Source organism: Aythya marila (assembly GCF_965140915.1).
Source record: "Aythya marila genome assembly, chromosome: 4".
NCBI classification, from domain to species: domain Eukaryota; kingdom Metazoa; phylum Chordata; class Aves; order Anseriformes; family Anatidae; genus Aythya; species Aythya marila.
This window is the reverse complement of record NC_139045.1, coordinates 41,212,756-41,356,934: the sequence shown is the minus strand read 5'-3', so window position 1 is coordinate 41,356,934 and position 144,179 is coordinate 41,212,756. Positions and strand designations below refer to the sequence as shown.

The 144,179-nt window shown below is 37.9% G+C and overlaps 3 protein-coding genes across 5 annotated transcripts; all 3 read left to right on the top strand.

Moving 5' to 3' along the window:
• Positions 1–54,220: 54,220 nt before the first annotated feature.
• On the top strand, positions 54,221–102,072 carry INTU (inturned planar cell polarity protein; the record flags this gene model as incomplete). Of its 2 annotated transcripts, none has more annotated exons than XM_082760122.1 (16): positions 54,221–54,383; positions 64,348–64,934; positions 73,763–73,848; positions 79,257–79,460; positions 83,993–84,111; positions 84,955–85,044; positions 85,642–85,719; positions 86,823–87,012; positions 90,418–90,471; positions 91,849–91,911; positions 92,565–92,786; positions 93,344–93,766; positions 94,308–94,405; positions 95,080–95,269; positions 99,268–99,419; positions 101,234–102,072. In XM_082760122.1, the coding sequence occupies 16 exons, from the start codon at positions 54,271–54,273 to the stop codon at positions 101,343–101,345; spliced, it is 2,781 nt and encodes a 926-aa protein (XP_082616248.1). In that variant the 3' UTR covers positions 101,346–102,072. The 2 variants fall into 2 exon arrangements, with proteins under 2 accessions (XP_082616248.1, XP_082616247.1); XM_082760121.1 differs by lacking the exon at positions 54,221–54,383 and adding an exon at positions 60,091–60,251.
• Positions 102,073–105,163: 3,091 nt separating this feature from the next.
• SLC25A31 (solute carrier family 25 member 31) lies at positions 105,164–109,531 on the top strand. The gene is made up of 5 exons (XM_082758561.1): positions 105,164–105,224; positions 105,493–105,618; positions 106,236–106,363; positions 108,598–108,752; positions 109,007–109,531. Exons 2-5 carry the CDS (start codon positions 105,558–105,560, stop codon positions 109,068–109,070), a joined length of 408 nt encoding a protein of 135 aa, XP_082614687.1. The 5' UTR covers positions 105,164–105,224; positions 105,493–105,557; the 3' UTR covers positions 109,071–109,531.
• Positions 109,532–112,895: 3,364 nt separating this feature from the next.
• On the top strand, positions 112,896–139,580 carry HSPA4L (heat shock protein family A (Hsp70) member 4 like). 2 transcript variants are annotated; one of them, XM_082758824.1, is made up of 19 exons: positions 112,896–113,102; positions 117,000–117,057; positions 118,460–118,600; positions 120,298–120,420; positions 121,624–121,723; positions 123,542–123,675; positions 124,644–124,888; positions 125,024–125,100; positions 126,301–126,452; positions 126,984–127,090; positions 127,483–127,616; positions 128,820–129,022; positions 131,140–131,241; positions 131,756–131,893; positions 132,815–132,940; positions 134,077–134,184; positions 135,259–135,378; positions 135,965–136,126; positions 136,552–139,579. In XM_082758824.1, exons 1-19 carry the CDS (start codon positions 112,996–112,998, stop codon positions 136,744–136,746), a joined length of 2,532 nt encoding a protein of 843 aa, XP_082614950.1. In that variant the 5' UTR covers positions 112,896–112,995; the 3' UTR covers positions 136,747–139,579. The 2 variants fall into 2 exon arrangements, with proteins under 2 accessions (XP_082614950.1, XP_082614951.1); XM_082758825.1 differs by lacking the exon at positions 112,896–113,102 and adding an exon at positions 113,135–113,584 and having other exon boundaries at positions 136,552–139,580.
• Positions 139,581–144,179: the final 4,599 nt, after the last annotated feature.

The following is a 144,179-nucleotide window of genomic DNA, read 5'->3' as shown; positions in this document are numbered from 1 at the left end:
GTACAAGTGGACCTGAGCAATTTTATCTCACAGGATTGTCAGTACAATTGAGTTCTGACTATAAATGACTAAGATTACATTTCTTTCTTCCTGTGATTAAAGAAAAAAAACCTTCAGGAAACATGGAAAGGATGCCTTTGAAAGTCTAATTTAAACATTTTGATCTTGTATAATCCTCTGAATATACGGATTTAACTCAGCTGCTTTGTGACCTTCATTACATGTTATCCTGTGTCTTCTGTATCAGTAACTGAAGAGAGAAAAACGATCTTCAGCAGTCTCAAAGCAGCAGAAAGCATTTGTCATAATCAGATAGTTATTTATTTCAGTAACTTTGCTATAACCAGAAAGTTGATTATATTTGTTAGTATTTTGAAAAATGGGATATTTATGAACCTGAACTAGCATTGATCAGGGCTATTTCTGTGTCAAGAATTGTCATCCAATGGTTAGAGTAGCAATTGATCTCACCAGATTCCCTGCTGCTATGCCAGTGTCAAGAACTGCAAGATTTTCAAAATAACACAAAGAAAAATAATAGGGACAGATGTTTGGCATAGATATACAGGATATAAGTTGAGTGTGAGACTGTACAGAGAAGCCACAAAAACTGTCAGTTTCAGAAGATTGATGCCAAAGTGACCTAGTTAGCAGAATGTCTGAGTCCTCACATGTGAGTCAAATACATACCGATTGGAACGTCTTTTGCAGCCAACCTTTCAAACATTTTACAAGGCATTACTCTTCTAAGAATACTTTGCAAGTATATTCCACCTCGTGCTGGAATAAAAAGAAATGGGTCCAACACCAAAAAAATGATAATGCACTGTGAACTGAGAGAGCATCAAGAAGTGGCTCCATGAATGCCACTGTAGCCTCCTGGGAAAAGCTGCAGCCACATATCCCATAACATTTTCAGTATCCCAAAGGGAAATTACCTCAGATTTCCTGTGTTCTCATTTGTCTGACACATGTTTTTATTACATTTTATATCTTTAAGTGTTCTGCAGTCCATGAAATCACTCCAAAAAGCAATTTACCACATTATATTACTTTCTGCTATCTTTATTTATCATCAGAATTTTGAGAACTAAAACTACTGTGGTTTGGAGAATCCATGGAAGGCATCTGGCACAATTAGCAGAGCTCAAGAAGAGACTGCATTTGTTGCCAGATGGTCTTCTGCGTTTTGCACGAAAGAGTGCTTGGATAAAACACAGAAACAGGACCAGGGCAGGGAGAGGAACTGAGGCATGAGAGTGAGAATTTTCAACCTTCACATGCAGACAGATGAACCAAACCAGTCTTCTTACATCCCAGCCAGGTGCTTCAGACACAGAAAAAGCCTAAATGCCAATCCTGAAGATAGCAGTCCAGACTGAACTTCCCAAGTGGGTCAAGAAACCCTCCGAAGCCCACATTGAACCATATGATGGTCCAAATTTCAGGTTCACTTTTTTCCTTCATTTCCCTATTAGGCAGCTATGTGCTTAGCACAGCAGGTGTTTCAGATCTTAGTGACTTGCTCAGTGCTTTGGATGCCAATTTAGATACCAGCTCTAGGTTGGCTCTGATCGCTTAATTTGAAGAGAGTTGTGAATCCAAATCTTCACCATGACTCCTGGCTGCTAGTGAATATTGAGAAGGAAACTGTATTTGAGGCTGCATGCTTTTTCCCGAAAGGTAAAAACTCCACATCACCCTGTGAAATAAGTGTTCCCCACACTGTGTATGAATCAGCTGTGACAATAAAGAAAGCAGCTCAGAACACAGGTTCCTCTTTGAGGAAAGAAAAGAAAGTAAGGAAATACACCACAGTTCTTGCCTTAAGGAGCACCACCAAAGCAACTAAATCATTGAGCATATTGTCTTACTGAGGCACAAAATACTTCCTCTACAGGGGTCCCACCGTACAATCATTTTCTAAAGTGCAAAATTTTGCTGACTTTACATTCCAGTAAGTGATCTGGAGTAGCTTACAAATGTTACCATATTTATGCAGAGGGAGTAACTTCAAATTGCCAGCCCTCCACAGACCATGAAAACACTCCTTCCCCCAAACCCCACAGTTCCTACTCAGTGCTTTTGTAAACTTAAGGCACTGACAATATTTTAACTAGTTCCTCAATCCAACAAGTGCTCTTCTAACTTCCTGCCCCTATCAGAAACAGGGATTCGCTATGCTTTCAAAACTGCTTAAAGAAAATTTGTTAGTTGACTGTATATGTTTGATAAGAAAAATCATCTGTGAAGATGAAGGTGTGCATACTCCTAATCACAAGCTTTGAAAGAAAATAAACCAAAGCATTGGAATATGCAAACCATACTCTGGCCAAGGATGGGTTAATGAAGTGCTCTAGGCTCTGCCCCCTTACACTGGTAATAGGAATCAGGCTTGTAGGGAAGGATTTCTTGGTGACTGGCCAGGAAGAGAGCCTATAATCTGCAAAAGATGGGATTCAGGGCTGAGTCAGAAACTGCCTGAGAGTCTTCTGCCTGTCAGAGCCTCACTGATAGAAGCTAAGCCTGCATGTAACAACTGGAGATTTGTTACTGCGATCTTGTTTGTTTGTCGTGTAGGCAATGCTCTGCTTAAAGGGAGCAATAGCCAAATAAAATCTGTCATACAATTCAACTATGCAACTTTTGGCTATAAGATTGTGGTGATCCTATTACGGTCACTTCTTAAGTTACAGTGGTCAAAGGCACATGAAATGGGGACCTTTCTTTATCATTTAGTCAACAATCAGCTGCCTTCAGTTAAATGACAGAGCAGTTCTGGAATTGCAAAGCAATGGGGGAAAAAGTCAAAAGTTTTATTACTGGGGAATCTGGTATGGTTTAAGTCACAGAAGGAAAGACCAGAGCACTATTAGAAGAATCTCTTCAGAAGGGTCCAGACCAAGTCTAAAAACAGATGAAAATCTGGCTGAGATAAATTGAGAAAGACTATAAAAGGTTCATTAGTACATGAATTTTCTGATGAGCAGACAATTGTGATCAGTGTTCAGCACATCACTAGCTCAGACAAAAAAAAAAAAAAAAAAAAAAAAAAAAAAAAAACTTACACAAAAGAAAGCACAAGGAAGAACATTTTTTGTATTCATTTCTGGTCTCTCAGCTAATACAATACTCATATAAAAATGATAGATTGACAAATATGTATGGAGGCAAATCCAAACACTCTTCTCTTTCAACTTGGGCTGCTTTTGGAGTGAAATAATCATAAGACCCTACTGGCAGATGTTTTTAAATATATATATATTAAAAAAAAAAAAAAAAAAAAGTGTTTTACTTGGTAGATTTATCAGGCTTACGATGTCCAGAAAAACATCAGATACACTGGGAAAGTTCTTTGTTTTCAAGTCAACCCCAAAAACTGTTAACAAAAATGCACAGTACACCTTCACATTTTCACATTTTAACATTCCATAAATACTTTCCAAAAAAACAATATTATCTTTGTGCATAGTGGATACCAAGATTGTGATAATACTATTGATAAGCGAGGAAAGAGGTAATTCGTGATTTCTTCCACAAGAAATAAATTAGTACTTTTCCTCTTAAGGATTCAATATTTTTACAGTACTTTAAAAGCAAAGATCAATCAAAGAGTCAGAGTGCCCTCTGGTGGTAGTTGGTCATTAGTGTTCATTTTAGAATATTCTTGTTCATACCAAACAAGCCAACTATTTTCTTTCCCGATTGTTCTAGGGAGAAATCTTATAGCTACTAAGCTATCATACCTAAAAATGTCTTTAAGAGTGCATTTAGATCTAGACAATTAAGCATGTGGATCCGGACAAGCAAAGGTCACCTCTGTATAATGAAGTCCAGAAAAACAAAGCCCATGCTTTCTCACCACCAATTCAAGACATTGCAAAAAACTGAAATGCAAACCACAACTTGAATAAGCTTCTCAGTGGATAACTTGATTTGATGACCTAAGCACTACATTGGCACAACACAGAAGGAAGGAGAGGAAATTAAACCTCTTTGCTTATGAGTATAAATAACCATGTGGGTAAGGAAGGTAAAGGGAGACTTCCCAAATTACTCCTGCTGTGGCCAGAGAGGGGACTAATTCCCTCCAGGAGCCGCCGGTCCCAGAGTTTAACATACATCTCTCTTCAGAGAGAGATATCAGGGTCTGCTGTGCAGAGACCTTCAGTTAGTATTACCACATTAACATCATCTTAGATAAACTCTTACAGCAGGTCCTGCAGCAGTGCGACTAAACAAGAAATAAGCTCTGCAGTGAAGCTAAAGCAGGCAGGCCTGAGTTAACTTCCAGGGGATTTTCACCCTCTGTTGCTAGGAGAAAGAAGGGATTCAGGCCTTCAATTTGTCCATCCCCCATCTGTTTCTTGGTTCCTCATGGGCTGACTCCAGTTTTCACTCAGGGATGATGGCAGCTTCCCCTACAGCAATAAAGGGACAGTTCAAAACTAAAAATGAGATATATTATTCCCCAGTTCAAATGAAGAACATCCTGCAAGCAATCAAAAGCAGATGGCTATTTTAATGCCTCGCTCTAGTGAGTTGCCAGTCACGTCATGACTGCCAGTCATGACTGGACCAATGTCTGCTTTGTAACTGATGCCACTGCACACAGAGTGGCAAAAAGTTCTGATAAAGGCAATATGCTGACCCACAGAGACCCCGCTGGTAGGTCACCACTGGCACACTGATATGAGAAGGAAACCTAAACTTGCAGAACTGATTGAAGGGTGAAGGGACAATACCAACATCAAAGACAACTAATTCAGTGTCCACACCCAGAAACAGAGCAACAGAAATACTCAAAGGAAATACTTCAGATCTTTTTCCTCAGGATCTCAAGTGTTTTATACTAAAGCACCTATAAATATTCAGTTCATTTTTTCTAACATGTCTGAAAGGAACAAAACTAATACCGATATTCATTTCTCAATTTCATTAAATAAGAACATTTTAAAACAAAGCACAACTGGAGTTAAGAATATACATTTTCTGAATATCAGACTTTTCAGTTCCAGGAGACTTATATCCTTGAACAATAAACTGATGATTTAATATATTATCTACTGCCAAAGTTTCCCAAAGAGGGTAAAAATACCCTCTCTGGGCAATCTGTGTGCAAATGGAACAGCTTATTAAGGATTCCTTAATTGAGAACACGTAAACAAGGGTCTTAGCCACATCGAAACAATTTCTTGAGGCAAACTTCATGGTCTGATTTCCCAGAAACGCACTGGAAAATTAGCAAAAGGGAATGTCTCTTGCTGCTTTGTTTTAAGCCACAGAAAACAATGCTGGGCCACACCCAAAGGGTCAGCTTGAATGCCCTGGCATTAACACAACTGCAACAAGTAACACAGCTACAGGGGAAAACAAAATCAGGTAATAGTATACGCTCAGTAGATATTCCAGACTGTAATATGTGACAGAAAGGCATCATTGAGCTTTCTAACCTGAAAGCCTGGTGGTGGTTTTCACATTCTTTCTGGTAGTTGTTGATTATCAGCATCACAATTAACCAAAATTTCCTGCTTCTCAGCTGAAAGTCATCATCTTAATGGTGACTGATCAGCACAACTCAGCCAATACATCCAGCCACATTTGCCAACATCAACTGAAGCAAAAACATGTATTGCTAAATCAAATGAAGTGTGGTTCCTCTCTGAAAAGTGGTTCTGTAAAATAAATAAGACTTGTTTCTTGCTTAATAGGAACTGTTTTCAGCTGCTGAAGTTGGATCTAGCCACTTGACCAATACACACATCTTTACTGCTTCCCCCCTTTACTAAAACAGATGCTCTGATCTGGAAATTGTACATGGTAAGGTGCAAAACTATGATTTCAGTGCTTACTAATTTCAAATATTCGTTTTGGATTGTTAGTAGTATTAGATATTGTATTCCCTAACTCTTACTTCTGTTACTCAAAGAGAAGACTTAGAGAAGTTTAGCACACTGCTTCCATGTAGGCAAGTTTTGCTAAGGAAATTGGAGGCAGTACACAGATTCCACTGTTTTCCAACTGATGCCTTCAAATAACCAAGTCTGATTCTAGTCATAGACATATAGGGAATTGCTGACTAAGATACACAGCAAAATAGCTCGGACTCCTCTCTCTTCTTCAAAAAAACAGCTTGATTGCTGGTGGCCTGACAGAGCGTTGGATGAAAGCATGTGCAGAAGTCCATACCGCAAAGAGGATCAAGGAAGGAAGTCACCTCACCGTTGAGCTTTCTTAAGAGTTCAGCCTAGATCAAAAATATTACAGTGACTGAGAAAGGACAGATTAAGCAGTAACTCCCAGTCCAGACTTGTTCCTAAAATATTCTATTTATAAATCCAAAACATGTATCTAAACCAAATCCAATCAACACTGTTAAAAGAACTTCATTTGCTTAGCTGATCAGTTAAATCCCAGATTCTGCAAGTGCTTCTCTCTCCTCAGATTGTAAAAATATATTAAGGGGACTACATCTTGAACACATGTACTCAGTTCTCTCCCATAAAGTTACTTCTAGGCTTGTTTGCATTCCAATACCACTGAAGTCTTCCTCAGTATTGCAATGAAATACAAGGACAGTGTGCCTAAAACTGTTTTGCATCCTCTCTCATTCTATTGCATAGCCCATTTGAAGAGATTTAAACTTTCCTCAAGATACTTGCACAACTTAGAACAAGATCAGTAGCATGTGCTTCAGAACTGTGAAAGGATTAGCAAACCAAGTTACTGACAAATTATAAACCAACATTCCAATATTTTATTTTTTGATTGAATCATTATTTACTAAAAATAAAAAATAAAAACATTTGATGGACTGTCTTATTTCATGAGGTATTTCTACACATTTCTGAATCATCAGTAAACTTTTCCATATGACCTTGCATCAAGTTATTTGACCTACCTAAGTGTCAGTAAAACCAGCTGGAAAATTTTGTAATAGTGAGTTCAGCCTAAGTGAATTGCAAAAGCAATGAAAAGGTCTTACTGCTGCCTGGAGGCAGACCCATGCTGTGTTGCACTTGGGAGGCCCAAAATGTGAAGGGTGCAGCTGGACTCATGAGTCTGGGTGTTAGGCAGATGGAAATTCCTTAATGCCTGGCTATGTCAGAAAGCACAGTACCAGTAGAGACCCATTTTGCTGCAGCAGTTCTAAATTGAATCAGAAAGCTGAAGTTATTTTGCAAAACAACTTCATTGGTCTCTACCTACTGTAGGCCAAGAGCAGATGTAGAAAATACAAAATGTTGCTTTTATGTTCCAAGGATAGCAAACTTCCTTCTCATTTGAGGTTCACAATTACTGACCTCTTGGGAAAGTGTTCTGTTCAACCATGATTTACAAAAGTAGTTTTAAAATTACTTCATCTTTAGGATGTCCCAGAGCATTTTAGATTGGTTCAGTGAGCTTTTCAACTATACGTATTTCTGGGCAATACAGATTTTTAGTTTAAATTTATAGAGCTGAACACCCTGTTTTGGCTGTGTAGCACAGGATATTCACCCCATTAGTTTTCCAGACTTCTAGAAATATAGAACAAGACTTTCAGAGGATCCTAGCTCTTTTGAATGCAAGGAAGGAGATCAAGAGTACACAGATGTGTACATATGGGAAAGGGGCAATTACCCCTCTAATGCAAGTAAAACAGCCTCATGCAAGCTCTACTTTCAAAAACCATCAGCCTTGACTCAAAGAGTTTTCTGACCTTCTGTTTTTGAGTCCAAATAGGTATAAGCTCTGTTATTAGGCACAATTTAATTCCTTTACTTGTTAACAGAATAGCACCTCACCAAGTTTTCTGTGGGCATGCATGAGTGTTCCTCCCCAGATCCCTTCCAATGCAAAGAGAAACAGGTTATGAGCTATTATAAGCTATTATCATTATATATCAAGTTATATGTGATTTAATTTGATGTATCTGAGGTGAAAGAGCAAGCACCAGCCTTGTTCTCAGACTTTGCCCAGTTCACCAATCATTCTGCAAGCAGAATTGTTCAGGCTTCCCTGAGACTGCCATCCTTAATATGCCCCTCATGGGTTGATGCACAGAGCCAAGAAGTTTGTCTGAATGATACATAAGTTTGATTTCAAGCTCAAGTATGGGTCTGAGGATGCTTTATGTATTGTGACCTTATGTGTAAAACAGAAATTTGTTGGAGGATAAAGGTTGTTTTTTTTGTTTGTTTGTTTTTTGTTGTTTGTTTGGTTTTGTTTTGTTTTGTAAATGTGGACATCAATTCACTCAGCTTGAGTATTTTACCACTGAACTCAAGAGAAGGATGATGGCCCTAGTGGACAAGAGCATTAGTAGTGATTTTGTTAGTTTTGTCTCTGTTCTAGACTTAGTCTTAAAAAATTTCAAAGTACAACTTCAATGTGGTTTGAATTTATTCTACTTTTAATTTCTTTTACTTGGATCAAAAATGGGAGGATTACGATGGAATACATTTTATCATGCTACCATAATATAGAATATTTACTAGGGCATTGTGATCCTCTTTTACCATGTATAATTTGTAAATTTAAAACAAATTTTCCATCTCAAAATAAAAAATAAAATTAAAAAAAAAAAAGTACAAATTGTTAATTATGTTTGGCCACCCTGCACAAACTTCTATAAGTTTCTAGGTTCATTTTTTAAGTTTATATTTTCACCAACAGGTGGAGCCATAAATTCTGAATTCATTATCTGTTGGTCATCTAAACCAACCTACATCTTTACTAAGTAATAGCAGAAAATGTATTTCACATCCTATCTGATGCGAAAGAAAAAAAATTACAGAGTAGAAATTTATAGAGTAGAGAGGTCTTGCTGTTAAGGCAAGATATAAAGATTAGATTAAATAGGGTAGCGTGAAAAAATGAAATAGTGTTTCAGTATCACAACTGCTTTGAAATACTATTAGACTATTTTTAGTCTAAGTTGCACTAGAAGACTTTCTAATTGATTTTCTAATGCAACACTTTCTGTAGTCTATAACAGCAACTTCTAAAAAGGTTAAAGGAGCATAAAGTTTAATTACAGAAAAGGTAAAACAGAAATGTGTCAGAAGTTTAGAGAACATAGGGATCACACTGGAAGTGTTTGCTTTCTCCTGTGTAAGTTCTCAACTACAGCACTACAATTTCTAAAGTTAAGTTATTAAATTTTACAACAGAAATCTACTTCTGGATAAGCATATGCAACTACCACTGACTTCTTAAAATAACCTTTCCCCAAAAGTTACAGAAAATAAAATTCCCAAAGAATATCAAATTTATCATGCCATTATTTTCAGTCTACTTAATTATTAACTTGCTCTCCACCTCTCCACTGAAATAAGAAATTACGACTTTCAAGCTAAAACACATTGAACTTAAATCGTATTTCACATACAAATAAGCAGAAACCACCTACTTCCTGAGGTTTTGGCTTTATTGCTGTTTATACATTATGTAAAACAACAACTCTTGAGAAAACGTTTGAGGGAAAAATGTTGAATAATTACTCCTTACAGTATTGCATATTTCAAAATACTAGCTTCACCATTTATGGTGCTCACAGGAGTAAAATAGTGAAGTTTCTTCCTGGTACAACACAACTAGCAGATTTATAGACATTCTGGTTCACAGCAAATAGCCCTCTCTCTGGCAGGAATCAAAAGAAGGGAGGGTACAAGGACAAAGAAGCATTTTAGCCAGTACAGGAATTTTGCTAGAAACTCAAAAAAGGGGGAAAATAAAGGGATCAGATCTTCATTTTAAGTAAATCAGCACAGTCCTATTGATATTCAGTTGATGTCAATAGACCAGGACTGAGAATTTAGAAACATACAGGGAAAGCACATACTGGTTGTGTTCCAGGAACACAGCTCACAAATCAAATTTACCTTCTTCATTAAATTTCAAAAATGATGACCAAAATTCTGATCCAGTAGTACAGTCTTCTATTCCTGTAATTTCTGGAATAAAGTCAGAAGACCTTTATTTATTGAAGTATTCCTTATTCTTATGAACTATCCCAATTTGTTTCAACAAATATTTTCATGAGTGAGAACTGAAGGTTCTGACCACACAAGAGAAACACTTTCTTTTCGCACCTTGAAAACTCCGTTTTGTGGTTTTTTGTTTGTTTGTTTTTTAAATTGCTCTGTTCAAGATGTCAGCATTTTCCTATTGCAAAGAATTTTTCATGTTTTCTGAATAGGATCAAGTGAATTGACTTGATAAGTGATACACTCATATAGAAAAAAATAGCACAGACTCTGTTCTGGACAAGCTTCAATCCCAGAAAATGCAAATGGAAGAGTATGAATACGCATTGACACCAGAAGGTAAAAGTGTGTGCTAGAGCATGCAACTTTCCCTTGAGAAAGCCATCAAACTTCTGTTCAAACAGCTCCATTTTATTACTAGTAATTTTAACACATTCTACCATGAGTGCTCAATTTCAGAAACAAAACAAAAGCCTCTGGAAAAATCTCACTGGTACCTCTAGAACTGGTCTGTCCTCTAGCTAAGATATAGAATCATAGAATCATAGAATCATAGAATATCCTGAGTTGGAAGGGACCCTTAAGGATCATCAAGTCCAACTCTTGACACCGCACAGGTCTACCCAAAAGTTCAGACCATGTGCCTAAGTTCACAGTCCAATCTCTTCTTAAATTCAGACAGGCTCGGTGCAGTGACCACTTCCCTGGGGAGCCTGTTCCAGTGTGCAACCACCCTCTCTGTGAAGAACCCCCTCCTGACGTCCAGCCTAAATTTCCCCTGCCTCAGCTTAACCCCGTTCCCGCGGGTCCTGTCACTAGTGTTAATGGAGAAAAGGTCTCCTGCCTCTTGACAACCCCTTGCGAGGAAGTTGTAGACTGTGATGAGGTCCCCCCTCAGCCTCCTCTTCTCCAGACTGAACAGGCCCAGTGACCTCAGCCGTTCCTCGTACGTCTTCCCCTCAAGGCCTTTCACCATCTTCGTAGCCCTCCTCTGGACACTCTCCAACAGTTTCATGTCCTTTTTATACTGTGGTGCCCAGAACTGCACACAGTACTCGAGGTGAGGCCGCACCAGCGCAGAGTAGAGCGGGACAATCACCTCCCTTGACCTACTAGCGATGCCGTGCTTGATGCACCCCAGGACACGATTGGCCCTCCTGGCTGCCAGGGCACACTGCTGGCTCATATTCAACTTGCTGTCTATCACGACCCCCAGATCCCTCTCTTCTAGGCTGCTCTCCAGCGTCTCATCGCCCAGTCTGTACGTGCAGCCAGGGTTTCCCCGTCCCAGGTGCAGGACCCGGCACTTGCTCTTATTGAACTTCATGCGGTTGGTGATCGCCCAGCTCTCCAACCTGTCCAGATCCCTCTGCAAGGCCTTTACGCCCTCATTTGAGTCCACAACTCCTCCAAGTTTGGTGTCATCAGCAAACTTGCTCAAAATACCCTCTATTCCTACATCCAGATCGTTTATAAAAATATTGAAAAGTACCGGCCCTAAAATGGAGCCTTGAGGGACCCCACTGGTGACCGCCCGCCAGCCTGACACAGCCCCATTTACCATAACCCTTTGGGCCCTGCCCGTTAGCCAATTGCTCACCCATCGTATGATGTTTTTATTTAGCTGTATGGTGGACATTTTGTCCAGTAGGATCCTATGGGAAACCGTGTCAAAAGCCTTGCTGAAGTCCAAAAAAATCACATCAGCTGGTTTCCCTTGGTCCACCATACGGGTGATCTTATCATAAAAGGAAATCAGGTTAGTTAGGCAGGACCTACCCTTCACAAACCCATGCTGGCTGGGACCAATGACTGCTTTGTCCCCCAGGTGCGCCTCAATAAGTCTGAGAACCAACTTCTCCATGATTTTACCAGGCACTGACGTGAGACTGACAGGCCTGTAATTGCTAGGGCCTTCTTTCTGACCCTTCTTGAAAATCGGCACAACATTTGCCAGCTTCCAGTCTACCGGGACCTCTCCAAATTCCCAGGATCGTTGAAAAATAATCGATAGAGGTTCCGCGATGACATCCGCCAGCTCTTTCAGCACCCGGGGATGAATCCCATCCGGACCCATGGACTTGTAGGGATCCAGGTGGAGTAGCAAATCCCGCACACGTTCAGGGTCAGTTGGGAGTTTGTCATCCCCACCATCCCGGTCCTCCAGCTCAGGGCACCCTGGGTCCCGAAGCCCATCATCGGCATTGAAGACAGAGGCAAAGAAGGCGTTAAGCGTCTCTGCTTTGCCTACGTCATCGTCTGTGAGGAGACCTTCCCTATCAAGGAGCGGCCCTATGTATTCTTTAGTTCTCCTTTTTCCATTTACATATCTAAAAAAAACCTTTTTATTTTCTCTCACAGACACAGCCAGCTTCAACTCTAGCTGTGCTTTGGCCACTCGAACTTTCTCCCTACAAACACGAACAGCATCCCTGTATTCTTTCCATGACGCCTGGCCCTCCTTCCAGTAGCGAAACACTCTCTGTTTCCGCCTAATCTCCATTAGAATGTTCCTGGTCAGCCACGCCGGCCTCCTGCCCCGCCTGCCTGACTTGCGATATTTTGGAATTGCCTTATCTTGTGCTTCTAGGAGGCATCGCTTAAAGAGTGACCAGCACTGGTGGACATCGAGGCCTTCAAGAGCAGTTTCCCAGGGGACCTTACTGACTAGTTCCCTGAGCAGCCTGAAGTCCGCTTTCCCCATATCTAGGGATGAGGTTTTGGTGGCACTTTTCCTTCTGTCACCATAGATTTTGAACTCAACCACCTCATGGTCGCTACGACCGAGGCGGCCACCAATCACCACATCTCCCACCAGACCCTCTCTGTTTTCTAGCAACAGGTCTAGGAGGGCACCTTTCCTAGTTGGCTCCGTTAGCACCTGCACCAAGAAGTTATCATCTAGGTGCTTCATGAACCTCCTGGACTTGCTCGTGTCAGCCGTGTGGCACTCCCAGTTAACGTCCGGCAAGTTGAAGTCCCCCATAAGGACAAGGGGAGTTAATCTCGAGGCCTCTCTTAGTTCTGTAAAGAATAATTTATCGGCGCTATCATCCTGGCCAGGGGGTCTGTAATAGACTCCCACAACGACATCCCCTTTATTCGTTCGTCCCTTGATCCTTACCCAGAGGCTCTCAACTTTGCCATCGCCGACCTGAAGTTCCACACAGTCCAGCCCCTGCTTCACATACATCACCACCCCACCACCTCGCCTACCCTGCCTGTCCCTCCTGAAGAGCCTGTAACCATCTATCGCAACACCCCAGTCACAGGACTCATCCCACCAGGTTTCGCTTATGCCGATGATGTCGTAGTTGCGGGACTGGGCCAGGACTTCTAGCTCATCTATTTTATTCCTCATACTGCGTGCGTTTGTGTAAAAGCACTTCAGGTGCGTCTCCTTACACTCAGCACCTTGTGGATCTGACCAAAGGACCCCACTGGCACACAGCCCCTCTGATTCTAGCGTACCATCCCTTAGGTCTTCACCGGCGCGCCTGGTTTTAGCCCCTTCCCCCTTCGACTCTAGTTTAAAGCCCTATCTATCAGCCCTGCCAACTCCTGACCTAAGATCCTTACCCCTCTCCGAGAGAGGCGCATCCCATCCGGTGCCATCAGGCCTGGTGTAGCGTAGACCTTCCCATGATCAAAGAAACCGAAATTCTGCCGGTCACACCAGTCTCGAAGCCACGAGTTTATGCGAACAGTACGTCTTTCAGCTTCGATCCCCCCTATCGGAAGGACAGAGGCAAACACCACCTGCGCCCCTGATCCTCTAAGTAGTCGCCCCAAATCCCTAAAGTCTCTTTTGATCGCCTTCGGACTTCTCGTTGCTACTTCATCGCTACCAGCCTGAAAGACCAGTAGCGGGTAGTAGTCAGTGGGCCGTACCAGGCGCTTAACTTTCTTGGCAAAGTCTCTCACCCGAGCCCCAGGGAGGCAACAGACTTCTCTGCGGGTTGGGTCCGGTCGGCATATCGGTCCCTCTGTCCCTTTCAGAAGGGAGCCCCCCATAACAGTAGCCCTTCTTTCTTTTTTGAAGGATGATGTGGTAATGCGACGTGTAGGTCGCATTGTCTTAGGCGCCCCCTCCAACTGGGACGGGTGTTTGTCTACTTTGTCATTTAGATTGTCTTGCTCTAGTCCTTCATATCGATTATTTAAGGGTAGATGAGAAGGTGAGGTGGGCAGAGAGAGGGCTCGCCTACCACCCCGAATAGGCACCTGCCTCCATTCCCCCCCTTGATCTAGGTCTCCTCCCGCTGCCTGGCAGGAGGAGGGAACCTCCGTCTTCTGCATAACAGGAGACGCCTGTGCTGTGGCAGGCTCGTGAGCCTGCCTCAGAGAGGGTAGAGCGCACCTCCACCAGTCAATTTCCCTCTCTGATTCCCTGATGCTCCTGAGCCTGTTCACCTCCTCCCGGAGCTCCGCTACCTGGCTGAGCAGTTCTTCAACCTGGGCACACCTCCCACAGGCATACCCACCACTGCTGTCGGAGACCGACAGAAGGCTGGGGCACACTCTGCAGCCCAGGACCTGGACGGCTGCGTGTTTCCCCAAGCACTCCGTCTGAGTAGCCACACTGGCGACCGTGGCTGGAGATGCCGCACGAGATGTGGAGGCCACGGTTTTCTGCCTGGTCGATACCATGGTCAGGTTCTACGCAAGCAGGTTACAAGCACCGAAGGGAGAGGCAGCTGCAACAGAGCGACGATGGGCCCCCCGCTCGCCCTGCCCGCGCAAACTGCCACGCCCTTCGACGTGCCACGCCCTGTTTGCCCGTCCTGTTCGCCGCGCTCCTGGTCGCTCGCGCTCCCTAGGGGCAACTTTTAAACAGCCTGGGAGGGGGCGCTGCTGGCTCCGCCCTCGCCTCGTCAGCCTCCCTCGCGAGGACAGCCGGGTCCCGGCGGCTCCCCCGAGTGGCCTCGATGCCGGACAAAAAGCCCTGCCCGCCTCGGTCCCCTGCTCCGCTGCAGAACACATCTGCCCCGGAGCCGATCGCCTCAGCAAATGGCTCTAAAACGGTGGCAGCGCCTGATTTAAATAGCCCGCCACTGACGTTGCTGGCTCCGCCCTCGCCTCGTCAGCCTCCCTCGCGCTGGTTTCATATATATCATGCTGGTTTCATCGTTTAACTTTAACCTTTAAGAAGGAAAATATAAATAAGATGCTTTTCATGCTGCTGACCAAGAAAAGCATCACAATGGTATGGAGACAACCTTGATTTTAATTGTTTTGTTGTTTGTACAATATCAGTAAATGTTCACTAGGAAACTATTTACACAATCCATCTACAGTCCAATACAACCAACCGTATATATCTAATTAAGCCCATTTTTTCATCCTGAAAATGCAGTCATTGTTGAAAATGGCATCAGTGATTATTTCTTTTAATGTCTTCCGAGTGGAAAAAAAAAAAAATGAAAAATCTAAATACAGCAAAAGCACTTAGCAGTCAGTGACACATAACCCATAGGTTTTCATGAATCTGCTATTGTTGTTGATGTTCTTACCTAACAGATGCTGGGGAAAAAAACAGAGCTGAGATGGCAAAGATAAATTTAAGTAAAAAAAAATCAACTGGCCAAACTTTTTACTGACACGTTATTCATAACAATGTAATTTATTTTACTTTGTTAATTATTCCAACATATTCATGTTATCTGCCTCTATTATACATTCCTGAAGATAAACAACTTTTTGAAAGACATCTTTGAAATTAATTGCTTTTGCTCATAAGCTCTGTTTCAATTCTAGTGGTATAATATTTATTATATTTCAGGAATACAATAATGTATGGTTCATGATATGAGCAAAAAAAGGAACGGATTTCTGAAGGTCACCCATACAAAAGCTTGGAAGGAGATTAAAGTCATGCTGCTGATATTTTGTTGGTTCTTAAGCTTCATCCTCTACAAACATTTAATTAATAATACTTTCAATGTGTTGTGAGCATGCTGCACATAGATTACTGCAGAAAATGACTATTTAAAAGAGGAGAGTTGAAATCAAAGTGAAATCCAACTAACCCCACCAGGGTTGTAATGTTTGAAATTCAAGACACTATCTTTAGTGGTACACAGACTGACCTGGGGAATACACGTTTATTCTCTTTGAGTTCAACCGACAGAAAGAGCTGTAGTACAAATTAATATTAATTCATGCTGTTATAATTTATGATAAAAATATGGATAACATACCAATATATTTTCAGTAAGCTACTTAAAGCAAAATGACTGAACTTGCTACATTACAGCTGAGCAGATCCTTAGGAACATAGCTACCCATTTCCTACTGAAATTCCCTGTAGAATTGTAATATCTGTAAACTAGTTGCTAATGTCACTGCATGAGATCCAAACTGTGTACCCATGGCATCAGAACCTGTTCAGTATAGAGGACCACTACATGCTTGGCCAGACTATTGAGAAACATAGTTAAAAGGAGCTCTCCCTCTAGTTCTAAGACACAAACTGAATTAAAAATGATCTCCGTGAATAATATTTTGCAGTTATGCATTATTTTGGCAAATAACCCTCACAATTTGGCTGACAGTAACCATTCCATACCAGTAGATGCTACTTCTGTCACTAGGTTTGTAGCTTTATTTTACCAGCTGTGTTTATCAGCATCCTTCAATATCTGAACATTTTCTCTGCATTTCAGCTGGTTACTGAAAATAATCCCCCATCAAGACGTGGAGAGTCTCAGGCCTGGGACAAATTATTCTCACAGACACTTGACCAAAGCAATCAGTTTTTATATGAGTGCTGTAACTTAATTTTGTCAAATATTTAATTATCTGATTTGCATTCTGTAGACCAGGAAAGACTGGAGGCTGTGACACAGTCTTCCAAAGTGTTCCAGAAGCTGCAAATAGTTGCTGGAGCAGAGTGTTGGTTTGTGCCATGTACTCTACTGCCTAATTAGAAACTGTTTTTTTATTGGGTTCATGTGCTCTTTGGGATATCTGTTCTATCACAGACATTTCATTGGCTTCTATTTCACGTATAGATATTTTATATTTATATGCAAATATATATACATGAATAACTGTTGACAAACAATACTGTTTAAAACAAATGGCACAAATTCCTCTCATAAGAAAACCATTTTTTTCTGTAACCTAATATGAAATACTGTGATGTAAAATTTCTACAGAAGTAAACATAACTACTTAGTTTCAAAGCAGTTTATATATTAAAAAGTTATACTTGGCCTGCAGACTGAGATTTAAAATGCAGAAGCTACTACATTACTCTGGAGTACAATGAATGAGCATTACTGGCTCTGTTGTCAGTTTAAGTGTCTGTATATCTTGGATATACCACATGGAAGGGAGCTTGTTCTGGCTATTACCTGTGGAGGCAGGAAACCTGACCCATCAACTGGAAATAGCCATAATTGTGATCCACCTTGGCAGTCAGCCTGAAGCCATATATTGTACCTCTGTGTCCACTCCCACAGATGCCATAGAGTTTTGTCAATACAGACAAGAAAGGAAGAATGAGACTATAAAATTAGAGTCAGTCTGAGAAGGGTACTTATAAATAAATGACACACTCAGTCCCTTATGCATGGCTATAAGCCAATAATCAGCACTTGGGTGTAAACTGAGTGCAAATTCAAGTTCTCTAGTTACACTTCCTTACGCTTATTTGCTTACACACTTAGCTACTTCATTACCTCCTGAAGACAACTGTCTTTCACAAAGGGAGCTTAAAAGGCAAAAATTTAAAATGTGAAGAGGTACTGCTACTTGGTATTACTACTAACCTGAGTCAGTTCTCTTCATTACCCATTCATTTTGTGCAACTCAACTCATTCAAACTGCATAAAAGTGTTAGAAACATTGATGAAGAGACTTCTCTGGTAGAAGGGAATGTCAGAGAGAAAGACCTCCCTACCTCTGGTTTCACACCAGTTCAAGCACATATCAAAAGGAGAATGGAAACCATTGATCTTTGGAAAAACATTACTGCAGCACAAGAACATAAGAAACAGCTGCAAGCGACATTAAATAATATTGAAAAACTGTGAAAAGGCAAGGATCCAGAAATAAAGAGTATGCTGCTTCCCTGCGTCAGCCTAATTTATTCTTAAAAAATAAAAAAGTAAAAAATAGCATGATAGCAATTCCCTGATGGTTCGTGGGGCCTGGCATTTCTGTGCTTCTTTATTGGAGCCCACTGATAACCAAATACACCCACACAGATATTTATCTCTCCTTTTTAACACTATCTATTTTTCTACAGAAACATAACTTATTTATTAATTCCATAGAGAAATGCCTTAATTCTTTAAGGACTCACTAAGAGAGTATTAATTTAAATAAAAAGTCTTTTGTGCCTCTCAAGCAACATAATTTTTAGGGTTTTTTTGGTTTTGTTGTTCAAGTTTTTAACAAATAAATATACTGATGAAAAACAACCAGAAAAATCACAACTTATAATAGGGCAGGCAGATACTGTGCAAAGGGAGGCTAAATATATTAAAATTTGCTGTAGCAACAATAAAACTAAAAATGCTTTAATCTTTCCCAGTATTATAATTACAATACACTCTTTATCCAAATTGAGAAGTTTATCTTGAAGGAGTCTGAGTATATGCTACAGAAGTCTATGTATTTGTTATATTCGGATTCTTCAGAACAAATGCAAACTGTTCACACAAACAACTAAAGCCAAGTACATAACACTTCTCAGGTTCTACCAATTCAACTGGAAGAACAAGTAAGCAAATGGGTCATTTTTGTTAAGATGAAGCTGTGGGGAGAAAAAAAAATTAAAAAAAAAAAAAAAAAAAAACAGTAAAGCATGACGTCTCCATTGCACAGTCAAAAATCCATGCAGACTACTGTACAAGAACCTCTAAGTTGATGCACAAATGATACTACTCTTTAAAGATAAATCTGTCTTTGATGGACACCTGTTTAACTCCAGTGAAATTACACATTCTTAGACAAATCTGTCCCAGTGATATCAGTGCAAATAACAGTGAAGAACAACTCATTAACTACTATTAACTACTGCTGTTAGTTTAGAGAAGGAAAAAAGGATAATGGAACTGTCAGATGATAATATGTTTGGCATTTAAGTAGTCAGCTGAACTGAAGATTAATAGCGGCACAAAAAACACTTTAGGGCTCACTGCAGCTCTGAAGTTTGCAGGAAGAAAAAAAAAAAAAAAAAAGAATAGTTAATTATATCATTTGTAAAAAACACTAAGTAATAAAGTAACCCAAATTTTATCAGTATGAACTTTTAAGAGCTAATTTCTTCCTGCTTACCTAAATTCTACAGTAATTCCAAAGAAACTGAATTACTCTTCACTTGCATTGCTCTGTATTAAAGGACAAATTGGTTTCTAACTTGTGATCTCATCCTTCAACAACTCAAGAACATATGAGGATGTTACCACACTTAAGTCAGATGTCATGGATACAAACCAGTAAAGTTTCTTCTTCATCAATATTCTTCAGTAAAGCAATTGACTGAATGAACTCTTTGATGGTGTCATTCTTATAAGAGGTACATTCAACACAACAACAATCTCTCAAGACTAATAGGCACTTGCCATTCATCATTCTGGGCTCCTCAACACCTAAAAGCTTTTCTTCTTCCAGCTTGATCAAAACCACTTACAATTATTTATTTATTCATGCAAACACAGCCTCCACAGCCCTCTGTGGCAGCATCTTTGCCCACTCTGACTTCTTTACCAGTCCAGATTCACCCTCGACACACACATACGCACACTCACCCCTTTTCTCTTTGGCACTCTTCCTATTCACACCCTCTTTATCTGCTCCAAATTCATCAATCCCATCCAACTCAGTTTCATCCAACTGCTTTTCACCTCTCTTGTCAGAACCACATCACCACAAAACTGACCTTTGCCTGCACTATTGAGAAGCCCCAATCCAGTACTCAGCTTCCCAAATTTTGAACTTTTAACTAGTCTTCAATTTCACAAGGTCTAGACCAGAATCACTCTACTTCATGTAAGAATCTCTCTGCCCACGAAGTACGAAGCCAGGCATCAGGATAGAAATTCACCCTAACAGAAAGCAGGTGAAGTTATAGATACCAGCTGGCTCTGTAAGTCTTGTATTCCTTTTTTCATTCTATGTTCTTAAATTTAGTCTTTGACCTCTGTAATTTCTTTCTCACATGGACACAAAATCAGCCAAACAGCTTTATGTTCTACTTGATTAAATAAAGATAATAAATTACCTGTAATCTAAGCAAACTGCCGAAAGTTGACACAGCTTCCCTTTTTAGCAGTGTTCATGCTACATGTGAAATTATGCATCTTACACTTTCCCAGTGACAATGCTGGAAAGGAAACTTAATTTGCATTATTGTTTTCATAAATGCGTATGCAGATATTTAGACATCGATCAAACCTAGTGCTGTACAACAGATGTTGTAAAGAATGAAAGCCAAAACACTGAAACTCCTGCATTCCTAATGAACAAGCTGTTCCTTTTTTATTGTCTTAGTTATGGTATATTGCTAGATTCAGATAGCTCTGATAAATGTAATAATACAGAGATCTGTGTAATAGTTAAACACTGAGCAGGTGTACCTAATTAATGTCAGATACAGAAAGATGGTTCCTTGGAGACTAGAGATTTATATAGCTGAATGTTTTACATATTCAATACTGAAGCAAGCTCGATGCCATGACTCTAGGCCAAAACAAAGCCAAAGTTCACAGCTAGACTCTACAACATAACCAGCAATCTACTATTTTAAAATGTAAAGCAGAACATTTGCTTTAAAACTACCATGAGACATAAGCTAACATTTAAGTTCTTCTGAAGCTTGAATCAGAATCATTTTTTCCCCCCTCAAAGTTTCTCCCAGAAAAAGGTAATAATATTACTGTAAGAGTAAGAAATGTAGTACTTTTGTTGGACAAGGAGATAGAACCTCTCCTCAGGCTCATTCGTACACCAGTTCATTGGGAGAGGCCAATAGGAGCTTTTGCCTCTCATTAGTGCTAACTGGTATAGCCTGCAATTCCACATCATGTGGTATAGGCTTGAGCTCATGGTTGTATACTCCACTCTACTGCACTCCACTCCTACACAGAGGCTGTGGGTCTTAGTATATGTGTACTTACTTCTGCTTCTTCCCACTTAAATGAAACATTTAAGTAAATATTTCACTAGTAAATGAAACATTAGAACAAATTGTGCTCAGGCAGCATGACCATTCCTCCTAATGGGGACTAGAATATGCTGGTCTTATTCCCTAAATTTTCTCATATGCTTAAGTAGGATGACTTCTGTATAAAGTGAATATATATGATTATGTTTTAAAAAAAATGTCTTCATATGTCATTTTTCATCCCAATTTCTCACTCAATCACTCTTTCATAATAAAATTCTCTCATCTTTTCAAACAACAAACTCTCTACTCTATTTCACTTTAAAAATAACATTTCCCCTGAAAACAAATATCAACTACTGCAAAAAAAAATTGATCTTTGTATTAAAAATATTCTTGATTTATTTTTGCTTACAATTTTTCAGCTTCTTACTGACCTTCCTCTTCTATTTGTGGACAGCAACCCAAGTCCCATTGGACTGAGTGTTTCAGCAAGACATAAGTCAGAAAGAACTTCCATGGACAATTTGTACAAAGAAGTATCAGGATATATCCATATATTCTCCATTGAAACAAGTGGGACACGATAGAAAGGGAATGAGGGCAGGTGTTGTGTACCACTTAATATGATACCGAGTGCTAAGGAACCTGTGAAAAGGTGGTATTAATCTGCAGCTGCTGCCCATCAAGTTACCACTTGACTAGTGTTAGAGGGGGAATAGAGGATTCTTATGTATCTCAGTGCAATTCTTCCCCTTCCCTATCTCAGGATATGACTTTTGACATAATCTAACTCTTAATATGTACTGAATTAATATTGCTTGTATTTTAATGCAAGCATCCTTAAGTACTCCTGTAAATATTAGAATATTCACTGTACACATGCTCTAAAGTCTGAGTCTGACCTCTTCAAGAAGGAAAAAGGGGAGGTTAGATTCCAAATATAGAAAGTGTTTGTCTTATAAATTCTTAATAAGAAAGGCTGCATTGAAGTTTTTCGCTTGGATGCATATGAATCCAGTATGGCTATTTCAAAACACATGGCAATGTGAATCACATGTCCAATTTCAGGAGTGGACTGCAAGAGTGAAATTTGATTGATTGGTAATACACCATGAATCAGCAATTCGTTCTCTGCATATGGTTATGAAAGATACATTAATGGCAAATCAACCAATTTAAGAAAGATGCCAGAGTCACCTTTAAATTCTGGATGCACTGTAGTCCTGTCCCAGCCTCTCCTCCTCTGCTTTGCTGTTTGTATGAGCAGCTAATGCAGTTAACAGAACATTTGTACAAGAGTGCTGGCTCTATGGCAATCTGAGAACCTAAACTTTGTAATTATTTTCTGTTCACTGTAAGTCCAGGAACATTTTGAGTGTATTGCCATCAGACGATCTTTTTAACACACATCAAGAAACACGCAGCTTTGAAGTGAGAAGGAAGTAGAAGCAGCCCAGCTAAAGGAAGAAAACTAGCAGAACTAAGTATAAGAGGAAGAAGAAACCACAAGGAAAAGCAGTGGATAAGAGAAAGAAAAAAATAAATAAATAACAGGCAAAAGAGAATGACCTGGATGTGCCATTAAACAAAGAAAATGATGGAGAGATTTTTTTTTTTTTTTTTTTTTTGTCAATACCATTCAGAACAAAAAGAGTACCTAGCAGTATCATAAAGTAAAAAATGCAAGTCTTCCTTCTACTGCTGGTACCACCACCCAGTCATGGATGTGGAACCTATGGCGTGTTGATATATTCAGCAATGTGGAACCATCAATTAAATAGAAATTAATCTGATAAATACAGGGTGAGATTTGCAAAAGTGTTAATCAGAAGACACAGTAACTTTAGTGGGGATTTTACTACTTGTGTTCAGAGCAATTTAGATAGATGCAGAGATTTTCTGAAGGTCGTACACATAGAGTTTAACTGGTAGCGCAGTTATACTCGTGTAAACCAGACATCCACCCAAGAAAGCTAAAGGACATTAGATCAGATTCAGACCCTTACAGCTTTGACTCCTGCCCCTTATGCAAGTTTCATTTGGTAATGGAATCCATGGTACATTGGGAACTTGGGAGGTTATCTGATATACCCCATAACTGGTAGGCAGGTAGGTAGAATCATATATATAAACCGTCATTAATCTGTGTTTTTCAAATCTGTTCTTAAATACTTCAGTCAGGCTTTCTCTGAGACCTGCTCCATGATTATGTATCTTAGATAGAGATTGCCACTAAATATTTCATCTCATAAGAGCATGGCCTCTGATAATTCCCACCTAAATACAGTGGGGTTTATGTATTGTTGCTGAATTGTATTTTAAATACTTCAAAACTTTGTCCAAGATACTTTATAATGCTAGTGTTATCAGCTAATTCTAATAAGAATTATTAAATCTGAGATTCATTTCTCCATAGGAACTGTAATGAAATACTCTATTCTATCATTCATGTTATTAATAAAACTATGAACAATAATGGACAAAGGATAAACCTCCTGTGAACACCACTTGGCATATTTTTCCATTTTCTTGGGAACCTTTGATACTTATGTTGAGTATGACTTCCCAGAAGATTACGTATTCATGTGGCAGTAATTTAATCTACATCATCTTGTACTCATTTGCTTAAGAGAATGTAATCTGAGACAGCATCAAAAGCTCTGTTAAAGTGCACGTGACACTTACTGCTTCTAATCTATTCAAGGAATCCTGCCAGAGAAAAAATTAGGTTGCTTTAATAACATTTATCTTGAAAACTCTATATTTGTTCTTTCTTAAGAAAGTCACTGAATTACCAGTTAGGTAACTACAAATAAATTAGTTGATTATTTGTCCTTTTACTTTTCTGAGAGTTTTAAATTGGTATGACCTGTGTATAATGACCTTTTTATAATTTTATTCTGAAGACAGACATATTTACCTTCCATAAATCTCATCTCTTCTTCTTGAGTCCACAAAGACACCAAAACTTTAATATTGCATTGATATTATATTTCCAAAACATGAAGAGCTTAGGTACAGCTATATGAATAGCAAAAGACATGAGCTGTCACTCCTTGGCATAAAAGCATATTTGTCAGTACATATCACAACTTAATGAGCCTCTTTTAAATGTTCACTTTTATATTTCAGAAGACCTGACAGGTAGGATAGTTATTTTTATGATGAGGATATATAAGTTGCTCATTTCTAATCTTTAGTGCTATACAATGAAAGTGTCATACATAAAACAATTCTGTCTAACGATGTTTTACTCTGAGTATATACTACAGAATGACTGACAAGCAGAATCTACCTCAGTACACCTCAATACAAAAGTGGGTTTTAATCTTCTTTGCAAGTCAGCATGTAGCTATTAGCCAATTCACACAGCCTTTTCAGAAAACATGAAAAAGAAGTGTTCCATGTTAAAGTCTCTCCACATCTTTGAATTCTCACTCTTCTATTTCTAAAACTGTTTCTACAATAAGCTGTAAATCAAAACACACTAACTCAAACTGGTGGGCTATAGCCACTTGCCAGGTTTTGGCACTAAAGAGAACTGTGGGCCATTTCACTGCAAGCCCTGGATCCAACAGAACGTTTGCTACTGCAAGGGTAAGTGCCAGATTCCCAATTCTTCTTCCATGCCTTTTTGTATTTTGTACTAGACAAACAATTTGCCTAAAACTTAATAAAATGGCTTTTTTCTCCCTTGGCTGGTAGATTAAACTCTGAAACTGCATGGCTCTTAATTTCAATTAAACAAACAAGACCAACAACCATGAGCACAAAAGTACTGCTAGCATTTTATAAAAGATTATCTTACACGGCTTTTTGTGGGAACACAACAAAAGAGTGTGGCTATTTTCTCTCAATGAAATAACTTTGATCAAGAAAGTCAATGAATTATTTATAATTGCAAAATCCTGTGCATTTTATAATCTAACCTTTTAATACAGGGTTGGGATATGAACAATGGAGTTAAGAGTGCTTACAGACAAACTTTGCCATTCTCAGTGTGTGGAAAGCCGGGTTGAATTGCACTTGCTTTTAGCTTTCATAACTAGTGAAAAGCCATTCCACCAAAGGATTCTTACTAAGTATGTTAGAAAACCCCATGGGAAATCTGAAGGAACCAGCCTCGTGTAGTGCAGCAGTAAGTAGCTCTACTGCTTCAGACATTCAGAGAAACTGATATGAAAACTGTGTCCATTACCTAGGTGGAGAGAGAATTAATATCTATTTTATAAAAATGCCCCTCCTGGCAATGATTGAGAAAAAGTACTGTTAAAAAGTTGAAATACAAAGCATTAGAGCAGCAATTTCAAATTAAACTATAAAGCAGATTTCAGAGATTATATGACCTGAGTCTATCATGAGAAGACATCATGAATATGTCATTGTATTTTTTGCATGGCGATATCATATGCACGATATAAGGGTAGCTGGCTACCAGACAAATAAACCTACAGATCTGCTAAGACAGTCTGTGTGGAACTGTGTTAAAGAAAGGAATCATGCCAAAGCAAGCATCAGCACTTCAAAAACACTTTTTGAGATGGCTTTTTTCCTGGATAAAAAGCAGAAAAAAAAAACATTTATAAAACAAAGGACGGGGCAGTAAAAAATAGAGGTAAAAAGGCAAGAGGAAGTATGTGGATAATACTGCCAAAGATGTTGAAGTGGTTGCCGAAAGAAGCAATAGTAAATCACTTTATCAGCTCAAAAAGGTCCCAGCTAGCCAGTTTACATTATCTGGAAAAGTTGTCAAGGATAAACAGAAAAAACTTTAACAGAGAAAAAAAAACAAAAAGTGACACTTTTCAAAGACTAAATCAACTAGCACCACAAGACACTTCAACAAAGAAATGACATTCCCAGAACTAAATACTAAACATGTCACATCACAAAGTGAGGACTGGAAGGCCTACAGAAAGTTAAAATTTGTGAAAGTTGAGTGCAGTGGGGGAATGATATGGGACCAAGAAAAAACTTTACAGTAACAACAGTTGAAAATGAGATACCAAAAAATGTGTCTTACATGAGTGTGACTTAGTGTAACACTCGTTGAGGTGAGCAAAAGTATGGATATAAGTAAAGTCATCTGCAGTATCATTTTAAGCATTTTTTTCTTTAGCTAAAGTACATATGAGCAAGCTGCATTTCATGTGTTGGCCAGATTTTTACCCTAAATATAATAAAAGGAGCATCAAATACCATTTACCACTCAGCACAAATTTCATAGATTTCCCCAGCACATGGAGAGCTTCTATCACAAACCACTACAGAACATCTTGAATTGCTATTATATGCTAACAAAAATAATTACCATCATTACAGTAGAGCTTGCATGGTAAAACATAGGCTTGAACAAATGGCTAATCATATAGACTGATATTAAATAGTGGTATTTAATATCCAAGCTATCATGTTTGGCATTACCATTAATTTCAATATAAGACAATAAAGACATAAAAGTTAGACATTCCATTCCACAGCAACAATAGATTCTGAAGACCGAGACTCTGTCAATGAGATAGCTTTAAGTGCTAGCTCAACAAAAGAGCAAAACCAAAAGCAGACTATCAGTACCAAAAAAAAAGGATTTTTCTATTATGAGAAAAAAAAAATGTAATGAAATCCATAGTAAACTGCAACTCATTCACTTCATTATAAACTCAAAGTACAACACAAAGTGAGTCAATTTCCATACACCAACAGTGAAGAAAAAATTTACCAGATTTTGGTCATGTGGGCAAGGAGGTGGATGTATTACCAATTTAGGTAAGATTTGATCACTAAAAATCTACAGCATCAAGACCAATCTGTGAAATGGTAACACGCTATTTCCATCATACCAGATGGATCCAACAATTAAAAATCAATCAGAAATAAAGTTTTATACACCTCATTTTGAAGTTAGCAAAAAAGAAAATGGAGATATTGAGGACATACTAAAAGATGGTCTGTCAAAATTATCAGAATTACTTTTTCTTAAAACTCCTTGGAAGAAATACTGCATCGGAACTAGGAGTCTATTTACATTTTAAGACATAATGGTGAAGCCCTTTCATATCCTAACAGAACTGTGATGTTACAAAAAGAATTCAGACTTCGAACAATCTAAAAATGGCATGAAACAGCCATATTTGAACAATATTTGCTTGTATTACTTGTTATTTATAGTTCTTGCAACAGCATCACTTACTGAGAATTCAATATAATAATAAAGTGCAAGAGTGCAATGTACTATACCATAAGTTATAAAAGAACAGGAGTCCATCTGGCAACCATGTAACAGATATAAAAAGACTATAAATGGAACTTCAGTGTAAAGTGTTTCTCAGATTTGATCCTTAAAATGTTTTCAGTTTATTTAAACTGGGCCAAGTCAGTTTTATACCCTGTATCAAAATATGTAGGACTGCTTTAGGTTATTGCCCAGATATGCCTGTAAAGCAATGCATACTGTAGTTGGGATTATGCTTTCCAATCACAGTAGGAAGTTCAACTATCAAAAAAATCTTCAGTTTTAATCCATTTCTAGAGAGTCTCGCTAACGAGTGCTGCCTGCAGAAGAAACTGGAATAACCCAAATGCCTTAACAGCAACCAGAGGCATTTTGGATGCCCTAGAGCATCCAAAACATTGCCTGGCATGGTCTGACAAAAGACAAATGGAAGAGCTGGAGGAGCTGCCCTCCTATGGCACCAGCTGGAATCCAGATGGGATGCCTCAAAGCACCTAAAATAGCACTGGATACAGTTGAGAGATCTGACTGAGTCCCTTTTTTTATTATTATCTCTTTTATTAAAGTACCAAAAAAGGAATCTCAGTCTGATTAGAATATCGGCACAGGAATGTGGTACAAGAAATACACATAATTTGGTAACTTATTATGAGTTTGACCCATGCACACACGTCAAACATACTGATGAAGGGAGATAGCTTCATTTTCCTACTGTTGCTGTTAATCAGTGTACCTGACTAATATTAGTTTATCTGCATTCATGGCACATACATTGTCTAGATAAAAATATTTAATTTGGAGAAAGATGGCTTTGAATAATTTTATCCAGATGTTGGTCTGAAGATTACAAAATAATAGAGTTTACACATGCTAGATCTAATGAACCTTATTTATTATCACAGCTGGGATGCAGGATACTGTCACCCAAATATTAAGTGTAGGACCACCTGGTTTGACATAGGCAGATGTGGAAGCAACAACTTCTGTTACTGAAGGAGTACATCAAAACGGGACTTAAAGTACAGTTCGACCTCTGTTAATACGCACAGACAACCCATTCATTCTTCAAGAATCTGCTGTCTACCCTGGAAAGTCCAATCTGTTTTAGTCAACAATCAACACAAAAGACTTCACAAAACTTCATCGTGCAATTTCTGATCACCAGTTTTGAAACAAACTAAACAAGATACTAGCAGGAAACAGTGTCCATCTCTTCCCATTTCCAGTACCCTCTCAGTCCTGTTGGCACTGTGCGGCAATAACTCTCTCTGACAGTTTTGTATTAGTGGGCAATCTGTATTTCACCCATGGACCAAATACAGTTTATGCTGTAGCAGTTTATGCTGTCAATTGGAAACTACTCTTGATGAATCTAAGCAGTCACAGGAGTTAAGGAACATGTGCTTTTGAAGTCCAAGCCTTTCCTCTTCTGCCAAATCTAACCATTTTTTATAGAAAAACTGCCTTTCCGCATTTGTGCCATTTTGCCCCCTACAACTTCACAAGGCTTATTCCCATTAAAAATAAATAAATAAATAAATAAATAAATAATAATAATAATAATAATAATAATAATAATAATAATAATAATAATAATAATAATAATAATAATAAAAATAAAACAGAATCAGGTACAACATTTATTGTTCTTAGCACAAATGGATGTTGACCTGGGCACACATAAACAATGCTTGAGACGCTCTCCCACTATCCCACTATCAAACCAGAAAACACTCTTACCATATGACATGAGGTAAAACTCTAATTCATGGGGAAGGTATAAAAGTCAGTTAATCCCTTAAGGCAGTATATACCAATATATCACAATGCTGTTTTAATAATAGGTATTCTTTTTATCAGTTCAATTTAAATCAGCTTTGAAAATATTGTATAGTAAATGATATACCATCCCAAGTAAACAAATGGAAAAAATGTTCTTTTGCAATTCCTTTCTCTTATGGGTCTGTAACTCTTCTAAGGAGGGTTATTCCCTAAATGTTTGAAATCATGAAGACAAAGGCTCCATTTCTGAACTGAATTGGCCCCCATCCTATCTGGTGACAGGTGATGGGGTTTTCAGAGCATTTAGTAATGGGAAATCTGCTGGTATTCTAAGCATCACAAATGTAATTTATTTTATATATCCAAGTTATCAATGGAGTCATCACAGGAATCTGAGCTGAAATATTAATTTCCAGCTTCCAAATAAAAACTTTGCATCAAAATCACCTCTAGATAGCAGTTACTCAATTTATTTCATAGTTTCACCAAAGGAATCACTAACAGAAGCTAAAAGCAATAAAAACATTTCCTCAAAGGCTGAAATTCAAAGAAAATTAGTTTAATGAATGGAAAAACATACATACTTCCAAACACTGGCCAACTAAACCTATGCTATTATTTTGCTGCCTGTCCAAATCTCTGGATTTTATATTTTAATTTAGTTATTTTGTTTCCATTTTCTTACTGATACTTCTGTAATAGAACCATAATTTTATTCTTATTATAAGTTTAGCTAAATCAACTTGCACTGATAATGATAATCTTCTTCTGATACCCAGTAAGAAAGCAAAACAACTTTTTTGTTTCTTTAAGCAACAAAACTTTCAAAGATACATGCTTCAAGTCCACTCCATCATCAAACTGCGTATCAATCATTCTGAATAAATTTAATACAATTTTCATATGAAAAATATAATTCTTATATACAGTAGTCTTCCTCCATGAGATATGAAAACAGTGATGGAATAAAAACAAGAGGCAGCAGCAGTCAACAAATGAGTAATAACTGGGAAGTTTGTGTAAGAAACTTGTGGATGCCAGCTAATAAAAAACAAAGAAAATGTGGGGAGAAGTGCAATCTGAACACATTAGTTGGGTGATCCTTCATATTGCATCCCAGATCTATTGCATCTTCAGTACACTATGTGAGTCAAACATTCTATTCCCTAGGAGAACAGTAGCTATATAAAATCACAAATATGCATCACTCAGAATTTCCTTCTTATTCCCTTAGTGTAAACATAATCTTAAATAAGATGATCTGAAAAAAAAAAAAAAAAAAAACCTGCTCATGTATCACCTGAAAGTTTTCAGTAGAAACCATGCTGCAAACAAAGACCAATCTATATGAAGGATCAGAAGAGAGATGTGAACAGCATTAAAAAAAAAAAAAAAAAAAAAACTGCATTGCAGATATTAAAATAAATGTTTGCACTCTTCTGACTCTTCTGTCTCTGAAATTAGATCTCACGTGTTTGTGCCTGCCAGGCAAGATTAAGTCATAAGGTGTACAATTATAATAATCAGCTGATGCTGAAGAATTCTGAGAAGATGTGTCATTTGCTCCTACAAAACCAGTTTACTTCTGAATGTCTTTACCAATTCAATTTAAGACACTGTGTTCTGATTACTATTGCTTTAAATATCCTTGAATATTGCTTCGACAATGATGAAATTACAGCCCTGGGGTAAATGATGAATTCTCATTATTTTCCCATTAAAATGTACCGTGATTTCTTTAGTGTTAAATTAATCACTCTATAGCTTCACATTAGTTCTTCCTGCATCTTGCTGGAGGTATTGCTGCTTATTTCACATGTATGTAGGAACAGTGTGGACTGGTAGATATTGGTGCCACGTAAGCTGAACTATATGAGAACTCCAGTGTACTCTCTGTGTTACGTGAAACAAAACCAGATACAAGACCAATGAAAGCTTTTTACGGAAAATTATTTCCAAATCTGCATGACAGCAGACCCACAAAAGAGACAGTCATACATATATGTGTTACAGAAAAATCCTCAAAAATATTTGCTCTCTGAGATCCTTTTTCTTTTTATCTTAATGACAAAAGGTCATATTCCCCTCAGTCACACACATGTAGTCCCACAGAAAGCATTGGTGTTAAAAAAGAGAGCCTCTGACCCACTCTTGAGAGAGAAATGGTTAGCATGATTGTTGTAAGAGAAAGCTGAAGGTGGGAAATGGGAAAAAGAACTTTTGAACACTAGAAATCAGCAGAAGGAGAGGCAGTGGCTGAGGTGAGCCAGCTGTGCTGTTACACTGAAAGAGCTGCAAATGAACTTAAAAACAACAGGTGACCTGTGTCACATTCAGAGACACTCCACACATGCAGAAAATGGTGAGTTTTAAGATGCATTATCAAACATGATACGAATATATAAGTCAAGATGGTAACTTCTAATGAAAACTCGTGTGCTTTTTTCTAATTACTTCTGCAACTTTTTGTCAAACAAAAATGGCACTGTTACTGACGTTCCTATTCTGTGTGCAGCAATGATGATGCAAATCGGCCTGTGTATAAATGAGACTCACTTTTATTATTTTTTCATTATTAGAAGGTATTTCTGCAACAAAGCCATTCAAAAAAAAAAAAAAAAAAAAAAATCCCCTGTTTTTGCAGTTCAAATAGTTATAAAACCTGGTAAAATAAATACCTTGGAGGCTCTCATTTTATCTCAATCTGAAACAGAATTGCTGATTTTTAAATAGTTGCTTTCAGCTACTTGTTCAGAATCCCTTATAGAATTGAATACTCCAGCTTGTCTCTTACTAATCTGCATGAGGCAGATTGCTGTTTTCAGAACAAACAAATATTAAAATACACATAGAATTCAACTGAATGTTAACAATAAGGCCATGGAGCATGCATCTCACTGCAAAGTTTTCACAACACTCTGGACATTTCATGAAAATTAATTTCATGAAATTAATATAAGCTTCTGTTAATCAGAATGCTTCTATTATTTTTGCTTTCTTTCCTGAAGACCAAATCAGACCATCCTTAACTGGTGCAATGAGGCTGTATTAAGTCATATTTTAGTACTAACTACTCCAGATATAAGCAGAGTTTCTGATATAAGCAATCTAATGTTTCTGGACTCTGAAGGGAGATGTAGTACCATTCATTGTACTTGAAGGACAGAGAATTTTGAGTGTTAGACATAAAAAAAAAGAAAAAATGTGGTCTAGTGAACATATCATTTGTAAGTAAATATAGCTAGGGATAAAGTGAGTATCTTGAAAAGAGGAATACATAATGTTGATAATATTTCTTTCCTGCTGTATATTTGAGCTTTTGTCTACTAACCATTCTCAAGTTTTACTTTATTTTTTTGAAAAATAGTTAAAATCCTGAATTAATATATATTTTCATATACAAATATAATACATTTAAAAGTTGTCCTGCTCAGATTTGATAGGGTATTTATTGCAATACTGATTGTAGGGAAGTTTGGAAGTCACATTAAAATTTGTGGTGCATGACATTCTCTTCACTGATTATTACTCAGATTATTTGTGTTACAATTCATCAAAAGTAAAGCTTTGGTCAACTTCAATTTACCTACTGCCTATTTTGCAAGTACACCTGATCTGTGAGATTTTCAGGGAATTTCACTTCTCTGAAACAGGCAACTCTTCCAGGGTCAACTACAGTGGCAGGTTTCTTCTGGAGAACAGTACATGATCTCCACAGATCATGGCCAGCACAAGCCAAGCTAATTCTCAGGCCTATCCCCTTGGCAACTGTTAGTAACAGCACTGTCATGCTGGGCTTGTTGGTGAAGAAATACTTGAATGAGGAAAGGATGAAAACCTCTGATTTCATCTTCTTCACAAGGGCACAGTACACTGTTACTTGACCGGCGAAAGAATAAGCCCCAAGGCTTGCAGCTCTGAAAAGGATAATGAGTTACAGCAGCTGGCATTTAAAAGTGAGTACAATTTTAGAGGCATACTTATAATATTTTTAAATTACTTTTTTTAAATGATTGGTTCATCTTTTTATGACTTGACCAACTTTGGCGTTGATCTGAAGTTGATCTCAAGATTGACACAGTCTCTTCAAATGAACTTTTTTTTGTTGCCTTGAGACACATTTGATAGACTTTTATGCACCATTGCGTAACAAAACTAAGACGTGCTGAAAATATTTTCCCAAAGCGCACAACTGAAAAACACTTATCCTAATTACCACTTTCTAGAGTCATTCTGAGTGAGCACTTTGTCTTCAGTCAGTTAACCATAAAGGTCTATTGTTGCCATCACCCATCAGGGATGTAGCATGGTATTTAAAGCCCAGCAAGTTATAATACTTTTATTTCTGGGTACCAACACAATCTAGTGGTGATAGTATGGAGCTTCAAACAAGTTTTAAAATTTGCTTCCCGGGAGGTCCAGTTCAGTGTGGTTATTTTACTTGTCTTCTGTGTATTGCAAAAAAGTGTGCAGATACACCTTTATGAAAAACAGGAATTTAGTAGTTTGTGTCAAAAGGGGTTCATAACCACTCTGAAATGCTCTAAGAGGACTAATGAAAGCTTTTTTTTTTTTCAAAATCGTGTCTTTTATCAGGTGATCCTGTTGCCCTGCAACTTCTTAAAAAATAACTTTATAATTAATGTAACTGATTATTTACATATATGTAATCAGGACATTAGAGCATAGGATCTCTTGAATATTACTTGTATCCAGGTGCTCCTGTCTGACTGGTCCAATGCAGCTCTTGTAGGAACTTGTAGGACCCAGCACAGGCTTTATTCAAGACTTGCTGTATCTAAACAAGCACTTAGAATGTGTTAGCTATACCGCATACAAACATGATAGCCTGATAGGATTTGGTTGTGAAATCACTCATATACTTTGCAACAATATCTAGCCTCAGCATGTTAATTCAAGGTTCTCAAATATCTAAGACAAGTTGCATTTTCCTTAAACTTTCTTCTCAGCCTTTTCACAGGCATATCCTTTTGCTTGCACTCTTTTCCAAACAATCTCAACTTTTTTTTGACTCACATCCAAAATATTCTTTTTGAACTCTCTCAGCAACAAACCCTCCTCTGCACAATTTTGTACTATCTGCTCAGTTTTTCTTGTTTTCCTTGACATTCAGCAATCAGCAGGCCTGGCCTGTGATCAAATAAGTGTTAGCACTGAGTACCCCTGAACACATGGAGTGGCTGCTGACATCACAGGGTCAACTACAGGATAGATTTTCCTGGAGTCTTTGGTATAGAGTATAAAACAGACTGCTAATTGCTATTGTTCTGATAAGTTATATCCATTTTTGCCCTAGTAAATTTTCACAAGGCACTGGAAAACTTTGCAGGCTGAAATTGATGGAGCGAATACATGTACTAATGGAAGAAGTCACATTACTGAAGATTCTAATTCACTGTTTATATCTGGCCAGATTGTGCGTCACATTAAAACTACTCACAATACAGGGCCTTGCCCCCTTATCCTCCATACTTGGCAACACCTGCACAGGCGTAGTATTTACCTTATAAATCTATTGTTCACATTTAAGACTATCATATCCTATTCTAATTATAGACATTCAATAAACAGAAAGTATGATTACTTCTAATTATGAATAACTTGTATTTTAAAATTATTTAAGGCCTCATTACTATCCATATGCAAAATCAATAGCTCTCTGTGGTCAGGTTAGGAACGTCCAGAAAACCATCCAATCCAAACAGTTTGAGAGCCCAAAAATTTCTGAGCTAATGCTTTTTTCCTTTGTTTATCAGGAAATTAGGCTTATTTATATAATTTAGGTTCAGGCATGATCAGTCTTTCTGTATGCATAAAGAACTAGATCTGATACCCTAGTGGAGCCAAAAGAGATCACATACCTTTTTGAAAATAAATACACGGCCATTACATTTCCCTAATCATACAATTATGTTATGATCTTCCTTTTACATACATAATAAATGCTCTCAGAGCTGCTTTCATGACAATTGTATCATAAAAACAGCCTGACAAAATGAGAGCTTAGGATACTGCCTTACAAGGGGCATCACTAGGAGACACTAAAAACAAAAGTATTAAAAATAGTTTTTCTAGTTTGAACAGATGTCTATGCACCCATATTAGATGCTGTAAACATCAAGGAGGGATAGGAATAGGTTACTTTAAAACAGGGCACTATAAATCAGGGTAATGGGATTATTATTCTTTGTTTTATGTAATAGCACCTACTGCCCGAAACTATAGGAGCTGAATTGCTACACACTATCCAAACACAGCAGGTCCTTGCCCAGTTGAATCAGATTGGAAGTTGAAGAGGAGATATAGCAAGTGATAATAGTATGTGGTGGAGGATGGCAAAAAATGGAAAATGTTACAATAAGGCATACTGCTGCACTGGCTATTTAGGTAGAGACATTCTTCCAAATGACATAAAAGTTACTGAAATACTGTCTCTATTGTTCATAAATCTGGATGTTAGCAACCCATGCTGACTCTAGCATCTTTTGAAATCAAAGAATAAAAACAGGAATGGCACAGAGGAAACATTTTCCAACAGTGAGTTCTGTTGTGAGATGAAATGCTCATGCACAACTGAGGAGATTATAGCTCAGGTCACTTGAAGTAAAAAGAAACTCAGTAAAATATGTAGCACTGGACAATGGGGAAGAATAATGAACAAAATATTTAATAGGGCCTGTATATAGCCTGAATCTCCAACAAGTATATATATATAGATCTTGATGTGCAAGAAAGGGGAGCTCTAGTGAAAGACAGAATGAGAAATGGGAAGAGCAAATGCTGAGTGTCAGGGCAAAAATGGGAAATGAATGTGTGCCAGTTGTACAGTACAGGAAGGGAAGAGAATAGATGGAGAAGAGCTGTTAAAAATAAGGGAAGCAAAACATAGAAATCCTAGAAGAATGCTTAAAAGAGAAAAAAAAAAAAAAAAAAGTGGCTTTTTTTTTTTAAAGGAAGAAATATGTTTAAGGTCTGGGGAGGAGGGAATAAACCAGAATATAAAGCTATAAAGTTATGAGTTATGGACTGGAATTTCATCTGAAGTTCTGCAACTTGAGTTTCACTCTTAATAAATTAACTTAATAGACCCACCCACTACTCTGATAGAAAAATGACCCTTCAGTTTATACTGAACTGTTTATTCTATATTTAATGCTCTCTGTAGGTGATGGAACTCTTGAGACTGCCAACTGTCAACACAGCAATCTGACATTTAGTATTAATGTGTCAATAAATATGCCCTTTTTGTTATGTATAAAGGCCCAAGATGTTCTTTTGTCTTTGATTTTTTGTATTCACTAAAAATATACAGCCTTTCAAAGAATTCCTTGTCAAACAGAGATAATGGAGATTTCATTGGCTATTGCCTTGCACATGCTGATATATCTTCTAAACAAAAGCATCAGAATGTTTACACAGGAGGGATCTGGCCAGCTGGTGGGCTTTACTGAATAATAAAATATAAAATTAAAGCATTTGTAACTGTTGCATGTAATGTAAAACTCTACAGAAAGTAATGAGTGAACGGGTAATTCAGAACAAAAGCACCAGCAGAGATATATAACTAAAAGCTGGCCTTAGAAATTCCTGTTCCAGATCTCTAGAGAACATAGTTGGAATATAGCATATAGTTTTTTCAATGCAAAGCAACTATGGGCATCTCCAAATAATAAAAATCCATAAAATGTTCTAGTGTTCTGGTTCAATTTTTTTATCAGATAATGTTGAAAAGTTACAAGATTCCATTGCATGTTGACAGCTCGCTACCTCTGATAGAACACTGGGGAGACATAAATGCTTATGTAATCAATGCTGTATAATTGTTTTTAAATGTACCCACTATGTATAGTACAGCATCATGAAAATGAATATACAAACTTGTTAAAATTGAGAACTGTATTTGCCCCTTAAAGAGTCAAATTCAGTGCCCGTGGACATGCAGATACAACTCAGAGTGCAGCCAGTACAACACAAAATAAATTTGCAACACAAAGTAAAATTTGGCCTGTAAAAAAAACATCTAAATCAACTTTTGCAACCTGCTATTGATGGTGATCATAATATCACCCACAGTGGGAAATTGAGCAATCTTTTATTTGCATTCTTATGCAAACTTTAAATACTCAAAAGTAAAAAGGATTTCCAGTTATTTTGAAAACTGGGATGTCCCACTTCCACACTCACAATAAAGGCTCATCCACAGGAAAGGACATTTTAAATTTTAAAGAGTTTCTTCCTGTTCAAGTTGATCAAGATGGGCTAAGATGTTCCTATTTTACTTTGTTGCTACTGCAATGAAAATTTCATATTCTCTTCAAATGAATTCTCAGTGAAGACAAAGTAAACATTTAATATTGAAATGCTCTGAAATGTTAATATAGATATTAAAATAAAAAAAAAGAGAGAGAGAAAGAGAATTTTATGTCTTCAGCAAAGTCAAAAGATACTAAATATAGACTCTATTTAACAAAAAGCCATGGTGTCAACAGAGTTGAATGAAGACAAATTTAAACTGGAAAAAGGGCACAGATTATTAACTGTGAATAACTGCTTAAACTGATTGTCCAGGGAAATGGTGGATTTTCTACCTCCTGATATATTCACATTAAGGCTGAAAGTGATGCTTTGGACAAAGCAATGATTAGGCTTGGAGTGTCAGTAAAAGAGAAAAATGAATAGTGATACATGGAACAGACTGAATAATTCAGGGACATTTTCTTGGATTTAGAAAAAAAATATATATATATTAATCTGTTCATACTATTATTGAGAATGACTAAAACAATGAAACATCATAACCAACACAGTAACACAACTGCAGTCACCATCAAGCCCAGGCTACCCAAGATTCTCCAGGGTCTCAGCAGGTATGGACCTACAAGAAATGCAGAGCTAAGGGGAACCCCTCTCTGGCACAGCCATGGGAATTCACACCATGGCTCTCTCAGTTCCATTAATCTACATGGTAGTTGTAGAAATCATTGCTGTATGGTCAGAGATGTGTCTTTCTCCTCTTTGGCTGCTCCCCGTGTCAGTAAATAACCCAGCCTCAGGAGGAAATGGCTTAGCCCACCCCCACTTCAAAATAGAACTGTATCTGACCATCTCTGCCTTTCATCAGTTTTATTGCAGTGCTTTAATTTTGAATGGCTTCAGTAGTAAGTGCCAATATATTTTTGAAAATTAGCCTTTACTGACTATCTCTGATCAGAAAGATACCTAGAGCAGGAGAGGCAGAACTTCTACAGTTCCTTCAGGAAAAAAAAAAAAAAAAAATAGGGGAAAAGTGAAGCATCTTAAAACAGCTATAAAATCCTCACTACAGGGAGGAATTAAAACAAACGGCATAATATAAGAGTCTGTTATTTGATATTGTTACTGTATTTTTAAAGTGTATTTTGTTGACTAATAGTATTTCATGTCTTGATTAAAATATTTTGATTCTAACAGCTAAAAGAAATATTTTATTACAGTCATATGACACTGAGTGAGCTGAATGTAAAGGGTGTCTGGAAGCAGTGAGATGCCATTCCTTAAACTTACTTGCTACATAAGATGCAATCACTTCTTCAGCTGTACAATTTGTGCAATTTGTTCTGCTTCAGTCAGCTAGTACCTCATTAGTTCAAAGAACACAGATATAACTCTTTCCCACTGGAAAAAAAAAAATAATTATTTAGTGGTATAAAATATAAAATTTAATGGTTTAAATTTCCTTTAGTGGAGATGGTATAGACATTTTTATATACATGTCTGAGTACTTCTGGAATTATTTCATAAACACCTGACAGTACCCTTGCAACTTTTCAGTTTAAGATAAAGTATACATATTATTCTTTGACAGAGTTGCCTGAAAAGAGAAGTTTGAAAACAAATTAAATGATCTATAATGGAAGAACAACCACACACATAAAATGCTCTTACTGATTGGAACTGATAGTCCACTGATACCCAAAATACGGTCTGTATACTTAACATGATTAAAAATTCGTAACATATTAATTCTCTACATATGCTTTAGAGTTTTAGTAGCAATAGACTCAAACTAGAATACATACTGAAGAATACTGAGTTTATTATTTTTAATCATATTAAGATAGGGCAATAAAAGTATTGTTCCCTTTATCTTCTCAGGAGTTATGAAACTGCCCGTTTTTGAGATCTGTGGTCAGCAATTAAATGGATAGTAAATTAGGGAGGAAAACTCCCTTTTTTCTTATTTCCATTATACCTGCAAACTAGTTGACTATATTTGCCCAAATGCAGTCTTCCATACACTATTCAGCAAACATAAGCAAGCTTCTTGATCCTAAAAACACCTAGAAACCAAATTCTATAGGTACTTCAGGTACTAAACACTTGAAACTAATTCTCCAGGTACTAAACACCTGAAATATACATTTTTGCATGATAATTGATCATTCCCCTCTGATTATACCACCAAGTAAAACTTTTTTTCTTCCTTTCAGTTCTTGGGGAGTTTTCTAAATGAGTTTAATGGAAAAGATATATTCTTTTACTATCCTCAAAAAGCAATATCCTAATATTAATGCAACTAGATCAGTATCTTAATTTTACTACATCTGTATTTTTATCTCATAAGAAACAGTTTTATCGTCTTTTGTAATACAGGATGGAGATTTATTTTTGGGCAGCTAAAATGGAGCCATAGCTCAGAAATGCATTCAAGAAGACTGATGTTTTTTTCTTTTGCATCTTAAGGGGCCTGTAGCACAACCAAAAAGCTACATGCACTACCTGATTGGAGGAATGCATTTTACACCTTAAGAAAAAAGACAGCATCTTAGTCCATTACTTAATAGAGAAAGAGAACAAATTAAGAGGAGGCCAACGTATACATTGCTCTCTCTAGTTACATTTTTATAAAACTAATTTTACAAGGTTATAGTTATGCATGTCAGTAGGCAAAGAAAAGGGGGTGCAAGCACTTGAAAGCATAGATTTGGAATCAAAAATTACCTTGGGCAATTTGGGATATGATTCAGAATGATAGTAACAAATAAAGGTAAATGCCAAGTGTCACAAATGAAACTAAAACAAAAAAATGGGAAATAACTAATACATAGCAGATCAGGAAGTGAAATGAATCCCAAATGGTCCAAGTCAATAGTGCAATGCTACAAAAAAAAAAAAAAAAAATGACCAGAATAGAATATATAAACATAATTGTCATGTCAAAAACGTGTAAAATTTGCTCTGTGACAGAAATTCAACCGAGCGCTCGCACAGTTTCAAGCTGTCATGTAGGAAGGATATAAACATGTGGGAAAGCATTTGAGGAGAACAGGAAGGAAACACTTTGAAAACATGACGTATCAGAGAAACTTGAAGGAACTTATTTTCTCTATTTCAGAAAAGAGAAAGGTGAGAATAAGACATCTTTCAGACTGCAAAAAGCATTTATAAAGAGAATATCATTTGATTTTTCTCCACAGTAACAGGGGTGGGGAGGACGGAAGGAAAGGAAACTTCAATTTGCCAAATAAAAGTAAATGAAAATCCAGTTGGATATTAACAAAAAAAATCCAAAACTGCCAGCATGGGGAAATTCTGGAGCAGCCTAGTACAAGACAATGTGTTTAATTCATTACAACCTGGTTAGACCTGCAGCTCCCTGATTAGGAGCCATGACCCCAGTTGGGGTCAGAGCTTTTCTGTTGCAGGAGGATCAAACCCAGTGGATTGTCAGCTGCTGGGAACACAGGCAAGGCAGAGGTCCCAGAGAGAAGCAGGTCGGCAAGCACAGAGGTCTGAGAACTGCTGGATTAGGCAAACATCTGCATTTCTAAAGATCCATCTGATTGCCTAAGTAAACTCTAGACTGCTTCAGTGACGGGAGTAAAATTACATCTGCAATATCTCCAAGCAGATGCTCCTTGAAACAGATGTTCCTGAGGCCCCTGCTCACCCTACAGGTCTCAGATTTTAAAGGTCTGTGTGCATCAATTAGACTAGATTAGAAAATAAAGGTAACCCTGCCACCCTTTGCAATAATGGTAGATTTTATTTTTACATAATTGTGCAGAAAGTTCTCTGTTCTGAACATTCATACCCAATAAGATAAAGAAGAAAGCAGGATATTTTAACAAATATCCAACAGTATGCACAGTACCACTGTGGTACTGGTAAATACAATAAAAGGTGCCAAAGCAAGTACAATCAGTGAGCTTTTAAAATGGTTGTATATTAAATTACTTATTTTTATTTTAGAAGTATTTTTAAAAATAATGTGCACATGTAATACAGGCTGGAACATTCTAAATGTTTCAAATAATACTGCAGGAAAAAAAATAAAGTGTACTTTATAGTTTACTATAAACTGGAAACTAGTGCATAATATAAACAATATGATTACACCTTACCTTTCCAGCAATCTCCAGTAAATTCATAGTATGACTTCATCAGTTACCAATAAGAAAACATAACCCTAAGCTACAGTACGAGTTTTATTGCATACCTTGTCATTGATTTATTATAATCATGAAGGCCTGTTATATATCTTGGCATATCTGGCTATTAATAAAAACAGAGCTGCATTAGTTCTGCCTTTATAGATGTTTCTGGAATGCATTGCTATTATTTAGACATGCTCTTTTAAATTGCAAATATGTGCTCTGCTGTAACACAGTTGAATTTTTCTTCATATAAACCACTTGTGATTAAGAGAGCTAACGGTAAAGATAAGTTGAAGCAGTTCGTGCAGCAGCTACTAGATATGACAAACAGTTTAAAGTTAACCTCTTTTCTGTTCCAAACTAACAGATGAAGATTTGTCTTTTCTACTGTATAGGTCACACCAGTCTCCTTGAACTGAATGTGAAGCATTTACGTTGCTTTACTGGTTGGCAATACACCGATGTAGTTTCTCTTCTTAAAGGCTTCCCAGATGAATCCTGCTTTTCTTCTTCAAGATAGTACTGAATATTACTAGGCAATCAGCCAGGCATTTTCTGCACATTAAAGACACAAATAATTGCAGATTTCACCATTAAAGGCTCCATCTTATGATTCTGATGAGAAGGAAATGAGGCTTTATCTTAATTATCTAAAAATGTAATTACATTTCCCTTAAGTACACTATGATTTTAACATTAAACTCATTATACATCTTTTCCTGGTGAAGACAAAGGTGTTATACTCAGATTAGACAGCAGCAAGAATCACCATAAAATGATTCACCCTCATTCATTTTGGCTAGCTCCTGGGTATGCAGATGATTCTTTAACCTGGCCACAAATATTTCTGTGTTTTACTAACTACGATTGAAACAGCATATATAGGATAGACATTAGAAAGAGCAGCACATAATGGCAATCTTCTACCTATGTGAAGAATTATCCTTTAAACTGCTAGAAACTGACTTCTAACAAAAATTAGTGGGGAGGATGTAAATATCTGCCACTAAGTGAGATTTCAGGCACATTAGACGGTAAGAAACAGGAGGCCAGCATCCCTGAGTGCAGAAATGCAGTGCTGTTAACTGACCCCATTAATACTCAAAGCTAAAACTGTTAATATCTTTATTGCAAGGCTTAACTGTGATCTTAGTAGTGCTGGTTAAGAGTCAGATTCAAAGTCTGGAGCTTTTATGTTATTCTTGTTCTTATCTTTAGAGCTTATTTTGAGAGAAGATACCCTTTTAACAAGGCTGTGTCATTCATGCCACCTGGTGAAGCTTCTTCAAGTCTAAACACGGTCACGCCATGAGCTGCCATGTGGCTCACTTTGACCATTATTGTCCTTTAATCTGCAAAGATGTGAGGTATAGCAACAGGTAGAGTACTTCATGATTTCAATCTATTTTACACAATACTTTTTCCTGTAGCACTTCAGCTATTCAGCTATGAAATATTTGATGTGTTACAGATCCAGTTACTCTCTTCAGCTAAAGAGCAATGATATGATATGAATGTTGTCCCATCTTGATAAAGTCAGATCCAATTCATTCAATTCTACTGTGCTTTGGTGTTTATCAAGATCAGGTCCACACACAAAAAAAAAAAAAAAAAAAAAAAAAAATCCCACCCTACTCATTTCCAACTGATTTGCATATTCCAGAAACACCCAGCAAAAGCAACCCCAGCTCCATTGAATTCAGAGCCCAGCACCTTGCTTTGTGCCAGTAACATGCTAGAAAGCCCACTGCGGTGTGGCTCAGAGAGAACGATACATCTCAACTTATGACACAGATCATGACCAATAGTTGCACTGTCTCTGGGTTTGCAGTGGTGTAGTTGTTATTAACATCCATATAGTTTGGAACCTGAAAGGTGTGGATTAAGGCATGGATCATTGTGGCAACTCCACTGCCAAAAAAAAAGTGCTGAAATGATTTTCTAATTAGCCATAAATTAAAAACAACAACAACAACAAATAATGTATCATTCACCACTACATAAGGTGGGCAACAATTAAGGACTGATCAGCTGCACAAGTTGTTAGCTACAACTGATTATGGAAGGAAAGGATTTGGATTTGTAAAGAAAACAAGATTTTAAGATAAAAATAATGACAAGACACAAAGTATTTCCACTGCAGCAGTGGCAGATACTGTGTTTCAGTTCCTCTACACCTCTCATTTAGTAATTTTCATCTTGTCAGTGATAACCTTTAGCTCATCTGCCTGCATCTAAGTTCCCAACCTAACAGCTGCTAGCAAAGAGCAGAATCCACAGCATCTGAGACTCTGAATGGAGATGTTTTCAAATCACATGGTGCAATTGTTCGGGTAGAAACTGTAGTGGCAACTCTCTGCAGTGTGCCGTAACAATAAAAAAAAAAAAACTATTCACAGAAGCTTAAGCTGGTGAGCATGAATCTGATGGTGCTACAATGGGAAAAACTATGGGAGTTTAGGTCTTTCTGAACCTTAAAATTTTTATTGACAACTTGTGATGGGTGCAATAAGATTTCTGTTATTTTTTGTAACCCTTGGGGTTTATGACAGCAAGAGAAAGTCCATTTGATGTTTTCCCTTGCCAAAAGCTATTCTTTATGCTTGTTACTACCAGATAAATATACAATGTAGTATAACCTTGTCCCTGGTATTCTCAGAAGTGGTTAAATTTTATCTTTTGCTTATCTTTATTTTGGTCAGATATTTTGAAAGTGAATTTGAAACAGTAATCCAATGATGGGGGGAAAAAATACCTTGGTTTTGCTTTTTTTTTCTTACAAAACATACTTTTTCCAAAACCACATCTGTATTGTGGCCATGACACCTAATTCAGATCTTCAAATAACTTATTTTCTATTTGTAAAAGTGCATTTTAAATCACTATTACTTCATGTGTGCAAGCCTAATACTATGACTCTAATGCTAGCATTCTACACTGGATTTTGCACAAAAGCTTTAAAGTAACAATGGACAATGATTCCCCTTTGGAAAATCACTGTTGTCTGCTTGTTTTCTTATTTCAAAACATACTTCATAGGATTCCTATCTACTACATGTCTTAATTCTCTAATGGGAATATGTCTGTTGAAACTGGTTTACAGTCATGGGACATGATATTTTTGTTGGAGTTGGTTTTCTATTTCTCTGCATCACTGCAGTGATATCCCTGATAATGTCATCAATGTGTGTATGTATCCTAGTTTTGTATAATATATGCCTTATTTCCTCTGATTTTTCCAAAAGAAACTCAGAGACATAAATATGAGTAATGACTTTTTCTTGATATGCAATCACTGAGACCCCTGAGCACAGTTCAGATGTGACAGATGGTGCTAAAATAGCTACATGGGCTGGGTAGTGTAGAAATATGTAAAATGACTAAGGAAAAAAACAGCCAGATTTCATCATTTTTGGACACAAAAATATTTGAATATAAAATATCACAGATCACCTTACAGATAAAACAGCAATAAAAGACAGAAGGTGGGACCCTTGGCATGTGATGGTGCATAGCTCTCCACAGGTTTGCAAAACTGGGAGGAATCAGAGAAGCAGGAGGAGGCAGCCTTTCCTTGCACCACTTTGCATCCATCTGGCACTATGGCAGCATTTGCACTTTTCCAGAGAATACTCCTTCAATGTCTGCTATGTACACATGTAATCAGACATGTAAAACAAATAAGGGTGTAGGGGAGGGTAAGAAACTTTTTCTTCTCAAAGGCATTCCTCTGTTATATCCCATGTGCACAGTTGTGTCTCAGGAATACTTTGCATCCCTGGAATCTTTCCTGCACTGTTCTTTCCAAGAAGAAAGAACAGTGGTATGTATTATCAGACACAGAATTTCTGAAGAGACCGTATTTTTTGCAGGGAAATCAATGAACCATCTTGCAGGTTCTCCTATCACTGACAAATTACTTCCAAACTACTCCTAAAGTCCTCCCTTTGTGTATACTCACTCTGTCTTTACTTCTCTCTTTATGAAGAATACACACAGCTTAGAAATCACTTAAATTAGATGCTAGTGACATTAACAGTATTTTTGTTAAGTTTGGGATGGAATTTTTACAATGCATAGGGGAAAAAAGCATTCCATTTCTCATCCCAGACAGAGGCTAGAATATACAATCCTACCAGCCCAGACCCAAATTATGCAATTCCACTTTCAGAAATGGCTATACCTAATACTGTTTTACTTCCATTTTGAGAGAAATCCATGTGCAACTTCAATCATGGTTTGTATTGTGTGTGTTGCATGTACTTGCTGACCAAAACAATCACTGTACTCATACTTTAAATGTCAGGAGGTTTTTCTCAATCTGCACATGGCCTTCACAGCTTTTTCCATCATTTTAGTAATCTTTTATTTGCTAATCTCATTGTGAAGACTGCTGTTAAAGTAGAGCACTGCAGTTACCAGATGTATGTGCACAGAACTTTTAATGCCCTCTAGTGTTTTTTACTTGGAAATTCGAATTTATAGTCAGGGAAAAATTGTTAGTGTGGCTGGGTACTTAGATTTTTAAGTCCCTGTGCAGATACTGAAAACAAACCCTTTGTAAACATAGCCATATTATGAAGCACAAAGATTAAGTAAAGCTGTCCTCAAATAAGATAGGCTGTGGGATGACTTCAGTGTCTGAAATTAAAACAGTGAGCAGCAGGCCTCTCAACATCTTTTTCAAACTGTAGCATCCTGTCTATTGGTAAACCCTTGCATTCAGCACATGCCTGCACAAGAAACATGAGGAATATGCACTTGTATCTATGGTCACGTGGTGAGAAAGAAGCTGTGACGCTACCTGCAGCTAAGGAATGAACCTTCCAGAGGTTTTGGGTACAGGATTAGGTAGCTCTGTCCCTGTAGTGCCACTGTCTCCCTTCAGCTGTATGATCCTATGCACTTTCTACATGGAAGGAATCAAGGAGGTAGAAAGAGGCCATGTCAGATCAGAATTTCTTGATATGATGGAAGACCAAAAAAGAGGTGAGATTCCAGAGACTGGAAGAGACTGAAGTTGCATGACAGTTCAATTAGAACTGCATTACCACAGTAAGTAAGAGAGAGCGTTCTGTCCCATACTCCATGGCTGGATGGATTTCTAATTCCACTGGTGAGAAGAGATGGGGATGTGAGAGACTGACATTGAATGTTGTAAGATGGAGCACAAAGAAACAAGAACAAGCTTCAGAAATGCAGAATCTCAGAACTCCTTGGGCTCTCTGTATAGAGCGAGTTTTCACATTACATCAATAAATATAAATTTACTTCTTCATTATTTTTTTACTTCTTTACAACTTTTTGTCACCAGAAAAAGAAAATGCCCCACTGGCATCAGTGGGAGGAATTCTCACGGAGAATGGAAAGGAGGGGGAAAAAAAATAGGAGGAGAAAGTCTCGAGTCCAAAAGACAGCATATCCATAAAGTTCGCTGTACTGTTACCACACCATTCTTTACAGAAGTAGCCCCCTGATAGCAAGCACAGTACCAGAAATCTCCCTCAATAACATCCCCAAATGCAATAAGATGACCTGCACTTCTTGGCTTTGGGGGTGTCACAGGTTTATGCTGTGGCTTTCTTGAGGCACCAGTATCAACTATGGCAGTAGCCACCAACAGCAGTTAGCACCCACTGCCCACTGGCCTAGCCCTTCAGCTGAAGGCTGGGAGGACACCAAATCCAAGACGCAGTACTGGAAGTTGCTCCTACCCAATAAAGAGAAACTTCTGTGCTCAGAGAACTTTCTCTGCTGGGGAGGCAGTGAACTATCCTCCAATGTCAGGACAAAGCTTCAAAAAAAAACATTAAGCAGAAAAAAAACTTTGTTCTTTCATGTTCTTCATAGCAAATAACAGTAAAAACCATTTAACCTTTTCTGCCAGTGTATCAAGTTTTATGGCAGTTTGTCATCCAATTAATTTCAGCAGGAACAAAATTATGCTCAGTGTTTTTCCCAAGCAGTTTTATTTACTGTTTAAGGGCAAGGTAGGATAGGAAAGATGCAGCTAATTTTTGTGGGAGAGGGTTTGTTTTTTATTTTAATAGTGAGATGTTGGTTTCCTTTCATTATTTGTGCAATCTTCAGTACTAGAAAGCCTGAAAAGTGACAGCACAGTCGGAGACTGAAACCTAAGCTGTAATTTTATGTAGCTAGAAGATGTTGCTTGAATTTAGGGTTCCTTCTGGGCTGTCACATACAAAGGGTTTTGATTTTTTTTTATTATTTTTTTTTTACTTCTTATCAGCAAGGTAATTGAAGACTGTATAAATAACAAGCAGGAAATAGATGACCTAGATGCTATCTCTAATTCTCTCATTTGGAAAAATAAATATGTAATGGCTAGAAGATGAATCTCTAACTGAATTCTTAGGGATACATCCTCAGGCAACTTCCTGTTGATTTTGACAGTTTTTAGGCATCTCAAGTCCTTTCAGTATGCATGTCTTAACCTCAATTGTGCTTTTACTTCCCAGAACCACAAGGAAGCCCGGAAATAATTGAAAACAAAGAAAAAAAGTGGTGAAGTTCACTTTCTGCTGTAGTTCCTCATCTTCCTCATACATACACTAGATGCAGAAAAGACTAGACATCAGGTTTTAATCTGTAACTTTAAGTATGTCTAGAACATTTAAGCTACAAGAACTTCTTTATAAGTCCCTAAACAGTGGCAAATAACAGATAAAAAATTAGGAAAAAGTACCTATGAGAAAAAAGGGCCAGGAAACAATAATAATAGAGAAAGCAATAATGTAATGTCCTTAATCTTTGACCTGAAATCATAATAGTGAAAGGCAGTAGTTTATCTATATAGCAATAATCTCAAAAAAAGTGATTTGATCGTAAAAACTTTGCTTAGCACCAGGTGGTGCTATTCTGCTTTTTTAAAAAAATCTTATGAACTATTAAATATTTACATTTTTAAGAATAATCTATGATTAAAACTAAATAGCAAGAAAATTATCTATTTTCTCAATTTATAAGCCAATTGTGTGACTGCTCTTTGTCTTATGCATTCGTGTATTTAAGAAGCAGAGGATTGTCAGCACACCTGATGAGAAAATGTAAAGTGTCTTTAGCTTTAGTCATAATCCTACTTAGCTCGTGATTAAACCAGCTATACAAATTATTTAGTCCAAAAAAAATGCTACATATGTCTCTTTGAGAGTCTCACATGAACAAGAAAATTCAGCTTAATCCAAAAGCACTGTCTGTGAAATGGCATACAAGTACATACATTTGCTAGCAAATTTTTGAATTACAAACAGGGTGTTGAACTTGTGCTCTGTAATTTTCCTTCAGAGTTAAATCAGATTAATACACAATCTCAACATTACCATTACAAGAATATAGGACATTGTTCTTTGTCATGGGCTACCATCAGTGACTGTGGCATACCCTACACGGCCAAACCCAAATATTAATTACCAGAAGTCAAATAATTAATAGATATTTTTAATTATGAGATCTGAAAATAATTAAGGTAAGCTTTTGCCTTCTTACTTACCACCTATAAGGTTGTCATTTTCACAGTCTACTTTGAAACTACTCGGATTAGGTGTAGGAATAATGTTCTTCAAAGTAAAATGAAATTTTCACACAATTCTATAAACTGGACTTGGAAGGAAGATACTGATTTTTATGAAAGAAAAAAAAAATCAAGAACAAACATTCAAGCAAAGTATTTGCAAATAAAACCATAATGCAACACCATCAGGATGCTTGCATTGGATGGGAGAGGCAAGCAGAATTACTTGCTGCTTAAAGAAGATGGAAAGAGTGCACTAGCCAAACACCAGGAGTCCTTGCCACCAGAAACTCAGACAAATGCAGAAGGTGGGGATAAAAGGGAGAAAGAGCAAAATCAATTTTAGGAAAGGAGAAATCTGTGAAAGAAAATAATTCTGGGGTCAAAGTTCTGGGATTTCTCTTGCATTTATCATGTTCATCATAGATTCTTACATTTTGCCCAGATGTTCGTGTATAGCATAAATTGCCCCTTTTCATGGTTCTAATCTATTTCTCAGAACACCAGATAGTTACAAATTGCATTTAGAGATGAACTTATGAGAACTTAAAAAAAATCTTGTTTTATCAGTCTTTTCAATCCATCAGTGTCATATTAATTTTTCAGACCACTTTTCCAAGTAGATTTATTAGTAGATTTAATACAGTGGAAGCAAATTTGTTCAATGAACCTGCTTACTAGAAAAGGCAGTATAACACAACATTGAACAACCAAGCGCTAACCGACCAGTTTCATTATAGGTTTTCATCCTTTGTGGTAATGTAGAGCCCCTGCTTGCCTACTACAACCAAATATAAACAATTTTCTATTTAAAAGTAAAAGGTAAACTACAAGGAAAAAAAAAAAAAAAAAAAAAAAAACAGAGGAAAGTAATCCGTAGGCTGTCAAATCTGTTTTCAGATGAGCAGAAAACGTGGTCTCTGGTTCATCATTCCTGGATCCCTTCAGTTACCACAGCTTAATGCAATAGATATGTGAGCTTGATACTGAGCTGCCACAGCTTACAGTTTGGCATAACAAAATAAATGGAAGTAGACAGGGGATTAAGTTAATATGCTGGACTATGAATTGCAGCTGGTAAAATACATTTACAGTGCGTGTTCTGCTGTCTCTGTTACAGGGTAGTTTCATAAGGAAAGAGGTGAGGAAGGATGGAATAGCCAAGAAAGTAACGTTGTGCTCAGTCAACAATTTGCCACAACCCTTAGTTTTTGGACTGCAGTAGGTATAATCTACTTCACTCACAGGTATAACTGAGCTTAAAAAGCTTTTAGAAAAAAGCTTTTCCTATGAATTTATCACCAGGACAAAACAAATTATCACCAGAACAAAAATAAACTAAGAGAGACCAATTCTTTTTGCTTAGCATTCCTAATTTCCATTAAATCCCTACACTCTTGTCACAACTTCTGTCTTAACCAAATGGAGTTACAGTTAACTTACTTCCATGCAAGCCTTGTACTTATCCCACCCTGGGTCTGCAGCCAACAATAGCCCAGAGCTGGCTACATCCAGTATATTGGACTAAAGAAGTACGTGCTGCCTCAAGAGGAGTGCAAGAATAACTAGGACATTTTTGGGGACTGATTAGTAATTGTCTAGTATTTCCCTCTCCAAATTCAGTGGAAGGAATGAATAGAGACTTTTCCAAAAGATTTCAACCGTACCCACAGTGCTAGCATCTCAAAGCTAATGATATAAACAGCAAATGACAAATAGAACGTAATGATAAGCTGACCTTCATCTTTTGCAGCCAATGAAAGCAGATTACTCTTGGATCCGTGGGCACACTAAAACTCACTAGCCAGCTCAAGGAAGTCAAATATAGCAAAAGTAGCTATAGTACTTTGCTATAGCTAAAGTACTTTGCTATTTCTTTTACATCAGAAGAACCAGAATTGCTCTTAAACAAAGCAAAAGGGCACTCATAAGGCAGCTCAACTGGCAGCAAAAGTACCACAAAAAAAAAGTACTACAGAAGTTCCACTGGAAGGGAAGCCCAGGCACACTACAATTATTTTGTATGCAGGATGCCTGTTAAAATTCTTTTCTGTTGTCATTGCTCTGTTTTTAACGTGGTTAAATTTGTTTCTTTCCCAGTCCCTACTGCTTTTGTTTCTTTGCATTGCAGAACTTTTTAATCTTCCTCCTGTTGCATTTATTTCATTGGACAAGAAATACACTGTAATGCCATATTCTTAATACATAGTCAAATACAAGAGCTGACTTCAAGTGATGGCCTTCCTTTTTCTGTATCATACTGTACACGTGCTAAAATCTTGCACAAAATACAACAGAATAGCACTTCATATACCAGTGAAACTTCAGTCTGTAAGACTCATCTAAAATAATTCTTTTAACCATCAAAGGCTTCTGAGTTTGCATAAATTGCTTTTGAGAATGAATCCTTCTAGCTCAGAACTCTCTCTTTTAACTTAAACTTGTGTGCATAGGACATAAATTTATCCAGGGGAAAAAACTACGCAGCTCTGAATGTATACACCGTATCACTTTGGAATTTCTGCTCCCTTTTCCTTTTTCCAGTTGTCATCTGTAAATATTAAGCTTAGCCACACTAAATGTGACAAAGTTGTAATTCATATCTAGAAAAACATTCCATTTCATTTTTAAATGAGCAATTTTTAATTAACTGTTTATCAGCAGCAAAGTGCTGATAAATCTTTCATTTCATATGCTACACAAAACCTAAATCCCCATTTTTCATTTTGGCATATTTTGAGGCACCCTTGATTTATACTTACATGCTTTTTTTTGGTGAGTTGTAAGCAATTCTAATCAATTCACTATCAATTTTAGGTCAATGTGAAGATATAATATTAGTAGCAGATTGTGTTATCATTAAGCTCAGCATTAGGTGATTAGCTGTAAGAAACTCACAGAAAATGGTCTCCTATAAGAAGGAACACAGGGACAAAGAAAAGTTGACGAATATCTTGGAAAGGCCTTCTGGCAATGCCATGTGATTTTGATGGTAATCTTTGGTTTTATTGTTCTCTACAAGCAAATGCCAGCCCTAGAAGTGAGTTTCATGTTGTTCTAAGCAAATTGGGAAAACACAACCCCATTGTGTACTAAATTAAACATCTCTGCTCCCTCAGGGCATTAAAAAAAATAAAATAAATAAAATAAAATAAAATAAAATAAAATAAAATAAAATAAAATAAAATAAAATAAAATAAAATAAAATAAAATAAAATAAAATAAAATAAAATAAAATAAAATAAAATATAAAGTAAATCTCTGCAGCTTATTGCTCTGCTGCTGTTACGTAAGGTTGTTCTCATTATACAGGACTGATGGGAATCCAGTGGTCCAGATAATCTGTTGAAGTCCCAGATCGATGTTAAATTCTAGAGTAAACTTTACTGCCTCAATATGCAGATGTGGGAATTTGCCTCTCATTTGCCCAGGGAAAATACATGCAGTGCTATCATCTCTAGCTCCTAATCATGCTGCTCTCAGATTCTGAGTTGCTGAAAGCTGATTACTTCAAGAAAAGTTACAAAATATTTCTGGACTCATTAATGCTACTTTCAACAGCATCCGCTAGTTTTTGCCTTTTTTTTTTCACCCCCAATTCAGGATATACACAGGAGTGGACAGCTTAAAATGAGCTCCACTACTTCCTTTCCACCTTCACAGGGCTACTTTTACCATAGCAGACATTCTGTGAAGACATGAAAGTAGCTCTGTTTATGAACAGAAGGAAAAATTTTAACCTTGCCATCTGATCCATACTGCCATACTGTGGAACACACTAAGTTTCATATCACACATTGCCCACTGATGTTGTCACCTAGAAACCGGGATTGTGCCTAAGTGGAGTCATAGAGTAATGGGGACAGGACCACCATGCTATTTGCATCAACTTTCAGAAATCGGGATGTAATATTGTAAAAGGTTCTTCTCACAGTGCCTCCTGCAGAGGTTTTATGGTCACAGTCCTAGAAAGTACTGCCGCTGTTGCTCACCTCAGCAGATGTTGGTTCTCCCATCTTTGACAGTAGCATTATTTTGAGGATACTGCCCTTCTCTTATAATTTCCAGCTGGTATCAAATAAAGGATTTTTTTTTGGGGGGGGGAAAATAGATTGAAAGATACCTAGAGAATTCTAGACACAGACTTATGGTGATCCTGCATTCACCCTCTCCAGTGACTTGTTGCCACCGTCTCCTCAAGGCACGGTCTCCAAGAAAGCTGAAACTTGTGCTCAGTGTCATGGCCAAAATCCCATCGACTTGGGTGACAAAACATTCAGCAGCTTCCAGATTGTTATTCATTTTGTATCACGCTAATGGTCCTCCTCTTAACGGTCTTTCCAGGAAACCACGTCATTTTTATGTTATTGTAATTATCTCAGACACAATGACTGAGAGGAACTAAAACCAGCATTGTTAATAACTGATTGCAAGGTCTTACTTGTTAGCAATCTGTTAGCTTCTGTTAAATCACATACAGAAGAAAAGTGGAGGGGATGACCAAGTTTTGTCAAATTCAAAACATTACAGAAAGCTGACCCCTCTGTGAAAGGGAGCATAAATGATGGCTATTTATAAGTAAGAAATAAAAATGGCAAAGATTTGGGTCACACTTTTATACTTCCAGATCTCTGTTCATTCAGTGCACAGTGTCAGAGTTTCGCAGCTGGGAAATCAGTGAGGAGCCCTGCAACTCTCGAATCACCTAGGAGCGCTTGTAATTTCTATTTTGTGAAAGACGGAAACAAAGGCTGGATTATTTCTGTGGGGTCGTCATTTTTAGCACCGATGTCTAAGGAAAGTGAGTCCACGGGGCAACTCCATTATTTGAACCAAGAGGAACATGAGTGAGGAAAAGCGGTTTTCTGCCATCGCGGGAGAAAACAAGCTCCAGGGCCGCCTCTTGGGAGCTCTCTCGCCGAGCTTCCCGAGGGAGTGGCGTGCGGGACTCCGCCAGCTGTGAGAGCAGCGCTCCCCGGGCGACAGGTAGGCGCCCCGGGCCGGGCCGGGCGACGGGAGGCCGCCAGCCGCGACCGCCCGGACGCGCTCCTGGGCTGCGCTTCCTGGGGCTCCCCGCGGCGCGGCGCGGCGCCGGCGGGCGGAGCGGGCGAGCGGGCGGAGCGGCGGGGGCGGGCGGAGGGGCGCCCACCTGCCCCCGGCCGGCCGCAGTCCCCGGTACGGCGGGGCGGGCAGCGGCGATGAAGGGCCCGCGGGCGGCCGCGATGTTCGGGGCGGGCCGGTACAGCATCCCGCGGCCCGTCACCAGGAACCTGGAGGACCTGGACTCGGTGCAGAGCGTCCTGCTGCACAGGTCGGTACCGGCGGCGGGGACTAGGACGGGGACGGGGACGGGGAGGGAGGTCACGTCCCGGGCTCGGCAGGCTCCGGCGCCCCTCTCGCCTTTTGTTGCCGAGGCAGGCAGCAGCACGGGCCGCGGCACCTTCCCCTCAGCCTCTCGGGGCTCGGGCCGCCCCGGTGCTCGGCTCTTCCCCCGGGGGCGCCGCCGCGGCCGCACGCAGGTGAGGGCAGCCCGCCTAAGGCGCCTCGGAGAGGTGGCGGCACCCCGCCAGGCTCCGCCGAGCTGCGGCACTGAGTAGGGGTGTTCACACGGGTAGGAGAGCGACTTGACAGAAACTCTGCTGGATCGGCTCCACGAGCGCTTTGAGTCCTCCTTTAAGGAGAGAAGAAAAAGATCTGCCCTCGCACGCAAGTCCCAGATGGGCGATCCTTAAGTGAGTGTGCAGAAGCACTGCCTGAGAAGAAACTCCCTTTTCCCCTGCCTTCACCATCCCTAACAGGCAATGCTCCGCGGTACCCCACCACAGAGAAACCTTGTCAGTGAGACCGTGTCCAGGAGGCCAGAACAGGACTTTCCAAGCCACCCTTGCTGCCATCTTTGCGCTGGCTGAGGGCTGTTTAGCTGCACATGGCAAACACCGTCCCATCCAGCAGTGCCCAACATCAGCTCATCTGCAGTTGTGCCCCTTTCCTGAAGTATTCTCTCTGCTGCATTGATTTATTTCCTACTGTAAAGAAAAAGTGCGCTTTTTCTCAGTGCCAGCTCCAAAGAGATATTGCTATGGGAGCTAACAGCTAATTAAGAGCTCAATTTCTCCTCAGCTGAAAGCACCAAACTGAATAGTTGCTTAAAAACCATTTCTGTGAGCGCTCAGGATGAAAACTCATCGCAGCAAATAGGGCACTCTGGGACCAGTCTGTGTAGCTGCCTGTGCTGCTCTCTGAAGTTGCTTTATCTATAAGCAATAAATGTGCCTGTGTCTTCCTAGGGGGTCCTCTGGTATTTGAAATACTGGGAATGCATTTGTTAGTGACTTAACAAAAAATGTTTTGCTTCAAAGTCGGATTAAAAACATGCTGCCCCCTGGTACTGCTTGCATGTATACTTTCAGTGTAATGAGTTACATTTTTGTATTTGAAACAATTTGATGTAGACTGATTGCAAATAACTTTCTTCCATGCTTGACATGCCTGCTATGTGTAGCAGGTGATACTAAAAAAGCCTGTGGATTTCAAGCAAAGCAAAAACAGTAGGAAAAATCTTATTTGAAATTACAGCTGCATTTCATATTGGTGGGAACTCAGCCTTCTAAGATTATTTTCTGAAAGAATGAGATAAGTTAGGTTGAACTGGTGTTCCTGAATTCTTCGTGGCCATCTTCTGTTGTTTCTACTTTCTTCTGAAATACTATTTACAATCCATTTTGACAATCACATAGAGGGAAGCTGATAGAGGGGCTTTAAAAAGATAAAGAACAGTCAATTTATTCAGCACTAGTTTGTTTTCCTATAAAATGTAAATTCTTTTGGTCACAAAGGTAGCCTTCACTCTCTGTGTAGTCTGTTGAAATGTAAATATCCCAATTAAATGACAGTCCAGTATTCCGTTCAATTCATGACACTTTGCTGTGGATCGCCTCTCTGTATACTAATGTCAGAAAAGCTGTGAACAGAAGATTTAGTAATCACAGTCTTATTCATGTAATCTTGTGTAAACCTTATTGTAATCACAAAACCTTATTTGTTAAGAAAAGCCTTTGAAAAGTGCCTTTGCCTTTGAAGTAAAGAAAGGTTTTGTTGGTGGAGGGGAAAGCTGTACTCTTGTCATTAATCTTAAACAAAGAGTACCATTCCTGTCTCATTTTTGCTGATGCTGTGCACCGACGAAATAAAAAGTCAATAGGACTCAATAACGATAAGAACTGGAATGGGCAATCCAGTTTCACCATCAGTTCTTCTTCAGATGTTTGAGTAAAGGAGGTGTTAACCTCAAGAAACTTGAACAAAGATGAAAATGTTGTCCTCTTAGTATTGTCCATCTTATCTGTAATACGTCATGGTATGTCTGTCCAGTTGTTAGTAGAGTCTTCTCAGAAATATCAACTGATTTGAAAACTAGCAGAAAGGAAAGAATTAAGCCACAGTAAGTTATTTGGGCCTTATTTATTTATCAATAAAGAAGAGCTGTTATTGAAGTATGGAAAAGGAGAGGGGAAAGCAGAAGGACACTTAAAATGCCATTGATAAAACTGGCAATTGGAAGAAAGGTTCAGCTGTGTGATCCCAGCACATCCAGTGGGATTTTTCTCACAGTATTACTAGGAACTGGTTTAGCCTGCACTGTACAAAAAACAAAACCAAAAACCAGACAGCTGTGAGATGCAGTCGCCAGAGAATTCTCCCAGTGTGCAGCGCTGTTCAGGTAGTACAACTGTCAGTTCTGTTCTTCACCCCCACGGGCATTTAGCAGGGCAGGTACCCCTGAAGAGGAAGGGGAGGTTGCTGACAAAGCAGTGACCTGGATAGTAATACCCAGTAATTCCTGGACAGTGTGTTGGCATCTCACAGGCATAAACTGGACACTCCTAGGTATCAGGCGGAGTTCCCGTATAGCAGAGGGAGCTGTAATTTGCTCCTCTGTACCAGAGGCATAACGCTGTCCCTATTTTCAGCCCTCTGTTGAAGACAGCATGGCCACATCTGTGATTCAGGCCCAGCACACCTGAATGCAAATCAGTGAAATCAATGTGACATTGACAGTGAATTGTGGGTCCTTGTAAATCTGCAAAAATTGTGCCTAACTATACAAAACTAAACAGGACAAGCTAGAGTAATCATAAACACAGATCCTGACTTTCTATGTGCTCTTACAGCTAACTGCTAAAAGAGACTACAATTCCCGGCTCATTTCTTCACCAGGTTGAAAAAATCAGTTGCCAATGTGTACAAATGTTAGTAGTTTAAATTTTCGGGTACATGGACAGTGGCTGGGGAGGAGTTGAGAAGTAACCATGCAACGGTACCAGAACTGAGTTGCATGCTCATTGTTTCTCTCCTTTATTAGAAAGGAGTATATCTCATTGGAAAGTCCTATGCACTGTCCTCTTTTAACTACTGTCTACAGCCAAGCATATGTGTAGATATGAAGATAGACTTATTTTTAAAGCACAATACCTCCTGATGCAGGTTAAGCCAAAAAGAAACAAGGAACTCTTGTTCTGAAATGAATTTCCACACATGGAGTTAGTTCCTTACAGGAACAGCTAATCAGAAAAACCTTTAGGCAAATATGTTTTTTAATTATCCACTTTTAAATGTTAATTAACCAGCTGTCCAGTAAGGGTGAGTAGAAGTATTGAAGCCAATGGCGGCCATGGCGAATTTTTACCATTTGCTTATTAGTATCAGCAACGTAGCATAGGAGGCTCAGGGGTTCATTAGTGAGAAGTATCAGCCCAACTACTTGGACTATGTGTAAAGTGTCTTCAGAAAACAAAGTATTTCAAATCTTTTCCTAATATTTATGCACAAGAAATTATGAGAAGCTTTCTTCTTATGGATTGTGTGGGAAAATCTGTGTCTCTGCTAAAATAAAATTCTGCTGTGTGTGATACGTCCTTCAATCTTTAATTGTTCCCACAGCAGCAAAATTCCACATTGATTTCAGAAAAATACTGAGGTGATTCCCAACTAGCAGTAGACTAAAATCTTCCATTATCCTTTCCTTCATGATATGGTTATCCCTATAAAATAGCAAGTGGTGTAAGACTGCCTCCTCCTTTTCAGAGAGCCTATATTTCTCACTTATTGAGCAAACAACTGGAAACAATTAACCAACTCTTGAACTCAGTGAAATTTAACATAACTAACAGGACCATCTGGCATAGACTATCACTTCTCTCCAGAAACACTTCAGTGTGCTGCCATTCACTGTATTAAAAGTGCTTGCAAGTATATGTGGAATTAGGGTGGGTGGGACTGTGTATTTCACCTACCTCTATTAAAATTTTAACTCCTGCAGTATTCCTTTTAGAAAATCCCAACTTATCAGGTGCTCTGGGAAATGCTGCTTATGCAGACTATTCTGTTTTTACAAAGTAAATTGTTTGGGAAATTGGGTATTTTTAAAATATTTTTTCCACCTGTTTTTCTGGAAGCAATAGAAAGTATGAAAGTTGATGCATAGCTTGCATTCTGGCAATTGGAAACAAATATGTGAATTTTTAAGAATCATCTACCATGCATGGATTATAGTCTTTGCGTAGAGCGTTTTTTGCCAGCTCAGATAGAGGAAAAAAATTATCTTGTCCTAATACATCTTGTCCTAAACTGAATGAAACTGTACTGGAACAAATTTACTTTTTTTTTTTTTTTCTTTGGTAGGGAATATTTCCGTCTGGAATATTCGTCCTTCCTTTGAATAGATACATGTTGTTAAAATCCACACAACAGTGATATATCTTTGAAATAAGCTCTTGTACTGGCACTTTGTGAGGTGCCACAAGATTTAAGATATGTGTCTCCAACTGCTGTGGTTGAAGCTTTAATCATGGGGATACAAGTCCAAAACATTCTTGTCTGTTAATTCACTTGTAATTGTATTTATTAATGAACATTTCCCTGAGACAGTTTCAAACACAGGAATTTCATACCAGAATTCTGCGACTCTTGCAAAATGTTCCAGCACTATAAAACCTCTCTGCTGAAGCTGTGCAAATATCCCACTGAGCAGAGATTAAATCCAACACATTTTAAATATTCCAACAATTATTCTCCATCCCTTTCCTTATTTACCATGTGTATCCTGACAGGTTTACTGACATAGCTACACAGCAAGCTGTCTGCAGGGCTGCCACGGGTCTTGCTTCTCATTATTCTTATTGCATGATTGATTATTCTCATGCATGTGAATAATCTAAGTTCTGAAAATTGAGTAAGGTTTGGGTTTTTGGGGGGGGTTCCTCTTTCTACTGTGTATGATTTCGCATTTATGGCCTGCATTGACTGCACTAAGGGGCCAAACCATCTAGCTTGTTTGGTTCTGCCTCACGTCCTTGCCCTTCCTCCCTCATTTACCCACTGTCCTAAGTAGCCTACAGAGAAGTAATCTTTGTTTCTCATGACTCTTTAAGGGAGTGTAATAGAGCATAACATAGCGCATGGGCACATTCTGCTGCTAGCCCCTTGATGAAAACTACGATCTAATTCAGGTTTCTTTCCCCAGATCAGGTTTTGATTATAAGCAGTGCTTCGGGGCTCACCCCAGGACTATATGAGTTTCATCAATAGCCTCTTTTATGGGACCGTAGCTGGGGCCTCGCCGTCTGAGGGCTGAGCAGTCTGTTCTCCATTACGCTTTCCACACTTACCCGCCGAAAGACTTTCAAGAGACTACTGAGACTCAGATGGTGCTTTCGAGGAAGCGGGGCGGGGGGAGGCTGGGCGCTCCAACGGGCTGGGCTGCTCTGCCGGCAAGCCAGAGAAGGCACGGGAGGAGCTCTCTGTGCCGGGCCCTGCGCTACGGCCGCCTCAGAGCGCTGCGGGGCCGCCGGGGGCTCCCCGCCGCCTCAGGGCCTCGGAGGCGGCGCCGCGGCCGTTAACGGCCGTTAACGCTCCGCACGCGCCGCCGGCTTCCCGCGTCTCCATGGCTCCGGGCCACGGGCCGCCAATAGGAGGGCGCGGTGCTCGTCACGTGCGGGACGGGGCTTGCTGCGGCTGTCATGGCGTCCGGGGGGCACGGCGGGAGCGGAGCCGCCGCTGTTGCTGCTGCTGCTGCGGGCGCGGAGCCGCTGCAGGGTGAAGGCGTTGGGCGCGCGGAGGGCGGTGGCAGTGGCAGTGGCGGGAGCGGCTCGTGCGCCTCCTCCCTGTCCGCGAGCTCCGAGTAAGGGCGGGGCGGCGGCGGCGGCTCGGGGCTCGGAGGGTCGCGGGTTCGAGACCCGGCCGCGGCGGGGCTTTGGAAGCGGGGCTTGCTGTAGCGTGGCGGGGCGGCGTTTAGCCTGGCGATAAAGGGTCTTGTTGGTGTTGTTTTTCTTGCTTAGTTTTTAAACTTACAACGAGGGGCCTCCCTGGCCCCTCAGTTCAGGCGTGTATTTCCAGTTCTAATTCACGGCGCTTTGTCGGGGACGTTGTTTTCGTTATGTGAGAAGAAAAAAAGAAACTTTTAGTGGGAGAGCTTTGAAGGGTGTTTAAATATTCTTTGTTTTGTGCTTATCCCGCCCATCTAGCTCAGAGAAACAAAGCTGTTGGAGGTACAGCCGTGTAACTCCATGCCCGTTTATAAGCCACAACTCAGTGGTGACGCATTTCTGCCTGAAGCCGTGCTTTTTTGTTTTCGTGTGCTTTTCTTTTCCAATGGTTTCACCTAAAATACCATCTTTCTGTCATTCCTAACATGTTCTGAAGATCAAGCTGTGGTACAGTTCTCCACACAGAGCACAATATAAAATACTCCTGTACACATTAAAACGTATCATTTCTGTCACTGCGCCACAGAACCATGAGACCCTAATTTTAGGTCCAACAGTTCCTCCTGTTGGCATAGATACCCCTGTAATACTCCAGCCTTCTAAGTTCAGAAACAAGAGTGGGGTAGGATGGGATCTGTAGTGAAAAATGAGTATGGTTTTGCCAAGTTGCAGGTACAAAGGTAGGTTTGGGAGCTATTTTGAGGTAGTGGCATTTCTTCCTTTACAGATGAGTTGTATGTGGTTTCATAATCAACCGGATTTGGTTAAATTAAAAAAAGAAAAGTTGTTAACAACTAGTAATGTCCAGAAAAACTTCTGATGGTTGAACTGATAGTGCTCAATAGTACCACAAACATGGACAAAACAAAAGTACTCTGAGGAACACCAAAGAGAGGTCAGAAAAGAGAGGGAAAAAACAAAACAAACAAACAACAAAAAAAGCAAAACAAAAATGTCTTTTTTTTTTTTAAAATTAATTTTGTCTATTTTAAGAATTTAATATTTGCTGTCACTTTTGCTACTTTTGATGGATCAGAGCCCCTGTAGGCAGCCATAGCTGTGAAGAGGATGGCAGCTCTGCATGTGCCACACCGGTGCCTCAGTCCACGGCTCTGCTTTGTCCTTGCTTAGCCAAATGCTGGGGAAACTGAAGATAATGATCTTCGACAGAGTATTATATGGGTGGAATTTAATCATGCAGTGCCGTAAAATATTAAAACCATGATCTGTTATCTTCATTAGTTGCTTTAAAACAAGGCTCATAGATGTTACTGCTTACAAGTTTCTTTGGGTGAAGTCTTATCTTGCTTCAAAATCGGAACTCGGTTCCTTCATTTCTAGTGAAGGTGTATCTCTTGCCATGAATGTACAACTTCAATTTGCATAGCTGTTCAGATGTTCATTCCCAAGAAGAAATTCCTGTGTGAAACTGTTCTTAGAGGTACGCAGGTCTTCCAGGTTGTTAGATCTCTAATGGAAGCCTTCAGACCTGCACAGAAGCTCAGTGTCTTGTGTGCTTGTTCTGGCACAAGGCAGAGTGCGAGAAATGAGATTTTTTTTTTTTTCCTCTTGTTTAAAGTAATTGTGAAATTGTAGCATTAGGTAACAAATAAATAAACATATCTTATGTACAGATTTCTTGTTTCAGACTTTCCTCTTTTTAGGTGCCTGTAGGGATCTGTATTTGGAAAGTCATAGTTCCTTTTTAGTGTGCCTTAGTGACAATGCCTTGAAGGAAAATAGTTTGTTCCCTTATGATACGTTCTCCATTCCCTGTGGGCTTATTCCTGTGGAACAACTTTACTCTGTGTTTTCTTCCTTGACAAGCCTTCGATCTCCTTCTGTTTGAGCGGACCAAGTGTGATGCTCCTACACATCCCTTTCTTTTTTTTTTTTTTTTTTCTTGGACCATCAAATAAAATAGATGACAAGTGGGGAACATCATAGTATGACCTGATATCCAAGTTGAAAGTTTGATGTCTACCCCAAAGAAGAAATAGCTTCCCCAAAGACCACAATCCCATACGAAGAGGGAGTAAAAATGCTGTAATATGTCACAGGTGTTTCTGCTTTGTTGGTTTCTAATGTTCCCTTCATGAACCTTGTGTTTCCCAGTTTTGCTTACGCATGCCAGAATGCACTAATATTTTTTTAAAAAACAGACAAAAAAAAAAAAAAAAAAGTAATATGCTGTCGTGTTATTTCTTACATTGCACCTTTTGCAATGATAGATCAGATAAGTGTCTGTCCACAAAAGCCGTTAGGTGTTGCTATCATTCTGATACTTCCTTGAATATTTTACTCAAGACTTGAAGTAAGAGCTTGCAAGCAATACAAGCTCTGATTTACTCATGGCCATAATGCCATCAGGAGTAGCCAAATTATCACAGGAGGCGACTTTTCTTCAAGAGAAAGTGCATGATGAGTATTCCTGTCTGCAGCATCCTTCCACATCTTTGAGTCTCTGGAGTTTCAGGAAGAGAGTATTATCAACATGTTTTTTTTTTTGTATTCTTTTTTTCCAGCAAGACCTTCCCTCTGAGCCGTTAAAGGTGCTGTGATGCAGTGTCCATGTGTAATGTTCTCTGCTTAGCTAAGTTTTGAAGCAGTATCATTAAGCCATGTGTTCAAATTATGTGGTAATACTATGGTTTTAAACAAAGCTTGCTTCCTCTATTCAGTCAAAGTAGCTAGTTCTAGTACAAAGTGTTTGAATGTACATTAACTTCACACAATTAATGGTGTTAAGTATTATGTGAGTCTCCATTCCATTTTTTCCTCGTTTGATTGTTATCAGTGCAGTCTCAGATTTGTAGAAAATGAGATGTGGCTGTCATTAAGTCAGTCCGTGCTGTTTTCCAGGGGCAGGGAGTTTGAGCTGGTGTTGTCTGTTGGTGAAAATCTTCCTTGCAGAATATCCCAGATGTGCTTACACAGACTGCTAATGCTGATTCTGTGTGTCCGTGAGATCAAAAAGCTCTCTACTATTTAGCTTTAATGTTTTGGTAAATTAAAACAGCGATTGCTCTCCCTGTGTTGCTGTTGTGATCCTCACGCTCCTCATGTACTAGTGCTCTGTGGTTCATCTTGGAGTGGGGGAGTTGACAATTTGGCCTGTTGCCTTTTCAGCTATCCTTTTTTTCCTCAACCAAAAGAGCATGATTTCCTTCAGTCTCTTTCCATTTAAAACATGTTTATAAACTACTTATTACTTGTTTCTGTGCTCTTGTTGCAGTTACTACATCTTTCTTAAACTGTTTGATCCAAAACTGGACATGGTTGACACGTCGCCATTGCCAAATTAGGACAAAAATGTTCTCTGCCTTGCCGATGGCGCTCCTGCTAATACATCCTGCACTTGCCTTGCCCTTGCAGCAGCTTGATGCTAGTGGCTTAGTGATCTGCTCCAGCTGCTAGAACTTTCTGTAGCAGCACTGCCTATTTTCTCCTGTGTTTTTGTATGTGAGTTTGGGTATACTAATTTTAAACGTGTCTTTAAAAGTGTTACCTGGATTTCATCTGTTTTTTGTTATGTTAAGATTTTAAAATGTTCTTTACTTTCAATGACCTTGCAGTACGAGTCTTTTAAGTATGTAAGGGGAAAAATAATGGGAGAGAACAAATAGGGTGTGTTTCTTTTTCTCAAAGCCAAAGCCCCATCGTGCCCATGAACATAACTACTAATTAAAACTTGTAACACTTTTGTTTGCTCGCTTTCAGTAAAGACAGCACTTTTTGCTATGACTATTTTCCTGTAAGGCATTTGAAGAATCAATTTTAGTATCTGGGAGGAATGTCTTTCCTTCCTGTATCCATCATCTGTCCTGGAAGAGCTCGTATCTTCATGGCAAACTTCAAGCTGCTAAGCTTCCAATACTCAAGAGGCAGCATAGCTTTTTTTTTGCCTTGCACTCTCTGTATTCCCCTCCCCACTTGGAAGTAAGCAGATGTCACTTGCATAGCAGTCATCCTTATCAGAGCTATCACTGATCATTCTTCTTTCCTTCCCAGTGACCTTGAGCCTGAATGGTTGGATGGTGTCCAGAAAAATGGGGAATTATTTTATTTAGAAATGAGTGAAAGTGAAGAAGAAGCTTTACTTCAGAACACCTGTCCAGAAATACCAGCAGTGAATCATGTCAGGTTTCGTGAAAATGAAGCTGAAGTTATTCAGGAGGGATCACGAAAAGAAAGAAAGTATGAACTGAAGAAATTGACAAAAATATTAAAAAAGAAGAATCTTTTGCCAAAGCATTCTGCTAAGAAAGGGAGTGGAAGCTGTAACGTGCACTCCACTGGTCCTACTTCCATACTGAAACACCAATCCACTCAGAAAACGGGTGTCACTGTTCAGCAAAAATACAAAGATATATATGTTTATGTAAATCCCAGAAAACTGTGCGGTGCTGGAGAAGATGAGCAGCCAAGGCTTCTGGAGGCCTTGGTAGGGATTGTCCATCAGTCCTCATGGAGCAGCAGAAGAGCAGAAAAACAAGGCAAGAAGGATAAAGTCATCAGAGGAATCAGTGAAGAGAAGCTTGTAGTGCATGGTTTGGTGCCAGGTAGTTCAGCAATGAAAATGGGTCAAATACTGATTGGTAAGTAATCAAATAAATGCACTCTTCTTTAAAATAAAGTTTTGGTTTTTTGAGAGGCAGCTGACTTGAATATTCCCAAGATGTAAGTATAATTACAACAACTATTTTGTTAATTCTTGAGGTGGTATTTTAAATAAACATCACTGCGTTGGATGTTTTATTACCTATTCAATTTTACTGTATTAGTGGTTTCAAGAATATGTGACGTAAACCAGAAGGTGTTAATACAGCAAGAAGATGGCCGTCCGTTTAGCCTACAAGGAGTGAGCAGCTTGAACTTAAGAAAAACAAATACTTCTGCCCGCCTTTACTTAATGCAGAATTTACTTTGTAGATTAGTGAGACTGGGGAAAAACTTGAGTAGGCCAAAAACTGTATCTTGTATTGATTCTTTTCTACTGCCCGTCGTAGGTAAGATGCTTTACTGAATATCCATTAAATGGATTTTGGGACACAAAAATGAGGAAAAAGCATTGAGTGAAGTATATTCATATGTTATAGACTTCCTTTGGGCACAGCCTTGTGTGGATATTCGTCAGTTTAGCAACAGCTTCTTCAGCAATTGTGGTCAGATGGCTTCCAAATATTTGGAGAGGCTATTGGCCTGAGAAGGCAGCGAGCCCCAGTGTAGCAGCTCTCCTGTGTGCTGGGTTGGCTCCTCAGACACTTCCACAAGCTGGTACAACTAAGTAACCTGGCAGAAAACTAACCCAGAAGAAATATCGCCTGTCTAGTTTTTGGTGGTAAGTTAAACTGAGTCACAGAAGGTCTGACAAGCACCAGGGCTTGAATGACACAAAGGAATGAACTTCTGTGGCCAGCAGTGAAGGAGCAGAAGCAAGGACTCCCACCTCTAGCATCGGGAGGACACTGAAAGCACTCATGAGCCCCCAGTGTCAGAGACAGTAAATGTGAGACAGCTAGCCTGCATCTCTTAAGGGCAGGAGGTGGTTAATTGCCCCTGAAGCTCCTCCCTCGTAAGGAGAGAGCAAAGATATGATACTGCGTAGAAGATCATGAAAATCTTAATAATGTAGTAGCACAAATCCCACAAAGTCAGCATGAGTGCGTTTGAAATTCCAACGTTGTGTGCATAAAAAGGCAAATCGTGCTTTGACTAGCTGATTCTCCTAGCACGTGTTTTCAGTAGGGATGCTAAGGAATACTCCAGAGGGAAAATTGGATAACTTTCAAATTTTACCAGAAAGAACTGATTAGTCAAGAAGTGGGGGATGCAGAATCAGAGGAGGAGGGAGGGAGTTTCAGCGTCATCTGCTGTGCTTAATATAATGGTATTTAACCCAGTTAGGGTAATGGTGGGTATTTATAACCTGCAAGTTAACTTGGGGAGACAAATTTTTCTGTAACTACCTGTTCGTAAGAGCAGCCATGAAGTCAGGGTGGTATAGGCAAACATGAGGTCCAGGAGATAAGGCAAGCCTTCTCTGTGGTTCATCTTCATCTGCAGCATTTGATGTTTCCCAGAGCTAATGAGCACATTAGCACAATTGTTTGATGTATTTTTTTGTTTTGTTTTAAATAGAAGAACACTTAAATTAATCTAAGGACTCTAGCAGTGTAATGTGTGTAGGGTTGTCGACCAATATTGCATTGGTTTTACATGTTGGAAAGAAATATTTTCAAGCATACTATAGTTATTCAGCTTGCAGTTGGGAAAATGAGCTGTGTTCTGTGCCAATGGTATAAAGTATATAATTTGAAAGTATTTTTATGTGAAAATTATACATCTATAGCGAACACTGAGTACTCTAAAATTTTTATGTGGTGCCTAGAAGCAGAGAAGCTTTGCATAAATTAGATGCTTAAGTTTCAGTGCTGTCAGCATAAAGAATACACAGTAAAAATAATTTTGTTTCTGTGGGAAAAAAAAAAACTGTCTGGTTTACTGTCTCTGCACTGCACATCAGAGGATGAGATAGTTACAATATACACCCAAAGCATGATTTATAAGCAGTTCTAGTTCAGTAGATGGCCTCTTCACATCTTCTCAGATCCTCAGAGGATCTGAAGTTGGACAGAAAATTTAAGAAAAATACAGGAGAGCTTATAAGTTCTAGGAATTCTGTTCTGAACTTTGGAAACATTCAGTAAAGAAAGCTGTGGTCAGTCTAAAATGAAAGTATTTGCATAAATGTTAGTAATTTCTGGAGCTGTTGCAAATGAGAAATACCTGATCAGTGCAGCATGATGCCTGCTGGCTGGCTTAGGTGTAACTTTGTTCATCTTCATTAACTTGCAGCTTCCTGCTTTACTTTTAGCAACCTGTGAGGGATGGTTGCAGGTCTTTTTTTTTTTTTTTTTTTCCTTTTTTTCTTTTCTTAAAGTGGGTACCAAGTATATTTTCCTCTGCAGGAGGCTGGGATTGTGCCTATGGTGGCTTCCTTCTGCCACTCCTTGCTACTGACTTTTGTTTTCCTCTGCTGCATCAAGACTCCTCCACGGACCATAGTCTTTCAGGGAAGGAATCTTCTGTGGGCCACAACCCTTTGCCTACTGACTGCTTCACTTTCTTAAATAGACCTGGGCAGAAGTGCCATGGGCTCCCCTCACTGGGCTGTTTTGGGTGCATCGTGAGTTGCTTCAAAACTGGCTGTGAGCAGTGACACTGAGCTCCTTCCAAACAGGTCACTCCTGGAGCACCCTGCTCCCAAAATCCTGCCAGGTGTGCCGAGGAGCGTTCTAACTCTCCAGTCTTTACATCTGAGCTCTCTAGATTTCCTCTCCAAGACTTGTGTTTGTGATACATAAATAATCAAGTTACTGATTACCTGATATTTTCATTAGGAATTCAGTTGATTTATCAGCAGCAAGTATGTTAGCTATTTTAGTGGCTGCAAAGGTTGAATCAGGAGAGAGACTAAGCACTCTTGTTTTTTAACTTTGAATGACCAGTTACAAAGTGGTTATTACTTTAATGTTTTTAATAGAAATAACGGATTTTTTTCCCCAATAAATAATCATTTTCCTCAGGTGGCTTCTTCAATTTATTCTGAAATGTGTATCCTGTACAGCATCGAACACTCAGAAAATGAAACATCTGTTTATTATTTGTGCAGTGCACTATAACTTTTTTAAGTTTGCACATGGAAGTCGTAAGTCTTGTTGCTGTAATTTATTAACCAAGTAGAATGCAGCCGCTGACCATATGAAAGTAAATAAAAGTTTTGTAAGCCAAAAAAAAAAAAGACGCTTTAACCCCGTAAAAAAAAATAACACACTATCTATGTGTCATTTTTCAGTTTGTTTATTTATTTACTTTAACAGCCCAGTATCCATCTTAAATTTATGAATCAAGCAAGTCCTCATAGTTTTTTTTAATATTCTTGCTGTCACTTCCATTTGTGTTACAAAATACAATTACTTTTATCTCATGTTCCTTAAGTGTCTTTAGTATTTTTGGAGTATTTTTTCTTTCATTAATTCATTATTAACAATATGCCAAGCCTCATCTGCTGTGTAAATCTTTCTAGTTTCATCTCTAACTGTATCTTCAAAGATAAAAAGCTCCGCCAAATACTCACTTAGATCCAGTCAAATAAGGGTTGTAATAGGAAATGCCATTATAATTTGATTTCCTCCCCTCTCTCAACATCATGTTGAAACCTATCCAATTTACAGCAGGGGATACTTTCTGTAAATGCTGATGATGGCCATCTTTACTGTGGTATAAATGGAAAACTAATTTGAATGATACTGAAAATACAGAGAAGTTCTTTCACTATCAGAGTATGATCATCGCCCTCTTTGCTGTTATCTTTTGTTCTTACTACATTCATCGCTGAGGATCTGAATGCTTTGCATGAATTCTCTCATCTGACCAGTAGGCTCAACTGTCAAAAAGATGTGAGCACCACCTAGGGAGAGGGATTATTCCTGAAGCATAGTTAAGATGGACTATAACAATCTGGCTTTGAACAGCTATCTAAAAGATGCAGGCTACTCTTGCAAGCTTCAGTTGAAAGATCCAGATCCCAATCCCACTTACTGATGGATGGCTTTCTGTGGGGTTTTAGTAATTCTGTTGATGTTAGGTGGGCGGGTTATTTATTTCCACTGAATAAAGAAATGCTTAAGTAGTAAACTTTGCTCCTTTCATTTGAATAGTACAAACAGTTTTTACTCCTTTAGAGTACCTCTGCTGTTGAAGGTCCAAAGTTCAACTCCTCTGCATAATATCTGAATTTAGCAATTGGACACAGATCGCTAAAACAGGCTATTGTCACTGGAAAGTGGTCTGTACTACACAAATTTAGAAGATACACACAAGTTTCAAACAATAATCCATCTACAAAGGAAACCTGCAGTCATCCTCAGACAGTCAAGGTAAATACTGTTTTTTTTCATTTGCAGAGGATGGAGCTAAGAGTTCTGGCAGAAAAATGTTCCTGAAAGGACCCCAATACTGTGAGAGTTTGAGATTTTCCATGAGAAATTGCCATATATGGTGTACTTGTTGAAAAGGCTCTCCAAGGCGGAGATGCTGGGCACACAAGACAGAAACACAGAGCTTGTGTAAGCTTTGCTGTGCTCTCACTGTGGAGTTTGGGAAGTCGTTTATGTTCTTTTAATCTCTTGAAGCATAACAGCGTTGGTAAAAGCAGCCTGTTAACATATAAAACAAGTAATTGATCTGGCTTTCTTCAGGAGAATGTGTTCCACGCTTTGCCTTTTTTGGAGAGAAGTATTTGAAGATTTATAAGTACTTCCACTAAGCCGTTACCAAGAACAGAAAAAACTAAATATCAGGATTTCATGGGGAAAAAAAAGTGTTCTCAGTCCTCTCCCATGTGAACAGCATGCTTCTGATTTTTAATTCAGCTAAAAATGTTCACTTCCCATCACAGTGTGGAAGTGGTATTCATTCATCAACCCATGCCCCCTGGTTAATGGGAAGAAGTTCTGATTTAAGAAATGTTGCAAGAGGGTTTAACTCTATGGAATGGATATTTAATCTGTGCCTCATGGGGGTAAAGTGATAGCAGTCCTGAAATAAACATTTTAGGGATGCCATACTTTTCTGAACTTCATCTTTTTACAGATGGGAAAAAAAATATAATTTTTAAACCAGGTGTTTGAGATCAATGCATGTTGTTCTTAGGTAATAATGGGTGGATGTGAAAAATCATTTTCTTCTCAACAGAGAATGAAGAGTGAATAATGAATACAGGAGCAAATTCCTGATTCTCTTCTACATGTATATGTTCCATCACTCTAATAAAATTCAATTCTGTTTGCCATTGGATGGAGAACATGTAGAGACATCTAATAGTTTCGTTGTGGACTGAGAACAATCTTTAAAAAAAAAAGTGATAAAACACAAAAACTTGATTATTCATTCTTCATTACTCAACAACAACAAAAACTTTATTCCTTTAAGAGAAGGATATATATTTTCTATAGCTATCTTTACTGACTGGAGATTTGATATCCTGATGCTATCAGAAAAAAAATGTACATCTTCTATTGCAGTAGCTCACAGTGTACCTAAAGATGGAACTGAGACTTTGGTCTAATGTTCTTCATCCTGTAACATACATAACGGTGATTTTCATGATAGGCAATTACAAGCTTATGCGCTGGTAGAAATACAAGCCGATAAGAGCAGGTCAAGTGCTATTCCACAGAACATTTTATTATACAGTATAATTTTTGTATACAATGGTTAATGAAAAAGCTAAAACAAAAAAGGAAAGTTTTACATTTTTGTATAACAAGTTTGAAAAGACCATTTCAAGGAAATGTCTGCTTCTTGTCTCTGGAAGTATACATGTCTACTGCAGCAAAAAAGGATAAAGTTCACTTTGATTTCTGTAGTTACAAAGGTAATTTTTATTTTTTTTATCATGTTAATAGAGCACAGAAATGATGGGGCAATGTATTTGCAGTACCATCTGTACAACCTTTTTATCTCTAGTGAAATATCTTTCTGCATCTCAAAATTCAGTTGTTTTAGTCTGGGAAAATTTGACTTAACTCTGCAAGCTATCAACCTCTTAAAAAAAGTCATGATTCTTTTTTGATCAACTGAAACAATTGTGAATATCATTTAGCCTTTTATTTTGTTTAACCTGAATTGCTTAAATGTGAGTGAAGTTAAACTTGGTATATTTGTGCAGTCTTTTTAATAGTTTTAACTAAGAGTGTAAGTCACTCACACTTCTAAGTTTTTCATGCTGCTAAAGGGGACTAAACATTTCTCAGTGAAAATGTAGAAGCAAGACTAACAAAGGAACTCTTGCATATATAAACTTTCACTGGTGTTAATTATCACACTGGGTAGATCTTGTGGTCATGTGCCACTCAAAGATACTCTGCGTTCATGTATTTACATACTTCCTATTGTGCCAGTGGTGTCTTTCAATTCTGTTGTGTTTGGTGAAAGGAAAAGGCAAACATCCCCACTCCGATTCTGGAAGGGCATACTGATAAATGTAGCTTTTCTTAGTCGTATGTCAAGTTGCAGTTCTGTAATACTGATACTGCATTTTCTGGCAAAATGAAGACAGCCTCATGGGATTGCCTTGGCTGTGTCTTCTGGAAGGCTATTCCATTTATCGTACATGATCACATTTTTACAAATTGAATGGAATAAATATTTACCGTTCCAATGAAAGTTTTACATACATACATTAGGTGTCAAATGAATAAAAACCATTTTGAGTATGTAACATGTAAATATTGATGGATCTTCTTCTTTCAAAGTGTATTTGTATATTCCACCCTGTGAGATGTGGTACAAAAATATTCCCTAAGTGCTAAGGTACATGTGTCTTCACTAAGTGTATGCAGCTGGTTTGAATGCCGTTTTGGAGCAGGGGATTAGATGCTTAGACTGTTGTCTTTGCAGTACAATTCATAATTTCCATAATGAAACAAGCAGAATACAAACAACTTTTTTTAAACAGTTCTCCAGATTTCTAGATTAGTACATATGTTTCCTCTTGTATTTGCGAGCCATGATCTTAAATATATATGGTACTACGCTGCTCTTCAACAAAGAACTTAGTTCTGTTTATAATTTCTTGTTGCATTAGTGCAGCCTGAATGCTCCACTCTTGACTGCTAACTTTCAAGTCCTGGGGTTCAGGCTTGGGCTCCCCTTGTTGCTCTTCAATGATGTTTAACTTCAAATTTTCCTATCTTGCAGTTGTCCTTGTGTTGAAGATTCACTAGGTGAAAACTTTACTGTGTTGTACATCTAGAAACACAGAGGTTAGGGGGAGAGTTACTATTACTTGAAATAGGGGGGGGGGAAAAAAAAAAAAGTCCTTCCAAATAGGATTTGCCTATTGCAGGTATAGCTGAATGCTATTACTAATGCTAACTCTGACAGTTTTTCACATGTCCTGGCACTTGAGAACAGGATAGGTGTCATGATAGCAGCTTCTAGCCTGCTAAATATGTTCTGGAATTCCTATACTAAATGGACGGAGCATAAATGTTATAAATGTAGGTACAAGTAATAAGAATACTGTGAACTGAGGAAATACATGATATGGGAAATACATAACATGAAATACCTTTAATTTGTATCCTTTTCTTACTGGAGCTTCCATTTGCTTTGAAAGTAGATGAATGTCCAAAAAAATCTTCTATTTTTTACTTCTTACTTTCTATTCCTTTTGTCAGGTCTAACTACTTTTATCCTTTGAGATTCTTTCTTAGCTTATTATTTTGTAATTTTTTTCCTCATCAATCTCTGTTTTCTTCCGTACACACTCCATGGTTAAACAATCTGTTTTTTCGAGGGGGATGAGGCAGAGGTTATCAACTAACAATTACTGTCATATTTCTCTAAAATATTTTCCTTTACTTGAGGTAAAGAATCTATTTGATTTTTGTACTTCCAGTGTGAGGGTGGTTTTTAAGTTTGTAAGCTTTACTTCAGTAAAGCTTCTCTTGGCTTTTATTACTGTGCCTTTAATTTTTCAAACCCTTTCTACTTGCACTTGAAGAATTTCTCTGGGATCCTGTTTTCAGATGCATTTTCAGTAATGGGAAAAGAGTCAGATTTCAGAAAACATGAGATGTCATTAGGCTGGAAGAACTGGCAGCTAAAAGCATGAAGAGGGCTGACTAAGATACCACAGAAGAGGGGAAGGCATTGGAAGGAAGAGAGCACTAAATTGTCATGTGGCTTGAGAGACGAAGGAGGTGTAGGCATGAAATGAGGTAGCTGTGATTAAAAAGTCATGAAGATGAGTGATGTTTCACAAGATGACCAGCCAAACAAACTGCTCACCACCATCACAAAATAAGGGTGGCCAAAATCTATCATATCTTGCCTCTACAGTCCTTGTTCTCTTCTGCTAACTCTAGTGCTTGTTAGAGCATCTGGGTTACAAAAAGTACCTACCAGGGGAGTGAAGAGCATTCTGCCAGTTCAGGGAACTGAGATGAGTTACTTAGGCGCACAGGAAATGCCAGGACTGCTTTGAAGAGAAGGGCTATGGGATGGTGAGATCCTCTCTCAGCTCACCCTTGAAACCTCTTCTGTAAGCAATGGGCTGGAACTTGTCAACAGCACAGAGGAAGATTGAGTCAACAGGAGTGACAGAAGCCTGGGCAGAGGGAAAAGGCTGTGCCAGTTGTTTTTGTAAAGCAATCAAGTGTGGCAGCTAGGACTTAGGAACATTCAGGTAATAAACTTGTTTCTAAGTACAGGAAATGTTGCAAGTACATGCAATCCACTTACTTGCAGTAGGTTAGTTATAATTGGATGCCATATTCATTTTTAAAACAAAACTCTGGCTTTGTACTGTGGTGTAATACCCTCTAATTTTTGCTTTTGTCTGTTTTATCTCCAGGAGATGCTCTAGTTGCTGTAAATGATGTTGATGTGAATTCTGAAAACATAGAAAGGGTTTTGTCTTGCATTCCAGGTCCGATGCAGGTACAGTAGTTGAACATTTATTGAATATGTCCTTTGTAAAAATGAATACTATTTATAGTTTTTTTTTCCTTAGGAACAAGAACTTAGGTGGTCTTGCTCTTAGATGGGGAAGGTCTAATTTTTCACTGACATCAGTGAAATGTGCAATCTGGCAGTAGTGTGTATGAAGCAAGATATTGATGTCTAGCTTTCAAATAAATAAATGTCAGCTGGAGACGGGTAGTGGTATTGAATGGATAGATAATGTATACAGTGCTATTTTCATCTACCTTGGATAGACAAAGTGTCAAAAAATGTCTGAATGGCATTTTTTGTCTATTGCTTTTTTCTTAAAATATTAATGATTGCCATGCAAATACTTAAAACTCTATCAATATAAGAGAATCACAAGAGTAAAATTAAAATTGACAGTGCTATTAAAGACATCTAAAAGCATTTAAATGGAGAAAATGATAGTTTTCACATTTAAATAGAAAAAAAATGAATATTTAAAAGCCTTGAGATTAATTGTGTTTAAGATCTTTAAAAATTGAAGTGATTGAAATTGATATTAAACAAACAAACAAACAAAAAAGATGAAGAATGCCCTTTCCCACAAGACCTACTGCATTTATCTTGTCTTCTAGATGAACAATTATTTTGGAGCTATAATTTGGAGCTATATAATTACATAGCTATTCAAGAATTAAAACAGAAGAGTGTTAATTACCTGGGATGTTAGGAACATAAAATTAAGTGGTTTTGAGTTACTCAGCTTAAATCCATTTCACTGGTGAACAGGAAGACAAGGTGAAAGTTGTAACTCACTGAGAGAACAAGTTAAAATTAGTGTTTCTTACAGAAGGTCTGTAACCCCTTGGTAATTTTTCTTCAGATATAATATATGAGATGATGATGATAATAAAAGTGTTCTTCTGCCCCGAGATAAAAACAAGTGGGAATTTTAGGTTTTGTTATACATGCCTCTGTTGACAATCTGCTGTAAGTGCGTATAGAACTGCATCTGCAATTGCAGTGAGATTGAGTACTAGTATGTCAGTTTAGGAAGCTTTCCAAGATACTCGACAGCAAGAAGCTTGCCTAAGCTACCGGAGTTGTGGTGAGGTATTGGCAGAGCTCCATGGCAGACAAACCTTGTCTTGCCTGTCTTTGACCAAATATGGAGCTGGTGTAAGTATTGTTAAACACAGAATGATTAAAGAAAAACAGAGATGATATAGTTAACTTAATTGTATCCTTGCTAGATTAGAGGATATATGTTACTTGTTGCTAAAATGCAATGCAACCCTTTGTTTAGTAGTTATTTTTAATGCAACATTAACATTTACGTTGTCAGTAAATTTGTCAAGTAGACAGTGATTACTTGAAACGTATAACTGTTTGTCATGTTGGCTTTCCAAAACCTTCTATTAAAGTGCAATTATTCCTTTTTTTACTGTGCAATTTCAGTCAAGCCAGAAGAGTGATTGCTGAAATAGACCAATGGAGAATTTAAATACATGGTTGTTTTTTTTGCGGTGTAGAACACTGCGTTCATACTGCTGAAGAAGCAGAGGGTTGTTATTTCTGAGATTTAGTAATGAAGACAGCTGTTACACAAGCAAAATTGCTAATGTATTGTCATTCATTATACACTGCAAAAAATGATTTCTCATTCATTATACATTGCATCTAAAAAAAAGATGCACTTTAAAGAATCTTTAACATAGTTATAAGTTAACTAAATAATGAGCTGCGTCACTGTTCTGTGGGTTTAATGTTTAAAATTACTGGAAGTAATTTAGAAAATTACATACAAGGCTTCTCTCAGTTGCAGCAGGTGGTATAACTTCTCTCCTTATTGTGTCACTTTTCCCGGATTTTGTTTTCCTTACCTGAGTTTAGGCAAACTTGCTTCTGGGCTAGTTCAGCATATTTCTTGAGGAACAGCAGTCAACTGCTACATCAGTCCTGCCCCCCTCTACCTCCTTGCATGGCAGAGCTGTTTCTGGTGAAATTACTAAAATACACATAGGTGACAATTTAAATTAGTCACTGGGATAGTTAAAAATAAAAATTAAAAAAAAAAAAAAGTCATAGTGATCTCTTTCAATCAGGTAACATTTTAAATATCCCAAAACCTAATGTACCTGACAGTTTTGGTGAGCTTTGTAGTCCAAGTTCCTAAAGAAGCTGGTATATTTCAGAGAAACTAAATATTCCTCACAACAACAGAGTTGTTTTTGTAATTTAAGGATCAAAAAAGGTGCTTCTTGAACATCATTACTGCTGTTTTTATTGTGTAAGAATTACAGTGATGTCCTGTGCTGCCTGTGACTGGTAGCAGAGATATTACTGCTTGTCTGCCCAGCCACCAGTTCTTCAAGGACAGGCTTGGAAGCAGCAGAACCTTTGAGATGTTTTCCTTGCACAAGAGAGAGGAGACCAAATAGGAAGAAGATGTGCATTAAGGAGTATACTTATCTTTAACCTGATACTTGGAAGTTGCAGAACCATATTACCTGAAACTTTCTAAAAATATTCAGCCTGAGGCAAATAGTCAGAATCAGAAATCTCAGCTTGAAATTTTGAGTAATGGTTTGGCAAATCATAAGCACATGGAAAACAGAGACTTAAACAGGAAATGGCAGGCAACCTTGAAAGGCAGGCAATGCCACCAGTTCTCCCTATAATAAAATCCATATTCTCGAGTATACAGCTTTCTTGCAGATAAACACAAAACATGCCTTGCTAGGTTAGACCAAAGGGGCAACAGCAATATTTTCTGTTTCTTACACCAACAAATGTTTAAGCAAAGAGATTTAAGAAGAAAATCAAGTGTAGGGTGACCATTGCATCATATTTTTCCAGATTCCAGCAGTCCACTAGACTGCACAGGGCCTTGTTGGATCACCTACTGGTTTGTAGCTTATTTTAGTGTAGTGCGTAAAATTGCCTTGACTTCCACAGCATCGTAGAGCAGTGATTTACATAACTGAGTTACATGTTCTGTTAATTTCTGTTGGTTTTCAAACTGCTACCTGAAAAGTGCTTTTGGTACCTGCAGGCTCCTGTGTTACGAGTAGTAGTTAGCTGTCCATGTCCATGTCCTATCATTCTAAGATTTTGGAGAGCGCTGTCATGTTCCATTTCTGTCCTACCTTTCCTAAGCTGACAAATCCCCATCTATGTACCTTGTAGTTTTTTTGTTATTGTCACCTTCATCAGTTCCTTCATGCAGTTAGATTAAATTTTTTTTGAGAACTAAGTATTGAGAATATATCCATACTTTATAGAATGGAATATTAATATTTTCTGTGCCTTTCCAATTCTCCATTTTGAAATGATTTCATTTTCTTTTCTATTTTCTGCTGTGCATTGACCTGGTTTTCTTTAAGAGAACTGGAATTAAAGCTTTGAAAGATTTCAGTATTCACAGAAGAGTTCTTCAGTTGTCACACATTTAATCAGATCCTGTGCATTGTTGAGGATGAAGATTTGTTTCTTCTCTACAAAAAAAAAAAAAAAAAAAAAAGCACTAGAGGGATAGGCTATGTAAAAATGTAGTCTCTTGGTCATTCTCTGTTTCAACATTTTCCAGCCTAGATGATCTTTTTCACAGTGAGCTTTTTAAAGACAAAAAGTAGATTAGAACTTGGATAAGAGTGAAGAGGAACAGAACAGGTCGTGCTTCTGGCTGCTATATAGAGTTAAGTAGACTCGGAAAGGAACTGGAAGCCACGTTACAGATACAGTTCTTGCAAATCTAGTGTCTTCACATCCGAGTAGTGCGGCATTGCACACAGTGATGGGGGAGCCAGCATGGAGCCCTGCAGGAGGAGGGAGAGTTGAGGTTCTGTTTGGCCCAATTTAGTTTGAGCTCTTGCTTGGGGGGCCATATGGTTATGTCTCTAAGACAAGACCGACTGAGATTTTTTTAGTTTGTGAGACCAAAAGATAGACTACAGCAAAAATTACATCTGTGCATCATTAGTGTAGGAACTGTAGCCTAAGTGTTATAAGTTTCCACAGACAAGATGTAGTAGAAGTTAAGAGAAATAGCTCTTGAGCCTTGAGGAAATCTGCAAAAAGTTAAACAGGGTATGAACAAAATCCTCTGAAATACATGCAGATGGAGTGACGAAGAGAGAATTGGGTCACAGAATGCTGCAGAAGGAAACCTGCATCTCTACAACTGTGAGTGATCAAGTTACTGGGTCTTAAAAAGCCACTGCCTCTTAGCTGGATGTTGCTGCTCCTTGAGTCCTGTTAATATGCAGTGTAATGAATTGAAACTGAAATGATGAGGAGAGAGTGAGGGATGAGTTGCAGTCAGAAAAGAAAGTGGTAGCACGTGGCAGGAGAGCATGATGGAGTGCGGTGCCATTCCAAAGAACAGGAATAGAAAAGAGGAGGAGGCTGATAGCAGCCAAAATAGGCGAGGAAAGATTAATGAGTAGTGTCGGGAGGGAGTAGACTGGAACGGGAAGGAGGCAGCCAGTGACACAAATGTTGTAGCTTGAAGAGCTGATGATGGCACTGCTCTCAGATCCAGTGACAGGCAGTGGGTGTTTTTAAAGCATTGCAATTCCTTGCTGGCACTCCTTTCAAAGTGTGTACATACACACAATTATGAAAATATAAAAGTATCTATATTTAAACGTATAAATTGCCTTTACTTAGGCTTTTCAGATTGATTGCAACTGGGGAACAAAGAAACCTTTGCACTAATCACTAGGCTAAACTCACTGGCTTCAAAGACAATCAGGATTTGGTGTGACACATGATGCTTAGAACTTCCCAGTCCACAAGCTTTTTAAGGATACTTGAAAGCAGACAAACCATCTTGGATAAAAACATAGGAAATGAGGAACTGAGAGTGGGCCTACTTGGTTTTTGCTGTCCAATGTAAATGGATTTTCCTGTGCAGTTGTATCTGTCAGTGTGCTCAAAACAGCAAAGAAATGGTCATGAAGGAGCCTTGAGGATATATATTTATGGAAGGGCTGATGTTTTGAAAGAAGTCAAATATTGTGTATGTTTAAAGATGGTGATAATAGGTTTTGTGTTCAAACAAACCCAGAGCAGTAAGTATATTTTTCCATTCTCAAATCCGTAAAATTTGAGTATGAAAACACCCCAAACCACATGCTTACTCGCATCTTTCAGAGAGCATGTAATAGCTAGCTTTGTTGTTAATAATAAATGGTTATGTAACACTGCGTGTATAATTGTTTTTCCTCAGACAGCAGCAATTTTTGAATGCTTTTGTCTTGAATGTATGCTTACAAAAACTTACCACTGTGCCAGAGAAGTTTGCCTTTAGAAAAGCCATCTCTTAAATGGCTAAAACTACGTCTCTGTCATCTGATCTTAGAATGTAATTGTAAGTACAGCATCATTTTCACACTGATTAATTATCTTCATAGGTAAAACTCACATTTGAAACATCAATATTTGAGCCTGAAGGAACATCTCAGCAAAGGAGCAAGCGGGCACAGTCAAGTATGAACAACCTGGTTCGGCTTTTGTGGGGGGAAGACAGCGCGGACCTTCAACAGGCGACACGAGATGTGCCTCATATTGTTATGTTCCTCTCACTGAAACTGGACTCTGAAACATCTAAGGATGAGGTATGTTGCAAACTAAGAAAAATGAAGGTGAAAGATAAAAACTGACAACAGCAAATGTTATGTCTGTTGGTATTAAAAAATAAATAAATCCTGGTAATCATTTTGAATAGCCTGCCAAATATCTTTTTTTGACAGAAACAAGGCCTGAAATTCCAGGGGGGGGCAGCATCATTGCTGGCAAATTCTAATTATGCTTGAAATCACTTCGGCAGTACTGAATGTCTTGATAGAAAGAACAGACCAGGTGTTAACAGAGAAAGCAGAGGCAAATTCAGAAGTTCATTGTTGTCTCCCAAAAGCTCACTGTGACGTTTTCAATGCACCTCTCAAACTTGAAGTATGAAATCCTCCTAATCAAAAAAAGCTTTTCCCCAGCAGGAGCAGTTGGCAGCCTTCATACATAATCTGTCTAGTGCCTCCTGTTTTGAAATGCTAATGTGCCTTTTCTTAGAAGACTCTTGCTTGCATGTCTGCTGCTTGCAGCCAACTGTTGATTCTTGCATGGGCAACATTTTTTGAGCTACCCAAGTACTCTTTCTTTGTCCCATAAAGTTCCCTTTCACTGCTCTTTCCTTTCATGCTCCTCAGAAAACTTGTGCCAGTGTATGTATAACCCTTTGTAAGTTTGTGTGGATGTTGTTCCTGGCGTAGCCATAGCTACAAAGGCTCCGGTCAGAATGCAGGGCAGGCACAGAACCGTGGGGAGGGCTGAGCTTGGCCTGAAAATGACAAATGGCCAAAGTGGACTCTTCAGAAACAGACGTTGGAAAAAGACTCTTGTCCCCGTCCGTAGAGTCTCCTCAGATTTAATATAGGCCCCAGTGACTTATATTATCTGTGCTGTGGAGGTAACAAATGAAACAGTTTTTTCCAGTCTCTGGGGACTGGTGGGACAGTGACAGAGTGGGGAGCAGAAGACAAACAGTTCTTTTTCCCTCCCCTAATTAGTCAGATCCAGGCAGCACTCCATCCCTTCTCTGGGATGTCTTTAGCTTTTTAATACTATTTTTCAACTGATAGAAGTCAGTATTGCTTTGATCTACTATAGAGAAAGTGTTACACATAATGGAGTTTATTTTCTAAAGACAGGGTTAGGGAGGAGAACCCTAGAAAATTGCATGATATTATGATACCATTAAAAATGTTGTATAGTTTGCAGAGTCAGTTGTGTGAAAGCTAGGAAATGACAGATTTATGGCTGCTTGTGCAACTTTGAGACATTTTGTATATATTTAGCATGACATTGTCTGTATTATTTTTTTCTGAAAGATGCCAGTCTTGTGTAGAGCAGAAGATGATGGACAGATGAGTATGTATAAATAAGGCTTAATAGGCAGCCATAAATCCAGTACTTCATAACTCTGGAGTACTCGACTTTGTAATATAAATCATGTGCTTTTTAACCCTAATATTTTTAAGGTAACGTGTGCTTCATTATGTATTGCAGCTACATACTGACACTGTAAGCTTTGGTTTGCAGTTCTTTCCAATCTTGTGTAAGAGACTATAGGTTTTCATAGAAGGTACCTTCAGTAGAAATTATATCAAACTCTTGCAAATTTTATAGAACCTTCTTTCTGTGATTTATACACACACACACACACACACAACTGAGACTGCTTTCATTAAAACATACAAAGCCACGGTATTTTTCTGCTTTGGTATTTCCCTGTAATAAAAATTAACAAAAAAGCTCATTTAGCTGTGAATTAAATAAATGTTACATGTGTGGAACAGCTGTGGGCAATTGTTGTAGACTTAAGTGACCAAGAAAACATTGGTCTTTAGATAAATTTTATGAAATATTAAAATATAAAAAAATAAAGAAATCAAGGTCTCTGTCTCCCCTGTTGCAAGGTAAATAGATATGCAAATGCCTAATGGTAACACCTGCACTTCAGAGTAAATGGAACAGTGCTTTCTTGCCCCATTCTTTCTCTACTTTCTCCCTAGAAACAGGATTAAGTCAGAATGTTGAGCTGAGGTAAAAGAGGGATCATATTGCACTTTTTCTCCCTTCACACTGTGGAAGAATTGTTTCCCGATAAGTCTTGGCAGTTATGTAGCCCCAGATAGTCTCTAATGTGCAGATATGCTCTGCTGGTGTAATCGAGCTCTTTAAAACATATATTAACAAAAGACCACTGGCTTCTCCGAGGCATTTGTCTTTAGTTTCATTCGGTATACAGTAAGCGACATTTATCCTGTAGATTTACTTTTCCAGACTTAGTTTACAGTATTTCAAATTAGCACTGAATTACTATACACCCACGCCATCTTGCACAATCGAAAAATATAATGGCCCTTTACTAAGTTTCTTTACCCATATCCAAAGGAAGCACCGTATGCAGATCACATCCTTGCAAACAGTGGCAACTAGGGCTAGTTACTAATTCTTCCACTTGTGAGCCTTTGGCACCCAAAGATCAAATTAATGATCTCTGAGACTTGTAAACTCAATCTGACAGTCACAAAGGAAAGTATTTAGGACGTTAGCATGTGTGTAGTGAGAAAGTTTGATCTTGTCTTTTATGCTTTAATTCCAGGTAGGTGTTATGATTATAACATACATTATTTGTACCAACATGCGTTATTTGCACCAGCAGACGTTACAACATCTTTATGCATTTGAACTGGTTTTGGTGATACCATGTTTTAGAAGAAATGGCCTTTGTATTCCTTCTACATGACAGTTTTACTGGTAGCACGTGGTTAGTACGTGTGCAAAGTAGGTGTTACTGAGTAGGCTGTTGAGATATCTTCGTTCTTACAGACACTTGGGCTTCCTGTAGCATTTCACTCCATTTTTATTATTTCTAAATGAATCTTGAAGAATTTATAGCGTTCTTTTAATCTGTAATTTATTTTTACTCTCGTATAAGGTGCAATTTAAAGCATCTTTTGTCAGTGTACTGTGAGGACAGTAGGAATTTTTTTATCTAGTCAGCATCGTTACGACACAATTCCTTTTATCCATTTTGTTTGTTGTCAAGACTGTGCTGAGTGAAAAAAAAAAAAAAAAAACAAACAATTTAGGCTGAGTTTGAGAAATAAAGAAAACAGAAATAAATAAAAGGGCAGCTGATAAGTTAAAGGCTAAGCCTTCAATTTAGATACTCTGTCCAGGTTTTGGGTGTTTGGGTTGGGGGAGGGTTCACATTTAAAAAACAAACAAACGAAAAGTGCTTCTAAGCTGTCGGATATAATGGTATTCTTCATCTTACTCTGAAGACAGCTGATCTTGTATGGAAGTATGTGCTGAACCTTGCTAACAACTCATTACTGTGTATATATATGATGCATCTAAGACCTTTTGTTGCAGTTGTCTTTTCTTTCCCTGGGAAAGTGTTCAGAGAATTCTCAAATGAATTTTGCGTAAAGGCCCCAGTTCATAGGAAGGAGTGGAAAAGACAGAATGTTTTCTTTCTAGCCCTTTGTAATGCTGTAATTAGAAAATGGCATTTTTTTTCTCCTGCTGAGGGATTGACTTAAGAAAAAAAAAATCTGTGCTACTAATGAGTATTTGAAAATAGAGCTAATTAAATTGGATAAGAATGAAGAGTTTGCCAGGTCCTTCTACAATGAAACTTTATATACTTTTAATCTTGATGAAGGAAAATTTTCTAATGGATATTGGCACTGAGCAATAAAATAGCAAGATTAATCATATTGGTGTTTCTTTTGCTTGTGTAGAAAGATAATTTAGCCTCCCCTTTGCATTGGACAGGCTTAGTATTATACAGATTATTTCTGACCATCATGATTTGGCAGAAAGCAAAAGTAGTTCACTTATTACTGCTTTATTGTTACAGTTCCTTAAATAATATAAAAATTTGCAGCATACTTAAAATTATTTTAATACAATAGCATTATATTAAAGAACTAGTTAGAAAAATATAAATAACTGTTACAAATATTTGTGTTTATTGAACTTCAGTTTAAGATTGACCTTTTTAAGCATATGATGATAGTTTGTGTTTTTGTGATAGAACTGTTAATGGTTTTATACATTATTTGAATGTATACCTCAGTTTTATTTTTTTGCTGTAGATGTAGGGTGATTAGGTAGGGCTACAGCGAGAGATGAGGATTCCTATATTCTTATGTGTTGGTTTTCAAGAGTTGTCCTCTTGATGGGCTCTTAAATCACAATTTAAATACTTAAGGAACTATACAAATGTTAGCAATCTCTTGGAATCTGATTTGTTAACAATGTATTTAAAACCATAAAATTCAGTGGCAGTGCTATTTGTCATTTTATGTTTCTCCATATGATAGTGATTCAAAATAAGTCCTACCTTTCTATAAAGCAGAAATTAAATTGTTGTAAACATTCATGTTTTAGAACTTTCCCAGTAAGCCCAAGCATGCATTGCTTGTTTTGATATCAAAACAAATGTTCAAAAATGTAAAAAATATATATATATATATAAATGATACCAGTAAAAAAAAAAAAAAACAAAACAAAACTTTTTGTTTGTTTGTTTTATTTGTGTTTGCTTTGCTTAACTAACAGTTAGTTTTGTTCACAGCAAGAAATTCTTTATCAGTACCCCATATCGGAAGCATCCCAAAAACTCAAAAATGTGAGGGGAATATTTCTCACGCTCTCTGACATACTGGAAAGTGTTACTGGTACCCAGATTATCAGGTAAAAGTATTTTGAAATTTTATGTATTACTACTTCTAATATTTTATATGTATGTGTACAGAACAATGTACGTGGGTCATGTGCTGCTATCTTGCTATTTTGGCTGAGAAGTTTTAGCACAGTGCTTTAACTGTGCTTAAAAAAATTCTATTTAATAAAAGCATGTTACTAATTTAGCGATCGCTACAATGCAGATTGATTCTTAACAGCAGCTACTAAGCTGCTGATCATTTACATGTACCAGTATTCTACTGCAATGTCACATGAATTGGCACTGAGGTGTGTTTACCACTTTTAAATGCTTGTGCATTATTAATAGGAATTCTCTCCTATAGAAGCATTTTTGACATCTGAAAAAAACCAAGTCAATCCATTTATGGATGATCTGTACGTGCAGTATTATCAGAAAGACAGTACAGAAATCCATGATGACTTCAAATCACATTTCCTGTTAAGTTCTCCATTCCCCATGTTTAGATGAATTCTCAAAATATGAAAGCACCTCTGCTGGTCTCTATGTTTCGTCTGTTTCGACTGTTTCGTCTTTTCAAGAAATATAATAGAAAATGCCCAGCTCTTCTATGAAGCTTTTTCTGTCAGAAGAGTAAATTATGATCAGTGTGTGTGTATTAGTACTGGTTTGACCTCTTACTTGGAAGTGAAATAAGAGTGTCTTTGAGTTTTCTAATAATTAATGTAATTATCTAGCCCAGTTGCATGCCTGTTACTTTACATGAACATAAGACTTTGTATCTAAAATACATATAAATCATTCCAGCTTTAATGGTGACCTTTTATAACTGCATACTGTTAATGGAAATACTCCCGGCTTAATTTTTCTAGTTCCTCCCTTTTCTTATGTGAAAAACTGGTTCAAGTTGTTTACTGGAAAGAATGTGACAAGTTGCTTGTAATTGGCCTTCCTGAAGAAAAGTGAGTTTTAAATATTTCTTTTTTTTCCTTATTTTTCTCAAGTACAGTCCTCAAATTGTACTGTTCTCCTATCAAAAAGCAAGAAAGGGAGGGTTTACAATGTACTCTTCTTAGTATACTTTTCTTAGTATACATAGATTTTTTAGTATACATAGATTTTATAGCAGCTATCCCACTTCTTGGATCAACTTTGTACACATCTTTTATATAGACCTTGTTACAATTTCCTTTTTACTCCTTATGAAGGGAATGAGTTCTCATTACATCTCAGAAATACATATAAACTGTAAAACAGTAATTTTCAGTGTTTGTTAAAGTCATGTCCTAATTAGAGACTACTGAATAACAAGAGTAGTATTAGGTATTTATGTGTTCTAGGAGGCAAGAAGTGCAGATTTTTTTTTCCAGCTTTACTACTATGTCTGTGTGGTCATGGGCAAATCACTCAAAGGAAAATTCTTATACAGTACGATAAAGTATATTTTGCTTGCAATCTATCACTAGTTATGAATGCATCTCTCTTCAGAAGATGCCTATGTGTGTTGACGGTAGTTAAAGATGTTATAAACATAGATGTATGTTTGAAATTTTTTTTAGTGTGCCACTTTCCCAGTTAAGGATCATGTTGGAAAATGTTGTCAGGACCTTAAAATTTATGTACAGCTCTTTAGACAGGTGAGTTATTTCAAAAGTATTTTCTTTTCAGTCACTAGTTTTTAACTGATGCTCACTGAAAAAGCTTTTTTTTTTTAATGTTTATATGGATTTTCTTTGCATGTTCCTTCACCTTTGCACAAAACCAGGATTCTGTTCTTGACTTTTTGTTTCAGTCTTAACACTAGTAAGACTCTTTTTAAAAAGTCTCTGTTATTTCAGAAAATTTGGTCCTTGATTAGGTTAAATCATTCACATAACCAATGTCACTCTAGATGTCAACAGCACTCTGCAAATGTGTTAAAGCACTGTCTGTAAAACGCACATATGAATCACAGTGTTATATTTGTAATAAAATAAACACTTCAGACTTCTCAACTTTATTTGGCAGAGTTCTCTGCATTTGGAAATCACCCAGAAAATTTTCAGTCTGACTGTAACCTAAATAAAATTGCCAAGGTAGGCTATTCATATGCTTGCATTCAATTCAGGGTGTAAGTGTGTATGCCATGGAGAAAATCCTAGCATTTATATTTTGTGCTGTTCAACACAGAGAAATGTAGAAATATAGAAAGAATAATCACATGTAATATCAAGCCGTATCTTTTTCTTACAGCATTTTTAACGTCACTTCACTATGAGCAACTTACCCTTGCTATACTTGCAGCTATTTAAATGCATCTCAGAAAACATTTAGCTTTGAATATGAAGGGTAAAGTAGGTCGTTTTTATGTTAAGTATAGCAGACTATTTAGAAATGTAGAATTTTTTTATACTTTCTGAAGGAAAGTCATACAGTGATGTCTAGCACACCAAAGTAATTAAATTATTAAAATAAAGACAAAGAAGAATCTGAATTTCTGAAAGGATGAATCTGATCATTGCCTCATCTTATGTTGCTCTCAGATATCCACTATAATACTGTACTGCTTTCAGCTAGGCAGGCAGCGTCATCTTTGTATGTATGTACTGTCTGCATATTGGCCTGGTGTTTGTTTAAAGTGAATGTTAAAAAATTCAAATGTATTATTGTGCTGTAAAAAGACTTATATAGAATAGAGGGTTATATAAACAAGCTATACATTTCTTGATGATATTCTAACTTGGAATTCATGTTTGTTCAGTGCTTTTTGCCAGGTGGAAAATGTTTCTCGTCTGGATCATTTTTTCAACCTCTTCTTCCAGCGAGCACTTCAGCCTGCAAGATTCAACTCAAATGCCAGCTCCAGTGCTCAATACAATGATACCTTCAGTGCCTTATTCTTAGACAATCTCCCAGGCTTGCGCTGGCTGACATTGCCTCAGGAAATCAAGGTAATCTTGTTTTCACATCTCTTCAGAAAAACTTATACATGAAAGGCCAGAAAATTGACTCAGGTCTTGCATATATCATTTGGTGTCATCGTGTAATTTAAATGTGCTTTACCCATCCAAAGCCACCATTTTTCCTCCAGGATCTTTTATTTAAATTTAGAAGTATGGAGTCAATTCCAGAGGAAACAGAATGCTATTGTGAGTGTAGTTTGGTGATTTCCTTTTCTTCTATTTTATTTCTTTTCTTTTCTATTTTTCTTCTGTTTTTCTATTTCTTCTATTGTGCCTGATGTGACATTTCTTAACTGTTTGGTGGGGTCCTTAGAACCAGTTTAAACATTCTTAGTTCTTAGAACTAGTTTAAACATTCGGATATTCCTTGCACCTACTTTCTTTTCAGTAGTGTGACTTGGGGTAGCAATCATCTCACCTTTTCTTCAGTCTGTGATAGAACTACAGTTGAGGTGCTAATCCTGATCTCTTCCTACTAATGAATGGGGAAAATTCAGCAATTCACTTGTTCTAGTCCAGCTTTTTGCTTTAGTATTAGATGAATCATGGCTGAGGACTCTAACTATGAAGACAGCCTGAAGTGAAGGGACCATCTCAAACAGGCATGTCTATACTGTAGGTATTTAATGAAATGCAGCCTCATTCAAGGACTAAACATGTGACCAAGTAGCTAAAATCTGTTGGTCTTCAATGAGACAGACACATTTTGAAATTTTACTCTTTTCTATTTAAAACAGTCTTATTAACATATAAAACTCTAATATCTAGTCAAGTTCCTGTTGAGAAGGTTACTTTCCATACAATGCACATACTGTAATGACAATTTCCTACTAATTTATATATTATCCTATATTCCGGAAGTATCAGGTATTGTAGTAAGGCAGGGTGGACCCCTTAGATTTTCAGGTTTCACTTCAGGGTTTAGAATGAGTGAAAGAAAGATTTACTGCATTTTCATTTTCCATCCTCCAGTGAATATTAGTGAATCTAGGGAATCATGTTTTGTTTACCTTCATGATTTTTAAGTATTTTCAACCCTTCAGTTAGGAAGTTATTTTCCATATCATGTGAAGAGTTGTTTGCATATCATATTTATGTCAGCATGTGTTTTTACTAAATTTCACAGCAGAAAAAAAATGAAGCTGGAAAGATGTTAAGGGTATGTTAGTGCCGTCCTTCTAGAGTTTGTTTTCTTTAGTAACTATTTGCCATGATTTAATGCAGATGAAACAGTTGGAAAATTTTAAGCTGGGAGTTTTCTTCCATGGAAAGACCCAAAATATTTGTATGTTTGTGGCTAACACAGTTAAGGTTAATACTAATTATTAGACAACGATTGTGATCTGAGCTGACCAGAAGCTGTTACCTAAACTTATTTAATGAGTAACAGGAAAGAGACTTTGCAACAATCTTCACTGTTGTCCATGAAAGTAAAGACACCGTGCAATGGAAAATTACAAGTTCTTCTCAGAATGGCTCTGCAAGAGGACTGAGTTTGGATGCTCAAATGACCTTACTTCTGCAGTGGTGTGCTCAAATAAAGAATCTATAAAGAGCAAATTATTAACTAAGACTTACCTCGCTTTCTGAATTGCATGTTTAATGAGAAGACCTTGTGTATGATTTTTGTAAGTCTGCTTTCTGGGGAGGGAATAAGTGGTAAGTCTTTCAACTTGAATATTGACAGGGTTTCCAGACTTGTTTCAGGCTTGCTACTGTTCATTAATAAAAGTTGCCATGGACATTGCAAGCTATGCATCACTGAGTGCCATTCATTACTAAACAGATTCCTGTTTGCTAGTGCAGACTTCTCTCTCCTTTCTCCATAATACAAATTGTCTTCTTTGACTTGGTTAGCAGACCCATAATGATTTAGTTCTCTCTCCCTTGCCCCATGGTATCTGTTTAGATACATTTTTGCTAAACGTGCTGGATATGTTGGGGAGAATTTAGTCCAACTGCTGCATTTATACTACATGTTATGTATGTTGCAGCTACAGAAGTGTGTATTCCCTGAGTGTCTCAAGAAAGTTACTTGTATATCATAACTCCGGAGTTATATCTACTATCCAAGTGAAAAATCTAGGGGGGTGCACATAGTCCTGTAACATACACATCCACTCACTTGCAAAATCCATGCTCCATAACCAAGGGGAATAAAATGTTTATGCAATACGTAATTGTGGAATATGGCCAATCTGCAGTCTAATATACATTAGAAATGTAACTCAGTGTATCTCCGTTGTCACATGTTCTTACACAGGAAATGACATGTTTATTTTCTTGTGCTATTTGGTGACAATTTTTTTTTTCTCCATGTCTTTTTTCCTCCATGCTTTTTTTCTTCTCTCTTACGTTTCTGCAGGGAGAGACTGTAACAGTTTGTTCTCTACCTTAGCTTTCAGGTTGCTTCCTTTCTTGTAAAATTCCAGGAATTTAGAAAACAATGTATTTTATTTTATATGTATGATATGAACAGGGGGTTCCAAAATTACCTTAGATCATCCACATCTGTAAGAATTATTTTTTTTTTCCTAGAAAAAAGAGGAAATTTCTGCAACATAAGTTTTAGTGAAGATCTTTTTATTTGTGTATTCTTTGGAGAATACAAATGTCAGTTGCTTGTTGGGCAGAAAGCCATTTATATCTTAACTGGGGAAAAAGCTGAGAGGTTGGTTAGTTTGTTGACTGCCAACAGCGTAGCTGACATTTCTGTTTGCAAAACTGGCTGTATTTCAATTAGAGTCAGCTTGTTTATATAGCCCAAGGAGTTTGTCATGGTGGGTTTAGGTTCTTTTCATTAGTAGCACATTTATGTCGTGAACTTCAGTGGCTAGTACAATATTCTTTAAAGCAAAGTATTTTTAGTAAAATTTGAGTTAACTAACCTCCTGAAGTAAGAGAAATGCAAAAGCATAGAGCAGTATAAGCAGAACAGAGCTAATGTATGAGAAAGTACTGCAGAATTCCATAGAAACAAAAACCAAATGTATTGTGAAAAAGATTTGTCTAATAACTCAGTTGGATATAGTAGCTTGCCAGATTTCTGTGTTGTCTCTAGCCTTCGAGGAGTAGTCACTAGGCCTCATATTTTAAACCACGCTGGAATAAGGGACATCTCCTTTATATACAGAACAGCGGGTCAGAAGGCAAGCAAGCAGAGAAATTTTAGTCTCAAAGAGGGAAATGCATAGCAATTGAAGAATATTTCTTTAATCTAATAAATTGAGGTGTTCCTGATACCTGATACTGCAATTTTTCTCCATTCACTTTGTACATGTGAATCCTAATCTTCTCAGATTAGCAAGATAAAGTGAACTATCTATTAGTGAATATGCTGATATTGTAAATTAATGTGTTAGAAGAGTCTATTAAAATGTTTAAATATTTCAGATGGAAATTGACACAGCACTGAGCGACCTTGAAGCAGCTGATTTTGCAGAACTGGTAAACATTTGTCTTAGTTATTTGCATTGCACAGTATCCCTTTACCTTGCTCATATTCAGTAGCTTAAAAAAGCACTAACTACAAACTCATCCATGTTTTGAAATCAAGTGGGAGTCAAAGTAAAAGTATACTGCATTACTCTTGTTTTAAGACGGATCAATTTTACCCATTTTTATCCTGAATTTTACTCTATGGTTAATGTTACCATATTGTAATCCTCTAGGATTAGTCACTGAGAAACATCATTTACTATAATTTAAGTCCATGGGTTATTTACAAGAACACTCTAATTTCAACATAACTGTTGTTTGTTGTTCCTTTTTCTTTGTATAGAAACTGTCTCCTTCCCAAGCAATTGCGAATAAAACGCAAAGCTTCTGTGGAGCTCAGAGAACTTGAGTTATCAGTTTGAATAAAACAATTACAAGTTATGCATACTTTTAACGCTCATAAAGAAGAAGATAGTAATTTACTCGAGTATATGTTCTTTAATTCCTCTACAGGATAGTGAGATGTAAACATACTGAATTTTCAATTTTACTTCTGAAAGAGCTTTCTTAAAATCACATTTCAGAATAATTATGTGTATTTTTAAATTATTATAATTATAATATACCTAATAAAGAATATAATTTTAAAATATTAGGTGTGAAGAACAGGTGCTTGATTTAGTATATTTAGTATAACAATTTGGGACATAGATATTCTTCATTACTAAAAATAGCTAAAGTTGCTTAAAGCTTAAAATATAAATTAGGTAAATGTACAGTCAATGTTTTGAAAGAACAAAAAACAAAATATGGATGAATATTTACAGAAAAGGATGTTTAGGTTGTATTTTATTTCAAAGAAACTGATTGCACCCAATAATTTAAAATATTCTAGACTCCATATAAAGTTAGTCTTCACTGAGACCAATGGGCATCTAAACTAAAAAAAAAATAACAAATAGGTGTATTTGGGGTAAAATTGCAAATACTGGATAAGAAAATGCTTTGACCTGGAAGTTTTGCTCTAGGAGGGCCTCTGGTGTCAGTAGTTATGCTTCAGTTACTTTGCTGTTAAGAATTGTGAGAATTAGCATATCCTACAAAAATAGTTTATGAATAGATAAACACTGGATAGGAAAACTGAGCATCTTACCTTGAGCTGAAAATTGTTAGAGAAAACTGTAGTGACATGAAAATCTATAACGGAGGCTAAAAACTTTGTATTTCTCTTAACTGCTCAAAATACCGTTATTAATGCCTTTCTGATGCCCTCATGATATAAGAAGTCAAAATACTGAATAAGTCTGATTACAGCTGATTGGAATTAAATGTTTTACTTGTATCACTCAAAAATTCTGAACTAAAAATCCATGCCTTTGTTCACAGTCTGAAGATTACTACGACATGAGAAGATTATATGTGATTATGGGCTCTTGTCTCTTCTACAAGGTAGTATTACTGATTAAGGTCTATAGATTAAGAAAATACAACTTCTAGAAATCTAACCCAGTCACGGAGTAACTCTTTTCAGAACCTTACAAATAGGAGAAATATGTGATTACTTTAAGTGTAATTTTAGTGACACAAAACTCAAACACCATAACAACAAAAAAAGATTTCATGAAGTGAAATGTGCTATATGATCAATAAGGACAAAATACTTGTTTGAAGTTGTCCTACGTAAATTCTGTCATATGACCCGTGGATTGAAGAAAGACGGTATTATGAGATTAAAATCACACTTGAATTGATTCAGTGTGATATTCTAACAGTATCTCTTTGTGGGGACATTGCTATTATTTAATAGAGACAACAGCTCCTCTATTTTTAATGGGTCTTCAAATCAAAGACTTGAAAATTTGGATCAACAGCTTTTTTCTCTTCGACCTTAATTATAAATTTATTTTACTAAATATAGATAATGTATTTGACAATATAAAGAAAGAGAAAGATAACAGTTGTAGCTTTAAGAAATTTATTGTCATCCAATTGATCTTTATGCCAGTAGCATTATGAGAGTAAACTGTCAGCATAATTTTTTTTGCATAGTTTTGTCAGCACATTTCTTACTGAATACGCTTCCTTTTCTGTGTTTAATTAAGGGTTACTTGATCGGTAATCACTTGCCAAAGGAAGATCTTATTGATATAGGTTTATATAGCCGGCACTATTGTCTGTTACCCTTGGCAGCAGAACAGAAGATTGGTCAGTTAGTGATATGGCGGGAGGTATTTCCACAGCATCACATCCAGCCATGCGAAGTGTCAAGTTTTACAGGATACAGAGAACCTGAAGCAAGATACTTCTTATTGATAGTTGGCTTGGTAAGTTAACACCTGCAGTATGCCCCTTCTCCTGTGCTCTGTGTTGGTGTTGGGTATTGTCTGTTGTTCAGTAAGATCATAAATTTACACCTGTTAATTTAGTAATTTTAGAAAATACTCATATTGTAGCAGTTCATGGGATAGAATTTCTCAGGTAGTACAATAATTTCTATGTCTGTAAAGCTTGCAAGTTCTAATAATTCTCGTTACCTTTTCTACTTTCTCACTTCAGTTGAAAATGTTTTTACTTTCATGATTTTGTATTTTCAGATAACTCACTTAAGATTTTTTTAATGTGTTGTGCGTTCTTTTTGCCTTTTTTTAAAGGCAAGTATCTAATGAGTGAGTAAATCATACTCTTTTTTGTTTGCATGTTAACTTAGATAACATGTAAGGAGAAAGATCTCCTTGGACATGATTTGATTAGAAAAATAAAAAACTCCTCTGGGGAGGAGGAAGGACTGCTGAATATTGTGCTGGTTTTTGTCCAAGTATCTGATAAGATATAATGCTATATTTGAAATCAGAGGCTAATGTTGCTACCTCCATGTTTACAGAGACACTTCATGCTGTGTGTTCTGCTAGAGGCAGGAGGCTGTGCATCAAAAGCCATTGGGAATCCAGGACCAGACTGTATATATGTAGATCAGGTCAAAGCCACTATACTTCAGCTGGAAGGAATAGATGCCAGCATAGAGGAAAGGCTAGATTCTCCTTCCATTCCACCTTTATCTTGTGCAGACTGGTTCCTTCCTGCAACACGTGACAAACTGGAGAGCTTGACCACCTCACCCATCCTAAGCAAGATACAAAATGCTTCCAAAACAGTAACTACTCCAGCAAGCAAAAGGACCCTGTTTGGTGACTCATCCTTAACGACACGTAAGCCAAGTCCTACGAGAAGCAGTGGAGGACCTGACCATGGCAATGAAGGTCCCGCAGAAGATGAAAGCAGTAATCCACAAGCTGTAGCTGATCAGGTCTGAGAACAGGGACAAAGCAAATTGTTCAAGGTTCTTCTGGGCTTGGGGGAGGTAGCAATTCTTCTAAAAAATCACGAACTAAAAACAAACAAACAGGGAAAAAAAAAAAAACTACGAGTAAATAAAAATTCAAGAGTTACTGAATTCAGTAGAAAATACTGCTGTCTTGGGAAGCTTTGGGTCAGCCTCACAGCCATCACATTTTTTATTGTGATTATTATCACTTCTAAATATTTGGTTTTCGGATGACTAAATTGGGCACAGCTGTGTTGGAATCAGCAGAAGTAATTGGAGAATATCCCCAAAATAATAATGGTGTAAACAAAAGTGATTATGACAACTTGCTGTACAGTTGTACAACTGTTTCTAATCAATTTCAGCCTAAAATAGACTAAAATACATTTATGTTAGTTGATGCAACTGAGCCTTTTTAAAAGCACTATTTTTTTTTCTTTTAAATAGGTGATTTCCTGGTTTGATTTTGTTCTTTCCTTACCTTTATTTTGTCTGTTAGTTCATCTATCTATTTGTTTTTCAGGTCACTAGAAAAAAACATACCCTACCAAATCCATTTAATTTAGGAAACCCTAAAAAGAACCTGTCAGAAAAGGATATAGAACTCTTTAATGCTATCAAGTAAGATTTTTTTTTATTAAATATTTGATTTTTAAGGTCATACATGCATGGATTTTTGAAGATGCACAGATCACAGAAGTTCTTGCTTACTTTTATTCTAACCAAAATTTTGCTATGCAAGCTCTTAATGGAGTATAAATTAGAAGAGAAGACTTTCTCAAGAATACTTCAGTAGAATGTATCCGTGTCACATAATTATATAACCTTAGAAGCTCAAATAAATGAGTTTTTGGCATGCATACACCTTTTGTGTCCCTGGTGCCACTAAGCACAAAGGACATAGAAGCCATGACCTTCCTTGTTTCTACCTGTTCCTTGTGACAATGCAGTCTGATCTGGTGGTTTTTTTGGGTGCTAAAGAAAGCGTTCCTTTCCTTCAAAGCTTTTATTTCTCCCTTCCCTTTTCTTTTTTGATGAGAAGCTTTGAGATCACAAGCAGAATATCTAACTAGCACCAGACTTGCTTGAAAAATACGTATTTGAGTATAAACAGTCCAAATTAGCAGATTTCCTTGGTATAAAAATAAGCACCTTTCAAATGTGTCCTTTGTTGTATTCCATTGTAGTTACTGGAAAAGACAGGTCTGTTTTAAGGAAAAAAAAAGTTTGCATTGTTTAACTGAAATTTCATACAAATGTATTTGAATATTAAATGAATTCTCCTATTTTTGAAGGTTGACATCTGGTCCTGAGAATACCCTCTTCCACTATTTATCTTTGGAAACAATGCAAGGAATCTTTATTACTCCAACTCACAAGGAAGTAGCACAGCTCGGTGGCTCCATCCACCCACAGTTAATCGAGAATTTTCATCGTTGCTGTCTTTCAATTCGCTCAGTTTTTCAGCAGTCCATGAAAAACCAAGTATGAAAGCTTTGTCTTACTTCAGTTTTCCTCTCTATTTACCTTCTCAACTCAGTATTTCAAGATCGTTTTCACTTCACTATTTAAAAAAGATCACTGACAGGCAGCTCTTTGTGTAGTAGCTTATAATGCACTTTCACTGTTACGAGAGGGTTCTCTCTCAGAGCATCCAACCATGTGTGCATGTAATTATGGTCAGTTCCTCCAGCCATGCCCTCAAAGTAAGTACTCCATGTATCCAGTATGGTATTTTCTTTTTCTGTTTGATGTTAGGACTCTAACTTAGCAAAAAGTTTCAAATACTGGGTTTAAGAGCTGTAAGAGTGAAAAGGATCATTTTTTAGTCATATTACTTCTATAAGGAAACTTCACACTGGCAGGAAAAGGAGATGTAGGCCCTCTGTTTTTCACAGAAAATGTTTGATATGAACAGTGATAGTGCAGCCTCCCCTCAGTGCCCTGTCATAGTGTCTGAGCACTGCCCTGAAGACGGCCTCTCTGCAGCTGAGAGGGTGTTCATTCTGGGTTTTTGGTCTCTGTGCTACCTGAGATTGCTTAGCCACTTGCCAGACACTAACATCTCTAATAGTTTGCCCACAGTGGCATCTGTCTAGAAGATGACTGGCTACAATGATCAATTCCTCTTAATTATGCTGCTAAATCATCTCTTGGATTTTAGATCATGTGGGATGGCAGAATAGGTGAGCGGTTTTTTCTCTGTACAAAGATAGCAATTCAGGCTTTGCTCTACAGTTAGGCTGAAGCTCAGTGGCAGCTGCCAGACCTTTACGCGGGTACTAGGAAAAAAAAAAAGATATGATGCCAGCAGCTGCCCTGCCTTGATTTTGGTTACAACTTTCATTTTTCTTCAGATGATCCATTTAAAGTAAAACAGTAATAGTAATGCAGAAATCTAAGTAATAGGTATAAGAATTAATTAGAGACACTCAGACATTTTGCGTTCAATGCGCTTTTTGTTTTTCTAGAAGTCTGGTTTGTTAATTGTGCAGTTGATTTTTACTGACATGAGCCAAATTAGGGTAACATTTCATCCATAATAATTTTGCCATCTATTTAATCCATTTGAAAAAGAGAAATAATGAAATATAAGTGGAATGATGTATACCAGTTGCAACTTTTTAGGTCCTAAAGTGACGATCCAAGTGTGTTAAATGAGAAATGGGGAATAACAGTACAAATTGAATGAATGCCATTTGGAAATATCAGTATAATTTCTCTTTGTGTTTTCTTTAAGTTACTGAAGAAGTCAATTCTGGTTAGACCGTGTCTCATAAATAATCTGGGAATTTTTATTTATTTATTTTTAAGTGTTAGAAAAACGGATTAATTTGGATTGTTCTGTCAACTTCCAGTGACACCGAGGTTTGGCCGAATGGAACATTGGCAATGGGTCTTGTGTTTTGGGCGCTTCTATCAGGAGATCTGGAAATCCTAAAGGAAGCAGAGAGAATACACAAATGTGTCTTATGATCAAATTGCTTTCGTTTACAACTGTTACAAATGTTAAATGGACGGTTTATAATTCAAACCAAAAATACAAATGAAATATGAAAAATAAATAAACAAATCATTCAACTGCTAGGTATAATTCATAAAAACTGAAGAACTCATGCTTAAAAGTGAAAACTTGTGTTTTGGCAATAGGTATCTTGGCATAGGCTTTTCTGGGTTCTTTGGGGCAGCTGTGTTCATTCTGCCCTGAAAGTCAAAAATAATTAAACACATGCTGGAAAACAAAGTTTCTCTTAGAGAAAAATCTAAGAATCTCCTGTAAGCCAGCGTGGTAACAAAAGAATTAATAGTATTTTGACTCTACAAATTGGGGGTAGTTTTGTTGGTTTCAACAATTAAGGCTGAAATTGTCCAGTTGCATTAGAGCATGAGGAAAATGTAAAAGAATGAATAGAAGTTTTCTGTGTTCATAGGGCATGACAAAAAAAAAAAATACACTATCATACTGTTTATTCTTTGACATCACATCAGGTAAATATTGTTATGGTTTAGGATTTAGAAAATTGCAGCAATTATGCAAAATTATTGTAATTAGTAATAATTTTTACCAACCTTTTGAGAACTGAAAATTTACCATTTCTAAATATGCACAAAAATGTTGAAAAAAAGAAAAGTTGAAATTGAGCAAAAATAAGTTCTGTAGCTTTAAACCCTATAATATATATGCCTGGATCTAACAGGCAGCTCTGGCCTAATTTTCTTAATCATTGTCACATATTCTTACATTTAAAATCACAAGGAAATAATTCTTTATGCACATAAAAGTACAGAAGTAAATCATGTCCACACTTCTATCCAGTATCCCATCTTAATGCATTATTTTTCTTTAATATTTTCAGTATGCATGTAAGACATGCTAAAATTTAAACAAATGTCCACTTGGAAATTGCATGATAGCAACCCCATTTTTTTGTTGAGGAAAAATCATTAGACAGCATTCTAACATATTCCTTAAATCTCTTCAGTAGCAGCATTAGCAAAAACAGGTTTAATGTTTTATAATATTACATACTAAAGATGCAGTATTGTCATCTATTGTGAAATTTCTTCTACTGTGTGTAGTAATTTAGAATATACTGTATGAATTTAATCCAAAGCATGCTTAGGGAAATTTAAAAGACATTTGCTCAAGCAAATATTAGCCATTTTGTTTTCCAAGTACTAAAGTTCATTTTTCTTCAACATTTTGAGAGAGACAGCATAGTTATGGTACTGTGAACATCTTTTCTCTTCTAGACACTCCCCACATTTTCAGTGTTATAGGCACGTTGAGATATGTTGGTTTACGCTTCTGCATATGGCAGACAAGTTCCCTATTTCCCTATGTATGTTTTGTTGTTGTTGTTTTCCCCTCCAGGAAAACCTTTTCTTTCCTCTCAGAAGCAACTGATTGGAACAGAAGTTGATTGGCATGGTCGCAATGGAACCAGAGATGCCTCATCTTAACAGTTCTCTTAAAGCAGATTTGTTTCAAAGGGATTTCCACGCATTTCCATAATCTCATCTCACTTCTCATGCTTCAAAAAGAAAATAAGATACAAAGTTTGTTTTTCCACTATGTAGATGTATGCAAAAGAGTAATAAACATCCTTTGACTTCAGGGGGAGAAGAGTTGGACAAGTGACAAACCCTTTCAAAATTTCTCCTCAGCTTATCTCAGTGTCTGTTCCCTTTCCATTTCTGGTAGAAAGAAAAGTAGCTTTATTGGACTTACAGAACTGTTGAGCACGAAGACAGAGCAAAGTAGGCTTTGCGCATGCAATTTCATCCTTACTGAATGGATACCAGGGGTTCAGTTCCACACCTGGAACTTCTATAGGTTTTGTTCAAAAGCTCTACATAAAGCATAGCCCTCAAAAAAATAAAATCAACAAAACACATAAAAAAAATGTACAATGCGTTTATACTAAGTATAAGCAACAAAATGCTCTGAGCAAAGTACTTCAACTGTTTGCTTAAAAAAAAAAAAAAAGAAACACCTGCCTGACCAAGTTTATTGAATAGGCTTTTAATATCGCAATTCTTAATTAAGAAGGCAAACAAAGAAAGGAAGATGAGAGGGTGAGAGGTTTAACTGTTTAACACACTGGTTGGCTAACTATTTAACACACTGTTTAACTGTTTAGCACACTGTTTTTAATGAAGCTGTAAGAGCTCAAATATCTTATTAAAGAGAATGTTTTTCAGATAGAAAAAAAAAAAAAGGATTGTGGAATATACACAGGAATATACAACCTCCTGATTGCATAATATGGAAAAAAAAAAAAAAAGCCTTTTTATGCCAAAGTAACAAAATTGTGGAGAAAAGAATCATATAAGCAAAATAGTTCTCTTCTAAATCTGGCTTTTTGAAAGCAATATCATTCAGCAGCTTCCTGAAGAAAGCATGTTATAATTATATTTGCTAGTAATTTACGTAAAAAAAAATAATTCTTTACTAACACTTCACCTTTTTTTTTTTACAGAAGAAGAAGAAAGGCAGTAAGATTTCAGAATTTAGTACAGCAGATGACGACCTAGATCTGATAAGAGAACATGGAGTTTTGTTTGAGTGCACTCCTGATAACTGGACTGATCAGAAGAAACCACCACCAACAATGAGTTACTGGGTTGTGGGGTAAGTTTAAAGACAAATGTATTTACATGTATTTCTCCCCAAATTTTCCATGTTGAATGTGCCACTGTACTCTTTAGGAAAAAATTTCCCTGTAACAAATCACAGAAATACTCAAGTGGACTCTGATGAGGTAGCTTTGATTTGGGATCTAGGAAGCTGCATTACTATGATGTTCCACCTGGTGTTAAACATAAATGTTGTTAACTTGGGAGCAGCATGATAGTGTGTTAACACCACAGAGCTGGCACAAGGCATAGCACTGCACCATGCTGCTCTGTGCTCTGCAAACATGCTAAAGTACTGTAATCATACTCTGAACTTGCTTTCAAAGTTCTGCCATTACCACAAATCACAATCCATTTGCTATGATGTCATTTAATTGATTTTCGTAATGACATACGTGGTTATAGCTACATAGCTAAGCCTTATTTGCCTGACAGAACAGCATTTTGCCCTAGGTATTAAACAGTAATAGTAAGATTTTTTAAAAATAATTAAGTGTAATGAGAAAATAGCATGTATCATCACTTGACAATTAAGAACATAGCAACTCTTATAATTGTTCGAAGCCTAGGCCAGTAAGCCAGTAGCCACCACTTCTTATGTGTTGTTCTGTCCTCTATTGACCGTATTTTTTGTGATGTCTACTTTGTATCTGCATTAAGCAGACAGTCATGTCAAGATTAGTCAGTGAGCAGGATTTTGCCTTCTTTTCTGGATTTATCTTCTATCTTTGGTATTCCTACTAGAAAATAGAAAGAAAAAGGCAAATGGTTGGTGAAGTGGAAGCTATACTTTCACCATATGAAATGATAACTCAGTATGGCTAGGGTGTGAAAGGAAGATAAATGATTACAATTCATTGAATTATGACTGTTGGCTAGTTCAACTATTGCACAAATATGAAAGTCTTTAAAATCAGCAAAATATATTTTGAATATGGTATAAGAACTTATTTCTACTGTAATGAGAAGAAATGTCATCCACAGGTAATGATTTTGGCCAGGAATAATAATGAAGAAATCCTCTACTTTTTTTTTTTTTTTTTTTTATCTTTTTTTGAACCTGTTTGCCTTTAAGTCAGATGTTTTAAAAGCAAAACAAAAACAACTGAATCTCACAGAGGATTGTACAGAACTGTAGTTCATTTGCTAATAAGCGCTATCCTTATCCGTTTGCTTATAAGCTCTATGGAAAAATTAAGAACCTGTCAAATGTCAAGACTGCTGTTGATATCTTTTAAGTAATAACAATAATCTTTCAGTCTCTGCATTATCAGATCATGTGTTACATCTGGGACAATGCATTAATATTTACAGAGCTATATGATACATTTTAATGCTACACAGAGTTGTGCGCAAATATATGAAGAGCTTTCCTGTTTAGTTCTTTCCCTTGAAGACTGTGTTGGAGTGACATGTAGGAATGTACAGGCCAGTCCGTATTAAATTTAAAAATGAGTAAATATGTAAATACAGGAGCTTGTGCCGAAGTAACCTGATTACAGCTTGTAGTCCCGAAAGCTGGATTATTGCAAACACAACAGCACCATTGAAATACGTACTAAAAACCTGAATACTGGTTTTCAGGTAGTCTTGAGAAAACTGAACAGAAATTGTTGCTTTAAGAATCTAATACATGAAATCAGTAAGATAATGCAGGAGAGCCACAGCAATTTGCTAGCAGTTTTACGCAGCAATTATTCTTAATGTCATACTGAAACCTTAAGATTACAACCAGAATGTATTGAACGGTCAAAAAGAAAAAGATTGCACCTGTGATTTCTTATTTTTATGTGTTTTGTTGTTTTTCAGGAGACTCTTCCTGCATCCAAAACCTCAGGAGTTTTATGTCTGTTTTCATGACTCGGTCACAGAAGTCGCTGTTGAACTAGCCTTTAAACTGTCCTTTGGTTTAGCTACATAGATGAGCTTCGTGAATATTCAGCCATCCTTGTCGTCTCTTTAAAGTTCTTAAGTATAATGAGAAATTAACTCAACTGTGGTATCCACATATAGCGTATCTTTGAAATGCTTTTAAGAAGGTAAATTGTCATTGCGGTATGACACAGGTGAAACTTCAGAGATGGTTCCAATGACCTCATCAATTGAATACTTTAAAAGTTTTCAGAGAACCAAAGTTTTTATATATTGCCAAATTATTTATCCCAATTGTAACTTTATTATATGAAAACCTCACATAATTTGTACGTTCACTGCTGTTCAGTGTACAGTATTCAATATAAAATGATGAGTTGATATCCTCAAAGTGCTCTGTGAATATTAGGCACTCACCGATGGGGAAAAATATATTTACCATTAATGAAAATTTTGTACCTCTAAAGGCATAAAAAATACTGAAGTGTATTCAGTAACATTGTGTTAATCAACACAGAGAAATATTTTAGCAGATTAATGGCATTTAGCCACACAAAACTGATGTCTTACAATTTTTGTCAGTATAGTCTGCTGCACACCCAAGGCCTATAGCGTGAGTGATGTTTTACTTGATTTCATGATTTTTATTGTAAATAACATATTTGTTAAAAAGCAATTTTGAGGGCATAAAAAAAGGTGCTGAGGGTGATATTTTTGTTTATGCATGGATAGCTACTTTTGTATTATAATCATAATTTCTTAATAAAAATGTTTATTTTTCAAAGACCAGTACAATGCTACTCTATTTTTTTAACTTAACATATTTTCTCTTTTGTTTATTTGAACAGTGTTTGTTTAGCTAAGTCTTCTACAATTTACCACTGGATATTAAAAAAATAATTTAGCTTACATCAGTACAAGGCAAGAGAAGGTAAAGTACTTGCAAAATCAGGAGAAGTCTTCTGCAGAATTCAGCTTTCCTACAAATTGTTGAAAGGTTTGTTATAGACTAGCTGCTCCTACAGCTTTCTGTACTAAAGGTTTAGTTTAAAATGTATGATTTTGGGCCATTTTTACCCCTAGCCAGCACACTTAGATTTGGCCATCTGCATAGTGTCTCATCACATTCCATGTCAACAGTGCATTTTTTTTTCCTTTCTGCTGCTTCTACTTGGTTTTCCTAAGTGTTTTTCATAAAATGCATGACTAAAATTGCATTTCAAACAGTGGGATCAAAAAAATAAAATTAAGTATTTAGAAAAGTAAATTCAGTTCCATAGGCTCTCATGATCAAATCCTTTGATCTTGTTTTAACAAGTAAATTGCACTGTTTAGACTAATTCTAAAATAATCAATCAGACGCCTTTGACTGTTCACTCCCTACAAGTGATTCACAGCTTGGCTTGAATCATTCAACAGTTGCTTTAATTCCAAGCAGTAGAAGTCTTAGGCCTGAAGTTTAAGCATGTGACGGAAGGTTTTATAAATCAGCCCTCTCCAGAATTTATGGCCCCTTGATGAGAAATAGTGTATCAGTTTGAGATGTACAGAGCTGAGTTGCATATAGTGCTTTTGCATTTGTGTTCCCCATCTGTAAATTAAATGATATGAGATATACTGCTTGGGAAAGAAGAAAAAGAAAAAAGAAAAAAAAAAAAAAGGAACAGTATGGAGTATGGACAATACTTGAATAACACCTTTAAAAAGTCTAAAATAGGAAGGCTTTGAATATTTTTTTTCTCTGTAGATGGTAAAAGGAATACAGAAAAGAAGGCCATCATTATAAACAATGTAAACAAAGACTTAGATCTAGTTAATTTTGCTAACTTATTAAAAGATTTTTTTTCTAGGTTACTTTGCTGCCACAGTTGTGGGCTAAACTCTGTTGACTTAATTGTGCTAAGTCAATGCAGAAAAAAAACAGTGTGAATATGTAGGTATGTGTGGAGAAAGAGGGAACGGAAGGAAAGAGACTCCTTCAGCAGCAACCAGCTATTTAGATTGGCTTGCTCCTTCACAAGAAACCCCATCTTAAAAAGAATTAATGGCATCTATCAGGATATGGTACAACTTTTATACTCAGTGTCGTTCAGCAATAAAATGTGTTGCAAAATCTGCCTTAATCTTGTTGATACTACACTTAAGGAGACTCTTAACGGTTAATTTGTTCCCCAGCTGAGCATAGACTTGATTTTGTAGATTTTTAAGAGATGTTTAAAAAGAGCCCCAAAGGATAGGACTTAATTTCCTACAGAACACAGATTTTTATGAGCTTTGATACAAATCTTGTAGCATAGTAACTTGCAGGAAGATTATAGCTGTGAATCGTGGTGTATGGAATTAATGTTTAAAGGAACAGATATGGAGAAGCTACTAAAGGAGTTGAACTGGCAGTGTTAAAGTTCAGAAGAAATGCATTTATTTTGTGTTTAAATTATGACTTACAAGAATTATTGGCAAGGCAATGTGTACAAAAAATCAGTGGAGTATCGGGGTTAAAATGACTAATTTCAAGGGAATGCAAGCAATAAAATCATTTTAAAAACATTAATGATTAAAAATGACTGAATAAATATGGTGCTTCATGCCTTTGCTAGTAATAAAGTTTGTAGATACAGGGGTGGTAAAGCAATGAAAGAAAATACTTTCTTGCTATCAGCAGTTCTAGCAGGAATTGACGCTTACGAACTGTAACAGAATGGGTATAAATAACATACTAAATTGTGTTTTGACTTAGTATATATGATGTTCATTAACACACAGTTCAATGGAATCAGCAAATATTCTGGCTTAAACCATTTGTTAGTTGTTCTTTTTCCTGGTTTCTTCTTGTGGGAGAGAGGCCAGTTTCCACAGCTTACAGAATGTTCTGGAAAGTTCCCCAAGTTTCTGTGAAGCTTGCTGACTGCAGTTCAGGGATGGAAGCTATTTAGGAATAAGATTTGTTGCTCTTTGTTCAATTGTGTTTAATATAAAGGTAGCTGTAGGTACATTATAGCAGTGCCATGTTCACTCTCGTGGCTTTCGATTCGCAGGTATAGTCTGTGTCCCTTACATGTTCTGCCAGCTGATCACCAAATTGGCCTGAATGATGTGTTTAGGTTGGATATTAGGAAGAACTTCTTTACTGAAAGGGTTGTTAGGCATTAAAATAGGCTGTCCAGGGAAGTGGTTGAGACACCATCCCTGGAGGTCTTTAAAAGATATTTAGATGTAGAGCTTCGTGATATGGTTTAGTGGAGGACTGGTTAGTGTTAGGTCAGAGGCTGAACTCGGTGATCTTGGAGGTCTCTTCCAACCTAGATGATTCTGTGATTCTGTAACAGGCCTCTTGGTTAACTTTCCCCTTGGCAGCCAACAGGGAAAAAACCTGCCACAGTGTCCACTGAGGGCCTGGATTTCAGTTATCCAGAAAGGTGGCAGAAATGACCAGCCACCAAGGGAGGGCAGTGCCACCCCCCTGCCCCTTGAGGCCGTTAATGGCGGGGTGAAGCCGCGCAGCCACCACTAGGCATTGCCATCTGCCCAGGGGCCACGTTCACGCAGGGACCAGGTGTTTCTGGCCACCGAGGGTATGGGGTGGAGGTGGGCACCATGGCAGCCCCACAGGGCTAGGGGTCTGCTCGACCCCATGTCCTTCACAAAGGCCCTGCTGGCCAGCAGTGTGGCAGCTGCCATCTCCAAGACAGCCATGGTGCCCATCAAGTGAGTGAAGCTGTTGCTGCAGGTGCAGGCTTCGTCCAAGCAGGTGCAGGCAGACCAGTAGTACAAGGAAGGTAATGATCAACTGCTTTGTGCATATGAGCAAGGTATGGAGCCCAGGAAACAAAAGCTTTTAGAAACACCTCTGTGTCGACAGCAACGGAGAAGCCATCATGGGCTGCATCATGGGCTGCTGGTGTTCAGAGTGGCGTTACCTGGGGAGAGGGTGAGTTTGCCATGGGAGTACCCCCTGGATTTCTGTTTTTTCAGAAAAGGAGTGAAACCTGCAGCCACTGAGTGGTTGTGCATTCATGTGGCATAGTAGCAAAATTGTGCTCAGTGGTTGTGGACAGTATGAAAACATCTTTAATGTTTTCCTTCTGATAGTTTTGCAGAGCATTGCTTATATATTTGACATCCCCATGTTGATGCATATGAAAGTGTACTTGAAGTAAGAAATGAACACCTAGTTTTGACTTTTCTTTATCATTAAGGAGTCTTTACCTTCGCCAATGGTAACAAGATATTTGAATGAAGAGCATGGCTGCGCATTACAGAGATGTCTGTCATCACTGCCTACCCAAATCTAACAGCACTGATCAGAGCCAGCCGCAGTGCAGGTGCGATGTCTGTGTACATCTCTGCATATGCTTCTTCTCACGATTCCCATAACATCTGTTTCTGCATTAGCTCCTCAGCTGCATTTAACGTCTTAGTGCATTTTTCTTAGTGTCCAAAGGAATCCTTTTCTTCCTTTAGAAAAAGGATGTAATTACAAAGGCCCTGTGAAGTTTCTCATATGCATATAAACCATTTAGCCATTGCTTTAATATGGTGTCTGAGCACCCCCTGTGGAAGCTAAAATGCATAGGCAGGCTACTTCAAGGAAACAGTTTCTACACAGGTGAAATGTTAGCCTGTTTCCAGACTGCAGTTTACACAGGTATCCTTAGCCTTATAAATTTTTGAAGTGAGGACGTTGAAAATGTTTCCCATTTCTCAGCATTATTGCCGTTTGTCTTGTAGTTATAGATTTTCTTGTGCTAACACATACATCCATTGGTAAGTGTCAGAATAAATCCAAATACCCATAAAGTAAATGTCCTGAAAAGGAATATTTTTGGCCTTTGTTACAGCTCAGACCAAAGTAGAAACAGTGGAAGGAAAGTTGCATGATAGCTTTGGTGTAACGTGAACTGTGGAAATGTATTTTAATAATCCATTTCTTTTCCTGTAGGATTTCTCAATTTCTGGCATGGCAATTTGGCAAACGTTATATCATATTTTCCAATACAGGCTCTAAACTTTGCTTTTAAGGACAAGTATAAACTGATTTTCATATCCAAAGTGGATAAAGAAAAACAGGTAAGTAATCTATTACTAGATCTGGCCAAGAACCGAGTAGTTCTTTCACTCATGGTTGGTAATTCTTGATAACATGTTGATAGATTTTTTAGTGATAGATTTTTTAGTAGATAGATAGTGTTTTTAAAGCGCACGTGTCTTACTATATAGGTTATTGCTGAGGTAATGAAATCTATGTTTTCATCTTCATTGATTAATAACCTCATAAGGTGTGTATAAGTGCTTATAACTGCAGTCAAAATTTTCAAAGTTTTGTTCAGGACATACAATTATTTCAAAATTAATCGTTGCAAGTCTTACGTTGTATATTCAAAATCTTGGACGCAGGCACCTGTGTTTCAGGGCTTTGTCAAAAATCCCAGTCACATTTTCACAGTTATGATTGCACAATGGACTCTAATCTCAAAAATATTTATGTTCATGGGTAATCTCACTCATGAAATTACAGCTGTTTTTATTTTCATGCATAAAATTCTTGGGTTGCGTCCCTCAAGCAGAAGTCTGTCTTTATCTATCTTCTTACTTCTCTTTGCATTATTTTCTTGATAATTGTTACTATGCAACTGCCAGAAGAAGCTTTTGGTATTACAGTGCAAGTTTTGCACAAAAGGAGCAGGAAAAGGAGTGGAACAATTTTAGGTTATGCTGACTAATTTTGCAATGTTATGTACTTGAAGAACGTTCTTTAACTTGGTTGGATTTTTGTGAAGACACTAGAGGTCAGCACCCAGGGAATTAATTACAAGAAATAGAGATCTTGGAATGCAAAGTGTTCATACTGGAATTTGAAAAATTGCATAAAATTCATTCATATCAGAATGGAAAATAAGTTCTTCATCTCTAGTTTTTTCATGTGGAAATAGCTGAAAATCTGCTTTATTTGTGTCTCTTTTAGGTTATCTGTTTTAGAATTTCTTTGGTTAGGTTTTCATAATTTAAACAGAAGTCCAATGATCTGTGGTTTCTCTTGTTGACGTTTTTTTCTGCAATGCCAGAAAATGTACTTGCCACAGGCTTTCCTGGTGTTTCTTACCAATGCTGTCAGTCGTTAATGTTTAATCTCTCTGTATTGCATGCAAATTCTTAAGCTGTCTTTTTTCAACTGCACTTTCTTCATATGTAAAGAGTTTAAGGTTGCTGTTTTCTTTCTTTTCTTAACAGTGGAAAAAGTAAAACATGCATGATGTAAATAACAGTGTTTATAGTTCTTCAAATCTCCTTTCCGCCTCCTGGAAATGTTTCCAGATGGCCTACATGTGTATGTGCTTGACTCAAATTTTAGAAACATTCCTTGAATAGCATTCAAGATTAATTTCTTTAGAAGCATATTTAACAAAGTAGCATATGCATTTTTAAAGCTCAGGGTCTTGGGATGCTTTCTTACATGCTTTGTGCAGGATAGGAAATTGAGAAGACAGTATGGTTGCATGCGTGCTTTTTTTGCTTTCTGGATTATCTTTAAAAAAAAAATAGCTTGTGGAAAGTAAAGTGCAAAGGAACCTCTTTTGAAGAACGCCAGCTGTATCTACATGCCAGACACTGTTTGCATTGAAGGTAATACAGGCACAGTCAATCATCTTGAAATTGCAGCTTGCCCCTTCTGCTTGCTACTCAAGTGAGCAACAGTTCGTGTTGGCTGAATTCGTATCTTCAGGATACCTTCAGTATAATAATGTGCATGCTTTGAGAGTTTGAAGCAAGATTGGTTTATTACTTGTTGAGTTTTCACCTGTTGAGAATCCTGTAAATTAGAAGAATGTACAGATATAAAAAGTGGATTTTTTTTTTTTTTTTAACTATGTCAGAGCTTATGGCTAGTGTTCTGCTATGGGGAAAAGCTGAAATGAGTAGTACTTACCACATATTTGAGTAAGAATGTGTGGGGAGAAAGTGGAAGCATGGCATTAGGGGGAGAAATCTCAGGAGAGGGTAAGAGAATTCTTACTTCAGTATTTTGATGAATTAGGACAAAAATTAAGTGATAGTTATTTGGCTTGAAAGTGTTTCAGCAGCTGGGTACCAGTATCTGTTTGACTTTTCCTTTAGGTTTATATTTACTGGAATGAGTAGTCTCCATCAGAACTAATAAACTGTCTTCATCCATCCACGTTTTTCTATATTTTCTTAATGTTTTGTTCATAAGTGGAGGAAATAATTGTTCTTCATACTATTTTGATACGTCAAATGTTTCAGTCATAGTACATAACAATGTGAATAAATTTATTTTATATCAGGTGCTGCTGAGCGACAGTTCCAGGGACTTGGTGACTGCATTGTTAAAACTGCAAAGACAGATGGACTTCCTGGCTGGTACCAGGGTTTTGGCGTTTCAGTACAGGGGATCACTGTATACTGAACCTCATATTTTGGATATTACGATACCATTAAGGTAGCTCTTATGAATCAAAATGCACGTTTTAAATCTGTATCATTTTAAATATTAATTAATTATGAACTAATTAAAGGGTTAGTTATAGCGTTTGTCTTTGCAGTTATGCATGCTTAACAGAGTATATTACTGAAGAGCCAAGTCATTTTACAGTAGGATTAACAACAAAAACGATGGAATTATTTGCTATCTGCTAGATTGGGCGTGCATTTTACAGACCTAGTGCAGGCTTACGTTTTTGTTTTATTTTGCAGGGATTATTGCCAAATCCAAAACAAACACCACTCATTCTTTCCTTTTTCATTGCTCAAGTTGTGACTGTGTTCTCAGGAATGCTGTCATATCCGTTTGACACTGTCAGGAGACGCATGATGATGCAGGTATGATCTAGCTTATAGTTCTTTTCTGGAAATTACTAGATCTTTGCAGCTTGGCATGCTAACTGGAGTGCTGTATAGCCTTACAGCATGTGAGACTATTCAGAAAAAGAAGGAGAAACAGCTCCAGAAAGAAAAGAAGAAAGATTTGAAATAATGGCATTGCAGGCATCTGGCTAAAAATATGTTCAGTTAACAGCTTGATGAGAGATTTTAGTAGAAAAGTGAGATCTGTTTTTTTTTTCTCCTACTCAGATGCTTGGTATTTGGATTAAGATGGGTCTGTGGGCAGAATAATATGCTTTATTAGTCCAGCTAATACAGTTGGAAGACTAAGCTTTGTGGAATACAGCCATTCTTCATGTGTGAAATAGAATCAATGTTCTGCAAAGCTCAGTATATGCTGGGAATTATTTCTCATCATTTGACTGGATGGGAAAGTATGTTTTTAGCTATCTTGTTGGTAGTTATTAGGTAATTTTACTAGGTAGTTAAGCAGCATTTGAAGTACATTTAATGAAGTATGTTCTCACCATCAAGAGCATCTTTGAATGTGAAATTAAAAAAATAAAATTAAAATGATTGGGACCTTGTTCCCTGCCTCACTGAGAAAGTTTTGCCGTCTGATGACAAAAAGGAACATGTACTCTCACTGTACTCCAGAAAATGAAAAGAAAATCAGAACAAATGTTGGCATAGTTGTTTTCAAAATACTCCAGGAGATACTTAGATTCTTATGTAATGCCTGCATACCTCTGGTAATCTGTCCTAAATCTGTCCCAAATAACATAAATCCATGAAGCTTGTAGTGGACAAACACCATTAGAAAGCACTTCTTCCTTACAAACTAAATATGATTTCACTGTCTTCAGATTCTGCTTTTTCTGCTTAGTGAGCAGTCAGCCTATAGTTAGTGCTGTTCATATTCAGAAGTACTATGTTTCCCAAGGCTGGCCTTACCAAAAAATTGCATGTATTTCTGGTAGTTAACCTACTGCTGGGATAGAGAAGAGCATCAAGATTATTAAAAATGTAAAATATATTAAATAAGATAATGGTTTTACTAGCACACAAGAAACAACACAAGATTATTTGGATATGTTGTGGATATGTATGTATGTATGTACTTCAGGTGGTGTCCCTGTTTTGTTTACATAGTTTTGAAACCTCAGGTACAAATAAAGCTGCTGTTCAGTATGATTTTTATGGTGGTGAAATTAACATTCATACAGAATCAATTTCATATTGTGACACTCATTCTGATCCAAGAGGAAGCCCTGGATTAAATACAGCACTTTCTGTTTCTTCAGTTAAAAATGTATTTGCTAGCTGGGGTAACTTTCTGAAATAATGAGCACGGTACAGTTATTGCATTCAGTAAAAGTTGATTTCTGTCAGCTAGATAACACTAACCGTTACCACATATCCTTTAATTTGCATATATTCATGCAGAGTTAGAATAAGATATTCTAATGCTTTGTAGTTTTATTACTATGGTTTTGTTTTTTTTTGTTTTTGTTTTTTTCATTGCTGTATTTCCTGCATTTCTTATATTAAGGAAATCTATAGTGATCTCATACTTTGATGAGAGTCTAGAAGAGACTAGAGGCTTACCTAGGTATAGGAGGTGGATTTGGCTTAAAATGTAACTAATTTAGGTCAAATAATTTACATTAAGTAAATATATATACATATATAACATTATACATATCTATATATACAGTGTTTTGTTTCCAGTAGAATTTCACATAAAGATGTCAGCTTTAGATTAATCTCTCAAAAAAAAATGTGTATTATGTTTTTGGGAGTGAAGACAAAACTGGTGTCAGTTCCTAATACAGTCCCCAAGACAGACCGCAGTTCTAAACCAGGAATGGTTTGACAATTCACCAAGCACATCCACAAGAAAGCAATCTGTCAGAACAGTCGTGTTACTCTGAGCTATCTAAAAGATGTGTTGCAGTCATTATGCTAGGTTCCACAGCGGGCGATTGCATTTCCCAAGTGCTTTGCTGTGCAGAGCACAACTGTCTGATATTCCTGTGGGCTGTCTTTACTACACTGTTGAATTTTTTAAAATTTAAGAATTGCCGCAATCTCCAGTTGTACTGCACTTGAAAAAGGCAAAGGGAGGGTTCAGAAGTTGAGCACCAACTTGCACAGAAACAGTAATGCCCATGCTCTTGAACATTCACTGCTCCTCATCCCTTCTTTCCTTCACCTGTAAGCACTTGTGGCAGGTTTTAGTCCATGTGCCAAGGTCTCTAACAAATCTTCCTTTTTGCTTTGTTTTCTTTTGTTGAGCAAGTTAATGTTCAAAAATCAAGGTGGGCTAGATCAAAAACTGTACTGTGTGCTCTGTTTTAGCTTTCTTACGCTTTTACATTATTGTACTAGTCAAAACCTTAACATCATTTTAAACTCATTTTAAACAACAGCTGATGATTGGAAGGAAACAAAAAAGCTGTAGAAGTTTTAATAACATTTAAACATTTCAGAGCACCTTTAGGATTAGAATTTAATTCTTAAGCCTTCTACTTGCCCAGTAAAGCTTAAAAGAAGCATCAGAGGAAGGATCACAGCCTTTCTAAATTTAGCTATTGCAACCAGATAAGAGAGCATTACATCAGGTAAATAGTTAAAAGATCTCTGCTGTAGGTGAAACAGGAGGAAAATGTTCCTTAGTGTTCTTTACTGAAGAAAAACAGATTTTGCTAAGCATCTAAGTTTTTTCTCAGTACAGAGCAATAATGATTCGTGTGCAGAGTGGGGAGGCAATAAAAAACCCTTGACTGCTTTATGGAAATTTACCAGCAAGAGGGGCTTAATGCTTTTTTCATGGAGCATTCTCCAGTATCCTTTGTGCAACAGGAGGAGCCCTAGCGCTAGTTCTTTGTGACAAAATTAAGGAAATTCTTCCTCGTGATGCTTCAGACTGTTCATTGGGATCTGATGAGAGCAGTGGATGAACACCTGCCTTGTGCACACAGTGTTCATGATAGCATTCTCACTGAAGGTTTAGTTTAACAGTACTGCTTGCGTAACATTTAAGAAATCATTTGGACGTTTTTCCATGTCTGCTTATATAATCAGATATTTTGGTTTGATTTAGGGAACTAAGGAGCACAGTTTTCATTTCCAAGAAACTACCAAGAAACTACCTTCTTTAAAATTCTCAGTGTCAGCATGGTGCTGGTATTAATGTTACAGGTCTGGACTTTCAGCTGGTGGCAGGTACTTGAGCGTGTTGTGGTGACAGCCGCTCACCTGCCCTGTCAGCCCAGCACGAGTGTAGCTAACATTGCTGCACCACGAACCGCAGTGAAATGAGAGCCTGGCCCTAGGCTGCTGATGTGTTTCAGGGTCAGTTAAGGCACGACAGATCCTTTATTACTATTATTTTAAGCCAGCACCAAGAAGTACAGCAGCTCCCTTCTCCTCAAGCCTCACGCTCTGAGCCCCGCAGAGCCCCGCCGGCCACCTCACCCCTCAGGTGAGCTGTCTCCCCCCCCCCCCATAGCGGCCGCCGGCCCCTTTAAGGCCCGTGTGGGCGCGCCCCGCCGCAGTGCTGACGCGCGGGCGGGGGGGGCGGTGCCGCGCCTCCTCCCCCCTCCCTTTCCCTCCCCACCCCGTTCCTTTCCAGATCTTTCTGGAACGCGCCGCCCGCAGCCCGCGCGGCCCGCGCAGCCCGAGCCCGGCCGGAAAGAGCCGAAGCGGCGGCGGGCGGGCGGCACCGCGCCTGCGCGGGGGGGCGGCCCCGCCGGTTGGCGGCCGGCGCTCCGCAGTGGGGGGGGGAAGCGGAGCGGAGCGGGCGGGAGGCAGCAGCAGCAGGAGGAGGAGGAGGAGGCCGGGCGGGGAGCGCAGCCATGGCCGTGGTGGGCATCGACCTGGGCTTCCTCAACTGCTACATCGGCGTGGCGCGCAGCGGCGGCATCGAGACCATCGCCAACGAGTACAGCGACCGCTGCACGCCGTGAGTAGCGCCCGGCGCGGCGGGAGCCGGCTCCCTCAGCGAGCGGGGCCCCTGAGGCGGCGCCTGAGGCCGGGCCGGCCGCCGGCCCCTCCGCGCGCCCTTGAGGCGGCCGGGCCGGCTCCGGAGGCACGGCGGGTTGATGGTTGATCTTATGCCGGCTCCGCATCGCTGGGGTTTCGTGCGGCAGAGCCCCCCCTGCGCTGCCGCCGGCCCTGCGGCACCTGCGTGCTCGCCGTGAGGAGATGGAGAGGCGGCGGGGGGGGACGGGCCGGCCCCGTTTCCAGGGGATACGGCCGGGCCGCGGGGAGCGCCGTCTGTGCGTGCCTGGAGGGGGTCGGGAGAAACCCTAAAAGCTCCAGGTTTGGGCAGTGCTTCTCCTTGTAAAAGGAATTCGTAGCCAACAGCGGAAAGTTTGGGGCTGTGTAAGGCCATGCGAGGCCGTCATAACTTCAGCATCGCTGTCCTTGTGATCTCGAAGAAATGTAGGCTTTGCTTGGCTTCTTAAGCTTTTTTTATTTTTTAAACGCAGAAGGAAGTTGAATGTTACCATACGCATACTGTCTGTTCAGAGTACGCTCTGAAAATATTTTTTACGACCTAGATGAAGTATCTTGCCTTTCATATTGGGAAGTCCCTAGGAGGAGTTACCCTTGTGTAACTTGATGAAAACAGAACCTCTGGGGCCTTTTAATTCTGCTCAAGGAAGCCCCTGGAACTTTGGCCCTAAGAAACCCCAGTTTAGGGCCGACTTCCTCCCCCCTCAGGACAATGAGTGCTGCCAGTTCTTAGCTATTCGTGGAGTGCATTCTTTGCAGGTAGATGTTAGGTAGGCTTTCTTGTATTTAATATTTTTCACTTAAACTTACAAGTAGCTGTACTTTCAAGATGTGTGTTGAGTGATTGTGAAAGGGAGTTCAAGCAGTCTGTAAGGTAGTGCCTTGAGTGCAGAATACGTAAAGGCAGTATTGACCTCACTTAATGACGTTTCTCCTGGCTTTTTTTTTTTGTCTTTCTCCAAAGTGCACTGTAAAAGGGTTATATAACATAGAAAGGAATTCCTTTTCTAATGGTAATGTCTCGAAGCAAGCTTAAAAAGAAAAAGGAAACAGAAACGTTACAGGTTTATTACTGTTACAGAAGCTTACCATAGTAACTAAACCTTATTTTAAGCAGTTTTGGGCTGATATAATGCCTAAACCATCAAAACTTTTCCACTTACTTACTGCGTTGCTATGCTCAACGAGCTCTCTATTTATACGTTTCTATAGGGGTGCTTACATCGCTTAAACATTTGACGTTAGCTAATAATTAACATTGGTTGGATACATCCCAAATATAGGATTTAATTTCAGATTTACAAAGTTTTGATGTTTGTTGTGTCAATGTAGTGTGATGAAAAAACACCTGAACTGGCTCTGGACAAGCTGGTACGCTTCCGTTCACAGTATGTTATTAAGCCATGTAAAGATACTGGGTTACGTCCTAAAGATAGGACAGTCCTGGCTGTGCTGTGCAGGGCTAATTACTCTTTCTGGGCAAGGCTAATTAGCGCAGCCAGTGCCTACCTTTTGGAGCTGATTCAGATACCTGTGCAATACTGTTGTGGACTGTACAGCTTGAGTCTAAGCATGCGGGGTAGAGCTCAGGAAGACAGCGCCACATTATCGCGGTTCCATACAGCACTCTTGGAGTCCTAAACCCAGTGTCCCAGTTGTAAAAACACTTGGGTGATTTGTTGCCTCCAACCTACCTCGTATAATTGAAGGCATGGGATTGTTAGCGCTTGTAAAATGTGCATCTTCTTTTGGCAGTGCTTGTCCTTAAGCTTTGAAAGGAAACATTCTTCCATTAAGCCATCCATTTCAGCAGGACTTGCAGTGTTTCTTCATGCTTTCGGCCTTGTTGTCTCTTTTGATGTTAACTGACACCTCATTTCTCTGAGCTGAGAACTCCAGCAGGTCAGATGCTGCATGCATTTCCAGTGAGCCTGGGGTGTTAGCTCCATGGCAAATGGCGCTTTCAAGTAGTATGCCTCACCACCAGGGTTTCATGGAGAGGAAAAAAAAAGTGATTGCTGATAGCTCATAATTTTTTAATAGCTATTTTTTCAGACCACATGTAATTAGTGTAATCACAAACAGTAATTAAAACAATGATGTAGCATCTTCTTCAAAACAGTGAGTGGAGAGGGTTGAAATGTCCTGGTGAGGAGAGCTGCTGTTTTAGAAAGGTCTCTGTCCTGCTCAGATCCTCCCTTCCCATTAAGCCGAGGCGGGTGAGAGGCAGGCAGTGCAGTTGTGGGACCTCATTTGTTTCCTCCTGGTGGTGGCTGTGCTTCCTAGAGGGCTGTCTTGGATATGGCTTCAGCATTTGGAGCTGAAGAGGACAGGCGCCTTCTGGTTTTTGACATCTCAGCCTCCCAGCTAAGGGAGAAACCACCCATCTCCTTGTGCGGGAACTGGCTGGAAGTGAACCATGGCAAGACTCATCAGGTTGAGTGGCTTCAGACTTGATGTTTCATGCCCTGCCTAGGGGTATTAGCATGTAATGCTGCCTGTCAACAGAGGCAAATCCCTGCACAGAAAAGTGTAATATAATAACAGTAACAATTTGTAATCACAATCCGTAAAATAGACGTCTTATAAACTGTTTAAACAACATGAAAAATAGTAAAAGCTTTTCTTGAAAACTGAGTTTGTGTTTGAAAATGTAGGGCAGCATGCTGTCAGTGTGCAGCAGTTAAATCCAGTGAAGGTTGTGAGTGTTTAGGGTGGTGTTGCAGCCCAAGAGGTTGCTAGGTAATGCTGCCAAATTGGATGCAGCGCCCTCATGTAATGAAGGAGGAGTGGAGGCAGAAAGTAATCCATTATAGTGATCTTATGCATTCATTAAACAGTGAAGAGTAAACCATATGAATCCGGGTTGTATTTGTTATTTACTGCTGAATTAGTTTAGACAGATTGGTTCTCTTTTGGAAACGAGAACTTGAAAACAAGTTTTATTTGATATCTGTAGAAACAAAGCAGATGATGGTTACTTGAGGAAAAGAGCACCACTGACAGTACTTGGAAATGCACTGACGAGCTGATGTACTGATTACAGAATAAATTAAAAGTAACACGTAGTAACCGCATATTGGTGGAGCTGTTAACGGCTAAGGTTACACTTCAGTAGCTGCTTGGGACAGTTGGCTGAGGCCATGAGCAGTGCTGGTGCCTTGCTACCTGTATTTCTCACCGGTGCTGGTGCTCTTTCAGAAGCAGGCCGGTGCTTGGTGCTGTTGCAGAGCTCCGGGAAGCCAGCAGGGAGGCAGCCAGGTGGCAGCTGGTGTCCTCAGGTGGCCTTAGCTGGAGCCGAGGCACAGGGGTACACGGGAAGCAGCAACTGTGGGTGCCACAGCCGCTTGGAGTGCCCCAGCCCTTGGTGCCTGGCAGCTGGTGTGTTTACCTTGGGCTTGGGGGTTACTCACAGTTGCTGTCTCGGTGCCAAGGTGTGGTGCTTTCTGACTGCGGGATCAGCATGTTGAGAAAACTTGAGCAGTAGAGCTCAGGGGTTTTAACTAGATGGCCCAGACCTTGTCTGGTTATGACCTGTCACCCAAAACTACTAATTCCGTACTTTCGTGGCAGGATCTGTGGAACACGTTAGCTTTAAAGGATTCTTTAAATGCAGAGAATACAACTGCAGTTGCCTGCAGTTTCTAAATCAATTTGCAGAGAACAAAACCAGAATTGCACTGCAATTTCTGGTGCTTCATGCAGTAATGCTATGAAATGCAAGTGTGTTCTGCTGCTGTACTTCTTGACTTGTTTTTTTTGTTTTATTAAAGTAATGTAGAAGTATTTTATAACACTTCCCTTTAAAGCTGAATTTCTTTTGTTTTCTTCTTTTACTTAGAGCTTGTATATCTTTAGGATCCAAGACCCGGGCCATTGGGAATGCAGCAAAGAGCCAGGTAAACAGACAGGGGCAGTGGGATTATTACTGACCTGACTTGTTTCATGTTGAACTGTGGAAAGAGAAGTAATGAATAAACTTGGTCTTTTAAAGTAACTTGTCTACTACAAGTGTACGTTTCACAATAATGCTGCATCAATAGTACATTTGCTATTAAATTTGAAGCGCTATTTCTCCATCATCTCCTCATTTAGAATATAAAATGATGAGAAACAGGGTAATCCCTAGTTTCTTTCCCAGTAAATATCTTTCTCTTGACTACTTGTGACAGCAAGAGCAGAATTCATTCTCAAATCTTCTTCTGAGGTGTTGAGGGGGTAGGGATACCATACGTATGGTTTTGAAAAGTTGAAACAAATTGAAGAACAAAAGCTTGGTATAAATACTAATTCTTGGTTATAAAGTTAAATTCATGTGCCTGTGCAATTTAGTGTTTTAATTTGGAACTTTGAAAAGAAGTACAACTCCCCCAATTGTGTTTGACTTCACTTGCAACCTAGGAGAACTGCTTTGCAAGAAAAATGCTTAAAAACTTGTAGTAGTCCTGAAAGTCAAAATAGATTAAGTCTTCCCCTCTCCTTTGCATTCATGCATCATGTTGACATTCTGAGGGGACATCTTTCCCTGTAGTAGTGGTCCAGTAGGCAGCTGGACCTGAATGCGGCAGAGGCTGCATTGCCTCTTGTTCCATTGCCATTCTTGTTCCATGAAACTTTACACCGTTCATCTGAACTCAGCCCCTGAACTTGCTGGTGAGAAGGTGTCCTGTCAGTAACGTTTCTGACTATAATCCTTGTTATTTAGCCTAGTAAACTAGACCAGTTTGTGCTGGAATAGATTACCCTGGAGTAACTCCTTTTGATAGCTTAATTAAATATATTGTGTTAGCATTTGTTCAGGTCCTTTGTTTACTTAAAAATCTGTCCTTAAATAATTCAGGTGAAACACTGACGAGGGAATAGGTGTGGGAAGATTTTATGTCCAGATGGAATCTGACTTAGAGCTTAATTTTAAAGGAAGTGGAATGCATTAATTTGTCAAAGCTTCATTTGAAGTTAATGTAGGTAATAGCTTAACTTGTTGCTGTAGACCGCCACTGCTGCAGTATTTAATACATCCTGTACTGCATACTATATTGGGAAGCTCCTTTAAATTAAAAGGTGCAATGAAAATTGATGGTAGCAAGCTAATGGTTATTAAAGAGGGAAGCAAACCTGAACTTTATAATGGAGACCATAGATTAAAAACAGGGTGTTTATTTCCCTGCACCCTTTCTTTTCCAGTAAATGTGTGGGGCTTAAAATAGATCTTCGGGATGTGCAGTAAGCTGAACAAAACAAGAATGTGGTCTTCTGTAGTCTACACGTCATAGGTAACTAAAGATAAAATGTCTTTCACAGATTGTCACAAATGTAAAAAACACATTGCATGGCTTCAAAAAACTGCATGGAAGAGCCTTTGAAGATCCTTACATACAAGCTGAAAGGGCCAAACTTCCTTACGAACTTCAGAAGATGCCGAACGGCTCTGTAGGAGTGAAGGTGAGAGCTTCATACAGTGTATCTCAAGTGCTAGAGATGAGTGCTTGAAACCTTTGCCACTTCATACTTGAATTGTGTTTTCCCTAAAAAAAACTCTAAATATATTCTTGTTTTTGTAAAGAAATGTCAGGTGATAACCCGTACAGTAATAATACCTTTTATTTCATGCAAAGCCTTCCTTGGCATAGTTTAGCTATGTTTCTCATTCTTCCCTATAATTCATTAATTTCTTTCTGTTCAGGAAGTTCTAGAGTACTTGTTCTATATTACATACTTGTGTCTTCTGTTAAATGTAGTGTAAAAATGTGTTGTCTTCTGTTGTACGGGTGTGCTATAAAATGTTAATAACTAACCTCAGAAAGGTTAAGCTTAGGTTTAATTACCTTGAATAAAACTGTGTAATAAATCTGCTCTGCTCAAAAGATGAACATTCCTTTCCCTGCAGTAACATTCACTAAGCATAGTACTTTGTCTGTCTGAGATGTCTGTTGAGATTTCTCGTCAATTTTACTAGCTTTCTGTAGTCTCCCTTAGTGGTTTGTAGTTTACTAGATTTACCTTCAAATAGCTTCAATTACAGTGTGTGATTGTTAGTGACATCTCAATTTGTCTGGAAATGCAGAGACCAAGTGTTAGGAAAACAGGGTAACTCTCGGAAGATTTAATCTGAACAAGCTATTTTTAATTTGCTTCCAAACTAAATGGTTGGAAACTGTACTTTTAAAATTCAGACTTTATGGCTTCAGTCTCTGAATACGTCTACCATTAGCAGTTTAATCTAGATCAGGAGTGTGCTTCCAAAGTAAATCTCCCTGTCATTCTCACTTAGCTTGCACTTCGGGTTGCTTTGTGGAGGGACTTTAGACCACATGAAGTGCGTTTAGTTTGCCCTGTACAGGTACTTATTATCATAGTAATGGCAAATGTAAATAGAGTTGCTGCTCCTCTTTCTGGGTTTCCATGCACAGGAGTGTTTGGGATTATTAAATAGCAGGAGTTCAGGACATAGACCTCCAGTGAAGCTTCCTGATTCAGATGTACTTCCCAAGAAGAATAGGGCAATTAGGCTTGCCTTGTTTGTGGCAAGGAGTTGCCACACATGTCTGAGTGACCCTTGCAGGAAATATGTTCTTGGGTTTTCTCCAGAATTCCAATTTTTTAGCTTGCATTAGGAAGAATGTGATTCTACATATGTTTTACACTTCTTTTCAGTTCCAAAACCACACAATAAAAGTACTGCAGTGCTTAGAAATAGCCCCTTGAGATAATTCGGTCGTCAAGGTTTTCCACAAAACGATGGTCAGCTAATTTGAACCATTTACAATTTGGAGTAAGTAGCATGAATCCATAACATCAATTCGTATGGAGAGTTACTTGTGTTCAGTGTGGTGTTAAACTTGACTCATTGCTCAAAACTATAAACATGTCCAAACTGCGTATCTCAGAGAAGAGGTGATTGATGTGTGAAAGGATTTTTGCTGGTATTTGTGTTTTTTTTTTTTTTTTTTTTTTTTTTTAAGAAAAGGTGGGGGGGAGCACATTTTTCTAATTTCATTTTATTTTGAAATCTTGTACGAAAATCTTCACTTGCCTTCTGGTCCAGGAGAAAATGCTTGTTAGTGCAAAATGATACCCATTGCTGCTGGTAAAGCTTAACATGATAAGATTTATTACAGAATTGCAATTCTCTATTTCAGGTGAGATACCTTGATGAAGAGAGGCTGTTTGCAGTTGAACAAATTACAGGAATGTTACTGGCCAAGCTTAAAGAGACTTCAGAAAGCGCTCTGAAGAAACCAGTGGCAGACTGTGTCATCTCAGTAAGTTGTAATACCACGGTTCTGTTTATAGATAACTGCACATAAGCTAGTATCATTTATGCCATGGTACAATGGGAAAGAGATGCAAGTAGTGGGTAGAAATCACATTGCCAAAAAGTTGGGCTTTTATTACATTTTTTTTTTCCGGCTGGTAATGCTTTTGTAGTGATGTGTGTGAAAATGGAAATTTTTGTTAAAATTTGTTTGAGAGAGCATACTACTTAGGTGATCCAGGCTGGTTCAGTGCTACGTAATTTGCCTGCTATAAATGAGAAGTATTTTATGTGTAAGCACTTCTTTTCCAGTCCAAAAGTTGAATTCTTTGTAGTGTAGTTGAGAGTTGCCTGAAATTCATGTCTCTGAGGATAACATACTAGAAAGAAGCGTGAATTGCCTGCATTTGTTTGAAAAGGTCTTTGTATCTGGCCTTTAGCTGTTAGAAATCTGCTTTGATCTTTCTTCTTGCTTCCTTATGGCATACAAAGACATGTACAGAGAATACCTTCCATACAAATAACAATTCTTGGTAATAACCCTGAAGTGGTAGCCAACAAAATAGAAACTAGAAATACAGCCTTGTATCTTAACTGAGTGCAGCTATTTTCTACATGGGCTTTGACTGTGCTTTGGCTCTTTTTGGTGGAACTGAAGATGGTAGGGGACTGTAAGCTGGAGCTGTCATTTAGATGATAACCAAAAAATTTCACAGCTGGACATAGCTCCAGTTGTAGTGCAGAGTGGTGCTGGTCAGTGGTGCTGAAGCTAAACTTAGTGCTGTTGAGCTTCTGCAATAGCTTTTTGGGGGGGGGACTTTTTATTTATTCCTATTTAATTTAGCAAATTTGTTTGACTTCATGCTGTGTAAATGTTTACAGAAACTTTCTTAAAATGTTTTGAACTGGTAATTTTAAGATCAAAGGTTCATCAGAAGAATCTGAACTCTTTTTTTGGTGCATAAGTGCACTGTTTAAAACAAGTATGGATTCCACTTAATTTTTGTTATGTTTTGAAATTTTAATTAAAATACGCAGTAAAATGAATTACTTAAATGTTTTACTTGGACTGCCTTATTCATCTGAGGTTAGTTTGTAACAGTTTCTTGTGGTTTTGAAATTTATAGGCTTCCTTAATGGGTAAGTCTGACTTTTAATTTAAAGAGGTTCATATGTCATAATATCCTGTGTAATTATTTCTTGGAAACAGGTACCCAGTTTTTTCACTGATGCTGAGAGAAGGTCTGTAATGGCAGCTGCTCAGATTGCAGGACTAAATTGTCTGAAGCTGATGAATGAAACTACAGCAGGTAAAGGCCTAAGTGAACAGAAATAAAGCAGCAATGTGGATAAATGCTTTTTTAACAGCTCAAGCTATTGAATCTGCAAGGGCGATGACACATTACAGTTACACAATTAGGAGCTTGGGAAAAAGCTATCCGGACTTGTACTGCCCAATCCAGCTTGGGAACTGGAAACGCAGTAACTGGCAGTGGGGTGGTGCTCAGATTTTATGAGGCAGGAGGAAAGTTTGGATTTCGTAACCTGAATACAGTGCTACTTGAAAATAGCTCCTCTGCTTCTGAAATGAAGGGAGGAGGGTGTCTCTGCCTACCTCTGCTGTACTGTGGAGCTACAGCAGAGAGATCCAGAAAGGCAGAGCTACTATTGGAATCCCTTAATAGCCTAGCTGGGATACGCACCTGACCTAAATTCTCAGTTGTTGTGTTAAGATAGTACTATAGTGTACTATTATCAGATGTAACCCGCGTATTTTCTGTCTGAAAGATTACAGTAAATACATTACTTAACATAGATCTGTTGTGGGGTCTTTTAAGAGTGACATTTCCTGTGACTTTGCTCTACAACACACTTCCAAATGACCTCATTCATGTCTCTTTACTTACAGTTAGCTGTTAATAAAGTTCTCCTCTCCAAAGTTAAATAAAACAAGGATATAACAGATTTTTCTTTCCAGCTTATTGGCTATGCTGGAGTAAAAATAAATCTTGTGGAAATACTTAGGGAAAAACTTTTTTTTATTGTAATCTAATATTTACTTGAAATAAAAGGCTGTTAAGGGAAATCTCAAACTGTGTAGTTCAAATAACTTCCATTTTTAACTACTACTCATGTATGGTTTAAAAGCTGCCTCTACACAAACTGCGTTTCTGTGGAACTTTCTTTCAAACAGACCTGCTGATCTTATATAGAAACTTCAGTTATGACTTTTCAAACTATTCAAATAGAGTCAAACATAAGTCTGTGGGAGAATGACAGTTTAAGCTTGTGGAAAATCTGTCAGTTGTAGTGTTGGCACAACTGTTTTTTGCATAAAGTGAGTTACTTACTGCCCTTTTCTAGTTTTTGATGTGTTCTGTGGTAGGCTATAGAAATATGCTACGCTTCCTGGGAACTGAATTTGGAGCGGTTTAAACCAGTAATTTCATTTTTTTGTTGTTGTTGTTTAAATTTTCTTTTAGGAAGTTTAAACCAGCTCCTTGAATGAAGGCTGGTATTGAAATCTTAGTTTCTTGTAAACCAGTTTTGAAAACGTTTTTTTCTTGAACATGTTAATTTGAGTACAAGCAGAACTTTGTGATGCTTTAATGTTAAACTTTCACTTGACATTGATTTCTTCTGTTGACAGTGAAAAAGACTGTTTTCAACATCCTAGTTTTGTTCATGATGACTTTATATGAACGGTCTATTTTTGTTCACTGTATATGTACACCTCTAAAACAGAAAATAAAAATAACTGTTCTGATAATATCCTAGATCTAAAAATTTAAAATTTATGATGGAGCATGTATTACGAACTTAATGTGCTTTGGAGGCACACAGCATGTAGTTGCTTTTGGAAAGAGAGATGATACAGAACACTTGAATGACAATTATGAATGCATATGATATAATAGTAAAATTGGAAATCAAATAAAAATAATGTGGCAACTCATATGGAGTAAAACTCATGTCCCCTTGCACCCTTATGTTCTATCTGAGTAGCGTAATGGAGGTAGTCAGAAAAACTGGAAATAAGCAGCATCCTCCTTTTGGTAGTGCCTTTAATGGATGCTTTACATTGGTACACAGCTTTGCCTTAATTTCTGTGGGCTGTTCTCTTTCAGTTGCACTAGCCTATGGAATATACAAGCAAGATCTGCCAGCCTTGGATGAGAAACCAAGAAATGTGGTCTTTGTAGATATGGGGCATTCTGCATACCAAGTCTCCATCTGTGCTTTTAACAAGGGAAAGCTGAAGGTAATCTTCTAAGTCATACAGGAAAGTCTTATATTCCTAAAGTATTTAATAGAACAGTACTCAAAATACTGTTTGATGGGAAGATTTCTAAACTTAAAAAAAAAAAAAAAAAAAAAATAGTTTTGAAATTCAGAACACCACAGTTTTCTGATTTTTCTTTTGGCGGTTCTGGCAAAGCAGTTTTTGTAAGAATGCAGAAATGAAGTAACCCAAAGGGTGTTTTCAACAGTGCTTGACAAGCAAATGCAAAATGCATGGGTTTTGTCATTTTTCTATCTGAATGAAATATTTGTGTATTCTGGTAATCTCACAGCTGTTGTAGTTGAGCAACTTGTTTACCTATAGGGAATTGTTGAATTGCCTTAAATTGTTCTATGATGATTATTTTTCCTGCCATGAATGTGAAGGTTTAAAATCTAAATCCCATTGAACATGAAATAAAACTGTGTTCACTCTGTAGTTCTGAGAGTTTAATCTTTGAAGTTTGAGCTATTGGTGGTTGAATGCTTTATAAATGTCTTTGCTGTCAAAATGTGGTCTTCATCTGAAGTCATGTGGAAGATAACTTTTGGTTTTTGGTTGTTTTGGGTAAATGTCATAGAACTAGTAATAGCATGAGAAAATAGCTATCCTAGTCTGCTTTTTCTTTAGTGAGCCAGTAAACTGAGTAGGGGGTGCAGCATGGTAGAAAAAAGCATGATAAATGTGATGTTTTTTCTTAAAATAATAGTAGTACTTTATTTGGCAAGGGCAGAAGCTAATTGAGAAGAGTCATGCTGTTTTTTTTTTTTTTAAGTTGTTTCACTTACCTGACAGAAGATGGTGAGAAATCTACAAGGGATTCTGTCACATCAAACCTGTTTTTAAAGGTGCTGACTTGTAAAACCAGCGACAATATGAGAGCTCTCTCTATATCTAAACAAATATTTTTTTAATAATTTGTAATTCATTCTTTCACTCTTACACAGGTCTTAGCTACTACCTTTGACCCTTTCTTAGGTGGAAGGAATTTTGATGAGGCATTGGTAGACTACTTCTCTGAAGAGTTTAGGACAAAATACAAGCTGAGTGTAAAAGAGAATCCTCGAGCGCTGCTACGATTGTATCAGGAATGTGAAAAACTAAAGAAGCTTATGAGTGCAAACGCCTCTGACCTTCCACTCAATATTGAATGCTTCATGAATGACCTTGATGTCTCCAGCAAGATGAACAGGTACCATGGTTTGTCTGTTTTTTTTTCTTTTGTTTTGTTTTTGTTTTTTTGTTTTTTGTTTTTTACTGAAGTGTAGTCAAGTGCGGTATCTCAGCTGTCTTCTTGTAACATGAAACGTATGTCCTGTTCCTGCAGAGCTCAGTTCGAGCAGTTGTGCGCTGCCCTTCTGTCCAGAGTGGAACCTCCTCTAAGAGCTGCCATGGAACAAGCAAGTAAGTAGGAGCTGGATACCTTTGGTTCTAGAATGTAACTAGTAATGCAGTTATCCTAGATCTCTTTAATGATTATCTCTTTAATGTATTTTTTGTATTCATTAGAATTGCAAAGCTAAGTACTGAAAAGTTAAATGTAAGTTCCATTCATATGCTTGTCATGTATGCATGATCCCATTCCTGCCTCATTCAGTGCACAAACCACTCTGCAACCCCGACTTACTGACCCTCATTCACCCTGTGAAATGGAAAAGGTTGGGCCCTGGAAAGATTATTGTTTTTTAAAAAAGTGGGGGCGGGGAAGGGGAGGGCGAACACAATTGTCATTCTTTACTGGAACACTTTGCAACTGTCTGGCCAGCCTGTTCCATATGATACATACATCTTCACTGACCTGAGAACTTGGCAGTATATTCCTAAAATAAGTTACCTGCAGCATGTGCAAATAACAATTCTTTTGTATAGTGTGCTGTAAAGGAGAGGAATAGACTTTCATAGGAAAAGGGTTTATGCAGTTTTTAGCATCTTCAACTAAAAGGGAAAACATCTGCTTATTTTTGAGTTGGCTCTAACTAATGCTGGAAATAAGAACTTGAGTAACTGCTGAGCAAAACCATACAAGGACTGACAGCTGTTTGAGATTTTGGGATCACTTCCTCCACATATCTTGAATCCAGAATTAAAGTTATCCTGCAAGCACAGTTTAATATTGATACATTTTTAGTCAAGGGTTTGTTTTTACGTATTGGCAACCAACATTAAACCAAACATAAGATGTTTGGGGTTTATGTATTTGGGGTTTATTTTGTTCCTACTTGGGAGGAGTGAGGTATTGGCACCCAGTACTACAGGGGTGCCAAAGAAAACCTTATCACACGCTTGGGTTTATGCCCACCAGAAAGAGGATACATACAGACAAGGCACTTTTGAAGAGCAGCTGTCATCAAGTAAGCCCTATTTGATGCTTCGCTTCTGCATTTTTCAGGATTGTGCAACCAGAAAATTGTGTAGTCTGTAGGAAGGATGAGGATTTTGAGTAAGACAGAGCACTATGAATCTGGTCTTAAAGGTCTTGTTGGCTGTTGAGTATATTCAGTGCTTGTGACAGTGCATAGAAAGAGAACTCGATCTTACTTTGGTTGTCCAAAGACAGCTTTTTGATATATTGATGATAACTGAAGGCCATGCACTCTTTTCTAGAACTTGACCGTGAAGATATCTACAGTATAGAAATAGTAGGTGGGGCTACTAGAATTCCAGCAGTGAAGGAACAGATCTCTAACTTTTTCTGTAAAGAAATAAGCACCACACTAAATGCTGACGAAGCTGTTGCGAGAGGCTGTGCCTTGCAGGTATGGATATTAAAATTCAGTATTGCTCATTTAATGTGTTGCGGTCTACTGCAGTGTAACTAATCAAAACCAAGAGGCATTGTAGATGAAACAAGACACGAAGTCGTACTTGCTACGTTAACAATAGGTGACAGTGACAATGTCAGAAATGATTGTATTAGGTTTGGTAGCTTGCCACTGTGTCCCATTAAAAGGAATGGTCTTGTTAGAGACCTGCTAAATTTGATGACCTGAATTCGCAGTTCTACTTCATGTAAGTCATTTAGAAGCTTTGCTTCTATCTTTAATGACCATCACTCAAGAAGTGGCATCAGTTACTATTACCTTAATTTAGTTAAGTCTTTCAGTTGAATTAACTTTCTACTACAAGTAGGAAGTTTCCGTTAAAAAATACGGTGGCAGTCAGGACCTCCATGTACTTGTATGCATTGTAACCTTTCTATGCCTTTCTTCATTGTAACCTTTCTTTTCTAATTATTGTACTTTATTGTGATACATGGATGTAATAAAATTCTGGTCTTTGTTTTCTAGTGTGCAATTCTTTCCCCAGCTTTTAAAGTGCGTGAATTTTCCATCACTGATGTTGTTCCTTATTCCATAACGTTAAGATGGAAATCATCTTACGAAGAAGGAACAGGGTAAGTTGTACGATGCCTGCTAAATAAACATGGGGTTTTATGTGTGTATTAAGAAAAATGTTGAGCTGTGTGGAAGACCAGGCCTTCAGAGTTCTGAATTAGCTATTGGAGCAGTTCTTCTATTCTTCTCTTGTTTTATTTCTTGATCATTAATTGGAAATACAGCTTAAAAATGAAAAACTTGTGTGAACTTATTTAGTTTTGCTAAAGTGACATAAAGTACATAGTCCATTTCGAGACATACAGCCCATTAATGTGCACCTCTTGTCAGACACTGACATTCTAAGTAAATTATTTGGTGGCTTGTTCAGTATGGCTGCTGGTAGTAAGATAACTTGATTATCCATTGTATTATGCTCAGTGGTTTAAATTTACTTAATGTATCATTTTAGGGAATGTGAAGTCTTCAGTAAGAACCATGCTGCTCCATTCTCAAAAGTAATTACTTTTCACAAGAAAGAGCCTTTTGACCTGGAAGCTTACTATACCCATCCACATGAAGTGCCTTATCCTGATTCAAGAATAGGTAAGAACACATGAATTAAAAAAAAAAAAAAAAAACAGCTTTTGTTGACAATGAGAAAGGATAGTTCTCCTTTATGTAAGAGACTTTACCTCCATATTTCCTGGATTATAGAAAAGCCTCGCCCCTTTAGAAAGGCTCAAAACAGTCTTCTTGGCTTAGGTGCAGTGATCAAACAATATCGATGTCATCTTACGGTAGTTACTAGGAAACTTATTTTCTTCATCATTTCTAAATGTTTTAAAAATGTAGGCGCAAAGAGATCAATGCTCTATTTTCTGGTTCTTGAAGCTTGTTTAAAACGGAACATGATCCAATGTGCCCACCAGCCTAGATTTTTTCAGAGAAATTGGATCAAAGGAGCTGTTGATGCTTTATCTGTCTAGATAGGTATTTGTCATGTCTCTTTCTGCTAATATGAGAAAATACAACATAGGTGTCCCCTGAATGTAAACATCTGTAGTAAACTCTAATTGCATCGTATGAATTAGTTTACTTGTAGCTAATCTTGCTTTATTCGCGATTCGTAGCTGACTGTTCAGGGTCTTTAAGGTAATTGATTTTATTGACTAATTTCTGTCAGGTATAAACTTCGTAATGCCTTTTAGGAGTGTCTTTTCAAGATGTCTGTCATCTTCAGGAAGGAGCATTCTCATTTATACATACGCATCCTGCATTACTTCATGTTTGCAACAGTTTTGAGAACATCAACCTGACTGTTTCTGGAGGCCTTGATAAACACACCATTTGGTCTCCAAAATGTGCAGTGTATCTGCATTATCAAATTCAAAGGGCACCTTCCTCTGTTACCATTTTATTTTTCAGTGCAGAGATAGTTGAATGAAAGAAACCGTTTGAGGCAAATCACTGAAGTTTCTTTAGTGTGATGGTTTCGAGAAGGCAACAAAGAAGTGTAACATCTAATAATGTTATGTTGAATGCTTTCCAAAATTTAGATAAAAAGCAAAAGTATCTTGTGGCTGTACAAATTAGCAATAAGTGAGGAACCAGATTTTAATTTGTGAGGTAGACGTTACATTGTAAAACAACTAAGTAAGAAGTTTCTGAATAGAGTTGATCTGATAGAGTTGCTATTTAAAACAAAAACTTTTAAGTTGTGTATCTTTCTTACTTTGTCTATTTGTATGTTTTTGTTGTGTTTTTTTTTTTTTTTTTTAACAATAATTAAAATCTTTTGTTTTAAAGGGCGTTTCACTATTCAAAATGTTGGTCCCCAACACGATGGTGACAATTCCAAAGTGAAGGTTAAAGTGCGTGTCAATATTCATGGCCTTTTCAGCGTGGCTAGTGCTTCTATAATAGAGAAGCAGAACATAGTGGGAGATCACAGTGACACACCTATGGACACTGAATCATCAAGTAAGAACCAAGGCAGAGATGATGAGCAGGTATGTAAACTTGTGAATATCTACACTCCTTGTAATTCCGACAAGAGAGCCGATAATTGGCGATGAAATCATAGTGTATAGCTTTTGAAAATTGCTACTTCTCCACCCTTGAATGATTTCTTCAGTTACATAACACGTTTCTTCATGATTGTTTATTATTAAAGTACTGGTACTATGATAACAAGAGTGTAAAACAACTAGATTGCAAAGAAAATAGTTCTCATTGTATTTTACCATCTCTCTACTGGTCTTTGTATTATGTTGGTATCAAAACGTTACAATTAATTTGCCAGATCACAAAAAGTGTTGCTGTTTAAGTACTACATTTTCATAGAGTAGAAAAACATGGTATTTTTTCATAAACCTTTCACTTACAGCACTACACTACTGGTAGTTCTTATAAAATGGCTTGTAAGCCTGGGGGAGGGAGGGGATTAATGGATACAAATGTGTAACAGCATTGCTACCAGTACTGAGAGGTTAGGATTTCAGACTTCCTTACCTCACTATAGTCAGTATGTTGAAGTACTGCAGAGGTGCCTGCTCACAGTGTTCTGCTGTCAGTTTTCCCATCCAAGTGCAAGGAGGATTAATTTCATTTCTGGTGTCTTGTATACTAAACAAAAGTACATGGCTGCAAGTCACAAGGTGCAGCTTTGGTACTGATGCTCCAGGTGTGAGGCCTGGGTACCTGGGAGGAGTGTTTTTGCAGCTGGGAGAGGTGCCCCAATGGTGGCCTGCAGCTGCTCCTTGGGGACAGGTGCTTTGCATCTGGGCTTTGTGTACAAGTGAAGCACTTGATAGTGATGTAGCTGGCACTTCGTGTTACCAGCATGCTGCATGTGGAGGTTACTAAGCTGTGTGCACTGTGTTCAGTGCAAGAATAATGACTTCCATCCTCAGGCTTTCTGTTTGTTAGTGCCTCATTCATCCTAATACATCTTCTGTGCTTGTCAGCAATTTCCTTTCATTATTGAGGATGATGCCCCCGACTCTGATGAGGAGGTTTGTGGTGTATATGTGTACTTCCCCCCCACACCTCTAGCTTTTTGTGTAGGCAAGACAGTTCCTTCTGGTTGTTGCCTTTCCTGTGTGAACAGTAAGAACAGTAAATAGGTATTTTTTTATTCAGAAATGAAAAAAGGTGGATAAAGTAGCCTACTTACCTTCAACTTCACCATTACAGCTTTGCTAAATCAGCTACAGCTAGCCTGCAACATGTTGCACCTGTACTAGTTTGAAAGCTTTTAAATAATTAATTTCTTGTATTTCCCAGAAATAATGGCAAACTATTTTTACATGCGTATGTGGTCTGTGAATCCACGCATCTTAATTCCTTGTAATAGAGGTAGTCTTTGACCTTTCACACCTCAGCTGCTGCTCTATATTTATTGATGGTCTGAATGCCAAAATACTGGAGTCATTTTGAAAACTTGAAATTTCATTAATATGCTGTTGAAGGATTTTGTAATGACAACAGGGAATAGCATAACTTGAGTCTTTCAGTGATGTCTTCAAGACACTTAAATTTAAAATAAGGCATAAGTGAACTACAGATAAATTTGAGTGAAAAATGGGGTGGCAGGGGAAGGCAATCAGTTATGTGCTCTAAAAGGCTACTACAGAAATGATTTTTTCATTGTCCTGTGAGACAGATGCAGGTAACAATTGCAATGATTGAATTACTTCTGCTTTGATTATAAAGCTTAAAATTGAGGGGAGAAATGGTATTTGTTCCAAGTTCTGGCTGTTCCATAGAGAATCTGTAGTTACTGTCTGTGTTGGTGTTGTGTTTCTAAACCATTATTTGCATACATTTCATATGTATTTATTTTGAAATTAAAATGGAGTATTCACTGGGCTTAGTATAATATTATGGATGGTAGCATCATAACTATTTAAAAGGGGGGTGGGTCAAGTGGAATCTCCATTTAATTTGAGAAAGATACAAATACAAGTAGCATTATCAAAATGTCTGTTTAAATACAGTGAATCAAACTTTTCAAGACTGAATTTTCCACTTCATCTGTGATGTAAGTTGGCCTCAGTCTTAATGCAAAGGTTTGCTGTATGATTTATGTAATTTTTTTTTTTGTTTTTTTTTTTTTTTCCCCTAGGATAAAATGCAGGTTGATCAAGATGAAGGTATTCAGAAGAGTCAAGCTGAACAACAGAGCCAAGCAGATGAGGAAACTGAAAATGCAGGAAATGAAACAAAAGTTTGTATTCAGTATTGATAAGGAAATGTAACATTGTTTCCCTTAGACATTTTTGCCTAGTATTTTCAAATTTATTCTATCAGTCTTAGTTGCAATATGTAGGGACTGTATTTGGAAGAGCACAGCTAAACTGAAATGGTTGAGTTAGAAATCCTACCATAGTGCTTACATTTTCAACATAATATGCGGTCAAGGCTTTGAAGTAGGTTTCTTTTACTTAAGGTAGTTTTATAGTGAAGATGGAGTTCAGGGCAATTTAGGCATTATACAATTCCTTTAGCTTTTCAGCAAGTTTTCTGAAAAGCTCTTCATGTTATGTGTAAAGGAATTAAATACTACAAGTTTGGTTCAAAACTAAGGTAATGGTGATTTCAAATAGCAGATGTATAATTGTGTACTTTGTTTACGTGCAATTAATTTGTAGTGCTCTTCATTAGTTTGGTTTGTCTCTTTTTGAGCATAAATGTAGTAATATTTCTGTTCCTTAAAGTTTCTTAAAATGTAAATCTTACAGGTTGCTTCTGGAGACAAGCAAGATAATCCAACCCAGCCAAAGGCTAAAGCAAAAGTGAAGAGTATTGACCTACCTATACAGGCAAGCCTCTACAGACAACTAGGACAAGATCTTATCAATTGCTATATAGAAAATGAGGTAAGGAGCATAAACAGGTGATGACTCTAATGTCACTAGATAACTATTCAGAAAGTGTTTGCAACCATAAATGTTTCCTAATTTAGAATTTCTTGGGACTTTGTCTTCAGTTATGGGGGTTTTCATTTTGCTGTTTTTGTTGTTGTTTGTTTGTTTGTTTGTTATTGGTGGAGTTGACTGGTTTTACTAGTAAGCTGAACTATCCAGGTCTGAGGTAAACCTTTTAGCCTGTCATTACTGAACAATCAGTGCCTTTCTTAGGCAGGAATTTCGTAGGATTTCCAGTAAAGGCTGTGCAGTATGTGACAGGCATGTGAGTTGTTACTGACTGACCTGATAAAGGTCAGGATTTGCACTTGCAGACTTTTTTTTTTTTTTTTTGGTGGTCTATGGAAGCCATGTCCTTGCTAGACCATCTTTTTTGTCCTTCAAGTGATGTACAGCAGGAAACTGGAAAGTATTGCATATAGAAAACATGGCTTTCAGAGGATCCTGTCTAACTTCATAGGTGTGCCGTGTCTGCTATTGTGATGATCGTACCAATTGAAGTTCCCATCCGAAAGCTGGTCATGGCAAAGAACAGAGTACCTTTTGTAGGGCAGAGTAAATCCTAGTGACTTCTAAACTGAAGCCAGTACTTCAGTACTTTACTAGTGTTGTCTGTGCTGGTCAGATTGTAATTTTTACCTGATCCATTTGTTTTGAAGCACTTGCTGAAGCGCTCCTAAATGGGAACACGCTCTTGTCCCCCTTTCCAGTTCTAACTGGGTGTGAAGAGAAGTTACGCAAAGGTGAAAGTTTAATCTGTAATTGTGAATTAATAGGCTTCTTGAAAGTTCTATAGTACGCTTCGAAAAGAGTAATGCTCAAGCTTGACACGTGAAATGCTTTGAGTTTTACCTAAGTTCTTATCTGCCCTAGGGGAAGATGATGATGCAAGACAAACTAGAGAAGGAAAGAAATGATGCTAAGAATGCTGTTGAGGAATACGTATATGACTTCAGAGACAAGCTGTGTGGAGTCTTTGAGAAGTTTATCACTGAAGAAGTAAGATTTGCCTACGTTTCCACTGTCAGATGGGGGGAAAAAAAAGCTTTAAAATTCAGTGGTATATGTAGAGGCTGCAGGAATCTGTAGGACTTGTCTCAGAACGTGGAATGAATTAACTTCACAAAAGTGAAGTTCAGACTATGCTTCAGCCTGACATTGCAGACAGTACAGAATTCAGTGTATTTGCATGTCAGAGAAGTTTCTTGGTGGCAGGGAAGCGTTCCAGATGTAGGCAAAACATTCTGTGGTTAGGGGTGTAGGAAAGCAGGACAGATCACAATGAGCATAAATGGGTAGGAATAAATGAAAATGAGCAGAACACAGCATTTATAGCTGTGCTGTATTGATCTGCATTTCATTAGCTTACAAATACGGTGTTTGCCCCACTTACAAGTATGTCGAAGCTGATGTGCTGTTAAAGTCCAACTAAAAGATGGTAAAGTTTGTACACTGGGCTTTTGCAAAAGCAGTACTGAAAGATAACTTCTGTAACAGTTTATCTGTAACGGCCATTTAAGTAAGTGGCTGGTACACAGGCAGTGAGTTGTCAAAACAACTCTCCCCTAGCTGCACATGTTTTAAGGCCTGCTCTTGTTAATTATGAGTACAGATGGCCTTCCAGTATAAACTCAAGGATCTAAGGCTGTCTTTCTTATACCAATTTCAAAACAATCTCTTAAATATATTAAGGGCATAAAGAAGGTATTAATTTCCAAGTAAATAAAGATAAGGTCTTTATCTTTGTTTACAGCTGATAGTTTTATTTGAACTATTTGAACTTCAGAGTTACAGATGTGCACGTGTGTCCAAGTACTCTGTTCCTCTCTTGTGCTATCAGAGAACCTGAACAGCAGGACTTAAGATGTAAAAAGAATAGACAGGAATCTTATTTAGCGATGTTTATGCTTGTATATGAAACTAAAACAGAAGCTGTGCAGCTTCCAAACTTCACCTGCAAATCACATTAGTAGGACTGTATTGCTTTTTGTGTCTTTCTATAAAATCCTGTTCTTGAAGTCTTTTTTCACCAGTTGAAGGCAAAGGAAAGGTGAAGGAAACAGGTGTGTTTTTGTTCAGCAGTCTCATTTGTATTGTTCCCTGCCAACCTACAGTGTCTGTAACTTGCTTCATAGGATACAAACAAGCTGACCTTGATGTTGGAAGACACAGAAAACTGGCTTTATGAAGATGGAGAGGACCAGCCAAAACAAGTGTACATGGATAAGCTTCAGGAATTACGAGTAAGGCTCTAAGTGCTTTTCTAGAAAAAAGGCGTTGGGGGCTGGGTGTATACATACACATGGCTAATGTAAGCCAAGCTGTTGTGCTGAGGGGTGTGCATGTCCGTACCCATATGTGAGTCTTGTAAATCACTCACTTCAGAGGACTGACATCCAGGTTGTGTATGTGGCTAGTGTCCAGTTGTGCAGTGGATGCACTATGTAGAACTAGGAATACAGGTTGTTATAATGGCAGTTGTGCTTCTAATTTGAATAGTCGCAGTGAAGCATTCGGTCTTGAGTGAGAAATAATAGAATTGCTGCGATAACTTTATGTAGTTTTTGCTACAGATTGGAAGAGGCTTTAGAGTAATTGACTGTTCTCCCAGGTATTCAAAACTACACTTGAAAACAGATGCTCTGGTTTTCTTGTTTTAAATAGTCTTGCATAACTATATCATAAAATGCAATTTTTGGACTAACCTCTAATGATAAAGGCTGAAGAATGCGTTAATAGCTGCTTCAACTGTACCATTTGAGTAGTAATGACCAAAAAAAGAAACTGAAGTCTTCCAGTAGTCTCAAGGGCAAACATGAATTTTGATGACTACTTAGTTTGTAAAAATCTTTAAGGATACATCTCTAACTCTTTGAGTTCCAACTGTTTTCAGTTAGGTTTTCTTTGTGGGAAGGGGATGTAAACAGCGGTGTGGGCAACTACCTTGCCTGGATACCAGTATTCAAAAGAAGAAAAAAAACATGATAAAACTAAATATTTTTTGACTATTTTAAAATTCAAACAGTGTGTGCCAATCTGTGTGCAAAATGTGTATTGTTTCTCCTGCAAGTGTGTTGTCCCACAAGTTCTTTTTTCTGAAAATAACTGCGAAATACTAAGCCATATAAGGGCAGAAGCACTACTCGTTCAAAGTTGTGGGCTTTTTTTGTTGCACTGAAGGAAAATGCATAGATTAAGCTTTGTAATGGGTGTGAAAAGGACGAAAAAGCAGTCTTCTTTCTGGTGCCATGTTTTATTCTTTGACCAGAGTATGCTAAACTTCTATTTTGTCAAGATGTTTGTGCTTGTCTTTACAGAAATTTGGACAGCCTATTCAGGAAAGATACATGGAACATGAAGAGAGACCAAAAGTTTTAAATGAACTCGGAAAAAAGATTCAGCTCCTTATGAAAGCAGTAGAAGCATACAAAAATAAGGTAGAAGCAAATTATTTAGGGAATGAACTATTATGAATGTGTGTTTGGTTGTAAGATTATTTTTAGCGCTGAAAAAGAAATCCTATTTAGATGAACTTTTAAGCTGCTCTGAAATGGCTGTTGTGCTTACATTCCTGAGAACTTCAAAAATCATTCTTGATCGTTAGATCGTTAGCAAAAAAAAAAAAAAAAAAAAAAAATTCTTCATGAATGTGAATTAAACACAGCCATGTTATTTGTGGTGGCTTGTACCATTTGAAATGGTTATCTCAACTTAGGGTTGTTGTCTGTGTTTTTATAATTAACAAGATAGTGTTTTGGGGTTAGTTACTTGGGTGAATTGTTGTTCTCTCGAAATTTCCTTACAAACTTGCGCTTCAGCAGTGTGCACTTAAGATCAAATTTCCAAATATGTCTAAAAATAATTTCCTGTGTTCAGTACTACAGTCACTCTTCATACCAAACTCTAGTTAGAAGCCCTTCTTTCTAGTGGGTTGTAGCAATGTTACCCTATTGTGTGTCCCTGAAATTCTTAAGTGGTTGAAAAGCATGTGCTAATTGATGATATAAACATCTCTCTCCTTAGGATGAAAAATATGATCACCTAGACCCTGCTGAGATGGAAAAAGTTGAAAAATACATCAGTGAGGCTATGAATTGGTTGAACAGCAAAATGAATGCCCAGAACAAACTAAGTCTAACTCAGGATCCAGTTGTCAAAGTGGCAGAAATACTGTCAAAATCCAAGGTAAAAATTGTCATAAATGTTGTATTTTAATAAAGGTTTCTTTAAAAGATTTTAGCCTCTGTATTGAGCTAGGATACAATACCTACAGAGATCTTCAAAGCTCTGGTAAGAGTCATATAGAGGGAACGGCAGTTTTATCAGTGTTAGCAGTCCTAGCTCTTGACTTGCAGCCAGTACCTCTGAATAGCCCTTAAAACATTCAGAGTTAAAGCATCAGGTTTGCTAGAAAATAGATTGCTGTAAGCCCTTCAGCTATTGGAAGGTTCTTTTGTTTTCTGTAAAGCTTCTAGATTTGATAGAATTGAGAAGTCTAGTCCTTGAAGTTTGAAGTCTACATCATTATGAACCTGAAATAAATTGAGACATTCTATGGTAATGAAATTACCGTGCCACCAAGTAACTTCTCTCACTTCTGTTACAACCAGGAACTGGATAGCTTCTGTAATCCTATCATATACAAGCCCAAACCCAAGGTAGAACCACCCAGCGATGGGCAGTCCAAAGCTAATGGTGAACACAATGGACCGGTGAATGGACAGAGCGGTACTGAAACAAGACCTGATCCAGCGAAGGACAATTCTCAGCAGACCAAACCATCTGGAGAAATGGAAGTGGACTAAACCTTGCTTTTCTTTTACTTAATTAAAATAGTGCAAGTAACCACAGGGTCCATTCTTTTTGTCTGGTACACACCTCAGATGTTGAGTTATTCTTAGCCAACCTTCTGTCATTTGTTGCTGAGTAGTTTTGAAAGTGTTTCATATTAAGTACACCTCTGATGTTCATTTCCACTGATGCTGCTTATGTGGAGCTTTAGCCAAATGTAGATTGTATAAGTCAGTTTAAGCTTTCCCAATATATTTTATATCAAACATACAGAATTGATATATAAATGGCAACAATCTACCTTATTTAAAGCTTTTATTGTGGATAAACCTCAGCTCCTTTATTCAGGAAAGGATACTGTATTGCACTACTGATGCTCAAGTGTAGATCTAATTGCATCTTTATTTTGGAAAAATATTGGAATTGAAGTGGCAAAACTTGTCACTTGAAGCACTGACCTTTTCTAGTTATTGTATTGTTATAATTTAAATATTAAAATAGAGGTTAGTTGGCATACTAGTCCATCTTGTTGATGTACCATGAAAATTGTACGGTCTCTTTCATATAAACTAATATAAGCTTAAACACTTTTAGACTCCCATACCACTAACAAGCTTAGTTACAAAATACTTTATAATGGCGCTGCCATTTGCTGAAATGAAATGAATGGTCTCGTTGCACATTGCTGTACATAATGGACTGTGCTTATGATAGGGTGATGCTAATGATAATAGTATGAAGTGGTAGAATATACAGGGACTGTTGCATAGCTTTCCCTTGAAAATGTCTTGCTGCACATGTTGTTATTTCCACTTCCGTTTTTGAATGAAGTCTGCATCTTGATCACATGTTATGCTGGAGAGGAGAAACAGCAGAAATGGCGCTGTGTGAGCTGGATATTGGCACACCTAATTTTGAAGCTGCTTAAATCCTATTTGTGGCAAACTTGAAACAAATACTGAGCGCTTACTTAACCCGTGGTACTTGACATACACTCTTTTGACCAAGGATCTAAATGAAAGAGCATACAAACTGGATATTCACCCCAAAGATGAAATTGATGATACTTGATGAAATTGGAATTGCTTACCTGTTACCTTTGCTCATTTACTTTCTAATGAAAGTGTCATGTTACATAGCTAAGTCACTATTTTCTTTGTCTTGCATGTCACGAAGATCCAATGTCTGTTCATACATTTATAGGCTTCTGCTAGTTACGGAGTTACTGCTGCACTTGTTAAAAACAAGCCGCTTTACTTCTGACTTTAAACAGCTCTATTACCAGAACAGGAATGAGGAATGGGCTACTCCATGAAAAGTGGTTTATTAGCTACGTCAGCCTGAGAGTGAGATAAATTGCAGCGTAACATTTTACTGACATGAATTCCATTGTAGATTGGTGGTTATCTGTTCAGGTGTTAGGTGTTCCAGCAGCAGCTCTCCTGTATAAGCTTGTTGCTCTCGTAAACAAGCCAAGGATTGTGTTCTTGCTTCCAGCTTTGGCAGCTGTTTTATCTTCATCTGTGCCCTGATGCTACAAGAAGAGTCCTAGGCCTAAGCTGTGGTTGACAGAAGGGAACTGTACTCTGCACCATATTCACAGAAAAAGGAAGCATCACTTACAGATACAGCTATAACTGCTGAACTAGCTCAATGCTGGGATTGTACTTCTATGACTGAGGTGCAGGCACCTCCCCTACTCAGTGAGTTGTGGGTGGTGTGACACCTTGCATTTACTTTGTGAAAGCTCTTGAACAAAAGCTGAGTGACCTTGAGGCAAGCTGCAGCTACTCTGCAATCTCAGTCTTGACTTGCGCTGCTGCAGTCGCACATTTTTGGCACCCAAGTGGTGCCTGTGCTTCGGTGTTAATTGTCCTTTGTGTAAGTCAGTACATGACTGAGCAAGCTTTCAGCCCATAGGCTTGAACATTATGAGCATCTTCGTGGCTTTACCATAGTAATGTAATAACTAGAGTTCTTAAGTATTGGCTTCCTAAAACCCATCTAAACATTAATTTGTTGAGTAAGTAGGCTTCCTGATACCTAGCAGAGGAAGAGCTCAATCACTGGAAATCTCCAATGTGCTCTCCAGTAGCTGAAAGGTCAGATGTAAGAACAAAAAATGGTTCTCCTGCTCTTGGTCATTAAATTCTCAATGTTATACTGCAAGCAGTGGAAGCAATTTTTATGCATAAAGGCCAGATAAATTCTACAGCTGTTTAATATGTCAAGCTTAAGCCGATATGGCAAAAGTAATCTTAGTAAGACTGTTTTCTTACTAGAGTAGCGTTTTGCTGTGCTCTGTCTCTAGATGTGGAGAGTATTGCTACATGTAGACTACAGACAGCAACTGGTTGCTGGTAAAAAAGTACATGTTAAGAATTCCGTTTGTAAGGGCAAACTTGGTCTTTCCAGAGCAAGTTCAATATTAACGTGTGAAGGTATGACTTGTTAACATGTAATCTGTTTTCTGTTATGAAGAAGAAAACTTTACCAGGTCATAGACATAGGTGCTCATCTACTCAAACTATGCACAACTCAAACAGGTTTTGCACGTCAGACTCCTGAGTTACCTTGTGGCCACCCTGACAGCACCAGAATGAATTAACCTTTACATCACAACAAGCTTTGGTGGGGGGGGGGGGGAAGGGGGGACCAACAGTAGTGTGCTACCTTGCATCTTGGATAGTTTAAAAAAACGGGTATTCATTGCTAACATCCTATTCAATGCTTCCTGTTCTGTTGAGGACAAGATGGTTTCTTATGGTTGAAGATGTTCCCTCCATCCCATAACGATAAAATAGGAAGCAACACTATCTTTATAAAGGCAGTAGAGTGTTTCTTGTTTGTTGGGGGGGAGGGGGGGGGCAGAGGAGCAGCCTACAAGTTTATGTAAAAGTTCAGTTACAAAACATCACAACCCTTTCCTTCTGCTTTACCAGCAAGATCTTTTGCTTTCCTGTAAAAAGTACACATTCTTTCCCTTCTATCACGCTATTTTAAAAGTCAGGCTTCTCTTGGGAAGTCACATCGATGTACAGCACAGATTTTAAACCATCCCTTAAGCTTGTGCACTCTTATGTTCATCTGACAAGGGAGTTTTAACAGTGTATACCTGCCTTTGTTGCTTGGTCACTGAGTTGGCGATGTATGTCTGAATTTGAATGAAGAATCCTCTCCCTTCTTTGCATCTGGTAGCATCACCCTCCTGTATGACTACTGCCTTTAGGATGTGCTTGCCAAGTCTTCAGTAACTGATTGGAGCCTAAACACTCGAAGCTTTTTGGGTGAAGCACCTAATGCGTGTTTCAGCCCAGGCTTCACAAAACAGTTTGGCAGGAGGTACTCTTCTCCCGGCCTGGTGTTGCTTAGTCTCAGCATAACCCTCATCTCTCAAAACAGTGCTTCGATTTTTGTCATGCAGTAATATTTCACTATTCTGACTTCTCTGTGAGCCATCCTAAACTGAATTCCAGATGACAAACCTTAAAGTGTGGATCAATGTATTGCCTATAAATACTAATGCTGCTTACATTACTCATAACAAGCTATGAGTTTTCTTTAACTGAATGGCAGAATATTTTGTTTTTTCTTGATGCTTTTTTCATTATTCTGTATTTTCTAGCATTTGAAGCACCAGAAGACATAGTAAAAACACATGGCTTAACAATAGGCAGTTAAGGCCTTGTATGTTTTAATTTCAGCTCCCAAGATAACATTAGGAGTACAAATTCTTAAATATGCTAGAGAAACTGTGTGGTAGCTGACTCTTAGATGAATTTGTAGTTCTCCACAGTTAAAATTTGAAGACTTCAACCATCTACTACAAATATAAATAACAAGTGAACACTGTTGACCATAACTATTGGTGCTGCAGAATGGTACAGTGGGAATTGACTCATGTGACTTGCCTGGCAGTTACCAAGCTCCATTTGCTATTTTTCTTGTCAGACGGAAACACTATAAGCCGTGAAAAGCAAGAATCATTGCACTGATATATGAAGAACCATTTTAAACAAAATGCAATTAAGAGCTATACCTATCAGCTACCCTTATAAAGTGCTGAGATGGTTTAATTGAATTAACTAAAAGAAAAAAGGTGGTAGTTGCTGAATGTTACATAGTTGGAAAAGTTTGTTTACATATTCTAAACATATCTCCACCGGACTGGGGGGGAGGAAAGGGGGATTAAAATTAAAAGCAGTGTTTAAGTATGCAAAATGTTTACTATGTATGTAAATGGGACCTTGATTAGTGACAGATCATGTGCAAATTGACAATACTTCGATTTATTTTTGAATGGCAATATAGATTGTCGAGGTTGTGTATAATTATAATAAATATATAAACCGCTACTTGAACCATAAATGACCACCCGAGGCCTAATTTTTACCTCAGTGTTCTTAAAAGAAGCTTTGCCTTATTTCTTGGATGTACCTAATGCATAGTTGTCCAGAAGACCCCAGGTAAGAGCTAACGGGTTTTCGCCTCACCCTGTCCTGCTTGCTTAGGTAGGGCTTCTCTCACACATCCCAATTGCTGCAGCCTCACTTCTGGGCTTCACCACACAACTCTACAACTGCAGCTCTTCACCCGCTGGAGCCCAAACGTGCTGCTGTTCTGGTGAATTGCACAACATTGTCATTTTCACATCTGAAATCACATTTGTGCATTTGGATGAGCGCAGCTTACCGAATTTCAGGTAATTCCCCTTTCACTAAATAATTTACTGCAACATCTGAACAAGTTCAAAGCGTAACCTTTCTGGGTCTTGAACTGCTTGGGAAAGCCAATGGTTTCAGGTGTTGTTGGTTCTCTGAGCGAAAAGATACTGAAGCACAGCAAAAAGGCGAGCAGTCTGGCACCTGCTTACTCCAGGAGTTCTTGCTGCATGTCTCAGCAATGGGAATCCTTCTGTGCTCCAACAGCGTGTAATGACTGTAGGATGTCAGCATAACCTATGGAAACATCAAAACAACAGGATTCAGCATTTTGATATCCATCATCCTCGATACATTTTAGTTAAAATCTACATGTGTATCAATCTGTTTCTTCCAGGTTTTATGTACTTCTTGGACCTCAAGGAATAAGCTCTAATAAAATACTTCAATGATGCTCATTTTACCAGCAAGGTTTGGGACTTAGGGGTGAAGAATGGTCCTTCCTGTAAAAACAAACAAAAAAGAAATTTCTGGATAGCTGGATACTTGCACATATATACATATAAGGAAGGGTTTATGAAAAACTATCATCTAAAAATCAATTCTATGTGCTTAACAAGTCAGCATGGAAGAAAACTCTTAACCTACTTTGTCATCTGAGTACCTCAGACAGCTGAATAGGCTGGTTTATACTCCAGTATTTTTCAGAAATCAGTTTTCAGTTTAAGAATATAAAAATCCACATTAAGACATCAGATGTTCAAGGGGGATTTATTTGATTTGGTTTATCATGGGAAAATTTTATTTTATTCCCAATTGCAGAAAGTATAACATAAATATAATTTGATATCTAAATTTACTAAGTTGCCCAAGACTATGGTAGTTTTTTAATAATTTTCCTATGACTTTATACACAGGAAAATAGTATTTGCATTTGGCTTTGCTTGAAAAGAAATACAGATAGCCATAGTCTAATGTTGTGATTTATCACAATAATGCTTTTTCAAGATAAACTACCTGAGTTCATACAAGAGAAGCTGATTTGGGGGTAATTTCTTGCTACAGCATCTTGGCTATATAACAAACCATTAGATAACTATTTGTCTTCCTTTACATCAGTATCATGTCAGAAAAAACAGCACAATGACCAGTTTGCCAGAAAAAGGGCACTAAAAAACATTTGTCTTAATACGCTGATCTATAAATCCTTGGTAAACAACTGCTTATGCTCATCTAAACAATCCTTATGCTCAGGTGGCATTTTGTTTTTGTGGATAATGTCAATAAACCAATCTTAAAAGTCAAGGGGGCAGATGGCAAAGTATAAACGGGAAAAAAATAAATAGGATTTCAGTCAGGCATACTAACTACAATGTAACTGACATTTTGTTGAGCAAACTTTAAACTATCCCCCTCCTTACTTTATTAATTCAACTTGCAATACTTTTCTCTATTGGTGATCACAACTGCTCTACAATCAAGAGAATAGCAGAAAATATTAAAAGATGGAGATACGGAAAAGTATCCGTGGAAAGATATTTTGGAGGCCATCTAGTCCACCTAAATCTTACAAGACAAAAATAAAACAGGTGTACTTGTCCTAACAAATACTTTGTTTTTCTTGAAAATGACAGACTTCATAATCTCAGAAGACAATCTATTATAGTTAAAATGTAAATACATTTGAAAATGTAAATACCTACTCTGATGGTTCACAGAGAACACCAAAAACAAAAAGAAATAAGTAAAAGCTCTTAAAGATATTTTCTTGCTAAATGGATTTCATAACTACTGTAAGGAATGGAGCATTAGCTGTTACTGCTGGCACTGAGAACTAGCTACACAGCCCCCAGCTCTGCTACAGAGCTCCAGTCTGACTGTGAAGAAGTCTCATTTTTGTCAGGTCTGTGTAGACAAATTTCTGTAAGGAAAGCACTCATACATCTAGAACTTCTTGTATTTCGCTATTCTTTACTGTCGTGCTGTTAAAGAATAGAAATGTTAATTCATTTTCAAAGGTATTCAGATATGCATAAGGCACATCATTGCCACTGAGAAGTTTGATGGAACAGGGAAGAAAGGGGAAAGGCAGCTATACTGTAAGTCACATTAAGTTGCTTTTGTTCTTCAGCAGTGACATGGAGATCATTCTGTAGCCAATGCACCTACCACATACTGATAGCCACTGAGGAGTACAGTTATAAAGAAGGCTGTGAACAAATAAATATAATTGGGAGTGGGGAAGTCAAACCAAGATCTGACCTCCAAGTACAGAAAACTAACACGTTGAGAGGGGGACTGAGGACCCTCAGACTGAGGACTGAACTTCCAGAGGACAGAATAAAAAAGCCACTTTCACAGTGATTTGACTCCTACTAAAGAACACTATGTGCCAACTATGACAAAACCACGACTACGTTCCATATAGTGACAAAAATGGTGGAACATAGAGCCAGGGCTTCAGCTCTATTAGCGAAACATCCCAATGATCTAATTGTTTCCCTAACAACACAGGCATGACGCCATCCTGGCTCTGATGTTAAGTCAGTGACTAATCTCAGGCTTGGTATCTACAGAGGCAGGATTTGACTGCAGATGACACAAAGTCACAGATACGGTAACATCGCTAAGACATGCAAAAGATAAAGGAGGAAAAAAGATAAAGGAGGTGTAAGTGGTGGAATTGCACTGAGTAATGTCACTGCAATACCAAGTGCTAGCATTGTAGCCCAGCACTGCTAGCAAAAAGTGAATATTCACCTGGCTTTGATATTTTATCAAGTATT

What these genes read in the sequence shown, in the direction of transcription:
- SLC25A31 (XM_082758561.1), top strand. Translation starts at nt 105,558, where the DNA reads ATGTCTGTCATCACTGCCTACCCAAATCTAACAGCACTGATCAGAGCC. An exon ending in AAGTGGATAAAGAAAAACAG is followed by an intron (nt 106,364 to 108,597) that starts GTAAGTAATCTA and finishes ATTTTATATCAG; the next exon opens with GTGCTGCTGAGCGACAGTTC. An exon ending in GATATTACGATACCATTAAG is followed by an intron (nt 108,753 to 109,006) that starts GTAGCTCTTATG and finishes TTTATTTTGCAG; the next exon opens with GGATTATTGCCAAATCCAAA.
- HSPA4L (XM_082758824.1), top strand. Translation starts at nt 112,996, where the DNA reads ATGGCCGTGGTGGGCATCGACCTGGGCTTCCTCAACTGCTACATCGGC. An exon ending in GGAATGCAGCAAAGAGCCAG is followed by an intron (nt 117,058 to 118,459) that starts GTAAACAGACAG and finishes TGTCTTTCACAG; the next exon opens with ATTGTCACAAATGTAAAAAA. An exon ending in AAGGCAGAGATGATGAGCAG is followed by an intron (nt 129,023 to 131,139) that starts GTATGTAAACTT and finishes TTTTTCCCCTAG; the next exon opens with GATAAAATGCAGGTTGATCA.